The sequence below is a fragment of the Chamaea fasciata genome, unplaced genomic scaffold (genome assembly GCF_029207755.1).
Source record: "Chamaea fasciata isolate MVZ Bird 193981 ecotype frontalis unplaced genomic scaffold, bChaFas1.0.hap1 SCAF_1, whole genome shotgun sequence".
Lineage (NCBI taxonomy): Eukaryota > Metazoa > Chordata > Aves > Passeriformes > Sylviidae > Chamaea > Chamaea fasciata.
In genome coordinates, this window is record NW_027094086.1 from 105,207,621 (window position 1) to 105,337,181 (window position 129,561).

The following is a 129,561-nucleotide window of genomic DNA, read 5'->3' on the forward strand; positions in this document are numbered from 1 at the left end:
TCTGGCCAGAATGTTTCCAGGCAAGCTGAAATTAATAAGACATATTCGACCCATTTAGTTCCAGCCTTACACTAGGCACAAATGTTTCTCCTGAGCTGTTCAATAAGTTTTTATGCTGTAGCAGTACAATCTCATTGAAACTCTCAACATTGCAAGCTGGGTAGTTGCAAATGCTTAGGATCACACAATTGCAGTCTTTTTGAAAATACAGCAATAATGGTTTTTTGACAACTCACCATAGGGGTTAACAATCATACACTTCCATTTTCTAGGAAAATAATCTTCATTGCTGAAATCCTTTATGTTAAAGATTACCTAAAATGCTTTATGCTGCAATTCTTCATGGGAAATGCCTTCTTACACCACAGTGGTTGTCACTGAAATTTAGAAAGCTTTATAAAGACAGCAATGACAAGGCAGGATTAACCTTTTATGATTCAATGCATTTTTCCAGTGGTTATAAGAAGCACCCCTTTTTCAGACCTACACTCCTTATCCAATCTAGCAATCTCACACAGCTCCTGTTGCAGCTCCTGCTCAGCCCTACCAAGGTACTTCATGTTCTCACTGCACCAAATATTCTTATTGCTTTAATTGCTGAAACACTCTGGGAATAATTCCTGTATTTCTCTGGGCTTTTAAATGCTTTCAGCTCTTCATATCAGTTTCTGAATTCAGAAAACAAAATGTATTTCCAATGACAGTTTAAGGTTATTAGCTTTACTTTTTCTGATCTTCCAATTGCTACTTTGTCAAAACAGTTCTAATTTTAAAAGAAAAAATTCTGCAATAATACAATGTCTGATTGTTATGATAATCAAACAAATTCACTGCACTGCTGGACTCTGCCTTCAACTAGTTCTGACACAGGAAACACATCTGAATCCCACTCCTAACAGCAAAGCATTAAATCAGATTTAATTAGCTGCCTCTACAAATTGTTAAAATGAAGTGCAATAAATTTGTGTGATTATCATAAAAGTCAGTCATTCCAAAGAGTTTACACTTATTCTTAGAGTAATGAGGAGGCTGTGATGTCTTTAAGGACCAATATGCGATAAGCTTTTCTCACTGGCAGCCACTTTATCACACATGCAGAGAAGGTAGCTTCTTCAAAAACACCATCAATATCCTAGACACAATGTTATTTCCACTGCTTCAGACAATACTGCAGGCCTGCGGGAAAATACCATTTTTAATAACAGAACTGAAATATACACAGGCTGCTAAGAAACAGCCTCTTTTGAAAAAGCCACTTTTTGCAAGCAACTCAATTTCAAATAGAATGCCTGTTTCCACAAAGAAAGCAAACCTTTTTCTAAACAAACTTGAATTTGACAGAAAACGATTTAATGGTGGGAGAAATCAGTCATGTGTGCATTAAGCATAAGTGAAGCTAAGTCTGCTTGTCACGATTGCTGTAACATCACAGATATATGACTAAAACAATACGGGGCAAAAAAATGGTGGTAGAATAAATCTCAGCTGCAGTTCTGCAAAGATTTGTGTTGGTTTTAATGGAATTACATGCAGCAGCAAAAAAAACCCCACATCTGTAAGTATTCAAAGGACTCCAGCATTAGAATGGGTTCTGCTACTTGTAAATGAAGGAACACAAAATACTTACTGAAATTGGAAACCTTTGAAAACAAGCATTTCCCAAATAGATACATTTCCAGGAAAAAAAAAATAACAACAACAAAAAACCAACTCAAAACACTTGGCCACACATTTGTTTCCCAATTTATTGGAAAGAACTGAAACACAACATTTTCTGTATAATTTATCTTTATTGGAGGTACAGGGCGAAGAATAACAACTTTTCTGCTGAAGTCTACAATGTATTTTAATGTAGAAAATTACATCTTCAGCCTAGTTACAAATAAACCATATTGTAGAACAAACAGTGCCATTATACACTGTCAGCCCAATTAAAGTGCCCATAATTCCTTCCAGGAGCAAGAATGTCAACAGTAAAGTATTACTCGGGGACTTAAAAAAGACAGAAAAACGCATGCCCAGAAACATAAAAAGAATTTTCCTTACATTGCTTAAATTAAAAGAAATCCAGGTGACAGAAGAAATTATAGGAAAAATATTTAAGAGTGATACTTATGTGTCTTTGGGAAGATCACTTTATAAGCACAGAAAATTTACTATATTTTCAAGCAGACTGAATACTTGCCAAAAAGCAAGCAGTCGACTTCTAAAAGTTCACTTTAACAAGAGGACCAAAACCCAAGAGGCCTAAGCTCAGGGGAAAACATCCCACTATCCCTCCATCACCCTACAGCCAAAAATTGCAGTAACAGAGATAGGAAATCCACCTATAATTCCAGTCAGAAGTGAGGTGGCAGATTTGATGGTGTTTGAGTCTAGCTATTCCACACAGCTGCTAAACAATCTTAGAAGGTCCCTGAATAAAAGTTAAAGTGTCTGTGTCTCAGAGGAAAAAGTCTCTGCTGTACTGCCAAGCTTCAATCACGAGTCTCCTGGGCACACATTTTTAAATATTAGGAGACTAAATGTATGAGCAATGACCAAATTCCTATTGTTCATTTTCAGGCAGGTATGCACCATGCAGTGTGAAGCGCCAGTCTTTTGCACAGTTTCACATGCCTAAACACTTCCAAAATTTTTTGCTCATTCCCATTTCTAAGGCTAGAATTTCCTGAAGAAAAACATATTAGTATGTGAAGATTGCACCATGTTTCAATAATGGGAGTGATCCAAGGGGATAAGAGGCCAATGACAGTAGGCAGATGACAGGTGACAGAAAACATGTCGGTGAGGTCTAGGACCAATGAAATGTAATAGCATATGAAAAAGTGAAGAAGTTGACCTTGGTGGCAAATGGAGGGGATATCCAGGGACCACTTTATCTTCAGGCAGTTGAAAAGCTCAAAAAGCAACTCTGTCTATTATGCATGTGTTTCAGTACAAAATGAAATATTGATGACTCAATTCTATATGCTTGGATCTTTGTGCTTGCTTCAAATCTGAGAATTACAGCTAGGGCATGAAAATATGCAAGCATGCTTAAAAGCTGCAACCAACTAAAGAAGAGCCAAGTCAATGGTTAAAGATGATGGATACTCTCCGGTTTCTAAAAGGAGAATATTTTTGAATGGTCAATACCAGCTAGTAAAGAGATAATAACTCGAATAACTAGAACTTAATCAGGATCTCCATAATGAGTTAGGAACCAAACAGTACCTTTTACGAGGCATGAACGGATTCCTACTCAGATGATTTGCTAAAGCCTGAGGCAAACAAACAGGTTCTTGCCTTCTATTGCCTGAGACTCAGCAAATCCTCTGGAGGTGGAACTTTCCTGTTGAGGTCTGCAATATTAATTAGTACTTTGCACTCAGCTCTTTGGGGGAGGGTTGTTTTTCCTGGTGATTTTTCCTGGTGTTTTTCCTGACTCTCTTCATTGTTAGTATTTACAGAGATGGGGACACCATAACTTATTTTCAATGGAATATAAAGCCATATGAGAGTCTAATCCACAAAGACTTAAGGAAGGGCAAGAAGGAATATTTCTTCTTCTTAACAAACCAGCAAGAATTTGCTCTGCATCTATAATCTCCCCCAGCTTTGAGCCTCCCCAGACTTACTGTAGAGAAAGAAACCAATCAAAAAACAAAAACATTAAGGGGAAGATGACTCCAGAACCCAAGGAGAGAGTATACACTAGAAAAACCTCAGGAAAGGAAGAACAATAATAATCCTCAATCACGGAGTGTGAACATGGTTCATATATTAGAAACCCTCTCACAGAGCAAAAGGATCAGGTCTGCATTGGAATGTCACACGAGGGAAAAGGCAGTAGGAGATGAGAGGGGATTTTCACCAGTTTTTGTCTTAGTCCTGCCTAATATTACATTCAACATCAGCAAGCAAAGCTTGAGGCTGAGCTCTCCAAAATCATATGGGTTTTCATTGCCACAAGTAATTTAAACCATAATGTTTGGGGACCTGGACTCCCTCAGACAGCACAGAAGCAGAGCAAGAACACCGGAAGCAACAAGAGAAAAGAAGGAATAACAGAGTAGGAGAGAGAGAAAGAAAGAGGTAAAAACCCTGAGAAGCACCTGGAAGCTTTTTCAGCCTCCAACCTGAAGGAGGAGGGCCTAATGCCACACATCTATTAGCAACAGTGACAAACCCGTGCCTCAGCACTGCCACAGCAGCATCAGTACTTAGGGGTGCCATGCAGTGACCACCTGGCACAGTCCATGTTTAGCCTGTCTGGAACACAGAGAACTTGAAAGAAAAACAAAATCATTGAAAAAATAAATACTTTTATAATCGTTGCAAGCAAATTCTCCATCTTCTGCACTATGAATAAGGCTGCAGACAGGTTCTTAAGGGTGAAAAAGGCAACTTGTAACACAATCTCCAGACTTTCAGATTCATTGTTGATTAAATATTTTTGTCACTTCAGACTTTATTCCTAAACAACTATATTAAAAAATAAGATAATTACAAAATATATAGTATTGCACATCAGAAGCTATTTTTCCACAGTTTCCTATCCAAAATAGACTTAAATTAACAGAGGATACATTATTACTAGTACTCAAATACAATGTAATGCTTTTATAATATTAGGTTACATTAGGTTCCCTTAACTCAGGGAAGCACTTGAATCCATTCTTGTTTTCAGGAAAAGGAAAAGTCTTCCTGACTCAGAGACTCCAAAGCAGAAGTATGACAGATCATATAGCTACTACTTGGGCATACAGTAAAGATTTGATTGGTTTGTTTCACCAATTCTTGAACTCCACAGCAAGTCTCATTCCAGTAAGTATTAGAAATAAGCTAATTCAATTTAAAGTGCAATTCTCCTTTAAGAGTCAAGTGATCTCTACTTTTATACATAATTCTTGCACAGTCACAAGATGAAACAGAAACATGATGACAGCACCCTACATTTTTGGTTATTCAGCAAGTTCACACAAAATATTAGCACTCACCAAAAAATAATATCATGGTTCATAAAGTCGTGAAAATGTTCCACTGATTCTGAAATGCTTCTGACATTTCTCATTATGAAATACATAAGCAGAGCAGCAGCTCTCCAAGTGTAAAACACTGCCCTTCATTTCTACAGGCTGTATATTCAGTGCCAACACCACTTAATATTCTAACATCAATATTATTTGCTAGCACATGGAACTTGAGGACAAAGAATTATAAAATGGCAAACTCAAATGTTTTTTGAATTTAATTAGTTAATCAAAAGTTCTGAGATTCAAAAGCTGGTCTAGGTCATGGCCCCTCTGTGGGCTGAATTTTCCCCCACAGGATTTCTTTAAAACTGCATCCAATAAAAATATTAAAAAAAACACATGCAATAAGAGCATCTGATGCTTCCCCTGGGAGACCCTTCCACAGCCAACAAGTTGTTTTTCCCCAGGCTGGATTTTAGTCTAATTTCATCCCATTGCCTATTCTCATGGAAGCAAGGAGAAAAAGGTCACAGTGAGGGCAAGAGACAGAAAAAACCCAACCAAATAAACAATTGCTAAACTACACTGAAAAGGTATAAAGAAGCAGTTCAGCTATGAAGTGTGTTGATGAAAGGGAAACTGTCAAGGCAAGGGTTAACTTAAGTCACAATTTCCCAGTTTTTTCTTCTCCATCAGCATGGAAAAGTCACAGATGCACATGGATGTCTCCAAGAGGGAAAAAAACTCAATATAGAAAAATAACTTGTGTTACCATTCCATAATTATGATTTTGGGAAAAGAAGCTAAGTGCCCATAGAACTGCTTTACTTCCTACTTCCCAGAGTAGGAAGAAAAACCTCTTTGAAAGTTATTATTTGAATCTTGAAAAGGTATCAGCCATATCTTCCTCCTTCTAAAAACAAATGAAAACTCCATAGTACACAGCATCATGTTCTTGTAACAGGAACACTGTACCATCTATTACCCTGAACACCCAATGAAAGATGTTGCCAAGGGAGACATCATAAAACATCATATTTAGTCAATAAGGGTTTGTATTCCCTCACAACTTAATAAACACAGTATCTGGCTGCTTATTTAATATATCCTACAGATAAAGAATATATTTACTTTTTATTCTTCCTTCTCTGTGGCTAGAAGGAATTAGAGAAAAGACAGTTTAAAGAATTAGTGCAAGATGTGTATGCAGACAGCTATTTTGAAAACATTACAAACACAAAACTCCTGGAGGATATCTTACAAAATGATGAGAGAAGATTCACCACTAGTGTCAGTCACAGAAGCAAACATTTATAAAAGATGTAAAAGCCCAAATCAGTACTTAAAGAAAAATAATAGACACCCTCCAGAATTTAGCTAGTCCCCACTGCTTTCAACAGAGAGACTGCCAAGTAACACCAGAGGAGGTGGATGTGAATTTGATCTCTGTCCTTCAGAATCTCAGAATCAAAAAAAAAAGGCATGGCAATAGCCACCAACAGCTACACATTAAATTCCCAATTCATTTAGAAAAGAAAACATAAATTATTTGTTAATCAATAAAAAGACAACAAAATGAGCTTGAAAGATTTCATGTGTCCTCATCAACAACTTCCTTTCGGCGCTGAGCCCGGAAATGGCGCTCAATGTTTATTGTCACTTCCCTCTGCAAATTCCTGCTGTTAGTTTTCCCAGCTGTTCTGATCCAGGGGTGCTGAAGTACTTGACGTGCTGTGTAGCGCTTCTGGGGATCCACTATCAACAGCCTGGTGATGAGGTCTTTTGCTGCTATTGTGGAAGAAAGCAAAGGAGAGAGGGGTGAGGCACAGTGGTGTGCAACGTGCTCTAGGATGTGCAATCCTGTGCAATGTGCCCTAGGATGACCCTGCTCGAGCAAGGTGTTTGAAACACATCAACAACCATAGTCACTTCCAACCTTTCCCATTCTGGGATGGTGACAGTTATACCCACACAAAATGTCCTTCTTAATTTTTTCATTAGTTTTACCATAGTTTTTGTAACTATCCCCAGAAGCTATTCTAACAACTGCAGTTAGAGTTAGTGACAGAAAATACTAAATATCCATGGCTGATGTCATTCTCCCCTTCAGAAACAGAGGAGAAAGTGAAGGGAATTTAATCTCAAAAGTGTGCTGAAGGCATCAGGCTAAGTGTTCACATTCACAGGAAGGAGCATGGGGTACGTCATCCTTTCAGAGGCATAAATGGAAAATGCTGTGGAACATGTTCTTTAAAAGACTGTACAGGGAGTGAAGGAGATTTAGGGTTTCTGATTTTGAAGAGTGCACAAAAGACACTGAACTAACCGGTGAGAAAGAAAAAACTACTACGTGCAGACCCCATTGTCAATAGCAAATCAACAGTGTGTTCTGCAGGGCAATATTTCATTCTCAGCTTTTGAGATTTTTGATAACATCTTTATGATCTAACATAACCCTTGAGATTATTTTGACACCTTTTTCTGCAGAGACACATAAACAAGATGAGGAAAATCCTTGCCTTTGCTTAGAGGGAGGAATTGAGGACTCCATTAGAGCATTCAGAATTAATATCCAGAAACACAGGCATAGATAGTACCAGAGGACTAAATTCACATTTAAAGCACAGATTCACACAAGAGAGACCTATAAAACACCCCAGGTTGATCAAGCTCACTGCCCTGAAAAAAGAGTTTTTCCCACTTCAGGGAAGAAGACTGCCACTTGTCAGATCTGCTGTAAGTGCACAAGCTTACCTTTAGAAATATTGTCCCAGTAAGGGGACAGGAACTCATAGTGACCCAGCTGTATGATCTGAAACAGCTCCTCTTGATCACGGTCCTGACTGCGGAAAGGGGGAAAACCGCAGAGCAGGATGTAAAGGATCACACCAGCTGCCCACATGTCTACCTCGAGGCCATAGCCTAAGGAAGAAGGGACAAACCGTAAGTCTTGTTTTAGAAAAAAACCTCACAACTGTTTCTTGGGAATAGAATGAAAAAGAAACACAGAATCTCTGCTCAGTTCCTCAAAAAGATGAGGTGAGCAAACAAATGAGTGACTGGTACACCATGCTTACAAGTTGCCCTTTATTAGCTACAGCTCTCACAGGGTCTCTCTTGTCCACAACATGTTTCACAAACACTGTCTCACAAGGCCAGTGTCAACTGGAGACTAATTGAGAAAACAGAGCACATATTTCTAAAATAGTTGTCCTCAGATTCCCTTCAAAAAAGAACTAAGACTGCCAAGTTTCCATTGAAATTGGATAGAACTGGAGATGTGCAACCCAGCTCCACAGAACAAAAACCAGAAATAGATTTGCTTGAGTCACCAACAAAACTGACTTCTTTCCAGGTCTGAATCTTTTTGGAGATGGAATCTTAAAAATTCCTTGTAAAGCAAAACATGTTTTGAATTGTTACATAAATTTAACATACATGTTCACAATGACTTTGCATCACTGGGGGCTTTGGAAAGCTATTTGGATTTCAGTAATGAAATAGGCCTGGCTGCTCTTAAGTTGCAACATGAACTTCTGGTCATTATCCCCCTTCAGCTATTATTATCTATGATATTTTATGGCTTCTCTGCTTGGAAGTCAGTGATATATTAGCACAGACACTAATAATGCAAATATAACTGATGCTTGTGTTTGCTAAAAGCTAAGAGGTTTCCTTTCCCAAATTACATTGCTAGCCAACCTCCTACCCTGAAAAACAATTTCAGTAGGTTGAAACATTCTGGACTATTTCCATTATTAGAAAGTTCAGCATAATTGAAAGATTTATGACAAATTAAAAATATATACACTCACCCTTCTCAGCAAGTATTTCAGGAGCAACATACGTTGGTGTTCCACAGACAGTAAATATGGGTTTTGTAACCTGCTTAGCAAGGCCAAAATCTGCCAGTTTCAGTGTAGTAGATTTATCTGCATTGTGCTGAACCTACACCCAAACAAAAAATATAAATATTTAGTCCAGATGCATTTTAAAACAGCAAAATATAAAGGAAACAGAAAACTAAACAGGAGGGAGTTCTAATAATAGTACTAAGAATGGAAACAGTCTTCAGAACTTGGTTCTTTTTCCCCATACACTAAGGGGGTGCATTTATTTAAGAGGACAAGCAATTACAGAAAAAAAAAAAGAAAAGTTTGCTCTACAAACTCTGGCACACTGCAATTTCCAAGAAATTAATAAAAGGGACACAAAAAATGACCAAGAGGCAATTAAATATTATTTTCTCTTGAGAAAATAAACTGTTCCTTTTCCCTAGGAAAGCAAAGAAGAATGCTGTGGACATCTTTATGCTTAAATGCAATGAGCCCAGGTAAACTACTGACTTTATCTTGGTGTTTAGCCCCAGACAGCAACTACCTACCACACAACTGCTCAGTCACTCATCCCTCATCTGCCCCCACAGTGGGATGGGAAGGAGAATCCAAAAAACAGTGGGTTGAGATAAGAACACTTTAATAATTGAAATAAAAATATAATAATAATAATGATAACAGTAGGAATGGTAACAACTATAATGAGAAGGGGGACAGGGAGAGAGAGCAAGAGAAAGGAATAAAACCCAAGAAAAAGAAGCGCTGCACAATACAATTGCTCACTGCCCACTGACCCACAGCCCAGCCTGTCCCCCAGCATGGACCAGCAACTCCTGGCCAACTGTCCTCATCTTACTCACTGAGCATAAGGTTCCATGGCATGGAATATCCTTTTGGGTCAGCAGCCCTGGCCATACTCCCTCCCAGCTTTTGGTACACCTGCTACCTGGCAGAGCATGGGACACTGAGAATTCCTTGGCTTAGGATAAGCAGCGCTTATGAACAACCAAAACATCAACATGTTATCAAAGTTATTCTCATGCTAAATCCAAAGTACAGCACTGTACCAGCTAAAACCAAGACACATGGAAAGTGTATCTCCACCATACTGGTCTAACAACAAAACACAAACCAACAAAAGCGTTGTGTTAGTTCCAAATTACTCTTCTACTCTACCTGCTGCTCTGAAACTAGATTATCAATGGTCGCCACACAGCTAGAGTTGTAGAAATAGGTCCATGCAGAATGACCTCCTAACTGGGCCTTTTCAGCAGTTCTCATCTCCTACATTCACATGGCAAGTAATCAAAATACTTTCTTCAATTCCAATTTTGTATGCATAGGTCTATAATGTAGTTAACGAAGGGTTATTTTAAGAAATTAAATATGTTAATGACATAGGCAGTGGGATGGAGCACACCCTCAGCAAGCTGGCAGGCAACTCCAGGCTGAGTGATGAGTTTTGACATGCCTGAAGGATGGCATGTCATCCAGAGGCACCTGAACAAGCTCAAGAAGGCTGAGTCTCATGAGGTTCAACAAAGACAAGTGCAGGGTCCTACACCTGAGCTGGGGCAATCCCTGGCATCAATATAGACTGGATTATGGATTGAGAGCAGCCCTGTGAAGAGCAGTTTGGGGTAGCTGGTGGATGAAAACTGGAATGAGCTGGCAACATGCAGCTGCAGTCCAGAAAGCCAGCCATATCCTGGGCTGCATCCAAAGCAGCATGGCCAGCAGGGCAAGGGAGATGATTGTGCCCCTGTGCTCTGCTCTGGTGATACCCCACCCAGAATGCTGTGTCCAGCTCTGGGGTCCCAGCACAGGAAGGACATGGACCCATTGGAGCTGGAAGGGCTGGGAAAGAGAGATGGAGAATTTCTCCTGTGAGGAAAGGCTGTGAGAGTTGTGCTTATTCAGCCTGAAGAAAAGAAGGTTCCAGACAGACCTTATTGCAGCCTTTCAATAATTAAAGGGGACTTAAAAGTAAGATGGGGATAGGCTTCTTAGCAGGGCCTGCAGCACTAGGACAAGGGAAAATAACTTTAAATGGAAGGAGAGTAGATTTGGACTAGATACTAAAAAGAAATGCTTTATGATGAGGGTAGCAAAACACCGGAACAGGTTCCCCACAGAGGTGGTGGATACTCGATCCCTGGGAACATTCAAAGTCAGGTTGGACAGGGCTCTGGTCTAGACAAGATGTCCCTGCACATTACAAGGGTTTGGGCCAGATGACCTTCAAAGGTCCCTTCCAACCCAAACCATTCTAGAATTCCATATTCAAAGGCCAAGTCATAAACAATGCAGCAGTATAATTAAATAAATCAGTAAGCTTAATACTAGTGACTAACACTCAAATATTCTTTGAGAAGTAAAAAAAGTCATTGATTTCCTTCAAATGAAAATTGTTTGTCCCTGGAACTATGGGGAACAGATCAGCAGATTAAATGTTTACAAAAAAGCCTAATAAACCAGGACTTGGTTTTGAATGGACAAACTGGAATATAATTTGACAGGTATACTCCATGCTTTAACACCTCATACTTTGCCATCAGACAGCGTTTAAGAAAGCCAAAAATTCAGGATGGTCTCTATTACCAGACAACTAAAGGCACAGATGTGACAAAATTTGCTCTTGTATATTACAGTTGACTAATTCCCATTAATCATCTTTACAGAAACTGTAAGCACGCATCCAATTTTGATTAAGCAAAACGGGTTTGGACTTTCTGGTGAGTTTTTTTTTTCTTTTTTTCTTTTTAAGAAACAAAAAGTATTGCATTACAAAATAATACAGTAAATCCTACTAATCCCTTTTTACCTTCTTTGTAAAAAAATGCACAAAACTGGGAGGAGTGACTGACGTCCCAGAATGCTGTGTGGCCATTTACAAGGATCTCAACAGACCTGAGAGACAGGCAGGGCAGAACCTTTTGAAATTTAACAAAGACAACTGCAGGGTCCAAAACCTGGGCAGGAATAACCCATGCATCAGTACAGGCTGGGGGCTGACCAGCTGGAAAGCAGCTCTGCAGAGAAGGAGCCGGGGGTCCCGGGGAACAACAAGTTGTCCATGAACCAGCAGTGCCCTTGTGCACTTTTCCAGCTTTGATTAAGCAAAATATTTTGGGCTTCTTTTTGTTGCTCTTCCATGAAAAAATATTTTTCAGTATGAAACTGAAAACAGAGTTTACCACAACCATGCAGTCAAAACTTCTGCAAGAAGCAGCTAAAATGCCACAGCCATTTTCTCTATTGTATTTGGCAACTGTGTGACAATCTTTTGCCATTATGCGCCGTGGACACAAACTGACAAAAATGACAAAAAAAAATTATAACAGTAACGCTTCATAGAACAACATCTATCTATAGAATTTATGTTCTAATAATAGGGGTAATAGTGGTAAGACGTTATAAAAATTCACAACGGAAATGCTCAACTTTATATGTAATACGAAAATATGGGCATGAATGTATTTTCCTATTCTATATATATATTTTGTTGTTGTTGTTGTTGTTGTTGTTGTTGTTATATAAGAAAAGCATGTCACATGGAATTTCAACTACCCTGCAAGCTAAGACATACATACTAAGACAAACAATACTGAAACGTTTATACACATTTTTAGAAAACAGCAGGGTGGTGGGAAGGGTGGAGAACACAGTGCTCTTAATCCCAGTCCCAAAATCTTCAGATTGATTGCATTTTACTTGCTTAGTAAAATGCACTGTTGTACTTTTTCTTTTCTCAGGATGCCAGACTCCTAATCTCCCATTGCAGCACAAGGTGGCAACACAGCACCATCTGTTCTTTCAGGACAAAACCACTGAGCTTCCAATTTACTTAACAACGGAGCAAGCAGGAACAGCAGGCACGGTGGGTATATTTTCACAGCTTTGTGACAATCACTTCAGAGACAGCATGTAACCTGTCAGCAAGCCTGAAAAACCTCAGCCCAGAACTTCTCAGCAGCTACACTAATGCCGCACTCAGAACAATTCAGTCAGCTCAGAGAATTCCCTTTGTCCCCAACTTCCTGCTGTCCCATCTACGTTTCCATCACCTGGCAGCACCTGAAGCATGCAAATATGCTTCCCTGTAGAAACAAAAGCTTCTCAGGCTTCTCTTTTTAATCACTCCTGAGGCCAGACTACTTCCTCATAGCAGTATTACAGAAATGCACCACCTGGCTCAAGAGAAATCTAACCTCTGACATCCACAGTACGTTTTCCATGCAACAAAAGCAGAAGTAGTGCTGCCTGCCCATAGACTTGAGGTAAGAAAGACCCGGACACTTTGATAGACAGCCAGTTCCGGCCATACAAATACTTATGTCCTTCAACTGCCAGCATCTGGTGGTCTTGGACTAAAGGCAGTCAATTGCACACTCCTTACTCAAATACAGATGACACATCAGAATATTAGAATATTGTCTGAGGATTTCCAGCTATCCCAGCCATACAACCGGAAGATTATTATATAAGGCCAAATTCACTGCAAAAGGGAAAAAAATAATCTTTCTCCTTCTCCCCTGTCTGTGGATGACTCCCAGTACTTAATGCTCTTGTTTGGTTTCATATCTACCTTGTGAAATCCATCAGTGTGTTTAAGATGATGATTTATGACATTAATATTTCTCTGTATGCACATGGATATGGTAGCACAGAGGCTTCTTATGGACATCATGAAAGCCAGTTAGCCCATGTGACATTTTGTACATGGGAAATAGATAGAGCTGAAGAAAAATTACTGCTTATAGATTTGAGTTTCAGACATCCCCTGCTGCTAACTAGAAGAATCTCTATGAACGATCTTACAGAAAATTCTGAGTTATGACAGGTAAGTGATTAAACAGGAGTTTAACTCACATGCACTCAGAAACCTGACAGTGCTTTGTATATATGTAAATAGTGTCAGAAAATGGAGAGTCCTTTGTATTTATGTAAATAGTGTCAAAAAGTTCAAGGGCAGAAAGGCTATACTTGAAGTTCTCACACATACGTGAAAACTTGAGAGACAGAAAAAGGGGCAGGGGGTAATCTCAATGCATAAAAAGCTACAACATTTATGAAGTTGAGTGTTGAAGAATTACCACATTAGCATGTGAGGGAAATGTACAAGGAGATGAGTATACAATCACAAATACAGCCCTCTCCCTTCCCCTAAAAGGGGGTGACTATGTTTTTTACAGCTACAACCTGGAAAATCAACACCACATTTTGGGCATTAATTTCTCACTCACAAGTGAAGAAATGCCAGTGGCTGTAGAATTAAACAGCCCCTTACCTAAAAACCTTGCCAGCAAATCTTGCTCCATGAGGTAGCAGGAAGAAGTGACTGGCTTCATTTGTGAGACCAAACACACCACATTGCCCATCCTTGGCAGCAAAGGTTTTCTTGCTGAACACCTAGTCCTAAATGAGGTGATTCTGTTAGCAGATGGGAGGGAGTCGTAGCAGCTGTCTTCACACCAGCTGTCAAACAGATTTTGTTTTCGTAGCGCAAGTCACCACCCTTCTGCCTCACAGCTATGCTGCAAGGAGCCTGATCAACGTGGGCAGACACAGTAGTCAAAGAGGAAGGGGGAAAAACAGAAAGGATGATGGTGGCCTGGTACAGAAATTTATAACCAGAGGACAGTTCCATAAGAGAAACTGAAGTGCAGTGAACTAATAGCTAAACCAGGTTTCCAACTTTCTCCTGTGTCAATAATTTTACAATTTACTACACATCAAAGTATATTTCTACCTTTTCTTCTGTGGAGACAGAAACTGTTTTCCTTCTTTCCCCAGCCACTTATTTTCATAAAACTTAGGGAATTTTTTTTTCCCAGATTGCTGCTTCATTGTCATCTTATAGGACAATTAGCCAATATGTTTAAAAGTCATTAGGAACAGGGTCAGATTCTCAACAAAGCAGGTTCAGAGCAGACATACATATTTCCTTAACAAAATAGACCAAGGATCCTTTCTCTTCCATTTCCCATTTTCTTGAAGGGGAAAAACAGTAGAAAAAGATTACAAGGTTCACCTGACCAAAAGAAGACCCAAAGTAGGACAAACAAGTCAACAGCCTTAAAGTACATACCTATATTTTGACCTCTGCGTACAAAATCTAGGTAGACTAATTCAGATTTAAACATCCTCAGTGTAACAAGAGGTATCCCACAAATGGACATCTCTGCAGGATGCTGGAACTTGAAGCACTTTGCTTCATCTCCTGATGCTCCTGCTACACCAACAGCCAATGAACCCATGAAATTTGTTTCAATGCCATTTGTTACTGTTCAGCACTGGCTGATGGTAAGATTAGTGGCAGCTCTCCTTCCTACTTTGCTGCCTCAGCCACTCTAAAGAGACAGAGGCAGCACACTAAAAAGACAGAAACCCCAGAACCTCAAAATGGCCTTTATTTATAGGAACACTTTTATTAGATAGCAGGTGACCTATTCAAAATTATCAGGACCTTATAAACTCATTTGCATGGTTGAATAGACTTGCCTTTCAAAAGGATACTTTATGTACGTGGTATCTAATACTGGCATGCACACAAAATTAACAGCAAGTTGAAACAGGTAAAATGTTGTTTCCTGCAGTGTTTAGGTAAAACTGTTCTTGTATGAAAAAATACCTACAGTCTGGGTGCTTCTGTGTCCTTGAAAAACGTATTCTGACTTTCAGAATGGGCAACATGATTATTTCAGAGCTACACAATGCTCCCACTGCCCAGCATTCTCTGTTTTGCAGTTCTGTGAACTAAATGTGAAAGCAACCAGAACAGACCTTTATCTTGCCCTTCTTTGCTTATCTACACCACTGTGATGATTATGTATTATAGAGGGAAATGAAGCATCAGATCTCAGGTGTTTCACATGCACTAGCTTATTTTCAGCAAATAGGAAGGAGCAGGACCTGGTTCATAAAGGAAAATCAGCTTCTGGAAAAAGCCATGCAGTTCTAAGTGAAGTTTTGTTCAAGCTTTGTGCAAACAAAGCACAAAGGCAGGTTCTACAAGCCCACTTCTTCCTGCAAACCATCCAGTTGCATTCACTTCATCCACAGTTGCATCCATTCTTTTATTTACACAGAGATCACATACCAAAGATTTTCATGAAACTAAGCAGGATTCATTGCAGGACCTAATAAAGATGCTATTGCTTAGTTTAAAGGTATGGGAGCAAACTGCTCCAGCCCAGCCTTGCACAACCTCTGCATTATCCTTGAGGCTACACTGCTGCTTTTCGCCAGAAATTCATACTGATCTCTGTGCAAAATTAATTCTCTTAAAAGCACAGAATGGTCCACAAGACTAAATAATCTATTTCTTTTTTGTCTGGCTAACCATGAACTTCCACAAAAGCTGAGAAAATCCAATTTTTTAGAGATGGGCAAATACTTGCTATTTATCTGTTTATTAGGAAATTTGGAAGCCTAATACAAGAGTGTAACACACACTTAGCAAGGGAGAGTTGTTTACTGTTACAGTTCCACAATGGGTATCTTGTGAAGTGTCAATACTACAAACATTTCTATGCATATTCACACATGTCAGTAACTCCATTGACTTCAGTGCCGGATGCAAAGAATGCAGCCTCAGAAATGTGATGGAAACAAGAATTTTTCTCTTTGGCATGAAGTTACTATTTGAGCTGACTTTAATGCTGTATTCACCAAAACATTTTAATGTCAGATTATTTCAGTCAACTGCATAATACTTCTGCTTCTAAGCAAAGAAATTGTCACAAGATAGAAATCACTACAGTAGAGGACAAGCACAGTAGTCTTCAAGATATACATAAATGCAGTGGACAAAAAGTCCAACAAATAAAAAAGATAAATGATCCATTTTAATAAACTTCAGTCTGCAAGGAAGACACTTTATGATTCATCTTTGGACACCTACAAGTCAGATGCTAAGTAAAAAGTCTGATTTATGAAAAATACAAATGCTCACTACCCCTTAAAGTCTGATAATTTTTACTTGAATTCCTTTCTGGAGCCACTGCTATCTGCAATGCACAGCAGATCTATGTAAAACAAACTGCAATTGTAATTTCACTTCAAAATTGTACCCATTTTTTCAAACAGTCCTGCCACAGCACATTATTTCTAGATGGGGTTTGCTTAAAACAATTCAAAGAACCATAATTGAAAGGAAAATAAATTTATTCCTGGACAAATGCAAATGTTTGACAATACTTACCAAAAGATTCTCCGGTTTGAGGTCCCTGTGGACAATGTTCTTGCTGTGAATATAAACCAGGGCTTCACACAGGTCAGTGATCATGACAGCAGCATCATGCTCTGTGAACTTCACACTTTCTATGATTGCATCAAATAAGTCTCCTCCTGGGACATACTCTAAGATTAAGTAGATCTCAGCTTCTGTCTCATACACCTCAATCAAGCTTACTATATTGGGATGAGAAAGACTCCGAATAATCAGGATTTCACTTTCCATCATGTCCTCCTTCCCCTTCAGCTTGGATTTATCAACAATTTTCATTGCATAGATCTGATTGGAATCACAATGGCGACATTCCTTCACCACTGCGAAATTACCATCCCCAATAGTTCTGCCAATCTCATAGTGTTTTTCCACATCAGTTCTGCTTTTAATGGCATACCTCCGGCTCGTGCTCTCCAATCCCTGAGCTTTGTTGTCTTCTTTATTCACCCTGCGCTCCCCTGCTTTCTCTCGTCGACTCATGTCACTCTCTCTACATGTGGCATTCCCCTCTCTTCTGGCAGATTCCTCTTTAGCCCTTTGTCCCTCTCTGCCCTCCCTATGTGTTTTAGACAACTTCTCAGCATCCCTCAGAGTGTCTTTCTTTAGCCAGCCACTTTGGTTCATTACACAGCTATTTCCATTATCTTCCTTCACTTCATGAGATAGCTGGAGCCCTTCTACAGCATTTTTCCTGATTTTTACTACTTCCTTCCCATGGTTTTCATGCTTCTCCATGTCCCTTTCTTTCTCAGTGCTCTTTTTCTGCTTCTCCAGCCCTTCATTAACAATCCTATGTAGCGGCTTCCACATCCTCCTACTGCCATTATCTTTCCAGCCAACTTCCTCAACCTCCAGACAAGTTTCAGGAGATTTTCGGCAGTTCCTGACTTTTGTATTTCTTTCTACATGGTACCTCTGACATGCACCTGTGTTCAAGTCCCTATTCTCAAATGAGGCCTCAGCCTGCCTTTCCCTTCTTAACTTTTCTCTGGCCTGCCTTTCCTGTTCACATTTCTCACACCTCAGCACCTCCTCCGAACTGTCTTCTAAGCCTTCCTCAGAACTCCTCTCATGGTTAAGGTACCTCTCACTTTCTCGTGTTTTCCTAGAAGGCTTCACTCCATGCTCACCACCCCAGCTCTCCCTAGTCCACTTTTTTTTGCTTCTCATTTTTTCCTCTTGCTTTGTCTTGGCTTGACTTTTTCCTTCATGTCCAGCTACCAGCTGGGAAGACAAGCCATCACTGCAGTTCTTGGTCATTTCTGTCTCATCAAAGCCACTGTCTACTTTTGAGGCCTTGTCATACAGGCTACTCTTCAGTTTTTGGGACTGCTCCTCATTCTGCGGAATGGCAGCACTGGCAGCATAAGGATTTTCAGGATAAAGTTCTTGTAATACCACCTCCAGGTCCTTCAAAGTGAGGGGCTCCCTCCCCATAGCTATGAACGCATCACCTTCCCTGAAGAACTCAGAAACACTTCGGATTTCTCTGCCTCTCAGATTGTACAGCTTTCTCACACGGTCATTCTTCCAACGAGGAAAACCCAGAGCTTCTGAAATGTCAGCCAACAGCTGCTCAAAGGTCTGGACTGATCTCCTGTTGAGAAGTAAGGTTATCCTCCTGAGCGTGCGACCCCCGGGTTTCACCACTGTAATTATCCTTGGCTTCACAGGACTGTGCTCTGAATGTATTGTGTGAAAACCATTGTGGGGACTGAAAAAGGAGGACCTGTGGCTGCTTTCACTCAAACATGGTTTTCCACAGTTTCCACGACCAACAGGAGGACAAGTCCCATGTAGTTTCCTCTCTTTTACTTTTGAGCCTGCATTGTGTGGCGAATGGTCCAACAAGCCCTGGCGTCCTAAGGCAAACAAAGAGCAGGAATATTAATCATTTTGCATCATCAGACCTCTTGCAGCAATAGTTTTCTACATGTCAGTGCAAGTGACCTCAGAGAGTAAGGGTAGGTGACTTCAAGGCTTATAAAGAACTTTTAACTACCACTAAGGAGTATCTCCACATAGTTGCAACTAAAAACATTGTCAAGTTTGTGAGAAAATCTAAATTCATTTTGTGACAGGGGAATGTCACTAAAAAATAATAATATTGAACACAAACAGATCTTTCTTCTAAATCCTCACATCTTTCTTCTAAATCCTCAAAGAATAGCAGGATTGCATCCAGATTGTTTAGTATTCTCTTATTAATATATCTCCCATAAACTCACTCAATTCCTTTCTGAACCCAATTGCAATTTTGGCCTCTGTAAACCCTGTGGCAACAAGTTCCACAATTACACTGCATGAAGTAAAAGAAACTAATTACTTGTGTTTTAAAATTACCAGATGGCACTCTGTGTGCAACCTTAAATTTTTATAAATAATTATCTCCTTTTCCTTTTCCCTGGACCTTCTGTAACAAATTAAATAAATTCTTTTTTAAAAATCATTACTTTTGCTATAATTTTTACAGTAATTTTATAGGTCATCTAATAGTAATGTAATTTAATCTTTTGCCTTAAAGAAAGGCCATCTTCGTTTCATTTGGTAATTGGAAATATGGTTTTCAATACTTTGGGTTGACATTTTTATTCTAAAAATTATGTAAAATCTCACAAAGTTCTGAGTATTCTCTGGGGGCACTGACATTTCATCTTAGAACATCATCAAAGAAAATGGCACCATTTGTTACACGCAATTGTGGAAAGGAAGGACTGAAAACATAACATATGGTTATGGACAAACCAAGCTATAACATAATTCCCTGTCTATCAGCAATAAGCCAAGAATAAAAATGTCCCCCAAAAGTATTCTGAGCTGTTGTACTTGCTAAGATTAAAACCTGCTTACAATGCATTTATTTTCAGGCTCAAGAAATAAATTTTCAGAATGAGATCACAGAGTGTTTCCAACTCCATTTAATAGCCTTGCTCTTCAGTTGGGAACAAACATTCCATATACATGGACTAACAGAACCAGGACAAAAGGGAACAGCCAGAACAGCCAGGTTAACAAACCATCACAAGGAAACTTTGTACACCAATGACTTATCTCCCAGAGACTCAGGTCAATTTTCATACATAACTATGATACCATAGTCATGGTGCAGTGGCCAAATTCCCAAAGGAAAATCTGCAGGTATCAGAATTTCTCTTGGTGTTAGGCTCATGCCTGCTATGTTTTGGGTTGCAAGTGCAAGAGAAGCTGTTTTCAGTATTTCATTCTACATATTATTTGTCCTTTCCATCCAGGCGTAATAGACTGAAGAAGAAATACACCTCCTCACCTAGAACAACAAAGAAAAGGGAAAACTGCAAAAGTGCTGCAGCAGAGCATTCACTTGCTCTGCCCCAAAAAATACCCAATAGGGGCCAGGGCTTGAGTGCAGAAAGCACACAAGGAGACAGTGCTACAGAATCCACTCTGCTGTTGGCCCTGCTTGATGCAGGATGATGGACACGTCTTAGCTGTAATACTCTCACCAGCTAAGCACTGTGTGCCCCCTGGCATGTCCCTTAACTCTTGGCTTCATTTTCTTCCCCTGCCAAATGAGGTAGATGCTTCTTCTCCAAACAAATATTACAAAGAAGCCCAGCTGCCAGCATGCTGATTGAAGACGTAAGCGTTATATAAGAGCTACGTGTGACTAATGCTTGGTGGTTGTACAAGTTATTTCTGTCTTCATTCTGCTTTTCAAGGATGATCTCTTGTTATCAAAGATGACTACATACGTGCTAGTGATTTTTCAACACTAACGTATTTACATTCCACCCAGAATAAAGCTAACTGTGAATGGAGGGGAAAAAAAATCAGCTGTAATAACAGTTCTCTGAAATCTAAATCAACCCCACAACATGTTAGTTACCAGGAACTGAGGAAACTCTGAATTTAATCAACATTTCCAGGTTCTTGCGTACCCGCTGTCATCAAAGCTTTATCATGCTTATGGGGACTGTGAGTGACATTTTTACTGCTTATAATCTTGGTACAACACAAAAACAATGGTGCACTAATAATGACTTTTCCCACAAATTATGTTCCTCCTGGCTACGCTGCTATTATCATATCTTTCTATAAACCATTGATTTTAAGTGCTTGGTTGTACTGTTGATTGTTTCAATTACCCAGGCATCAATTATGTTTCCTTTCTCCACTAAATTGGCTAAGCCTTAAGGAGAAGACAAGCTTATTTTTTATTTCTGTAACTAATGGAATAAGAGCAGTTTTATGTCATTATTAAGAACAATACAGGAATGCTTTGTTCTTTTTTAAACTGACTTGATTCCTAGCCAAAAACACTTTGACAAAAGCCTCAGGTTGATACGTAACAATGTTCTCTATAAGAGTAGAACTGCATATTCTTCTGTGATGAGAAAGGAAATAACTGCTTAAATCACTGCATGAAAGAATCTTCTAATATTTTCCAAGAAAAGGGGAAGTGTCAAGTTTTGTCGAAGTGGTGGTCACAATGACTATATTTTACAAACAATTAAAAATTCTCTTCAGTTTCCTGTTACAACTATTTCAGTCATAATTTCTGTTATTTTCCAGTTATGCTATATTTAACTGATACACAAGAAGCAAGCCTCAATCTGTCATGAAAGTGCATGTGCTTAAAGTGGTAACAAGCATTTCTAGAAAGCCTTCAAAGGTCACACACATACCCAAATCCTATAGCTACAATTCATTTTGCTTCAAAATCTTGTTTCCATATTTATATACAAGTGGGAGAAGGAGGAAGAGGGAGGTGGTAAGAGAAACACACTTCAATGAGTTCAAGCACTGGCAAATTATACATCTGAGAATAAAATGTGCTTTTTCTTTTGCTGTCCTCCTGAGAGCTAATACAAATATTCCTCAGAAATGTTAAGATGGATTGATGAGTGTGTCTGATTTTATCTGTATATACACCTTTCTATATATTCTCGTGTACTATGGATTATCAATGGTGCAGCATGGCCAAGGAGGATGTTGAGACTGCTGCTCTGAACAGACAGGGGTGAGGCAGCACAGCTAGTCAAGGGCACCCTGCACACCACCTAAACTGTGCACATGGGCACAGGGAAATGAAAACTAGAATCCACAGAGCAATATAGAGCTTCACGTGATGAAGACATGATGGTCTCATAGGGCAAACACCAACACCAACTCTAAAGAGCATGGAAGACAGAACAAACTGGGATTTGGGGGCTCAAACAGGTATCAGAAACAAGAAATTTAGCACCTATGACCAAAGCACAGGTACTCCCTAGGGAGAAAATGTGCTCCCCTGCAGGGAGCACAGCCTCTGTGATTAATTTTTAATGTTTAAAAGTTATTTGTGACCATCACAGTCCATCCCACTGAGGGGGTGGTGGGGAGGGCGGGAAAGCATGGGGAGAAATCACAAAAATTCCTCTAGAAGATATTTCCTTGGAGTGTTTTGGATCATGTTGTGGACATGGAGTAAAACTAAATGAAAACTGAGGACTTAGGCTCTGAAGAAGTTGTATAAACAGATCATTAACATCTGTATCTTAAGGAATTGCATGGCTACACCAGCTAAAACAGCAGAGTAACAGGGTTTGCCAGAGGTCACGCATTGCAACTAAAAATCTACTGCTGCCATTTGTCTTTCAAAAGTTATCCTTTTCCTTGGCCAGTCCATAAGCTTTTGTTCATTAATTAAAATATTGCCACTCAGCTTGCATTCTTCTTGGCTCTCCTGCTGGAGATCACAGTTTCAGTAATTAACTGAATGGTTCACCATTCTGCTATCAAGTCACAAGTTGAAGGGGAATTAAATTTTTACAAGGGGTTTTACAACACAATTTAAAACAGAAGGCAGCAGTGAAATAGGATCTAAGTATGGCACTGCTGTGAATAAGATGGTGTTATTTAAGCCCTCCAATTTCTTCAGAAGGCTTCCACTTACAAAAACAACCATGAAAATGCCCCAAAACATTAGCAGCAACTAAACTTGCACATGACAGAAACCATGTATCTGGGAGTTGTTTTAATATACCCAATACGGGATAAATAAAGGTCCCAATATAGGATAAACAAAACACTGTTTAAGTGGGCAGAGAAAAAACAGCAACACAAATGTCTGCTTTTTCCTTCAGAAAATTCCTGCTGAGGGCATGTAAAACAAAGACCATAGGGGGGAAAAAAGAATAATCTTACTTGGAACAGAAAACATGTGATTGATTTCACAGTATTAACAAGTATCTTCAAGTACTTGACTATGAAGAATGCCTCTGGCACTGAACTCGGAGCAGCCAATACGTAGCTCACACAGGTTATCTGTGTGCATCAGCAGTCAGCTCCAGGATGCAGTCTGAGTCCTCTAGAAATATGCCATCTTGATCTCCTCTCCCTGCTATAAATTATTTAATGTTGCAACTTCCAAGGCTAGTGCACAGTGTTAGTCCCCAAGACTGAAGCAGTAACATGGCAAGTCCCAGTTCACTAGATTAGATGCACAGAAACAAAACATGATCACAGGCATCTTTTTACAGCAAGTAAATTTTGCATTATCTACAGCCCACTGCTGGAAACACTACTGGTGAATTTTTCTCTGAGGAGTCATACCCTCTCTTTCCTCACCTGCTGTTCATCCTTGCCTCCCCTACCATGTTTTACATCACTTTAGGGCAGAGATTTTGTTTTTCAGGACTGGTGGTTATTTCAGCCTCAACAAGAGGCAGACACACTGCATCAGTTTTGACCAGATAAAATCTTAAGTAGAAAAAGAAAGTCAAATTTCACAACGACTGGATCAAGCCAGTGTCAAATGTAGCAGGACAGTTGCTGCTAGTTCCAGCCTGAGCAAGCTCCAAATGCTCACCCAGCTCAGAGGTACAGAATTGAAAATGGAACAGGAAACCTAGTGAAGAACTGGACTGTGAGGGTAAGAGAAAAGAGGAATTGCAACAGACCGCAGAGAAGGAAGCAAATAGTGCCATAGTCAGACACTGTCTGACACACAGCAGTTCCTAAGAACTTTCATACCACCTGAGAGCCATTTCCCTGAACTTTACTGCCACAGTGGAAACAGATGGAGACTGTAATAGGGAAGCAGTAAAACATGAAAATAAGAGTGGATCAAGAAGTCAGGTAGAATGCCAAACTCAGACAAACGGATGGGACTGCAAGTCGGCAACAGAACTATCCTCACGTGGTCTTTGGTGTTCTCCATTAAGAACATCTACCTGCTTTTGTTGTCACTTGACATATTAGCTTACGTTGATTTCCATTTTTTTTAAATAACAGGGAAAACTACATGCACACACAGAGGAGAATACATTAAGAGAACATTAGCAAGGTCCTCAGTGAGACAGGAGAGTTATAAAATTAGAGTTATCACCCAAATCCTGCATTGCATCAAAAGCAGCACAGTCAGCAAGTGAAGGGAGGTAGTTCTCCCTCACTTTTCCATTCTGGAGTGCTGCACCCAGCTCTGGGGTCCTTGACATATGAAGGATGTGGACCTGTTGGAGCAACTCCACTGGAGGGCATGAAGGTGATCAAAGGGCTGGAGCACCCTTCCTATGAAGACAGAGTTGGGGATGTTCAGCCTGGAGAAGGCAGCAGCTCTGGGGATACCTTAGAATGGCCTTTCAGTACCTAAAGGGACCTAAGAGAGAGCTGTAGAGGGATTTTCAGAAGGGCATGGAGTGATAGGTCAAGGGAGAATGGTTTTAAACTGAGGAGAGACTTAGATTAGATATGACAAAGAAATGTTTACTGTGACGGTGGTGATATGGGTTGTCAGAGAAGCCTTGGAACTAGATGATCTTTGAGGTCACTTCCAACCCAAACAATTTCTTTTGTGAATTCACTTCCTCCACGCATATAAGACAGTTTAGATATATATAGATATAGATATACAATTTTTCTTATGTCTACTCCAGGGTACACTGGACCCTCTTTTTCAGGTAAACTGGATTAAGGACTACATTGTAGAGAAATATATGTAACTAGAAGAGTTGAAAAGTATGTGAAAAAAATATAGGAAGATCAGTTTCTCTGCTTAAGGCACTGCAGCCCTGAAGAACTGAATTTTGTCTCAACCAATTCCACTGAGTTTCAAAGCAATCGACTTAATCTATACTTTTCAGAGAGGATCAGAGTCTGGTAGCCAAAACAACATTCTGAGACCTGATCCACAAACCTGCTCAGTGCTCACAGCTGCAAGGGCATCTACTGGAAGAGGTACTTCAGACCACAAGGTAATATAACACAACACATAGATAATGTTAAGTCATCCCAAAATTCAGCACCTGGGCATCTCAAGTTGCTCTCTTGCCCAGATTAAAGTACTTCTGACTTCATTTTCTGCACCTTGGCTGCCACAAGCCCTCCCTTTGCAGGTACCACAGATAGGCTAATCCATACTTGTTACTGTAGAAATAGCCATGACAGAAAAGCCCAGGAGTTAATAAGCCTGTTTTAACAGCAGGGTTGAAAAAAAAACCCAGCAGGAGGCACGAAGAGCCAGGGTAAACAGCAGAGTAGAGAGGCTTATTAGGAAAGCTTTGTCCATCACATACACTGATGGAGACAGAGCCCCTCAGGACAAAAAAAAGCAGCATCTGATAATGTAATTAATGTGTATATCTTAATGCACAGGAACACGGGTTGAGGGAATAGCAGTGCTAATCAATAGTCATAAAAGCTTGACTTTGTAACCTGAATAATACTAGATTTTAACTACCTGGCCTCACAGAAATCCATTTTTCATACATTGAAGAAATACACTGAACAAGCCTTATGTGCTCAGAATACATTTGATGGTAAGGCAGTTATAAACTATACTATGCAATAAAATATCACTGTAAAGCATATGGTATTATAGCCACAGTTTACAAAACCAAATAAAAGAAGCACAGTCTTTTTAGATGGCCGAAGTGTACTTTATTTAATCAGATTAACTGAACTAGAAAAAAAAATAAAAGCCAAACCTATCATGGTATTTACATGAATTCTTATCTGCATTAGCTACTGGAGCAGAAGGAAAACAAAACCATGTTCAATATCACTTCTCAGCTAGATTCTTTCAAAAACAGTTTTAATACTGTCACAATGAAAAAAAAAAAAAAAAAAAAGAAAAAGAAAAAGGGGATGGGGATGGGGATCAGTTATTAGTATAATTTCTATAACACACTTTCTGCTACCCTAATGGGCATTTCCAGTCATACTCATGCCAGCACTTCCATGACTGATATGCACCAGTGTAGGGGAGATCAATTGCTGACCCAGTCTAACCCAATTTGTAGAAAATGAAAACCACTCAGCAGTTCAGACAGTGTTCTAAGTTCACTGAAGAAAAACTAATTTGAGCTCACATACAAAAAGAAAAAAAAAATCAGAATATCTCTATCTCATAAATATACAGTCTTAGCCCTAAAAGATCACATAAAATTAGTATGATGGGATTCCAAGTTCTTTATGTTTCACGATTTCACATCAAGCATGCTTAAATTCGCATGCAATATTATTTTTCCTTTAACAGTCAGTCCTGCAAACTCAGCTATGTGTCAAGTTGGGTTCCTTCTGTCCCACACATCACCAACACAACTAAAGTTTCTCCCGGCCAAATGTGTCTGGTGCCATTAGGTGAGTTTCCAAAGTGTCAGCTGCAAGGAAAGAAAATGTCCTTAGTGGCTATACCTGGACTGCAGGACTATGGGAGACCTGTGCCTCTGGATCCACCCTCTGGCCTCATGAAGGCAAGCAAAAAGACTTCAAAACTTTGCACGGCACACCTTATATTCAGCACATTTGCTTTTTATTTTAAAAACAACATACATTGTGTCATGCAAATTGCAAACCAGAGCTCCCCAAATCTTTCAGTCCCATTAAGTGTCCATTCTCATTCTCAAGTGACTCTACTTTCTTCCCCCTGGCCATTTATCTCACTCCCTTTTCACCTCCCGTTTTGGGACACAGACCTCAGAGTTAACAGGAGATCCTAGAGGACAAAGAGCACCAGAGCAGCTAAAATCAGGCAGATGCTGCAGCAAAGGAGTTCCTAAGATGAGACTGTCTAGAATGACAGTCTGATGGAAAAACTTTGCAGCTGGCTGCACTTCAGCAGAGGGAGGGAGCCTGAGGGATGCCCACATTGGAAAACCCTCCCTTGTAGCTAAGGGAACTCTGGACTTTTCCATTCTGAGGATGGATGGTGCCTCTGTGACACCCTCAGCCCCAGTGTGAGTGTCATCCCACAGAAAACACTTGTAGGAGGCTCAGCATGCCACAAAATGTGACCATCTTTACTGTATGAGAATCACGATGGGTAAGTGACATTTAGCAGCCACCTTTCCTTCTTGCTCCTCAAAGATAAACTTAGAGTTTTCTTTGCCTTATTCCCGTCACCCCATTCTCCTTCACTAAATGTTCAGAGCCCCTCTGCAGTCTGTGTTGGTGTTCTCCCATCCAGCTCCTCCAAGAAGGGAGCAGCAGGGTCTGGATCGCTGCAGGAGAGCCTGGGATGCTATCTGTGTTACACTCCCCTTTCCAACAGTGCTTGGGCAAAAATTACCTTCCCAGGTGCTTATCTTCTTCCCCTGCAGGCCCACAACCACCCCACTGTACCGCTGCAGCCTTTCTAAATCAAGCCATTTGTAATTAAAAAATAAAATATTTACAGCAAACACAGATGGTTACTGCCATGTGTTAGTGTTAAACTGAGCTGAATCACACCCAGAGCAGCAGATGAAGGTAAAGATTTCATGGAGACTGGTAATGACTCACAAGTGTCATAATTTTTTACTTTTTTTTTGGAGCAGAACCCCACTTTCATTATCTTCTTTCTGACATTTTAAGGGTAGCAAATTAAAAAGCGAGCATAAAGAAAAGTCTTATAGAGAAGTACACAGATGCATAATCTGTAAAGAACTATGTGAAATGTAAGACTGCACGTGAAATGAATCAGTGCCTTTGGAGGTGTGAGGCTTGGTTTAAGCTGCACAAAACCAAAAAAAGAATATTATGAAACTGCTCATTTATTTAATTTCTTTCAAAGATGACAGGCTGTGTATTTTATTGGGAACAGCCATGGCTGCTGTCTGCAGTTTGCCTGCTTAAGGGTCTGCCCCAGTAACCAGGGAAGTCAGCTCTGCAGTCCAGGACCTTCCATCAAGGATCTTTCAGGAGAGGGACAGAACTGACAGAGGGAAACAAAAACATCTTACACAACTGTAGCATTTGCCAGAATCCATCTGGCAAAGCCCTCCATGTGCTTCTCAAGGCTCACTGTACAGGGAGTTTCACTTTCATGCTGATGCTCTTGACTCCTGAACTACCATATACTTCAAATTAATTATTCATGTTTCATTACAAAGTAGGCTTTCAACAGCTTTTTAGCCCTGTTAGCCAACAATGCCTCACTCAAAGGAGCAGGATTCTGTTTCTTCTTGTGGGAGACTTTATTTGCATTGCTTCCTAAATCTCAACTTGATGACTAATCGTTGCAACTAAGCAAACCCAGTGAAAATAAAAGAGCCTGCAGAGGTGTCACTGAGAGTTTAATTAAGCTTCCAGATCCTTTATTACCAATAACCTCGTTGCATAACTAAAGGAAAGACCCGCCAGAGTCTGATTCTCCATCTGGTTTGCAAAAGGGGAAATCACACAGAAGTTTTCTTTGTAAATATAGCACATTTAAGAGATGTTAACTCACATACAAAAGTAGAATTCCCAACCCCATTATTACAGAACCACTTTTTCAGAAGAGACTCGTACATTAAAGTCAACATTGCAAAAACAAATTGTTTCAAAGGACTCATAAAGGAAGATGAGTTTCACAGGGAAAACTGAAAGCCAGTGCTAATTAGACCCAAAAGCATGATGACAAGCAGAAAGATTATGATTTTCACATCACCAGACATGTCCCAGCATTTCCATTAACTACATTATTTGGGGTGATGAGAAAACTAGAACCTGGAGAATACGTGCAGGCTAGCACTACTGATAGAGTGGGAGATGGTGTTTTCAGAATGTCTACTGAGAGTTTCCTCCACGAATATGTGGCATAATTGTTTTGCATTCTTATAATAATTAGACTGCGTAAACAATGCTAGCAACAGAGAAAAGATGGTAAACATGCCTGACTTTCATTTGCAGTGAAAGCCAGCTACTGCGAGGTAAGATGGACAGTGTCCAAGCATTACCAAAACTCCAAATTTTCATTATAATCAATCAAGGCAGTAGCTCCCACTCTTTTGTCATTGTTTCCAGAACCTAAGTGAACACTCTAAAAGGACAGAGCCCATATCCTGAAACTGAGAAGAACATGGAAAACAGTATACTGTTATGAAGAGAAATGTCACATTCACCTCTTCAACCACCACATTTTCAGCTCTGATCCAAGTTGCACTGAAGCTAATTAAAAGATTCACATTAGCTTCAGTGAGATCTGGATCAGATCTGAGGCAGCTAAAATCACCATACTGTTCCAATTCTAATTATATTTACAAGAAAGATTCTAATTTTATTTACAAGAAAATCTATGTAGCACTAATTTCAAATGTTGTTAAATGTCAAGGAATCATTAAGTTAAAGGAAATGAGAAAATCAGTGGCAGAAACCAACTCAATTCACCCTAGAGCTTTTGGAAGAGAAGGAAGGACCACGAACTTCCCTTATTTCTACAAAACTATAATGTTTCTGCAGAAAACAAACCAAGCTAGGTAATCTTAGAAATGGGGAAGTGAATCCCACACAACTTCCCTTAGTCACCACACGCTGTAAGTCCAGCCGGTGCCAAAATCGTGACGCTTTGCGGAACATGACCAGAAAAAGCAGCAGTGAAAACAGATACAAAGCTTGTAGTGACACTACCAGATAAAGATACATTCAAAAGTCAGGCTAGCATGCCCAAGGTAATTAACTTGAGCATAAAAAAAGACAATATAAACAAGGTAACTTAAGGCACCGCTCCAATTCAGAGGTTTGAACAGCTGCCACTAACTTGAACTAAACTAAGTTATCTTATCTTTGCTGACAGTTTAAGTCCAATTAGCCAATTCAGGTCAATAAGCCACAGATGGAGATTTTTCAGAAGCTAACTCTCAGCTGTTGTGCCCGAACATCCTACAAAAATTTTCATGGAAAAGGTCATGCCATTTCAGAAGATCCACACTTATTATACTACAAGAAAGGGACTAACTCAGCAGGATCAGTTTTATCTGGAGAGCTGAAGGGCGGCTTCCTGAGATATAAAATTCAGTCACCTCTTGAGAAGAGCATGAGTTGCGATAATAACTGGCCTTCTACTACACAAAGCAGCTATAATATGTTTTGTAAGCTTCATTTCACTTGCTCAGTGCTTTGGGAGTCTGCTGAGTTCTCAACATTTCAAAGTGTCAAAACTACATTCAGATCATATTTTAAAAAACCACAGGAAGCATGAAGAGAAAAAAAGGGGGGCAAAAGGAAAAGGAAATGAGGAGGTGGGAGACGAACTTGCATATATGCACGTTTGCATGTATCTATAAAGTTAGTACCAAAAGCATGCATAACAAATTATCAGGTTCTAGGACAAACTCTTAGTTTATACCCTCATACAGGATGGGTTTCCATCTAAATGCTCAGAGGAAGGAGCCAGAAAGTTTTTATGCTATTGGAAGGCATTGGGGTTTTTTGTTGGTTTTGCTTTGTTCTTTTGTGAAAAATTAAACCTTTTAGTACTTGGTGTAGCAAAAGTTTCAGTTTATGGGGTTGTTCCCAAATACTGTGCCTCACAACCTGAAAACTGCTCCATTAGCTCAAACCAGTGGCCCGTCCAGTCCTGCTGACATTGCATACTGAATGTACCCTGAGGAAGGCAGAAAATAATGCTGCTGCACAGGGAAAAATTACGGAGTAGTTGTCCAATAAATATCTGTTCAGTTATTAAACAGGAGCAAACACAAGTGATATAACTACAGAAGCCAGGGGATGCAAGGGCATAGCCAGCATTCTTCCCGAGAGAGGTCTGGCTACCACATGTCACAGCATCTCAATCTGACACAAGAGCCCTCCCCACCCTTTGAGCCCCTGCCTGTAACTCGCGTACCTCTACCCGTTGTGATTTAACAACTGAGCGAAGACTCATCAGCCTCAAGTGTGTTTTAACTCACAGTTGTGCAATGGTTTAAAACCCTTTCACTGCATTCTATTTACTTTTTTTTTGCAGAGCATCAGTGTGCTCTGAGCAGCCCTCAAGCATTCGCTCCGAGTGAAGTACTCTCATGCCGACTATTAAGAGTGCAAGTTACTTCAAATCTCCAGTTTTTACGGCAGCACGGATGACACCGTGCGTGCCTTTCCGAGCGGCAAACGCTGACTTCACACGGAGACTCCAGCGCTCGCCCCGCCACTCGCGCGGCCGCCGCGGCGCTCGCCCAGCCTCGGGAAAGGGGCACGGGCGGCGGGACCCGCGCCCAGCAGCAGGCACCGGCTCTCCGCGCTGCAGCAGCCCCTTGCTCCGCTCCCTAAAGAAACCCACTTCCCAGCGAATCCACTTCACCAGTCTCCCCTAAAACACAAAACTGTGGGGGCGAAGGGGCGCCTCTTTAATCCAAAATACAGGTAATTGAAAGGAGCACGGTGAAATAACCGCCCCCAACTCCGGACCTTCGGGGTCCTCTCTCCCCTGCCAATGCCCTCGCCACAATCGCACGGCCGAGAGGCATTGCACCTTCCTCCGTCAGTCTCCAGCCCTCATTTTCCAGTCCAAACGCCCCCGAAAGCTTCCCCCGCTGCCCGCGGACACGCAAGGACCTGGGCAGGAACTTTCCCCGCCGCCGCCGCCCCACGTCCCCCTCAGCCGGGGCGCCGCGCCGCCAGCCCGCCCCCTCCTCCCGAAACGAGCCCCGCAGCTGGCGACCTGCCGGAGCAGGGTGCAGCTGCTGCGGCCCGGGGGCTGCCCGCGGGAAAGGGGCCGGGGGAAGGGGCACTCACCCTGGCAGTGGCAGCAGGCGCCCGCCGCGGGGTGGAGCGGGGGCGGCGCGGCGGCCGGCATGGTGCGGGGGCTCGGCTCGGCTCCGGCCAGGGGCAGCCCGCACAGCACCGCGCGGTCCCTGCGCGCCGCCTCCCGCCGGCGAGGGCAGTCAGGGAGCGGGAGGGAGGGAAGGAGGGGACCCGGCGGGGAGGCGGCGCCGCGCACCGGCCACACCGGCGGTCACACCCCCGCACCCCTCCCCGGGGCTGCCCCGCCGCCGGCACCGCCCCGCCGCTGCCTCAGCGCCAGCCTGCCCACCCCCGGACCGCTGCCCGCCCGCCTCCCGCCTTCCCCAGCGACCGGCTCGGCCCCAGCCGCCGGGCTGTCCTCGTTTGCCCCCCAGCCGGGCTCCCGCCCGCCGGGCGCCGGTGTTTGTTACGTGCCCGGGAGAGCTCCACGCCTTCCCGCGGGTGTGCCCAGGTGGCGGGACGTGGGGCTCTGCTGCCAGCACGCTTCATGAGTGAAAACGCTTTTATTGTCGCCCTGTAGATGCCAAGTAGACTTGATAAATCATTCACAGAATCACAGAATATGCTGAGTTGGAAAGTACCCTCAAGGATCGTGGAGTCCAGTTCCTGGCCCTGCACAGCACCATCCCCAAGAGTCACACCGTGTGCCTGAGAGCATTGTCCAAATCCTTCTTGAGCCCTGTCAGGCTGGTGCTGTGACCACTTCCCTGGGGTGCCTGTTCCAGTGCCCAGCCATCCTCTGTGGGAAGAACCTTTTCCTGATACCCAACCCAAACCTCCCCTGACACAACTTCAATTGGATTTAAAAAGACAAGCACTAAGCAATGTAAATAAAATGCACGCTGGATGCATGAACAACAGGTTGCCCAACATCTAGGTAAAATATGAGAAGGGAGTTTGTTTCATCCAGACTGTCATGGGATGCTGGATACATGACCGGCACACCTGAAAAATAAGCGAGTGAAGTGATGAGCCACAAAGCTGATTTAAGCTGATTTTTTTGAATAAATAGAGATTGGTCCCCATACCATGCTACAAAAGGAGATGCAACTCCTTGATAACAGCGCATACATACCTTTATAGAGGAAAATACCACAAACTAAAAAGCCCTTTAGCTTTGTAGTTGAAATGGATAAGAAAGTCAATGTCTGGAAGCTGAAAGCGGGTAAATTCAAGTAAGAAGTGTTATCGATGAGAGTGAATAATCACTGGCACAAATTGTGGAGGGAAGCTGTATTCTATTCTTTGGAAATCTCCAAATAACATAAGACGTCTCTGTGGAAAGTAGTATGTGAATACTGTATGAATAACTGATAAATACCGTATCCCAACAAAGAAGTTGGACTTAAATGCAAAAATTAGTGGCCAGAGATATCCAGTAGATCAGACTAGAAGGTGTAGTGTTACATCATTCTGGCCTCAAACTGTATGAACAGGACAAAGCAGAACATGCTGAACATTTATCTGATTTTAACATTTACTCTGATTTTTGTCATTTGCTGAAAGTATTGTCAAGCTGCCCTGTCTAACAGCTTGTCTTCTAAATTTTACTTCCAGGGTATTTAATCATTTTGGGGGCAACACAGTCTAACACAAACACCTTTGCAAAAGTAGATCTTGAACAATATTTTCCCTGAAATGTATTTTACTGTGCTTATAAAGAAATGGGGATAAAGCTCAAATATCTTTACTCACTCTTTGACACAGAGAATTAGTATTTGGCTAGACTATGTGGTGAGTGAAACTACATAAAATAAAAGCATAGACAAAAGCTGTCTTATAAATTAGTCAAGACTCAGGTTGACAAAACCCTGCAACACATTATAATACCTAAAAGATAGCATAATTTCACCATCTTTTGAAATCTTCATGTTGTTTAAGATCTCAGAAACTTTCAAATTCCATATTTATTTTCTTCTTTTTTTGCCTTACTCCTTTATCTAGAGCTTGTTGCTTTCTCCAATCCTGCGGTCATCATTGTCTGTCTGCCCTGTGTATCAAAGTCAGTTTTAAACAACAGATCTTCGAGATTAGAACTGCCTGAAGGAGTGTAACTAAGGCGTTGCTTTTCAGACATTTTCACATGTGCGGTTTGTGTTTTGTAACAGGTCACCTCTTCTGACGCACCCGTTGCTCATGTGAAATCTTGGCTTTAGTAAAGGCAATGGCAGGTGTCTTCTGCTATTCCCCATCTTACACCCAGTCCTTTAAACAATTTCTGCAATTGTTGGCATCTCAATTATTAACCCTGTCTTAAGAAATAAGGGAACTGTGTTCAGTTCCTGTCTCTGGGACTCGTCCAACAGGTCATTCCACTTTTCTATGTGTGACCTTCTCAATGTGAAATGTTAATAACAACATCAGTTAAAGGGATTTGCTGTTGATAGATGCAAAATCCTTTAGAACAGCCTAAGTATCACTCTTAATTATCTGCAGTTGGCTTCCAAAATAAGAATGCAACGTGACCCAAAAATAAACACTAGATCAGTGGGATTCTCATTTCTTGTCTTAAAATGAAAAACAGATGAGGAGTGAATACAGACTTCTGAAGACACCTCAATTTCTACTTGCCTCTGGAAAATAGCCACTTCTGCTTTCATCAGTCAGTGAAGTGTTTTTTTCCTTTAATCCACTTTTTAACCAGTCAGTGACCTCAACCACTCCGTTCCTCTACTAAAACATCTGCTACTTCCTTGCCATTTCTTCATAAGTATAAAAAAGAACCACGAGATTTGCTTCTCAAAGACACCTATTTAACCTGTAAAAAAGCTGAATTTCACAGATGAATCAGCAGGAAGTTGTCAAACACACACGTCTCTGTGTTTTGCACACCAGCTCACACATAGTATCTATAGACGTCTATGACTGACAACAGATATGTTGGTACACCTTTGGAAATGGGATGTTCAGTCTCTTTCAGTGAGAAATCCTACTTTCTTTTGGCCTTGTCCTAAAATCAGCAATTTTCTTCTGCCTTAGAAACCACCTCTTTGTCTCCCTTTTCTTCTCCCTTGAGACCCAGGATTCTGCTGGCACCTGTTCTGTTTCAAGGGCTGTATTTAAATTAAAGGAGATATGTAAAACAAAATTTCCACCTGATCTTCTTGAGGAATTATTCTCTCTAGATAATCATGCTTGAAAATTGCATTTTCTTTGGTTGTTGTTGTATTCTTAAAAATATATCACTAAAAATAAATCCACATTTTTTCATGGTGGACTTATTAACTTACACCCCAGATAAGATCATACCTTCTATCACAAAATATTGCTTTGAAAATGATAAATCACCTATACACACCATACTAAGTGAGGAAGAAGTAGCAAGAGCTACTATATATATTCATTTGCCTCTGTTTTGCATAATTTAAAAGAAATTAAAATTGCTTTGTGACAAGAAGAAAATCAGCTACTTTTAACTTAATCAGTTTATTCACAAAGTCTGATGAGAGTTGTCTTCCTAATGTCCAGAAATCTAATCTAGGATATTGAAAAAATCAGCACAGAAATAGCCGTTTCATAATGTTGTTTCAATAACAAAATTGTTACTCTGTCATTTTTATGTGAAAGTCATTCAAACAGTGATTTTCCAACTTGCTAATAGTCCCTGAGGTGGCAAATTAGGCTTGAAGTCTTGGGGCCCAGTGCTATAATGTAATTTTTCTGTAGTCTACAAAGAAAAGTGTGTATATCATTTTCAGGCAAATATGAATATCCCATGTCTCTGGGATATTCCAAACATCCAGGAGCCAACAGTTGCTTGGGGCACATTAAACTTTGTCACATCATGTGGTGTAAAGAAACTTCCAGTGACACAGAGGCTGAAATACAAACGTGTGACAGGCACCCTGACACTGGTGCTTCTGGCAGAACTATCAGGGATTATTTAATATTTGCAAAAATACCTGTATTGTAAATAAGACAGCATTAAATATGGCTCCCTTTAAAGAAAAAAAAAAAAAAAAAAAAAAAAAAAAAAAAAAAAAAAAAACCCAGTGCATTTAATATAAGAACGAAAGACAAAAAAACTCCTGACCTTTACAGAGGACTAAAAATAAGACTGAGTTCTCTCTAAACCACATTTCTATCTCATCTTCTATGGCTTGAGTATATGAAATACAAGGGGCAAAAGACAAAGGAATTAATCTGAATGAAGGTGATGGTAGCTAACAGTCTGCTGCTCTTAGAGCTCCATAAGATAATATTTCAGACCTCTTCAGTAAGAAATCAAAAGCCACCAGTAAAATACCAAAAATGACAGGCATTATTCAAATGACAAAAAACAAATGCCAAGCTCTATGTGAACAACACAGGATTTAGCCTCCACCCTCAAAAATAAAATAAAAAAGAAAAATCAAAGCATTTGCATCCATGCTACTCCTTAAATGTCATGAAGGAAAGAGTTCCCAATAGAAACCAAATTCTAATACTAGAGTGGAATCAAGACAATGCATAATTTTGCCAGAACAGTGATATTATGGACATTTACATAACAACAACACTGAACAAATTCACAAGATCAAATAAAAAGTCAGAATCCAAAACTTCCTCAGCTACAGTCAGCAGGCCAGCAGATATCCAAAGTGAAAACCAGACTTTGGCAGCTTCTTACCTAACCAGGAAAGAAGATAATGAACATAATTGACTACTTCTTTCCAGAATTAACTTTTTGTTTAAAGGGCATATTTAGAAAAGAGCATTGTATTCTCACCAAAGTAAGGTCTGTTATCTTCCTTTAACATACTGCCTTATTTCAGCTTCTAAGTCATGAAAATACTTAATCAGTGTCAAATTCAGATAATTAGAAACTGCAATGGAAAAGGGCATTGATAATAGGTGTATTATAAATGGCAAGGTTTTGATGATGTTGGATAATTCTCCATGACTTGTTTTAGAAAGTGTTCATGTATTAACGAGACACTCATTGGCATCGAATGGGTAGAAATTGTGACCTCCTGACATCCCCTGACACTCCAGATTTCAGCCTTACCTGTGCTAAACCATACATACACAATGACAACTTCTAGTAAGACTCACAAAATGGTATGCATATCATTAAGACACTTCTCTAAGGAGACATTTTTCATTTAATTTATATTTATTATATTTATATTTTGCATTTAATAATGCCTTTCATTCAAGTATCGCAAAGGTCATCAACATTCAGTGAAGCCTTGCACAATGATATAAGGCATGTAGAAACTTCATTAATAGATGACCCGATCAAAACCTAGAGCTGGAGAAAAACACTGATGGTACATAAACTGTATTTTTGTACTTTAAATGAATATTAAAAGTAAGAAGTTTCAAACATGGAGACACTCAATGAGGGGTCACATCGCAAGGCACAGAAACAGAATCCAAATCCCAACAGCCTGACTTTGTGTACTTCACTGTTTGCCATTATTATTACAATATTTGATGCTGGGTGTGTGGGTTTTTTTAAAGTACTCTAGGAATTTACACACGTATGTAAGCTCTTTGTGGACTTTTTAGAAGCTATATCCCCTGGCAGACAGTATAGCTTTAAAAATATATTCCTCTCCTTACTCAGAATTTACTCTCCCTTCCTTGCTTTGCAGTTTTGAACAGGGTTCCTGCTGTGACTACTTCTATTTGCTACATATCAGCTTATTTTGTGACTCACGTAAAGTGAAGAGGAACCTTAGCTTCTTAGAGACACTGGTTTTCACTGCCACTGATGGCTCAGGCAACAGAAAATTTAGCTGCAAACAGTGTGAGACAGTGTTTGTACAGATACATTTTTAAATGACACAATTTGTAGTGTTTGGAAGCAGGCAGTTCATACTTACTAATCACATCTATATTGTTACTGTAGAAATGGAACACTACCAGAAAAATAGAGATGGATGGGGAAAGCAGACCAGTAAACCAGAAATAGCAGTACCAGTCTGACTTCATCTTTTACCCCAAGGTCATTTAATCTAACTGATGTCAGTACTGATGAACAGGCTGGACTTGTGAGTGACACCAGAGCAAAGGGGCTGTACTGGGAAGGCAAGAGAGGCATCACTGATTTTCAGGGCACCTCTTCAGGTAAACTGAGCAGCAATATATATTTCTCTCCCCATGTTCAGCAGCTGGACTTAATGAAAAAATACAGTTCCTCACTTCTGCACTGAATGAAAAGGCCAGAATAAGGAAGATGTTTCTCTTTTCAGAAGTGGGTGAACTGCTGAGGACTCAAGAGGCCCAGCCTCTGCTGCATCTTTGGGAAAAGTGGCCACAACCTGTCATGTTCATACATGCAAAAGGGAGGGGCCAAGATACTGCAGTCAATCTTTTGTGTAATACAGCTGTAGATCTTTCTTAAGTTCTGTCACTTCTCTTTTGAAATAAGAACTTGTCATGTAAACAATGGCTGTGGTTGGTGGGAAAAGAAAGAATTTGAAAACTGCAGATTTTGTCTGAGAAACTTCCAAAAAAATACAAAATGTGGATTTTAGCATCGTTATAAAAACATCATCTTCTGTGCTTTCATTAAGAATATTTGAAAACTGTCTTTTGTACAAGCTCTAGTCTCATTAATAATGCTTATGATTCTTAGGAAAAATGGATAAAGAATCCGTATTTTCCTTATCACTCTTGAATACATTTCACTGTAATTAAACTTCAGACAGCAAACAGGGCATTACCACCTCTACTTTCTGCTTGCTTGCAGCATACCTTTTGTGTTTCTTACCCAGGACAGAACTTGTTTCCTGCCCATGCTTTTGCAGAGTCAGCCACAGCAGCGCTCCTGATGGCCTTCTCCATCTCACCATAAAAAGCACACGACATGGAAGAAACTCAGGCACACAGGGATTTGGCATTTTGAAACTTCTCCCCAAGGAGAATTTATGGGGAAAGCCTACACAGGTGATGATCTCATGGACAGAGACCTCAGTGGAACCCCTAAGCAATCACATCAGGCTGGTCAAACCATCTGGAAAGATAGGACCAGCCTGCTCTTACTGAGAGCTGAAGAGAGCCAGATCTCTCTATATGGAAATATAAAGTCCCTGCAAAAGGGCTTTGTACTCAATAGGTAGGAGAATTTAGAGCATGTAACTTTACCTTCACTTTTATTACATTAACCCCCAAAAGACTGCCTTGCAATCCCAGTTATTCAATCCATTATTGTCATAGTACAGTAATATTAAGAGGTGACAATGTAAAGTGGCACCTGGAATTATATGAATGCACTGCAAACACACAGTTCTGACAGTCTGATGAGCTGGGTCCAAATTTAAACTTCAATTAATTGATGATTGTCACTTACAATAGGAAGAAAGTACAAAGTTAAGCCATATGGAATAAGAATGCTTTTGATGGATTACAGCATGCACAAGTGAACATATTTTTGTTTGTATGATTCATAACCCCTTTCACATTCACAGAAACCTGCCTTTAGCTATTTAGTTCAGAAGAATAGGGAAATGAAGACCATTTGTGATTCAAGTCAGTAACAAAGAAAGAAGCACTCTACAAAATAGAAGAGTATATTAAAGAACAGGATATGTTGGGGAAAAAACTGTGTCACTTTGACAAGGCCAAGACACAAGACAAGCCAGTGCATGGTGAATGCATGGAGAGTTCACACATTTATGCTAATGACAATGTAAACACAAATGTATTTATTAGGAATGTAATTCTCATGAGGAGTCACAGCCGAATGACAAATCATGAGTGTCAGAAAAGCACGCAATGAAGCAGAATCCTTGAAAACTAATTACTTCCCCCCACCCCTGTCTCAATAAAGATATTAACAACCTTGCATTAAAGTGAATGAATACTGCTCAGCTGTACCCAGAGTATTTCAAGGGTTTTGAAGAGCCCTCTATATTTACAAAGTTTTTGTGTTTCCTTATAACTTTTGAGTTTTATAACATTGTATTAGAAATGCAACATTTTAGTTGGGACCTTGAGATGCAGCCGGGGAATACAGGGAAGAGATTCCCACTGGGCAGCAGGAGACTGAGCTCTGATCTCAGCACACACAACACTGATCTGCTCTGGAGCCTGGCACAAGGCACCTCATTTTGTGGCGCCTGCCTTCCCTCTTCCTAATTAGCTGTGATATTTTGGAGGAAAGGGATAGAGGGAAACTGAGGACAGGACTGTCTCCTACAGCACTGTAGGTCCAAAAAGCTGTACCTTCAGGCTCCACTTTCAGCTAGGACATCTTGGTATTACTGAGGTATAAATAATAATATCACATTGCAAATTGCCTCCAATATTTAGAGGAAGATTGTGCGTAAAAACAGTCACCAGCTGTTCCTTCTCTGCATGCTTAGGACAACTGGTACCACTGGTGCCATAGCTTTTGGGAGCCCCAGTTAGAATTAGCTATTTATTCTCGACTTTGATGAACAAGATATCAAATCAGCAAGAGAACCAAAACAGGGGAAGTCGTTCTGGCTATTTTTATATTTCATTAATCTCACAATCTAACAACTATTTTTTTTAAGCCTCAGCTACAGATCTATGGAAATAAGCATTACCATAAAAAAAAAATGCTTGGCCCTCCTGATTGAGAAGGAGTATTTTGAAAATACCAGCATTACTGGTTCAAGAAGCAGCAGACAAATATGCAATACTGGCATTAACTGTTTCAATTAACCTGAATTCCCAAGAAAGAAAGAATTTTGCGGCTGTGCTTTCCAATTTTTCATTTGTCTCTTTCCCTCTCTTTGCCCACTAATTTTGACAGCACTGACTAATTTCCACCAAAACTGACAAGAGAGTAGACATTTGAAATATAACTGCCTTGTATACATTTTGTAAAAACTTCAAGCTGGCTAGCAAACAGCGAGCCAAATTGTTTTCCCTCACGAGAGCAAAGCAACCAGGATGTGGCTGCTCTTCACATATGCAACTGCTGACAGCCAACTGGCAGAAGAACATGTGTAATCATCCATGGGCAGCCTCACATTAGCCCTGGCCCTGTTTTTCTGGGATGCCATCGACAGCTGCTGCATCAACAGCACATAGTGGAGGGCTGACATTATTCAAATTGGAGGAAACATAAAGGAAGAGATAACAGACTGGAGGCAAAGGAAAATTTATAGGAAACCAGGATTGATTAGTCCCCCTGCTCACAGAAAAACTCACTTAAATCTCACTGGCTTTTGCACAGGGACCACAGCTCAGACACACTTTCAATCTTAGGACAGTAAACACAGTAAAATGAACACATGGCATTAATTTTGACTCCTCAGAAATGCATCTTAAAAGCCTTGTCACCTTTTTTTGATAGCACTTTCTTTGCTTCCTAGGCCAATATGATGTAATACATTATTTATAAGCTTTTGACCTCTTTATGCAATAATTTCTTTGCTTTCCTGACTTAGCCTTCAAAGCAAGAGTGCAACTGGAAAAGGTGAAAATTCATGAGAAAGTGTGTGGTTTTCCACTAGCCTTAATGAAACCCAGAGAAAGCAGAAGTACTCAAGGTGCTTCTATGTAGCTGCCAGTATACTCACATCCAAGTAAAGGAGAAAAATGTAAAAGGCAAGAACAGTCGATTAAGTGCTTTATTAAGATTTTTGATGGATATGGTGCTTTAGCACACAGCAACATTGCAGAAAGATAAATTTTTTTTCTGGTTTTGTCCCTCTCCTCATGGTATGGTAAAAGAAAGTGGAGAAAAATTTGAGGGGCATCGCTTACTCAGACTAGAGGACTCTGCCTAGTATAGCCTTTCCTCTGCTATGTGTCTTTCAGACACATAATGAGCTCACAGATTAAATGGTGTGGGCACAATTCACCATTCCACCTCCCAGATCAGACCCTATGTCAGAGACATTTTGTTGGAACAGAACTTGGCATAAGATGTTCTGTCAAAGTTTTCTGTCCCTCCTTACCTGACACTGATTTGTGGTTCCTGCCTGTTCCCTACTGCTCTACCCAATGCTATTTTTGATGTCCTTCTTTGAAGGGAGATTCAAACCAAAACAGTTAATGTAGGTGCTCCATTGCAGAAATGACCTGTTACAGTGTTAAATTAGCCATTTTGCAAGAGATAAAAACCATCTTTCTACCAGATCTCCGCTCAAATTTCATTCCTAAACAGGGATGCCAAGATTTTAAACTTCTTTGATCTCAAAGACCTTAGACTAGACAATTTTCCTCCTGCTGAAAGGGATGAAATTCTTCTGTACGTGCGGAATAATGAGGAATAGTGCATTAACATGAATGCTTTTTCCGTCTTCTCAGGTGGCAGACATGGATGAAGTGTTAACTGTACAGACAATTATATTTATTGTTATGGTTACAGATGGCTACAACCTTTAATTCTTCCTTTTCTCATTTTCCAGTGTTCCTGACACTCTCTGTCTAAACCAATTAGACTTGACAGTTTAATAGTGAAAAGGTGAGAAAAGAAAAACAGGTTGCAATTTCCATCTAAGAAAATTCAGTTTCTCTAAAGCCATCTTAGATCCACTGCAGATAACTTCACAAAAGCCCATGTGGCACCTGGCTTCAAGCAAAGGCACAACAATGCAGTGACCACCTGTTGTCTGCATCACTTCATCTAGTTAAGCAGTAGTTTGTCTAAAAAAACAAGCAAAGTCCCCCAAAATTGAAGTTCACTTCTAAATTGTTCCCTGCAAATATGTTTTCCCTCCCTTAAATGATCCATAAATTTCTCTCAAGCAAGGAAGCAGAAGTGAAGCAGTTCAAAGCAAGCAATCACTTTCTAATCCCTTTATGTTTATTAGAAACAGGCCTGCAGTGTTGTGCTTGCTCTCAGCCTGGGAGCCTGAGGACAATATTCTGCTACCCAGGCAACTTCTTCACATCACCAGTAAAGCCCTGTGGACAGTATGTGCCAGCTAATCTGAATGAGAAATCCTACATGTCACCAGCTATGTCTTTTATTTACTTAACAAGATACAAATACAGCATCTGTCTTACGGGTTTTGTGGAGAAAGGAGTGAAGTTTACAATGAAAACTTGATCAGAGTTGTTAGCCAGGCTTTATCTTCCCATGCCTGTGCTGAAGATCACAATAAGACTGTGAAAAACACTCCAAGGATGCATTTCCCTTACAAGAAGTTGGAATGTGGCATACATGAGACACTTGTGTGAAACTGCAGATGTAGATCAATAGTCCATCTTTGATCTGAGCAATTAGAATTATCTACTTAGTTTCCCATCAAATATGAACAAAAGAAAGAGTCAGCCTTAACTAAAGATGTAAAAACTCCTAGTCTGCTTAAACGGAGCAGATGAGAATCTTTTATGGATCATTTTCCTCATTTTAGAGAGAAATGTAGAGACTACTCTTCAAAGAGAAAATGGGTATTCCATGTATAAATTTCACCTACTTCAAGTAACTGGTTGAGAATATCTAGAGTTTCAGGTGTTTTTAAATACAGATCTACATACATAGATCATACATGTGCCAATGCACACTTTGGTCATACATAAATACTGCCCAGTGTGTGACAAACTCCCAAGAACTGGAGAAGAGGAACTGAATTCAGTCTGTTCAGAACCATTTTCAATATTATGTTTTGAAAAGAATGCAGACTGGCTGTTCCCCTGCCCCTTCCACTGGAAGATTTAAGGAAGCTACACACCCATTCTTTCTTTCTACTCAGTGCTTCATGTCCTGTGGTGTGAACTGAGCTTGAAAATCAAGATTGTAACAAAAAATTACCTCCCCAGTGAGCTGATAAGGGAAAGAGCAGCACCATGTCAACAAATAATTGCTTTATATTTTAAATTTGGGGGAGGTTAAAGCAGTTATGTGAATTAATTTATTTTAGACACATAAAAAAAATAAGGTTTCAATCACATTTCTGTGTTACAGTAATACAAGCAACTATATTGCAAGGGCATAGAAAATATCTGGAGGCAATATTATCAACTTATTGGTTTTGAATGTTCAGCAAGCACTCCAAAGGAGGACAATTTAGAGAGAATCATGCTGTGGTAAACACTGAAAGATTTCAATAAGAATTCTTTCAGAATAGAGTCTATCTGAGCCTGGGAAGTTTTATGGCCACTTTTCCAAGACAGAATTTAAAGGAAAGCTGAATCTCTGTAAAAAGTCCATGAGTGGGTGCTGTTAATAACTCCAGTAGGTTGGGGATGATTGCACATGACTTACAGCTTTGTTTATTCACTGAATATTAGATGACATGGCATAAATCCAAAGGGAAACAATTAGTATTCATGTGCTGAGAAACAAAGCAGAGTTGGTTCTTTTACATCTAAATTCTCAGAGGAGTGACCAAGGACTAGATTTAAGAAAGAGCTAAAAGTCACAGAAATGAGACTTAGGTTCACCAAACCAAAATCACACTCTCAAGCACCACTCCTCCTCCTCAGCCATGTCTAAGTTCTGTCAGCACCTTCATTTTATCCAGAAGCTGTTTAGTGCAGAATTCATAAACACAGAGATGTGATCAGGCTTTACCACCCCAGCAGTGGGCAACAAGATCTTGGTTGCTGGACCCCCTGACTTCCTCACCCAGGAAGTCTCTAAATGACTGTGTTTACATGAAAGGACCAGGCTCAAGAGGGAACCTTGCCTCCAGTTTGACTTTGTTTTATGGTCTCAGAGTGGGAGATATTGATGGTCTGAATACTCTGGGTGAGAAAAGGCTCTCTGTGCTACCATTTTGGGTACAAATGCTCCCACCATTTCGCCGTTGTCTTCAAGATGGAGCTCTAGGAAGTGTCTCAGGGAGATGGACCCCACATAGACACCAGAGCACCTCAGGCAGAGATTCATTCTTCTCTCCATTATTTCCACATGCCTAGCAGGAGGCAGCTGTACATTTTAGCTGATCTCATAAAATAAGTGTAATGGCTCACTGGATTGCATCTTGAAGATTTTTATTCTCTCCATGAATTGTATACATTTCTGAACAGAAGATTTTGGATTTCATTGTGGAGCCAAGCACCAGGCAATTTGAGTGCCTAACACATTCACTGAACACATTTGCCTTAATGTGCTTTCACTAAACAGAGAAGAAAGATGTACATTTGAGATCTGCACATCATTTGAGGTCATCTATTAATTGTTCATTACTCAACTGATAGCAAAAAGAAAACCTAAAAAAACCCTCCAAAAAACCTCACAAATGCAGCCATCATCAAATGCACAGAAATTCTACAAGAGCTCAAAGAGAAAGGTAACATATGGGTAAGGCTGGAAAAGCTAATTTTAACATGATTTAGTTCAGCAAAGAACACATCCTGATTTAAAATGTGGTTTTATTCTTATCTCACATTGGTTATACTTAGTTATTTTTCTGAAGATTGATTCTCACTTTTAGCCATTATTAAGGCATGCTGTTTTGCAAGTAAGTGAGGTGTTTTTACTAAATTTGGTACCTTTTCTTTGGTAACTAGAATAATGTATATAAGTGTTCTGGTTCAGGGCAAATTTAGGGAGGAAATTTCTGAAGGGGTCCCTTTAGAAAGCAAATTCAAGCATCCCCCTCCCCCACCCAGTTCAGGAGACAAAAATCACCTTGGAGAAAAGTGGAAAAAAAACCTCTTTATTTAACAAGCAAAGTATTCACAAGCAATAAAAAAAAAAAAAATTAAAAAAAATTTAAAAATTACGCAATAAAACCTCTTGCTTTTCTGAAGAGATGGCAAATTCAGAAAGTCCTGGTTGTGGGAGGTAGCTTGGCTCTCTCAGTCTCTTATCTGGAGCTGGAATGTAGCATCCCATGCCTCGTTGGGCCACAGGTGTAAGCTCCCAATTTTTTTTCTGGGTTTTCAGTCCAGAGCAGGTTTAAACAGTTCCAAGAAGTGGAAAAACCACAGTCCATGGAACTTCTCTGCCTCAGCTAGCTAAAAAAACCTAACTAAAGAGCAAAGGGGAGCTCTCTCCAGCTGTCTGTCCTTGCTTCAGACAACTCAGTCCAGGAGAAGGATGTGGGGGAGCAACTGCAGTTTCTGAAAACAACATGCATGCTTCTTCTCTCCCGCTTTGCTCTCGGAACCAGTCTTCAAGGTGCAGAACTTAATGTCCAGCATGAACAGAACAGACTGGGGATACAAGCATCATACAGTCACCCTAGGACAATTAGGTAATTTAATTGTTAGACTGTATTCTATTAGAAAATGGCAGATAATGCTTTTTATTTCTAAGGGGATTCCTTTCTATTCATGATTTGGGTTAAGCTAATTTGGATGGAAGTATCAATTATATATAATAGGCAAAAACTTGATTACTTCAAGCAAATAAATATCATTACATGGAATACTACAAATAATAGCAACACATTTGTTGAATTATATTTTGAAGTTAAAACTATTCTAGTAAAGACTTCTTTGTGGTCATGTCCTTCAACACATCTAGACTCAGAGGAGGTTAACTCCTCCCCTTCAAGGTTTGTCATTAGGTTGTAAATTCTCTTCAACCCAGGTTTCAATACCCAATCAACTTGTCAAGTTCTAACGGTCCTTATATTGTATTTAGCTTTTCATGCAGAAAAAAGCATATAATTTATTCCTTCAGCAAATCCTATGCACCAAATCACGGGAGGTGATTTCACCTATTACACTGACTGGACTTCAGTGACTGACAGCAAATACAGACATTGTCCTCGGCACAATTTACAAGGATTTTGTAAATAGCTCTAATCTGCAATATACATTTTTCATGGCAATATTCAGGGCGTAGGCAGTAAACACATTTTAGTAGAAAATATTCATGACAGTGGGCCCAGTTGCATGCCTTTTTTGAAGCCACTGTTGTGGCCACTATTCTGTCTTTTCATACCAAGGCAGAAAAATAAACCAGCAAACATACATTTTAGTTTCTTTGTTAACTTACTCATAACTTAGTCTGGAAATGGGTCAGTTAATGCTCTTTCATTCTGCTTAAGATATTTTTCTGATACATGAAGCAAAATAATTTCTATCAATGTTTATAAGGCTGGTTTTGCTCAAGGCTCTTTATCCTGTCATATCAATCAGCCAAGGCTAATATGTGCGATAGAAAGTAGGACAGAGATCCCCAAAGAGGGACGAAAAAATGAAATGACAAGTAAGCTGGAAGAGATGCAGGGTCATTTCCCTTTCAACCTCAGTGAAATACCTTGCTTTATGAGTCAGCATTGAAGATATAAATAGTTTGCAAGGATATAAATAGTTTGCAATTATAAATATAATCAGATGATGAATCTCAGACATTGGCAGAATATATTTTGTTACCTCAGTTAAAGAAGGCAGGAACAAACAGGACTAATCTGAGATACCACAGTTCAAAAGCATAAACCCAGGGGATGAATCCATGTTTTGGTGGCCTAATCAATCAGCCAGAACACCAGGCCCTTGTGCAATGCAAGCAGAATCACCTCACAAAGGCTGAAAAACAGCAATCAGTGTTTACATTTGAGAACATCAGCTTAGGAAATGCTCCTGTGTACAGAGACACACACTTCCAGCCACAGCAATAAACACTTTCTAGAACTTGAGAATTCAAATGAGAGGTTAATTGTCCTGCCGCCTTCTATTCAATAGTATTGATGTCCAGTCCAATTGGCAGGAGAACATCCCTGTTTTGATTTCTGACTAGATGAACAGGTCAGAAAGTCAGAGTAATTCAGAAAGTACACCTCAGCTTGTACATTGAGACCTGACCACCCTTGCACTAAGACCTGAAGAATCTGACTCTGCTTTTCTTTGTTTTCCCTTCATGGCAATGAAAGTAATCTGATTTTTCCCAGGTTGACTCCACTTTTCCATAAGCATAAATAAGATTAAGATGTGTTTGGAAGCATTTATGCTAGGTGCAAATAAAGTTCCTTCCAGTGCAGGGGCAGCAGAACTTACAGCTCTCTCTGAGCTCATGTTTAAACATTTCATCCAAATACAAATATCTTCATGTAATCGTGCTTTTCACCTTGTTTTAAAATGGCAGACCTTTTTCGAGGAAACATGGAAAGCTAATTAATTTCTATTGCAACAAATTATCAGAGATGATTTTTCACTACCCCTCCCCCCTATTTAAAACAAATGTTGAGGGAGGAATAAGTAAAATTTTTGCAGCTGGAAACAGTACAGATACTCTTGCTTCGTGATTCTCTCCCTGCCATTTTCAGATGAGAACACTTGCTTTCCAGGAGAGTTTTAAAGTCATCAGCTCTAATGAAAATGACAGGTAGATTAAGCCTGATCATGGAAAGTAAATGGCAGTGTATTCCAGGGGGAGGCTGGGTCAGGCAGAATTGTCCATGCTAATCCAGGCAGCTAGTCAAACTCTGAACAACATAGAGGGAGTGAGGTCCTGCACTGGAAGCAGAAGATGACAGTAGCATGAAGTCCAGCCCCACAAATCAACATTCTTTTGCACCTAAACCTTGTCAGCACTCTCTATTCCTGAATTTCTTCATCTCTAAATAGGAATGATCAATACCTGTCCACTGGGATATAACAAAGCTCAGCTGTCCAATGTTTGTAAAGCATTTTGACAGTCCCAGATGGAAGCTGCTCCATGGACAGTTGCCTCTACCTCGTTGATGCTGCTACACTTTATAATCCACCCTTTTATCAACTGGTATTTCATGCACTCTCCCTTGCAGACGAAGCAGTGAGCGAACAGAAATGACAAAGTGCGCTTCCAAACTTCCCTCCCACTCACCTCTCCTCCATCTGTTGTAGAGAGAGATTTTATTTGCTGCAGAACTGCTGTCTGGCTAAAAATGTGAGCACTTTTTACAGCATGATCCCACTCTCTCCTCCACACACACCCACTGCCCAAGTGCTTCATTTTGAAATATGACATTGCTTCTTAGCTAATCCCCTGTGTAAGAAGAGGCTTCTACAGCCCATTTTATTAGGTGGTGACTAAAAAGCTGCTGTAGAATCCCACATAGTGTTCACTGCTGATCAACTCCACCCTACCTATTAGGAACAGAGAGAAACAGAGGATATCCAACAATAAAGACTATTTTTCTTCCTCTTTTCCCTGTCACAAACAGTCCAATTCAGTCATACGCCTCATTATTTCCGAATTTTGAGGTTTAATCCTGAGTCTTATGGCAAATTGGTATTTCTCTTTAATATGTAGCTCCTGGAAGTGCTCACTTCCGAATTTCTGTTTCTTTTAAAGAAAGCAGTAAGTCAAGTATTACAGGTTAGGGAGGAAAACTAGGTTTGGCTGAAGACAGTCAGAAAGTCTCAGGAAATAAAGGTATATAAGAAAACATCAAATTTCAATAAACACACAACGCAATCCTATGGCTTTAAGACCACAACTGTGCAACAATTCTAAATTCTGCATCTGGTGGTATGAGGAGTGGGGAGATGTTTGAGGTCATGGAATACAAAATTGTCCACTATGTGTAACTAAGCTGAATATCAAAACCTGTGTTTAGACAGTATTTTAGTCCAGATCTCAAGGTCTGGACTTGAGATGCTGCTGAAAGAGAAAGCACAAGATAAATTAGACAAAAAAGAGAGACGTTGTCTCATTTATCACTGAGGTGAAACCTCTTAACTTCAAAAACTTCCCAACTTCATTCTCACTCTGGATATTGTGGCTTTCATAAAGGAAAAGGTTTGTATAGTGTGGGAATTTTTTCAGTTTTCATGGTCAAAAGAACTATTTTTCCCCCAAGTACCTATAATGGCCTATGTATCAATCTAACTAGGTAGACAGATAATCTTATTCCACAATTTTCAGGTAATTTTTTTATTAATCTTTGCAGAACGAGTTACAAAATGGTGATGGCTGTGATGTTCAGGCATTCGAAAGGTAAGTTACTCTTTGGTGGAATTGCCTTGTTAAGATTTACAGCTTGAACATTTCAATGATCTCAGGGGAGAAGGATGTACTACTACAGTAGACACAAGGAATACAGAATTTACAGGCCACAAGGACATTTGGAAAAACTCCCAAGGTAAGGAAGAAACTAACAAGCCAACTCACGCAACTGTGCTGAAATCAGTTCTGAGTGGGAAAAGGTAATTCTGGAAGAGGGAGTTCATGACCACTGACTCAATAAACCCAGTGACTGAAGAGAAAAATTGAGCATGTGGACTAATCAGCGTAAGAAGTAAGGGACTCAACCAATAGAGGCAGAATACTAATTAATAAGAGACCTGTGTAACTTGAAGCAAGTTAACATTAATGCCTTTGTATGCTAAAATGTATAAACAGTGAAAATTTTGATAGCCATCGTGATGGCTTTGTGGATTTGCCACCCAGCACCCATTTTTGTGCAGAACTGTAAATAAATACCTCATCTCTGTGTGTGGAATGACCTCATGCATGCTGGGTTAAAGAACCATATTTTGGGGCAACATTCAGAAGATAAGCATCAGACAAGACATGCCATTTTCTCTTCTCTTCTCTTCTCTCTCACCCCAATTTAGTTAGAAAGAAAATGGGGATGGAGGTCCCTACCACAACTTTTAACCTGGAAAGATTGTATCCCATAAGGACACAATTTCTTCAGATTGAGCTCCAGCAAGTTCAATTAAAAGGCTTCAGTCAGACAAGCAGATGCATCACTGTTTCCAATTAGAGGCCCAGGCTAAATTACTAGGTGATTACAGTTCCTATTAAAAACTCATTACACCTAGAAGAAAATGTTTTTCATTTGGGGAATGGTGACTGGTCCCAAGTGATGACCCCAGTCTTGGACAAGATTCAGTCAATCCTGACAGCTGCTCAAGAGAGTTATAGCTCCTGCCAGACAAAGGGGATTGTCTAATTTAGGTCCTTAAAAGGGGGAAGAAGTTCAGCATGTTTTTCTTGACTATTCACAAGCCACAAGAACTTCAGAAAGATCCCCCAGCAAAAAACAGGAGGAGTTAGCAATGTATGAACTAGACAACACAAAGTGGGCAAGGTGAGACCATAAAGAAGGACTTAAGTCTTTAAGCATGTGGTGGAAATAGGAAAAAAATCCTTTCTCCATATCGATATTCACTGATCAGTAAAAAACAGTAACCTAATTCTAATTCACAATGGAAAACATACTCCTGACAACAATCAAAGCCTTTTCTTCACCCCTGCAATCAGACTGCTGCACAGAGCTATAAATACCCCAGCTCACAGGTACAGTTCATTGTACTACAAGTTTATTCCTTTTTTAAACATCATACTCCTCCAGCAAAAGTAAAGAATGGTGACAAACTCTGAATGTTACATCAGGAAATTCCTTCCTATTAGGTGTTTAATCTTGTCTGAGTAAGATTGGCTTGAACCATAGAGACATTCAAAGTGATAGGGTCAAGAAAAAGTGAGAGTTATCCAGGCATGTTATTTATAGAGACAAGCAGAGCAACTTAGAAACTGGTTTTTGGCACTTGCTTATTTATTTCAGCTTGATCTTTCCACTCTTTATGCAGGTCTCTAGCCAAGAGTTCCTTGTTAACTGCTCAAAGTGCATCTTTTAGGGAAACTTGACCATGTTTTACCTAGCAACTACGGAAAACATGGTCCTGCATTTCTAAAACCAAGTATTTAAGTGCTTTGTATCTGCCCAATAATCATGGTTCAAATACACTCAATAGCACTGCTAACTTGCTCCAGTGAAAGATTATTATACAAGATTGCAAAGCACAAGTTGCCCTAAGATCTCCCAATTCCAAAACTGATGGAGTTATGTGAGCAATGTTAGTATCTGCATTTAAGGGACACAAGGGCAGGAGCAACCTCATCAGTATGGGGATGGCCATCAGTATGGGAATGAGGCAGTATTCCTTACCTTGAAGGTAATGTCACTTTGAACTTGTGCCCCACACAGCAGCAGACTGACTGGGGGAAGGAAAGGGCTTCAGGAGAAAATGTGTGGGATTAGCAATTAACTGGCCAGTATCAAACACAAGATACTGGTCTGCACCACGCTCGGGACAACATTGTTAATTAATGTAAATTAATTTTCTACCCTTAAAATGTCAGAAAGACAATAATGAAAGTGGGGTTCTGCTCAAAACAAAACAAAAACAAACAAACAAACAAAAAAGAGGTGAAAATTATGGCACTTGTGAGTCATTACCAGCCTCCATGAAATCCTGTACCCCTATGATATGCCCAGAACTCCCATATTTTGACAAACATGGCAGCTCAGCATGTCACCTACCCCCCAAGTCCAGCCAGGATCCAGAAAATAGGTAGCTCTTTCTCATCATCTACTTTAGTTCAGTAAAGCGCTCCATAATGTTTTTGCATATTATGGGCATCTTCACAAAACAGTTACTGCTGACTAGCTCCTGAATCAAGTGTTCTCCCAGGGAACAGGAGATCCAGGATTAACTCCACATCCACCAATCACTTAACAGTAATGAGCCTGGTTGGGGGGCTGCTGGTAATCCCACCTCTCCTACTGAAACTGTGACACTGCACAATGAATTCAGCAGTCCTTTATGAAAGAAAGCATACTCAACCCTGTCCTGGAAACCAGGCATCACCAGCACTAGAGGTGCAGGTCCCCTTCCAAGATCTGGTGGATCCTTTTCATGTGTACAACTACTGTGTTGACACCTGCAACTTGAATGTATCTATTCACTTCCTGAATGGGTCCCACTTCCACCCTCTCTCTGGCTTCAAATTATCCTGAATTAGGCACCTTCAGCAGCAGCTGAAGTGGATGTTTTCTAGGCAAATTGGCATCCAATGGCTCAGAGCATCTTCCTGGGAGGGACGAATTTGAAACCTGGCCATCTCAGCAGCCTAGAGAAGTATTCCAACCACTTAGCTGTTACATAAGTATTCATCATCATGTACTCCTCCAAGCAAACTTTTTCTGTCTGTCTCCTGGTGAAAGTGAAGAACTCTATTCTTTTGACAGGGAGATGCTTGAAGGTTTCCATGCTCCAAACTTCAGACATTCCTTCACCCAGCCTTCCCCAGCCAAAACTCCAGTGATACTGAGGGTCTGTAAACTCACCTGTATTCAGCAGTTTCCTTTCCGCACATCTTCTGACACCTGAAACACCATTTCAGATCACCAGCACCTTTCAGCTCAGTGCTCTTCCGCTCCATAAACCATAATGAGGTACCCATTCAACTTTCTCCATAGAAATTAGGCACATGAATTATTCTGGCTTCAGCATCCTGTCAAGCTACTCTCTGTTCAAGGGCTCTTCTAGTTTTGCAGATCCTGTCCATAACAACTATTAATGTAGTACAAGACCAGCTAATTCTACAATGAATAGTACAAAGAGATAGACAGCACTAAATTCATGTAATGTAGCTTCAGTAAAGGTCTACTCACCCTTTCACCAAAGAGAATTGCAAGGTCTTGAATTCTACAAGACCGAATGAAAACTACTTTCTGGTATCACTATTATTTATTTGCCGGCAGAATGTTGAAGAAGCAACCTAATTCTGTCAGTTGTGTGCCGAAGTTTCAGACCTGGTTTACATAGGACAGTTTAGAAACCAGTTGATCAGAAGACCATTGAAAGTAACTTCTAAATGTCAAGATATGAACATTATTTAAATCAATAGCAACTACACCTTTAAACCATGAAACTTTGTGTGTGGCCTAAGCAGACGATGGGCAGTAGGGAGGTGAGAATCTCCTACCAATTTCTTTCCAAAGAAATTGGAACTATTTCTACAGATCAAGCAGGACAGAATGACTATAAGAGGCTTCCAAGACACTGCAACCCATCCTCTTGCAGGATTAACACAGCAAAGACTATGAATACACACTACCTGTGCACATGGATATACCATGCTCAGATGGCAGGCTGAAAACTGTTATAGAAATCCATGTCAGAAAACGGAAATAAACACTCTAACTCTCAGAACACTTATTTGTAATGGTTATTAATCTGACAATTCAACTGCTTTGGTGCTTAGGTATCTGACTATTCAGGTATTTCACATTGATGTTGAGTACGTGTACAGTCAGAAATCTTGGTGTTTGAATGTAGTTATGAAAATTACAAAACAAAGTATGCAAATCCACTCCCCACCACACCAGCTCTTAGAGAGAGCATTAGGGGAGATATTCAAAATTTCTGCATCTACCACAGAGTATCAAGAGTAGGGGTGTTGCCTGGTACTTTGCTAATACATTTCTGAGTTACAGAGCTAACAGACAGACATGCCATAAATCTAATACCAGTGTGTCCCAGGGTCTTGCTGTGTAAGTGTAGGTGTGAAAGTTTTAATGAAAACTGAATAACAGAACAGTCTGCACTAGGAGGAACCTCAGAGATCATGCAGTTCCAAACCCCCCTGCCATGGACAGGGACACCTTACACTAGACCAGCTTGCTCACTGCCCCATCCAACCTGGCCTTGAACACTGCCAGGGATGAGACATCTTCTCTGGGCAACCTGCTCCAGTGCCTTATCACCCTCACAGCAAAGAATTTCTTCCTAACCTCTAATCTAAACCTATCCTACGTCAGTTAAAAGAATTTCTCTCTTATCACATGTTGTTGTAAAAAAGTCCCTCTCCAGCTCACTTGCAAGACCTCTTTAGGTAGTAGAAGATACTCTAAGGTGTCCCCAGAGCCTGCTCTACTCCACACTGAACAACTTCAACTCTCCCATTTGTTTTCACATGGGAGATGCTCCAGCCCTCCCATCATCTTCATGTCACTCCCCTGGACTCATTCTAGCAGGTCTACACCCTTCCTGTGTTGATCAACAATAACCATTTCAGTGAATACAGATACAGTAGAGTGTCCCTGTCTATCATTATTTTAGTTGCCACTTTATTATTGTTGGTTATATATATATATATATATTAGCTCCTCCTTTCTGTATTTAACTTTCTAAAAGCTCCCAACAAAAAGGCTGAAGCTCAGTAACAACAACTGTGGACCCCTGTTCATGTAAGGAAGGCTGCTTCCTAATCTGTTTTTAGCAAATCCTGTCACAGGGGTTTCTGGCAGGAAAACCTTTTAATTTACAGAAATAAGACAATTTCTTTCCTCCTATGTTTTCAGTAAGTACAGAGGTAAAAGGCTTCCCTTTAGGAATGACAGCAAATGCTTAAAAATGGCAAGTGCTTAAATGATTTGCTGAGTCAGAGTTTGTAACAGCTGACTGTTAGGGAAGTGTTTTGGAATGAAACTGTGGGCAGTATAATGAAAAAATGCTTTTAAGAAAAATAAAGGAAAAAGGTGGAAAGTACACATCATTTACCACACAGTCCTTTGTATTAATGTGAGGTTCAAGCAAGCAAGAGGTTATTTTTCTTGGGGAGTCTGAAATTTGGAGACTTATCATCTTTAGGACCTTTAGGACCACCTTCCAACTGCAGCAAACAGTTTGTTCTTCTTTTTCATTTAGGTGTCATTTCTGTATCACCAGGGAGAGACATTTTAAGTCACCAGTTTCTGAGCTTTTGAAACCTTTTCAAAATTCTTTTCAACATGGCTTAGACAGGCAGAAGTGGGTGGATTAGCTCAACAGCCTGCATCCACTGCTTAGTTCCAAGGTTTCAGTGCAATATGCATCTCACACATACCAAGGCACCTGTCGTGGGTCTTAATCCCTTTGAGTCATAGGTGTTAGCTGGTGCCAGAACACTGGGACTTCCACCAGAGGTGAGAAAGATTTTTTTAAAAATAAGGAAAACAAACAAACAAACATACAAAAAAGAACAAAAAAACCACCCCACAACCCAAGGGTGTATCTGGACAAACTCATTTTGCTAATGTAATATGTAAATAGGATTAATGCACTGAGAGCGCTATTATCTGAAGAGACTGCCAGGAAAAAGGAAGATTCATGTTTATTTATGCAGACCAGCATAGGGGGGAAAAAACCCTTAAAGCGGTGATATTTGTCTGGAGATCCAACTAGATTTGCCATCTCTGCTTGAACATTTCTGAAATCTTGACCTAAAGTATCTCTGAAGCTGTAAGCTCTGAAATTTGAATTGCCATTATTTTTGTCTAGCAGTCAGTATTTCATATGTTATTGAAATAAGATCCATCTGGGAGTGCTGATTCAAAGTCAGAGAAAAACCAGTAGGTTGCATGGAACTATATCAAGAATCACAGGTCTCTGCTGCAAGGAAAGGTACCTGAGATTAAGCTCTTGGTAACTTCTGTTGTTATTTCTTTTTCTTTGTTTCCCCTTTGCTTGGTATTTTGCAACAATGTATATGGATTTGGTTTTTTTCCATAAAGAGAAAGAAAAAGTAAAGTAATTCAATCTTTAAAATGTGGCCAGCAAGGATTTTGAAACTGTAATGGTCCTTAAAATGTATCTATAGTGTTTACTGCCACAAATGTAAATAGTGAAGCTGGGAAACTAATCAGGAAAGTTGCTGCAAAATACCCATCATTACATAAAACAAAGCCAAATAATTTACATTAATGATCCAGCTTTTTTAATTCTTGACTTCTATACAGTGGAAGTGACTTGCATTACATTTCATCAATGTATGTTTCCAAACTATCTTCTAAATGCTTGCTTAAGGAATAAGACTTCTTTTAGAAGAAACACCTGGAAAGAGACTTTTACAATGCAATAGAAAATTATTACTGCTACCCACATAGCTCCATTCTGTGAGCAGCATTTCACTTTTACCCATGTGAAATGTCCCATTTCCACAACACTGAGCATAATAAGAAGTGATTAAGTATTTGACAAAAGATAATTATTGAAGCAAATTTTTATGTATACAAAGAGGAACCCTTTTAAAGGCAAAATATTTCAACAACTGGATAATACTCTAATTATGTTTAACACACAAATTAAAAAGGTTACTAAAGGAGACTACATGTTGTGGTTTAACCCCAGCAAGCAACTAATTACCACACAGCTGCTCACTCACCCTCCAACCTTCCCTGTGGGATAGGGAGGAGAATCAGAAGAAAGGGTAAAACCTGTGAGTTAAGAACAGTACAATAACTGAAATTAAGTTATAATGCAGTAATAATGACAATAATAATAATAATTTTAATGAAAAAGGAGATGAAACAGGAGAGGGTGGAATAAAACCCAAGAAAAACAGTGATGCACAACACAACTGCTCAATCCTGACTGATCCTCAGCCCCTCCCCAGCAGTGATTGCCCCCTCCTGCCCCTCCTCTCCCTCCCAGTTAATGTGCTGAGAAGATGTTTTATGCTACTGAATGTCCCTTTGGCCAGCTGGGGTCAGCTGTCCTGGCCATGCTCCCTCTCAGCTTCTTGTGCACCTGCCCTCTAGCAGAGCACAGGAAAACAAAAAGTCCTTGACCTACCATAAGCACTGCTCAGCAACAACCAAAACATCAGTGTCAACATTATTCCCATCCTGAATTCAAATACACAGCACTATACCACCCACTAAGAAGAAAATTAACTCTATGCTGACCAAAACCAGGACACTAAAGTATGCTGGACACATTGAGATCCCATCAGAACAAGCAGATACTCTGGACCCAATTTACAAATCTCACTCATGCAGTCACATAGGGCTTTCAGAAAGCATTCAAAAAATAAGACAAGACCAAGTGATTTTTAAAAAATCTACAGGTTTTATAAAAACATTACACATTACAAAAATGTATCAATTAAACCTTACAGAGCACTTAAAATGTGTAACATTCTTTAAAATTAAGATTATCCATTTTTTCAGTAGGTACAGGTAGAAGTTTATATCAAAACTTTATCAAATAAAATACAATCCCTAACTTTCATACCTATCTAATCAGAAGAATATACACTGTAAGAAATATGAATGTGTTTAGAGATTTTTTTGTCTATAAAAATAGAAAAGGGATACTGTAAATATCTCACCTGAAGACTCAAAAAGTTCTAAACATACCAAGACTCTTAAAATCAGAGAAATTATCAATCTGTTTTTCTGAGGGTTCCAGCTCAGAAGAATAATGATGCAAGTTTAAAAGGAAGAAGAAAAAAAAAAGACTGAGTGGAAAAATACCCCTGAGATAAGTCAGAACATTAATATTTTTTCTACTTGCTTGTTTCTTTGGCTTTTGTTACTTTTAAGCTATATAGGTTTGAAAGGGAATTGGTCCAGTCATCGGTTTTAACAACTACATTATCATAACATAGGCAATTATTCTGGCACTATATAAGCAATTAAAAAAATAAAACACAGCATAAGTTGCTCTTTTTCTTCAGACTCTTCTGATTTCTGACCCCATCCCTCTATTTGAAAAAAAAATTCCTTCTAAACTTAGATTGTTAAGAGGATAAAATAGCCATCTGGAATATTTTTTTCAAATTATAGTTTCCCATGTCTTCCTTTTTTTCTTGAGAGCTTTTTATGGACAAGTTCTTCAAAAGCCATAATTTCATCTTCTACTTCATTTTCCAAGTCTTTATCGTGCACCAAGCCTATATTAAAAACAATGAATTAATGCAGAATGGAAAACCCCAACACCTTTTCCTCTTAACAGCATGACAAGCTATGTCATTGCTATTTTACATGTCAGCAATGTACCTTCATAGGTGCATAATCATGTTTAAGAAGTATTTAGCTTAATATGATAATGTGCATAAGAGCTCTGCAACAAAGCAGCAACTGCTAAGCCATTTGCTGCACTAGTAATTAATTTTCACACTGAAAATCTGTTTCTGTTGCTCTTTCCTTTGACTTTTCTAAGAAGCCTGTCTCATTTTTCTCCCAAGATTCAGTTTCAGCAGACGCTACATTTCCTTGCTGATTTCCAAGACAGACTATAAGGTCGCTTTTGAGACTACAAGAGCACCCCCACTGCTATTAGCTGTATCTGCTGGCACAGGAAGAGGCAACGCAAGGCTTTAGCACAACCCATTTTTCTAAAATGGAGCTACTTTAATGCTTTACATATAGTCCATTTTGTAAGTCTAATCACTTCACTGCTGTCTATTTCTGCAACTGTTGCACTCCCACCACCTAAATATATGTTTAAACATGAACATTCAGGGAGGCACAATAAAGCCTTAAACTTGCCTTCAGAGATCCGTGATGCAATAGACTGCATCAAGGCATGCTACTTTTTATATGAAACCAAGGGAAATGGAAGTGAAAATAAACAAACACAAACATCCTTTATCAGGCTGGGATCCACAGGGGGCCAGAGGGAAGGCTTGCTCCACTCTGGCCACCCCGCAACTAGCTGCTCTGTTTTGAAGAGCCACTGAGGAAAGCCTGGTTATCTCATGTTTTCCAGAGCGCCCCTGTGTGGGAGTGCCTCTCAAAGGTCAGTGAATATCCACAATGCTGCTGAGTGGGAGACTGAAGAGATGCTTAGAGACCACTACTGAACAACAGTGGGCACAGAAAGATGTGCAATTTTAAAACATACCTTCTTCTGTTTTCCTGTGAGAGTCCATTTGCTTCAGCCACTTGTGAGCATCATCAATGGTGTCAACCAATTTGTTGGCATGTGTGATTATTATTTCTTCAGCTGAAATGGAGCACAGTTAACATTCTGTGAGAACACTTAGCTGAGAAATGGACAGCAGCTCAAAGCCAAGCACAAAATGAAGTTACACAGAGCCATGTAGGATGACGATGCTGCAAACCCAGAAGTCATAGTCACCAGTGATCTCATAATGTATGCATTACTCCCCATTCTAATCAACATTACTAGCATTATCAGAGCAGAAGTTCTACATCCTTGTGCTGCCCTTTTTGAGTTACATCTGAATCCTGAAAACATTCTACTTCATTTTTGGGTTATAAAGTTCCTGACTCTCATTGTCTCTCTGAAATTATAGAAATCAAAGTAAAACATAGACCTAAAATGCTGCAGACTTTGCTGAACTGCACCATCAAGAACCTGAAAAATACCTGTTATAAAGAGAAGGATAAGTAATCTCAGAGACAAAGAATTTCTCTCTATATATTTTCACAGAGTAGAAGAGCAAGGTAAGATTCATGAAGCAATTGTCATAATGAAATCTACTATTACTAATTAAGCCTACTATATCCATCTTATTCATCACTATCATGGTTCACTGAGCAGGAAGCCAAGTAAACAGTACGCTAAACTTATTGGACCTCATCCATATGTAAACCTTTCCACTAGGAGTAAAGATAAAGCTCACATGTGAAGAGCACAACCTGACATTCAGTTACAAATTTAACATATTTCACTGATCAGAGCTGATGAACGTATCAAATACTACAGCTTTTCACTACTGTCAGACATCAAAGGCAAAATGACAACCTGACAGGATTTGTGGATTTCTACGACTGAAGCCAGTAACATTAAGATTTAAGTTGTCACTTTCCCAAAGCAAGTATACCAAACAATTTTACTTCCAGGCCACTCATTCACTAATTAAATTTTGCTTGCAAAAATCAGCATAGAATAATACTAGAAGCATATAAGGCAGAAAAAAAACTAATATCAAAATATGTATCTCAAGCACCATAATTTACTAAACTTTACCAGTGTTGCCTTTGAGTACCTGACACACCACAGATTTGTGGTTAAGTATCCACTTTTGTTCAGCCCTAGCAAAATTACAAGTTCAAGGTCAGAATAATCAGAGATATCCTTAGTCAAAGACCCCAAATACTCCTACCAGGCTACCCCTGCATATCCAAATTACTATGGCTAGCAGAAGTAACTAGGAAACAGTAGAAACAATAGAAAAAATAGTAAAGATGACCTATCAGTAAAACTGCAAAGTTGCTGTTAAACTGTGAAAGTTCAAATAACACAGTACATCTGACCATGCAGTTAAAATTCACTTTACTATCTATAAAAATTCACTACTGTTCACCTTACTTCTACTATGTAATTCATTAAGATGGAAGAGTTCAGAATATATTTTCAGTATTTCCAGCTCTATCAGTTCTTCCTTTCCTCAGCTACCTGAAATACCTTTCTCTTGGTATCACATTAAGATTTACAAATAGAGTTTTGCTAGGTCTAGTGGTTTGGCCAAAAAATGACATATTAATTTTTTAAAGAAAACCAAAAAGGCCCTACCTTTAGCCCAGGCTTTTTTCTCATAGATTTCCTCTACCACATCTGAAATTTTTTTAATATTCTCTCTGATTTTCCTCTGGCGTAAGTTGGAACCTTCTTTATATGCTAAATGGTCTCGGGTGTAATCCCTTCCTGTAATGGCCTCCACTACTTCCAGTCCATCATGTATTATTGGATCTATCTTTCTTCTGAAAAACTCAGCATAGTGTCTGTAGGCAGCATGGTTATGTGTGTGTTCTTCTGTGTTTCTGTGCTCCATATAGGCCTCGCTGGCCACAGAAATTGCATTTCCTTCTGCATGCAGCTTTTCTTCCTCACTGTTCTCTGTTGGTGTCAGAGGTTCAGAAGTGTCTGCCTCCATGCTTTCTGACCGGCTGAAGTAGTTCTCAGAGCTTTGGATGAATCTGACTCCACAGAGGTCACACTGGGTCTGGTCAATATCTGCTCTTTTGAATACCTCTGACAAAAATTCCTCTTCTTTCATTGCAACAGGATGAGCTCTGGAGTGGGCCTTCCTTTTCCACTTCACATACAGGGAAATGAAATGGAACACACGACACAGCTGGCGTTGAGCAGATGCTTTCTGCTCTTGCTTCTGTTGCTTGCTGAGTGCAATGACTTCCAGGGGATCCTTCTGGTCCTCTAAGCAATGAACCTCTTCAAATTCCTCTTTCAGCTCATAGTCATATTCCATTTCATCCAAAGAGGTTATAAATCTGTCAAGGTTTACACGTTCATACTGGATGCCCCGTATGGGTGGATGCCCCTGAGTGTAGGCAGTGTCCCACTTCCAGTGGCAGTCAACCAAGTGCTCTTCATCTCGCTCTGTCAGCAGCTCCTGCAGGCCTGCAGCAACTTCTCTTACATGTGTAGCATTACCCACTCGTTCCACGACCCTCAGCAATCTTCCAGGTACTTTAGAGGGAGTGTCTCTTCTCATTGATTCCAGCATCTCCTTGATTTCAGGGAAGAGGCGGCGTAAGAGGGATTTGTCTTTAGAACTCTGCACCTGGTCAGCGTTCAGCAACATCACTAAGCACAGCACTGCTGTCCGCTCAGCCTCCCCTGAAGTTATGCAATCAGGATCCTCGAATGCATCCAGGAGGACATTGAACCTTCCATAAGCACCACACAAGACTTCTGCTAGGTAACAGAGATGAGATCTGAAATAGTATATAGCTACATTTGTGTCCTTTGGTCTATACTCCTGTATAATAGAAAATGTGTCTTTAAGTTCTTTGTAATGGTCCTTGCGTCTGAACAAAAACTCCCAGTAATGAAGGAGAGCAATGTAGCTCTTTGGAAGGCAGAGAGTAATGTTCTTGGAGAGACGCATCAGGACAGCACAACACAGAATATACTGAAATTCCAGCAGCATCACCGTATTTCCTATGCTTGGAATCAGGTATCTTGTGCATTTCTTGATCAGGACATTCATGAAACGGAAAAAAAATCTTTTACAGTTTTCCGGGTTCTTATGAACATAGAACTGCTCAAGTGAATTTTCAAGAAGTCGAATGAAGCACAAGTGTGTTCTTCCTGCATTTTCAGCATTTTTGTCAGGTAGCAACATACCATGTCTGCCCTCTATTCCTTTGGTCTTTTCTCCCTGGCCTGCATTCTTTGGCAAACTTTTTGCCTTTGCCAAAGCAAACATTAGCTCTTTGTTATAATTATCCTCTTCTTTAAAAAGAAGTTTCTCAAATTCTTCAGGATATCCTGAAGATAAGATAAGGATCTTCATGGCACATAGCCACAAGTCAGTTGATTCTCTTCTGGCTGCAATGTCTTCATTATTAAACTTAAATGTGATGTACTTCTTCAACATCTCTCTACAAGGTTTGGAAATAACACTACTGAATTGCAGTATTTCTTTGCATGCCTTTGGGTTCTCTGACAGTATTCTCAAATGAAAATGATTCGGAAAAAACATTCCTAGGAGGGCTTTACATGACGCATATTTGTCAGAAGTCAAAATGTCCTCAAAGCTTTTGCACTGATTCAGTAGCTCTTTAGGGAAAGTGCACGTGGCTTCCAACAACAGTCCATTTATTGCTACCAGATGCATTTTACACTGAAATACTGTCTTTGCTTCATGACGCAACAAGGGCCTGTGGTAACCCTCACAGGTTTTATCTTCACAGCTCAATCCAGCAATGAACTTCATACAAATATCGGGGTACTTCTTGCTCAGTAACTCACGGGTGATAAAGCACAACCTGCTTAACAAGTGCTGCTTCAGAGCTGATTTTACTTTCTCTGTGCTTACTGAGAAATCACCTTTTGCCTTCCTCTCTTTTAGACTTGGCTTGTCTAACAAAAACTTGATAATGGGTTCAGCTTCATTTTGAGACACCTGGCAACTGTCACCTGTTGGGACAATCCCAAAATAAGCAAAGCATAACTTCACCATATCTTTCTCTGCATTGGTGGCTGCTTTCTTCAGACCACTAACAAGACTCAGGAGAGCCATCAAGCCACGTGTTGCCATGAGGAGGATGTTCTGGCTAGGAGTGTTGCAGTGACATAACGCAAAGAGAGCTTCAACTGCACCAGCAGAGTGATTCAGAGATAGGAACTGACAGTACGCATTGCTCAGCTTCACGAAGTCTCCTTTCAGAGCTCCCTGCAAAAACACAGCCTCAGCAACGCCAGACTTCTGCCCAGTTTGTTCACAAATCTCAAGGGCTTCTCTTAGGATGATCTCCACGCTCCCCAGATGTAATTCTGAACCGCGACTCAGCCTGGCACGTGCTTCAGCAAGCAAACACGATGCGCGAAACTCTTTTACAGCTGTGAGGTTGGCTGCTTCCAGGGCAAACCCGTGTTGTTTCATTAACTTTGCAGCCTCCTCCCGGCGATCCTTCCTTTTCAGTAACTCTGCTGTTTGGTGCAAACATCCACGAGACTTCAGAAACTCAAGCTGATCCTCTATATCAAGTTTTGACAGGACTTGCATCATTTCTTCAGTCCTGTTCATACTCAGGTACTTTGCAGCTGCTTCCAAATACAACTGATTTGCTGTACAGGAGAGTTTGCATGCAATTTGTCCTTTAGCATTCAACATATCTTCATATCTGAAATAATAGATACATCAATTTACTGCCACAGACAAGAAATCTAGACAAAAAAAGCACTGCAATTAAAAAAACCCCCCAAACATTAAACAAACAGTTTCCCCTAGAAGCCCTTCCTTCAAAAAGGCCAACTGTTTCATGTGACATGCCTGTCAGGTGAAAAGAGGATCACATCACCTTAAAAGATCTACAGAAAGAAACTAATTACAACATGAGGCTGTCAAAATCAAGATTATTAAAACTTTTGGTACAAACAAGATCACAAGGTTTACAGCATTAATGAAGCATTCTCCACACTGTCAAATCAATGTACAAATAACTTTAACACATTTTATCAGTGTTAATAGTCTATTTACAAAAAAATGTGAATGTCAGTGAATTCTCCATGGGTCAATATATTCAGTATTCTGTAAAATTTACACAAACTTGTCAGTGTAGAGAGAATTCTTTCAAGCCTGCTGTAAGTATCTGCATATGCTTTGTAGCTTACTAAGTGTCTGAGCAAAATGCCTGGTTGCATCTTTCATAACATGCACTTTAGAGTATTCAGTAATTAATTATTAATGGATGATGTAAAATTATTGAGGTATCCCCTAAGCCAGTTTTGTGAAATATTCTCTCCTGCATGTTGAGAATGAGTAAGTTTTTCCTGTGGGATGAGTAAATTATCATTAGCTTTTCCTTATCATCTTTCTCATGATAAACATGGCAGTGCAGATTTTTTGTGTCTATGCGGATAAATTTCCATGAATGTTTTGGAGGAGATGATTTAAATACTTCTTTGTTGATAAAGTGACTTTAATGCTTGAACTTTTTGATCGAACAATCTCTTCATATTAAAGAAGCTTTAATCATTCAAAAAGGCAGTTACCATTATTAAAGGCACATCACAAAGGATTTATGTAAAACAAAGTCTGTAGACAAAACCCTTCTGAAAATTTTTCAGTGAACCAGCTGCATTATATGGAATTTGGAAATGCAAAAGAGAATGATATTCCAATACCATCTTGCGAGACATACCTTTCAACTGCCTTTGCTGCTTCTTCATAGAGTTCTTCCTGACAATACATTTTAATGGCCAGATCAAACTCCTCAATTAGTTCATAACATTCAGATGCTTCTTTGTAGCACTGACTTTTCTGATAGTAAACTGCAGCATCTCTCATCTGCAATGCAGAAGTCAATAATGAAACTGAAGTGCTGTAAACAGTCAAAACTACATGAATGGAATAAATCATGTAATTCTATCATGTGTCTCAAAAAGAAGTACACTTTAATAAAATGTAATTAAAGTATCTGAATAAAATTAAATAGATATTAAAGCAACCATCACTAAAACTGAAGAGATTGTTTAAACCAACTTCAAAATATTTGTGTCTGAAAAACTAGAGTATAAAATGAAAGATATTATATAGGATTTTCAAAACAATTTTATCCGTCCAGCTCTGCCTGTTTTTAGAAAACACTGCACATGCTTCTGCTGATTTACAGATTTCTCAGAATGAATACTACTAAATTAAAACAGTTATGGGTGCAGAATGAAAACCTTAATGTTGTAGCCTAAACTTCAAATATTTGGGAACAATCACTTTACATTCTTTTAGTGGAAATACACTGAAAATAAAAATATTACATATTGTTAGCACACTATTTTAACCCTTCCAAGTTTTAAGGTTCCATTTAGATGGCTGTTACCAATTAGATTTCAGTATCATCAGAGTACTAAATGAAGCAACAGCTTAAGTTTCATGACATCAGTCATTCACTAATTTTTGACTGTAAATTATTGATAATGACATTTGAGGAAAGCCAAAGAAATAAAGCCAGCCTGCATAATTGCATCATTCTCCACTTCATTCCTCTTCTGCCTTTTCTCAGATAAAATATTCCTTTTGAACAGCCCAGCTTAAAGAGCTTGCTTAGCTCTTTAAGCTGGGCTGTTCAAAAGTTTAGCTATTAACATGACACAAAAAGATACTACTACTTTTTGAATAATATGAGAGGAAAAAAAAGCTGTAGGAAAAGGAAAGTGCTAAGGTGAGTATTTAATACCTTTCCTAATTTTTTACACAATTCTGCACAAAGATGGAACTCCTTGGATTGAATCAGACATTTTAGTGATAGTTTTGGTTCTCCACATTCCAAGTAAGTTTTAGCCAATGTCATATATTCCATCTGTTTTTCCCTGTGGAAAGTAAAGAGAAAATTACCACTAACATCCAAATTAAGTTTAGGATCATGTGAGCTGTCACTGAGTCCAACCAACACTGACATCACACATTATTCTTTATACATTACCCGATAAGTTATGATCTTACAATTAATTATATTTTGGGCTGACACTGCTCTGGCCAAAAGTCTGTTCCAAAATATGATAGCTCTGGCAGTCGAAAGATTCTTTAAAAGTTTTTTTTTTTTTTTTAACTACTGTATAGTACTGTGATTTTGTACTGCTTCTCTTTTCTTAGCCTGTTCTCTCTTTTCTGCTGTTTAGCGCCAATGTCATTATTGACACAAGCAAATGTGTTCTCAGCCTTTGTTTTGTATGGCTGAACAATCCCAGCCTTCATGGTATCACTGCAGCATAATCTAGATTGAATTCACAATTCTCAAGCCTTGAGAATCAGAACTGTACAGAACATTTCATATAGAACACACAAATCTTATTTAAGCTTTTTACACCAGCATTAATACTTCTATTAAAAAAAATTTCAGCTTTGGCAGCTTCATTATTACATACGTTCTGTCAACTTAAAATATCCTAATACACCAAATTCCTGGTCCTCAAATTTTATGCAGTCAACAAACAGTGAACTAAGACAAAGTTTTATCAGTCCCATCAACAATCTCTCTATAATCATGAAACTTTATCCTTATACTTCTAACCAGAGCTACTAATGTAAAGCAGGTAATTAAAAAAGATAAAATCTCAACTAAATTCAGTAATAGCATTTCTTCAGGTCTTCCCTCTTCTCCCTTGTATGCCAGCTTCCTCTGGCCTAGTCATTCCTTTCCCATTCTGCTATCATTGCTAACTTCTGGCCTCCCCAGCATGAACAGGAACTGATTCACTTAGCTCTAGATCTTTCTGCATTGAGTTTTTTCTTGTCTTAATTGAGATGAGTCCCAAAGAGCTTCCAAGCCTCTTCAGGAAACTGCAAACTCTCTCCCCTGTCAAACTCTTGAGCTTTTTTACTCAGCTGAAGTCATGAACTAAATGATTCATCTCAAAATCTGTTCCTTTAAAACTGTCCTTTGGTTCAGATCTGGTTCTGCTTGTTTGGTTTAAATTGACTGTAACACTAATTTTACTCCAAAGCTCACTTTTGGCAAACAGCTTTTCTTCCCCAACGCACACCACCATTCCTTCTCCTTTGTTGAGTGAATATGCAGCAGGATTAACCGAAGTTGAGCACTGCTGATGACATATGTTCTCCAATCTGTATCTAAGGATTTAAAGCCTCTTGACGTAATGCAAACCCTGTTGTTTTTCTCTCACACAACCAGTAATCCATTACATGGGCCAATTTCATCTGGACAGCCCTTCCACTACTCCCCAGGGGGAGCAGTGCCCAGGATCCTATAGTGCTAGACCTTCCAATTCCTTACATCTCTTTTGACAACCACAAACACATAAAGACACCCGTCCTGCACTGTTCTCCGGTGTCTCTGGTCCAGCCCCACAGCTGTGGTGTGAATCTCACCCTCCACACCCATAAGGGGTCTGGCACTGCAGAGTGACACTTGCTCAGCTGCACTAACATCTACCTTGGGCTGCTTTTCTTCGTGTGCACTTTGAGAACAGCGTCGTGTGTCAGGGCCAGCTTTGACTTCTCAGCTGCTCCTCCCTTTTGGTAACATTTGGCAGCCACCTGGGGTGAAATCACACACAGCATTCACAGATGTGCATCCAGCCCATGGCTTATCACATAAAAGCAATACTTAATTTTACAGGCACTGGAATGCAAAGCAGAAAGACTGGCAGGGTGCCTTGAAAAAGGAAAAGGTAAAACATTGTGGTATATTTTTAGGACAAAAAGAAAAGCTTTAAAGTCAGTCCATGTGTGACTACCAAAATCAGAATATTAATTACAATATTGTACATAGTAGTAGTAGAAGTAGAATTCCTGGTAAGCTGATAGAACAAATGGCATATGCAATTTGAATGATAGCCTAAACCATTAACTGGTAAGTGACCAGGCATCCACAACGTATTACTAAAAGTGAGAAAGACCAAGGTGTACAAAGTGAAATAGAAAAACCAGGAACATTTACTCAATGCTTTTATCATACTGGGCTCTTTCTGTGAAAACTAAACAGAAACATCAGGAGTTACCATGCTCCTAGCAAGGTTTGCTTCATTATGACCCCGCTTATTCTGCAACACCATGATTTCCTTATTCTATCCATTAACATAGTGTTGCTTCTGTTTGGAAATTGCACACTGCAAGCCACTCTTAGAACTGCCAAAATTGCCAGATAATGTAATCTTAAGGTAGCATTGATTAGCAAAGACCAGGGTTACAAAGAAAACAGATTTGCAGATAATATACATAATACATTTCAGATTTCAAGATGATTTTTTTAGCTGCGTGGGTTTTTTATCTAAACTCTTTTCTGTCCATTTAGAAAACTGCCTTTTATTTTCAAGGGGAGACAAAGACTATCTATAGAGTGGCAGCTGATTATTTTGGGGTTTGGCCTTGTTATAAACATTTATTTTCCTTTCAAAGAATTTTATGTTGTTACCTGCAGAACACAGAAGCTTTCCCTCTACCATGATCAAAAAAGATCAGTATCTAAAGTTTTATTTCATAGAATCACAGAACATGTCAAATTGAAAGGGACTTATTAGGATAAGAGAGGACAACTTACTGCTCCCTGCAGGACTACCTAAAACAAACCCACACAACTAAGAATGTTATCCAGATGCTTCCTGAACTCTGAACTCATGGCTTAATGCCATGACCACTTTCCAGGGGTGCCTGTGGCAGGCCACCTTCTCTGTGAACAGCCCTTTTCTACATCCAATCTGATCTTCTTCTGATCCAACTTCATTCAATTTCCCCATATCCTATCACTGCTAACCAGAGAGAGGAGATCAAGACCTCCCCTTGAGGAAATTGTAGACTGTGATGAGGTTACCCCGCAGTCATCTCTTTTCTGAGCTGAACAAAACGAGACTTCAGCAGCTCTTCTTAAGATGTGTCCTTCAGAGCTGCCTGTGGCAATGGCAAGGGGGTTGGGACTGGATGATTCTTGGGGGTCACTTCAAAACCAAACCATTCTATAATTCTTTGACTTTTCACCATCATGGTCACCTTCCTCTGGACACACTATCTAACAGCCTGATGGCCTTCTTATATTGTGGTGCCCAAAACTGCACAAAGTACTCCAAGTAAGTCTGCACCAGCACAGAGCAGAGCAGGACAATCACCTCCTTTGACTGGCTCACAATGCTGTATTTGATGCACCCAGGACACCGTTTGCCTTTTTGACTGTTGGGACACACTGCTGGCTCATATTCAACCTGCCACCAACCCAAATTCCCAGATCCCTTTTCTTGGGGCTGCTCTCCAGCCTCATTCCCTAATTTGAATGTATAACCAGGAGTACTCCATCCTAAGTGCAGAATCTGGCACTTGCCCTTGTTAAGTTTCTTAGGGTTGGTGATAGCCCACTAGGTTGTCGAGGTCTCTCTGCAGGGCCCCTCTACCCTTGAGGGAGTCAACAGCTCCTCCCACTTTGGTGTCCTCCTAGTTTAGTATTGTTGGCCAACATATTTAATGTACACTCCATTCCTATGTCCAAATTATTTATAAAAACATTAAAGAGCACTAGTCCTTAAATTGAGCACTGGGGAATCCAACCAGTGATGGGCCACCAGCTTGATACAACTCTTTGAGCCTGGCTTATACACCAGTTTCTCTCCTGATGTATTATGGACTTGTCTAGCTGTGTGTTGAACATTCCATCCAGAATAAAGAAAGACTGTGAGAGAAACTATTAAAATATTTGCTAAAACCAAAATATACCACATCTATTGGCTTCTCTTGGTCAACCAGACGACTGACCTTGTCATAAAAGGAAATTAACTTGGTTAAGTAGGAGTTTCCCGTAGTGAACCCGTGCTGCCTGTGACTAATGACTGCAGAGTCGCTCAAGTGTTATTTTCAGTAACTCCCAGAATAACCTTCTCCATAATTTTACTGGGAACCAAAGTGAGACTGAAAGGCCTGTAATTACCAGGGTCTTCCTTTTTATCCTTCTTGAAAACTAGGACATTTGCCAGCTTCCAATTGACTGGGACCTCTCCAGACTCCCAAGACCTTTGAAAAATAATGGAAAGGGACCCTACAATAAAATGCGCCAGCTCATTCAGTACCTGAAATGAATCCCATCAAGCCAATAAATTTATGTGCATCCAGCTGCAGCAGCAAGTCTCAAACCAGTGCAGAGTCAGCTGGGAGTTTATCATCCCCCAAGTCACAGTCTTCTAGCAAATCATCATTTTAAATCATGTTAAAGACAGAGGTAAAGAAGGTATTAAATGTCTCTGCTTTGTCTATGTCCCTATTTGTAAGGTAAATGACCTCATCAAGTAATGCACCAATGTTATATCCAAACCTTCTTTTGCTGTTAATGTGTTTTAAAATGACCTTTTTGTTGTCCTTCACAGTGCTGTATTGCTTGAACTCTACTTGAGCTTTGGCCACATGAATTTTCTCCCTACAGTGACAAACAGCATCTCTGTTGTCCTCCTCCTGTGTCACCTCCCCTTGTTCCAATGTCCACACACTTTCCCTTTTCCCCTAAGTTCAAGAAGAAGATGCCTGTTCAGCCAAGCCAGACTCTGCCCCACTTACTCGACTTCCAACCCTTTGGAATTTCCTGCTTCTGCACTCTTCAGACTATCATTCAAGAATTCCCAAGGGACCTTACTAATTAGCTCCTTCCACAGCACAAGTCTGCTCTCCCCTTATGCAGGGTCAAAGTTTTGCAGGACATTTTCTGCTACAGCCAACCACTTGAAACTTAGTTACTTTGTGGTCACTGACATGACAAGACAAGAATCCCCACTTTACTCACAAAGGCCTGTCTGTTTACAAACAACAAATTTAGGAGGTCACCTTTCCTTAGTCAGCTCCCCTAGTACTTGCACCCAGAAGTTATCTTCAACTTGCTCCAAAAATTTCCTGAACCGGTTTTTGTCCACTGTATGACTTTCTCAGTTGATGTCTGGGAAGTTAAAACCACTCATAAGGACAAGAACATTTGATCTAGAGATATCCCTTATCTCCCTGTAGATTAATTAATTGACATTGTCATCCTGGCTGAGTTTTGCTTCGATCCCATTAACTGTTGTTCCATACCCAGACTGCATTAACTAGGAAGCTAGGAAACAAAAAACTGTAAAATATCTATGCTCTTTAAACAGAAAGGGAACGAAACCATTATTTTCCTACCCAAATTAATACACTTCCAAGAAGTGCTTTCATTTCTCTACAATACGTGCAATGATACTGTCAAGAACGTGGTTTAGATTCACGCATATCAATCAATTCTGATTGATGCTAATAATTGTTTTTCCAACTGTCTTTCATTTGTGTGCATTAAAATGTAATTTCCCTCATGGGACTGCAAATTTCTGGGCAGTGAATTTAAGACTACAAACAAAAGGCTGGCTCTCCTTGCTCACTTCTTGTAAGTCATTTACAAGTAGACACACAGCTACAAACCACAAACTAAGGCAGACTGCTACAGAGCAACTGAAGGTTTACAGATGGTTTCATAGATACAGAAAAAAGAAAAGGTTTCAGAATAAGCAAGAATCCTTATTTCAAATAAACATATGTTCCTACCTCCCAGAATTGGTGTTTGGCATAGTAGTCTCCCTGTGCAATCCATTCTTCTGGAGTTGAAGTTTTAGCAAACATGCTGTCATCTAAGTCTACAAGGGCAGAGGTGACCATTTAATGTTAGAATAGATAAACCTCAGAAACCACTTACAATGTACCAAAACTAAGAATTATCTCACAATGTTCCAAGCTCTATGTTTGTGCTGACTCCAGTCATGGTAACTATGAGTCAAGTGGGGCAATACTGTTGTATGAGGCTACCAGTGAGAATACAAAACCCCACAGTTTCGCTGGGGACTGGGCTGGCAAGTGGCTGAAACTTCATTAACACAGCAGAAAATCTGACTACAAACTGACCACTTTAAGCCATAAATATCTGCAGCCATCAGGGTCCACTGAGCTCTCTCCACAGTAGTTGGCTGAGTGGCAGTGACCTGATCTCCCTTTATGTAGGAACACCTCTTAAGGTCACCCCTCAATGCTGAGGGATCCCTTACTCAAAAGCAGATATCAATGGGCTGGTAAATGACATTTTTGCATGTGTGTAATACTTAAGATAGGTATAGCAAGCTTATGTAAAAAGTAGAGTATTGACCACCAACCCATCCATACTTAATAAATATTTTACATATCTTAATTTACTGGTTAGAACTCAATAAACTAATTACAAGATCAGATCTGTCTGAGGGATCACTGACTCTTCTCCTGTGACAGCAAGAAAACTTAAACTAGTGAATTAGCAATAAACTTTAACATATACAACTGATCTGAAGAGACAAAAGAATTAAGACCCACTGAAATAAGTGAAAATTTGCAAGGGCAATTATCAATGCATACCATTAGAAGGACCAAGGCATTTAACCTTCTTTATTACACAGACTAAAAGCAAGAAACCATGAGCTTTTGACTGTTTGACAGTCTTTTAAGAAAGTTTTAGGACAACTTTACCTTTCTTTTCATCTGTTTTGACAACCTTAACAAATTTTCTTTTGATGAAATACTTAAAAGCTGGAGCCCGTTTATCACGGTCTTCATCAAAGATCCAAAGATTGACTCTGGCTCTTGTAACTGCAGTATACAATTGCTTGAGTTCTCCATTCAGCATCTGAAGCAGAACAAAAAAATTGAATTAAATAAATGAAATGCCAGATGAGCTGAATTGTTAAAAAGAAACATACTTTGTAGTTGTAAGAAAACAGAGAATTTATACAGAATGTGTAGCAAGTAAGAAAGTGGTTTTAAGCCAGTCTAAACATTAGATATGGGATTTCAATTACATAAGCCATTGTCCAGCTAACTTACAAGCAACTACTACTACAAATCAGCTGCAGGTATGACAGGTTATTTTCCTTCTAATCACTTGCACACATAATTAGTAATTTACTATAAAATCCTGAAAATATCTGACTCACCAGATTCTAAGCAACTTCCTTAATTTCAAGGTAGTGACACCAACCAGAAACCAGACTACAGGATTAATGAATATTGGCAAGCTGAATTGCTATTTGCTTTAACCACAGTTGTTCTGTAAATATACCCAAAAGTCTATGAAACAGGTTTTGTTCTCTAATCAAATTACATTTGCAAACAATATCTTATATTTTAAAATCAGTATTACATTACATCATATTATATTATATTATATTATATTATATTATATTATATTATATTATATTATATTATATTATATTATATTATACAAATGTGAACAACTATAAAAGGTAAAGCAACCTTGATAAGCATGGAACTAACAGAATGAAAGGATTTAAGAAATCTCCCTGCTTTTAAGATTTAAGAATTTAATTTGCCAATTTGCCCTTCCTATTCCCAATGTTACAAAAACCTCACCTTGTACATTTCTACATTAAATAGAGTCCTTTCCTGCATGCCAGTGGCATCCTCTAATGGCACTTCAATTAGCAAGTTGCTTCCCACTTGCACATCTGGATCAGGACTGTAAGAAGAAATTATCTTCCATTCTTTGCTAGCCTGAAATATCAAGAGAATAAGGTTTATTTGTATGTACTAACCCCTACTGCCTACATATGCACAAGATAAGGTTGTATGGTGTGACCCATTCATCCCTACAAGGGAAGAAGGCTCAGAGGAGAAGAGTGGGGGAGAAAATTGTCTCAGGGAAGAATGTAAAGAATAATCAGCAATTTACGTTGAGAAAGCTGAACTTCATGTCAACACAGCCTCTGCTTGAGATACCTGTCTGTACCAGGTGGTCATCAAGGCATATAAACAACTTTCCCTAAAACAGTTAGTACAGAGTTACACCTTCCTGAGCTGCCCAGGCAAAAGAAAAGATGTGCCTCAGCCCAACAGACTGCAGAAAATCTGAGGAGCAAACAAAATATATCTTTAAGAGTGTAAACAACTTGAGCTGGCTACAAGCAGCATATTACTCTTCAGGGACTGGGGATGGCCAGCATCACGATGGAGAAGCTAATGGGAATACATACACACATTTTATATATATATGCAGGGAGCACTAATGGGAACCACATCTGTATTGTGATTCCAGTGTATATTGCCATTGTTATATAATGCTTGCCTTGGGATTTCAGGATCCTGCTGTATCACTCCTCTAAATCCAAATCATATGCAATGCTCAATATATCAAATAAGTCTTTTGATATTAAACATGAAAACCTCCTTGGGTGGACTATACATTTTCAGCTAAACACCCTTACGGTGATCCCTCTGTGGAGGACATCAGGTTACCTTCACCATGGAAGAGGGCCAAGGTTTAGTTCTAGGGACAAGGATTCTCCTTCAAACCCCCAATACCACAACAGGCAAACTCACTGAGGGGGGTGTGCTGATTGCTGGGCCAGGCAGCTCCCTGCCAGCTTGGGATAGAATGAAAGGTAAATGGTGGTGGGATAACACTCAGGAACTGCAATATGTCGTACTAAAATCTACTAAGACACTTCGGAGAGATCTTGGCCTGCAGGTTAGGATGCGCAGTCACTAAGTCTCCTTGAGTTTACAAGAATGACAAGCTCAGTGAGCTGGACCCACACATATCCCATGCTGGCATATATTCTCATCCTCAGGGTTCCCAGAAAAGATCTGGCTGGTCATTCATGTGATGAATGCATTAAACTTCGTTTTGAACACCAGTAACTGCTAGTGCTGGTCTCAGCCGGGGGTGGAATGGCACCTGCCAACACCTCCTCTTGTAAGAACACTCAGAGGTGAGCAAAAAAACCCACTCATGGGGAAAGTCTAAAAAAGCGTGGTCAGAAAATATTGGACTCCAACACAGAGACATGTGAAAGATGTCTATAAATATGCACAGATACTCCTAACTATAAGTTATGTGTGGCAGCAGATCACTGTTGTGCAGTCTCATGCCATGTAGGAAATGCCAGCTCCTGATCACACCACTCTGCAGGTTCCTGATCCCCTGCAAAACTAATAACCTTAAAATCGTGAATATATGCTAAGTTACATCCATTTTTCCCTCTTGGTATTTAATTGAAACGCAATTAAATACTGCCAAGTTTCCAGCACAAAACAAAAACCACTCACAATAGGGCTGAAACAACACTTTTACAATCTATGTATTTCTGAGCTTCAAGCAACACAAAACAAGTTAACTGTCTTCCTACAGGGAAAAAAGCAGGAAACCTTTCCTGCAAAATGTATTTTGAAGTTAAGATTTCAAATGAAGACATTCCTAAGCCTGTCATACATTGTAACATGACAACTAGCTAAAGGTTGGTCAAGAGCTTGCTGTGTTTTGGGGGCTTGGCTTTTTTGCCTTCTAGATTTTTCATTCACATCTGCTTCCTGAAACAAGACTCTTCTTAAATCTCATTTTCAAGACAAATAAAAAGAAAATCCAACACTTTACAAAGTGCACACAGCCACACTGCTGTGTTTACAACAGTTCATAGATTCAGCTTTTCTAAATTAGAAAACCTCAGGGTGAACTGCTTTCTTGCCTGCTTGTTTAGCTGCTCAAATCAACTCAATTACTCATGACTCACAGGAACACGGAAGAATTGTATGAAAACAGTTCTCCAAGCCTGACATACATTAGTCTAAGCTAAAATGCGCTACACAACTCAACTCTGCTAAACTGATTCTCCTAAATTCTTTTAAATGGCTTGTTTTTCTGATTGCAACCTGCATCACCAGAAACAAATCAACTTTGAGAAATCTACCATGACAGCCAGTATTTACCTCAAGCTCCCTCCTTCTGCCCTCATCATGTAACATTCACTAACCTCTGCAAAGAGCCACCAGAAGGCTGCCCTCAGCTTTCTTGTAGTTTTCATCTTTTAAAAACCACATGAGACATTGTTTTGAGGGGTAGAGGCAGAGGACATCTGCAACAGAGCTGTGCACACTGAATGTTTAATCACAGAGTAACTCAGTCATGGGTACATGAAGCATCTGCAGACATGTTCAGTAAGGAATACTTGGAATACTCGGCTGGCTGGGGTCAGAGGAGTAGTCTTGGTGTGCAGCAGAAGTGGGTTCGTGTGTGTGTGTACTCTAAGGCTGTCCCTTAAATTTTAACAGTAAACCTGAAGGAAAATACAGCACTGAAGGAAACAAGTTCTCAATTCATAAACCTATAACCTCTCTGTTTTCCGCTGTGATGAAACCACTCATCTTCAGAGAAAGGAGAGAATCCTTTCCCAGCTGAAACACCTATTAGACCACAAGTAAGCCTGACTTAAGAAAAAAACGCCAAAAATTGATAAGAGCTACCAATATCAATACCTCTGAATCTGTAAAAAAGTTGTAAAGGAGGACATCATCAAATTCCAAGCCCTTTGCTTCATAAATTGTCAGTACAAGTGCCAAACTAAGTTCCTCAGGTATCTTCTCCTTTGCAGTTTCATTTGCCACTAATACAACCTGCCATAAAATACATTAAAAAAAAAAAAATTAGAAAGCAAAGAAGTAAAAAAAAAGATAACAGTTGTAGAGAAAAAGACAAACATGATGATAATACAAGAGCCTTCCAAAAAATAGACAACATTTCACAGAGACATTTCAGCACACTCCACAAAAAAGGTCACAAAGCTGCCACTAGAAGACTGACAAATGCGTAGTATGTGCAGACAGTTTTAGATCTAGTGTAAGAAAATTCGGAGTTAGAAAGGAACAGGTCAGATAATACCTCACACAATACCTCACACTGAAAAAAGAACAGAAAGAACCAGACTTATCAAAAAGAAACAGAAACCAACACAATAAAGGTTTCTAAGTTTGAAATGCCTAATTTATCAGTGAGACAAGGGCTTAAAAAAGAAAGTTGTGGGCAGTTCATACAAGACTGTTATTTAGCCACAGAGCTGGCAGAATCTGCAAAAAGTCTAAGAAAAGCAAACCTGATGAGCTCCAAATTCTATAGGTTGTGTTTTCCTTTTGTTGCCCCTCAGCAGAATTGCTAGGTCACTAACACTGCAGGACTCCAAGACTGTAGGTTTAGGCCCATCAAAGAGACCACGGTCCTGAGGAAGGCGATCAAAAGATTCTGGAAAATAATGCTGGAGCAAATCAACCACTCCAGATGCTAAACGGAGAATACCTGCAAAAAGCAGAATTCAGGTTTTAAACTTCTGCCCGAAGTCCTTGCAAACACACTTTAAAAGATTCTGTTAGAAGTTTGGAATCAAGGAATATAATGACAAAAATACTAATCAGGGAATGCTGAAGCTGTAAGCTTCAATTTATGTTTTTGCCAATTTGAGTGGATGCCATTCTTCAGCCTCTAAAGATCAGAAAAGATGCATGCTACAATGGCTTGGCAGCATTCTTACAAAATAAAGAATGAATTTCTCACAAATGAGAAACAAGAAAAGCAGAAGCAGCACACTAATGCTGCAAAATCTAGTGCTTTAGGGAAGAGGACAACAGAAATGGGAATGATCATTTCTTCAATTATCTCTCACACAAATACAGCCAAAGTATGCAGTAAGAATGAGAGTTCATAAAATGACAATTCAAAAAATACTCATTTTTGTTTTTCCAGCTGAGATGTCAAAAACCAGAACTGACATATCAGAAAAAGCTGTCCATCTGATCTCTTTGAAAAACAGGCCACATAGAGACTGAGTTTCTGGCCAGCAGACAACTTCAATTATTAGTGACATCTGAAGAGCACAGGCTCAGATCACAAATAAATTTGTTACGCTACCTGAATGGGACCTGTAGTTCTGGTACAACTGATATATCCTTTTCGGTTTCCTAACACGCTGCTTCTTGTTCACAGAGCTCTTGCTTGCATAATGAAACAGCGACCTCAGGTCACTGAAACGAAAAGCAACTCCTTTCATTATGCTCTGGGCAGTGTCACCGGTAAGAAACATGGCGTTAGGGTCATTGATACATTTCATTAACAGAGCTAGCTCAGCTTGCGTGAAATCCTGGATCTCGTCGCCATAAAACTCATGGATGGACCACGGCAGCTCCCTGAGCTTTGCAAGTCTTTGAGATAAATTATACAGCAAATCTTCTTCATCAAAGTACCCCCTCTGTGATCTTATCTGCTGATAAAGACAGAAGAGGTGATAGATCTCACTCCTGTCTTCCGTGAAGTTTGGTGATCTCTTTCGGCCTAGCCTTTTGTACTGCTCTTCAGTAAGCTTACCCCCAAGGCAACTCAGTGCCTCAAAAGAGCCCTTCAGAAAGGATTTTATTTCTTTCCAAACCAGTGCTGGATTGTACAAGCTTTTACCTTTTATCATTTTTGGCCATATTTCATTTGCAAATACATTGTAAGTCACAAAAGTCCAAGGATCACTTTCCTTAGAACACGCATCTGCAGCTCCTCCATCATGACAATGTTCTGCTTCAAGATTACCCTCTTCATCCTCATCCTGCCAATTTGGTACAACCAAGTCTTCCTGGGGACTCCAACCAACAATTACTCTTTTCAGACTTCCATCTTCATTTCTTGGAAAAAATGGGTCAGGCATGGATGCATCTAGTAACAGCAACAACTGCTTGGAGGTGACAAACAGTGGAAAATTTTCATCTTTAATGTCTTGCAGCCTGTGAATATTTGGGTCCAGAGGCTTGAAGTGACTGGTGACCTTGGAGGACTTGCTAAGTTCAATGAAATTCTTCTGAACTTCTCGGCACAAGACGGGATTTTTTGTTACAAAGATCTGGTGCAGGTGCTCCAGCCTGTTTGATGCCTCTGCACTACACATTTGGTCTTCTTCATGGTCACCACATGAATTCACTTCTGCACCAGCTGTGCCCATGGGAACGTTTTCATTCTCGCTGTCCTGGTTTTGCTCATCACTCACCTGCTCCTCACTTGAATCATCACTCTCGTGTCTTAGTTCACTCTCTTCCTTCCCTGAACCAGCTTCTTCAACCTCACTGCACTGTCTCTGCTGCCATGTCTGCCTCTCCAACAGAGGTCCATCTGCCAAGGTCGATTTTTCCCAGTACGAATAGAATTTCTTCCAAAGCCTATACAAGCAGCAAGTTGTCTTCCCTGTCCCACTTCGTCCAATTAAAATGATTGGTTCCATAGGCTTTGGATTGAGATCAATCACTGCGTACTCCAACTCTCCAACTCGGAAAGGATAATCAACAGAAGACTGCACATCATTTATAATATTAAGTGCCATGTTAGTACTGAAGCTGTGAAATTTCATTATATTGTATTCCAGTTCTGCTGCACTAGCTGGAGGGAAGTACTCAGCCATGGTATGTTCTTTTGATTTTTCTGCCTCCATGTCTTCAATGTAACAACGTGGAACACGCTTCTGTGTTGTCACACTGTGGTTCTGATGTCCTTTGATTATACCCTTGAGCTTTTTCCTCAAAATGCAGGATAAGCCACGGTTGTAGGAAATGCATATATTTTCTAAGGCACGGTTCAGCTTGCAGTGGTCAAGAACAATGGCCCAAATTCTAATTATTTCTGTGTAAACTCTACCTGATTTTTCTAGATGACTTTTTGTCTGTTCTGTCTCCATGATCTTTTCTGGACTCTCACTGCAACGAGGAGAAAAGTCAATGGCAAGTTCCCATAGCATTCTTGCACCTTTGCCCAGTTTGGCTTCATACAGCTGGATATCAGCTTTCAAGTGTTTCAGTGGCTTCTGCAGGCCCCTAGACCATTCCCCGTTGCCAAGCCTCTTAATTGTCATTATGGTTTTAGCTTTCAGATAATGAGGCACAGCTTTACTGCTCAAAGTCTTTAGCATTTCAGGAGTGCACTCTATTTCCCAAGTCATGTTATCAAACTCCTGCACATGTGCTTCAATATCCAGACTCTTCCCCATTTCTTCCTCTAGTTCTTCCTTCTCTCCGTAAGGCAGGGCCATACTAAATTCCCCTGCTCCCTTCTTTTTCTCCAAGTCATCCCCTTTTCTTTCAGGACAAGCTATGCTTCCACAAGGTTGCAAAGAAGTCCTATCCTCTTCTGAATTAGTCTGGGCTGAAGAAGGCTTTTGCATCAGAGGATGATCTTTTTTCAGGGTGTCACTCACTCTCAGTTGCTGAATTAAAGCTGTGATTGCCTGCACTAGACTTTCCTGCAGCGTTAAGGGGCTGTTTATTCCTTCTGTTTCCTGCTTTGCCAACTGACCCTTTTTTGTTTTTATGGAACATGGATTTTTTAAGTCATTATGCACTGTGTTGCTACATGGTGCCTTTAGTGAGAACCCAGATGAAGAACAACCCGTGCTCTTTGACTGTGAAATCTCAGAGGCTGGAATGGGTTTAGATATTTTAACCAACTGCCCTGCTCTGTCTTGGCGATGTCTCTTCTTCTCCTGTGCAGCATTATTCCAGGCTTCTAGCAGTGGATCTCTCTTTTTAATTCTATGCATCACATCTTTTCCTGATTTGTTTTTTATGTTAAAGTTAATGTCAAATTTAGCCAGTAACTCTATTATTCTCTTAGTCTGCTTTGAAAATCCTCTCTGGAAAACAATATGCATCACTGTATTTCCATCGTCATCTTGTATGTTTGGATTAAGATATGGAAAGTCAGATGGTCTTGAAGCAAAGAGGTCAAGCAAATAGTTCAGAATGTTTAAACCCGTGCCATCTGAAAGCAGAAGAACAAACAGAAAACAAACTAACTTGCTTTACGAGTCCGCACTGTATGCCAACAATTTCAATACTTTTCTTGCTCTGCTGCTAGTAAATTAAAAGCAGTTGTTTTTAAAAAGAGGAACAAAATCTACATTTCATGTTTATAAAACATGCTTTTGTGAAACAGCTCAAAACTGAGCTTACCCAAGTTTCAGGGAAAACAATACAAGGCAGCAAAGCTTTAGAAATTCCTAGTGCTGCAATTATTCCCAGAGCATCAGTCAATTTCATTCCTTTTTTTTAACCTCCTGGTACAGACAGATTTGTTCATTTTCCAACATCAGCCCTGACTGCTACCCAGGGGACACTGGTGACCTGTCATCCAGACAAGAAGCAGCTCAAGATAGTGCTCTGCAGTCATTTGGTTCACTTTAGTAAGGCACCCAGAAGTAATCTGCTGCAGATAACTTTGCTTTACTAAAATAACCTGCAGGAAATCCCAATTATTTCCTGATATTTGAGGTCCCTGGAGCAACTTTCTACAGAATCAGATTAGTTACCTCCCTGGGGGGAAAAAAAGTACACATATACTCTACAGCTTTCAGGATTTCATTCAGAAAATAGATGTGATTTAAATGAGACAATATACATGAAACATTTCTTTTCCAGCTGTAAAATACTGACACACCAAAATCACTGTAAAGAAATTGCATTTAAAAACTTTACACAGTGAAGAATACTCAGAGAACATACTGTCGCAGAACTTCTTAATCTTTCGATTTAAAAATGACAAATGGCATTACCTGTGCTTTTAATCTCTCCAAAGCCATTCAGTGAAAAGTTGTGCCTTAAAAATTATTAAATGCAATATTTTAAAAAATTTTAATCCTTCAACTCAAAAAATGCATTTTTTTCTTAACTTAAAATCAAATCTGATGTGGGGGCTTAATTTCACAGTTTATCCTAACTTTTTATATTTTTATGCAAGCCCTACATTTCTTTCACTCAATTCTCTCCTGAACAAAACTTTACTGATTTACGTCTGAACAAAAACTGATAAACAGAGTGAGACACAGTCAAATATCCTGATCCACTGTTCCTGCAGCAGCAGAATGCACAGGTAAGGAGTGGGGATGTTTACAACAGCAAAAGCCTTACCTTTATTATTTAAGTAGATGAAAACTGCAGCATGCAAAGCAGTATCTCCTTGTGTAATAGAGAGGTTCCGAGGGTCTGCGCCTTTGGTCAGCAGCAAATATGCCAGTTCAAAATAATTCTTTCTGAGGCATATTTTCAGTGGTATTTCAGAGCTCGTTCCAATACCATCAGGCAGAGCTGGTGTGAAGGACAGGAAAACATTAGGGTTTAAATCTAATATACCAATCTGCTGACTACAGAAAACTCTGACCAGATGCAGTCAGATGCTGATTTCCAGGCAGGTGACAAAGGCGGTTTTTGCCAGCTTTTTACATGTGTCTGTTAAAACACTTTTTGACTAAGAACATCTTCATCATTTCCCCTTGTCTCCCATTAAGGTGGGCAACCAGTCCTTCTGTTGTGATAGGAAGACATAAAGGCCAGAACATATCTTCTCCAAGCCAGTCAGTCACTGACTGAAACAAGATGTCTCCTTGCTCCTCTGGCATTCAAAAGGCTTCACCAGGACCATGTGTCTGTAACACACAGCTAACACCAAGCTGTAAGATTAAATGAAATATGCCAGAGGGATCCTACAAATAAGCTCATGCAAAACAAGAAGTATGATGATGTCTACACTAGTTAAAAAAAGAAAGACATCTGGTCATGCCTTTGAAATCAATGAAGTAGTCAGTTACTTGTAGCATAACAGCAGACTGAACTCAAAGACTGTGGCTTACACTTTCTACCAGGACAATATTGTGGCTGAACACAGAGAAATTAAGGCCCAAAAGAAACCATAGGTGCAGGAGCAACACCAGTCCTTGGCCTTTTACTAACTTTAGCAGACAAATTTCATGTGATAAACATCTTCCACCCATGTAACTTTACTAGCTTCACCATGTCCCACACAGCAGATGCAGCCAATGCACTGCACTCCAACAAGCTGCTGCACTTATACAGAGCCACAAAAACCCCCATGTGTTGGTATTTCTGAGATTATCTTGCCCTCAATGTGTCAAATAACACAATGCATCTCTTATAGCACATTAATATCACAGTTTTTCACCTCCTCGTTCAAGCAAGCATCTTATCAGGGGCACTTGCGTATCCAGTCTTTCACACTGTTGGATAATGTTGCCAATGTCAACATCTGAAGGACTGCAGGTTTTGAAGAGTCCTCTGCCTGAGGGATTTTCCCCATTCACTTTCCCTGTTAGGAGCAGCAAAACTTTATGCCACATTTGCTTCCCCAGTAACTGTTTTATGAAGCTGTTAGCACAGGCACTGGAGATGTTGCATGAGACTTCTTCAGGGATTTCTGCAAGACAGTCAAGAAGGCATAACTCACTCAAAGCTATATAATGAAATCCACCTCATTGTAAACTAATTTCAGCATAATTAACTCGTTAAATTGAAAGTAAGGAACAGCAAAGTATGTCTTTCCATCCTTATGCTGTTAGCCAAGTAAGTTTGAACATTTTGATGCATCATCAATTTCTGTGCATATTCCATTGGTTCTAAGTGCAAAGCACAACATTAAATATAATTAAAAGCACATTATTCCAGTCATAAAAGTTACAGAAACAGGTAAGAGAAGGAAGGGTAAAAGGGCACTAAGTTTATGCTAGCACCAAACACACTTTTCACAGCAATTAAGTTTTGTGAAAGGGAGAAATGGGAACTCACTGCACCTTTCACAGAAGACAGCCATTTCAGAAATCGCTTAACTGCATCTTCCTTCAATACATTTTTATTATGTGCTCCATTTTCACACCTGTAGAACTGGACAAACTGTTCCAGAACATCCTGGAGAGAATCTGTATCAGCTGTGGCACTTTCATTCTCTGCTGCAAAACATTAGAGAAATTGAAAATCCACTTCCTTGCCAGCATGTTTTCAGGGCACGACTGTAATGCATTACAACCCAGGGCTCTAAGAAATGTGTAGTGGCAGATTAAAAACAGATGGCTGAAACTCTTACTGCCAATGCCAGTCCTGTGATGGATTTCTGACCCCAAAGGAAATTTGACACTTTCATCAAATACACTCTTCTCCTGGTTTTGCCTGGGATAAGAGTTATTTTTCTTCTTAGTAAATGGCACAGTGCCATGCTTTGGATGTAGGATGAGGATACTGTTGAAAGCACAGTGACGTTTTGGTTGTTGCTGAGCAGTGCTTACCCTGAGACAAGCACCTCTCCATGTCCCATGCTCTGCAGCGAGCAGGTGCACAAGAAGCTGGGGAGGAGCATGGCCAGGACAGCTGGCCTGAACTGGCCAAAGGGATATTCCATACCACAGAATGTTCATTATATAAACTATGAGGAATTGGCCATGAAGGGACCTGCATGGGGATGGGTTGGGCATCAGTTAGTGGAGAGCGAGCAATTGTACTATTCATCACTTCTGTTTCTTGGGGTTTATTCCTCTCTCTTTCTCCTTTACACAACAACAACAACCACAGGAGTGGTAGTAATTTACTTTATTTCAATTTTTAAACTGTTCTTATCTCAACCCACCATGGGACAGAGGGAGGGGGAAGTGAATGAGCTGCTGCTCGATACTTAGCTGGCAGCTGAGGTAAAACCGTGACTCTATTTATCATAATTCATTAGGCTGAAAACCATAATAGCTTCTGTACGCAGGCAGGAAAATACTGCAATTATATCATTGTTCAGAATTTTTAGAGTAGATGACTAAAAATGTTTGCAGCATACACTTTTAATGAGCTTGTCTGATTCCCCAGTGCTATTTAAAAAATACAGCCATAAAAGAGTTTGTTCTCTTAAAATTAAAAAATAAAGCCAAAAATATGCACCACACCAAAATGTTATCTACTAGTTTAAGAGATATTTATGTAATGGGAAATAGCAGATTTTAAACAATGTCCCAATAAATGCCCTTAAGCACACACCGAAAAACTTGGCCTGGATTTCCTAAATGCTTAAGGAACTCAGGTACATGAAAGACCGACCAAAACAGTAGCTTTACCTCATAGGACAAAGAGAGAGCCAAGGTTGGTCATCTTTTTAGAAAGAACGACTAACCTCAGATTGTTACCTGTAAAGCTGAGGCTTATTCTCCAGCCTAACATTTGCATTAAGCTTAGAAAACTGCTGTGGGCTGTGCCTTGCCAAGAAAACCCCAAAAACCAAAAAAACCGTGGCCACAAAAGACAGTGCAACCTGAAATGCCAACCAAAGCCATTATTACCACAGAGGTATTGGTGTTAACCTCCCATGGAGAACCACTGTGCTAAAACCTTCCCCTGAGCAGAGATGTCCACGGTAAAGAAAAAAAAAACAAAAAAACCCAAAAAAAAAACCTGTGGGAATTTCTTTGCCAGGAGCTGTAAGATGCAAGCACAAGGAAACCCAGTGTTTTCCAATAAACTTATAAGCAATACACACATGAAAACAGAGATGTAGCCTAAAAACTTTGCTTTATGCCAAGCTTGATCTGAACACCACTTGGACAGCAGTTCCTTTCAAGCAAGGACAAAATGTTCACTATTGACTAGCAGGAGATCACAGTGACAACTCACAGGGAAAGTTACATAAAAAACACACCCACAATTGCTTATTTGAAATAAAACTATTTTGTACCTAAAGGTTATAATTTTAAAACAGGAATAGCACACACTGCATGTAGTACCTGACTGTTTCCCAGAGGAAGTGCGTTTCTCAATGTGCTTGCTGACTTCTTTTACAGCATCAAAGTTTTTCTTCTTTTTCAAGATATCTATGACATATCTTGACCGTGCATCTGGAACAGTGGGATTAACCCCAAAATTCAGGAGCATGATCACATCTTCTGTTTGTCCTAAAGCAATAAAATAAAAAAAAATTAGAGGAAGAATAATTCACATTGTTCAGGAGTGTTTTTCTGTTTTCTTTTTGATTTTTCATTACTTGGCACAAGTTATAGCATAATTTTAACTTTAAAAAATCTAAATTCTTCCAGTGTCGTAAGTTGACAAGGTGGAAATCAGTTAAAGGTTGAACTTGAAAATCTCAGAGGCCTTTTCCAAACTTAAATGTTTCTGTGATTTTATGATATATAATATTTATAATATATAGCTATAAACAAATAAACTTTAATAGATACAGATAAAGATCCACATTTTCTAATGTTATATATATAAAATATAAATACATACATGTTAATAGATAAATACATATCAAAAATATGTGCCCTCTCCGTAATAAATACCATATGAATATTACCAAATAAACTTTAAGCATCCAAATGTCTGGTGTTACCTCGGCATTGATGTTTGCTTCCTGTTGCCCCCCCGTGGGCAGAGTAAGAAATACAAGGAAAAAAGCCAGGGTAACAAAACGAAATACCACAGAAACCATCAAGAAAAGCATTTTGTTTTTCTTCCCTGACAAGGCACACTGCTATCTAGGCCTTAAATTTTCACCTTTTTAAAAGAACAGGAGAGGTCTGACAGCGAGTTATATCTTAGTTAGCCAGGAATTCTGTAGTCCTTTAAAAATTTTATAATTAACTATGTTTACCTAGCTAATGAATGTTTGACTGTTATTTTGGCTGGTTTTATTTTACATCTGTGTTGACTGAGTGTCAGTAGAAAACCCTGAGAAATTATCTCATAGACCTGCGGAAAGGAACTCAATGGACCCATACCCCTTAGAGAACTTAATAAGTGAAGAATTCAATAGAGGATTGTTTAATGTTGTCATATAACTAGAGATGAATTAAATGTCATAGAACAAGAAAGATATCTTGAGAGAGTGAAGGAGTCAAAGGCCTACACACCCCAGAAAACTTGATTAATACATCGCAGGTGCAGTAAGGGAGCCACTTCATAGGCTTATACACCTCAGAAAACTTAATCAATTGTAATCGTCTAACCAGGACAGCTAATATAATAAAGCACTGTTTAGCTGGACAAACCTAGGGTTATTCATTAAAAAAAAAGATAGATGAGATGTTCTGGTAGTAATTAAGAGGAACAACACACCTATACCATAATGAAATAAATTTTGGGAGCACCTATACAAAAAATGTTGGATGCTATAGCGTATATAAATGACTCAAATTTCTTGTTTCTTTGAACATGTCTATGGCAAATGAATTCCCAATATGTTCCAAATTTTGACTCAAAATTATTATTAGGAATGTTCATCTCACAGCCCTTTACTGTTAGATTTAAAACTGTGTTTCAGACCTCCAGGTGGTCCAATGTGATTTCAAGGGCACATCAAAATTTAAAAGGTAACTTCTATGATTGAAAAAAACTGCAGCATACTTGTGAGAAAATCCTAACCAGACAAACCAAAGAGCAAAGAAAATGGTCATAATTTAAAAAGGAATTACTGGATCTTTAAAAATCAGTTGCCTCTACAAGTCCACATCCAGACACTTTCTCATTTTCTTTCTTAGCATGAAATCATTAACACCAGGGTCTGAAACTCTCGTCCATTATAGATTTTTCCATACGAAAACAAAACAATACACACATTAAAAAAAAATATATATATTTACTGCGTTTCTGTGAATATTCACAGGAAGAGGCCACAATATGCAGCAGGGTCTGTCCATCTCTGTCTTTCTGGTTGATCCTATCCTTCAGATCTGGCCTCCAAGTCAGTAACCACCTGAAGAGATTGTTCTTTGCTGAAATGACAAAAAAGCACACTTAAAGAAACAGATCCTTGGGTTTTTTCCCCTTTGGAGTGGCAAGATGCAAATCTAAGGTTGACTCATGACTCTATTACACACAAAAAAACTGTTGCTCCACACTGAGATGGCAGAAATAAACACTGTACCTTTTTTTAAGCTGATTTATTTGGGTTACAAAAGACCCATATCAATCACACTTCGCTTCAAAACACAGAAAAGAGCAATTATATTAGGTTTCCACCACTATCAGGCATGGGTGATCAAAGAGAGCATTTACAACATTTCTAAAAGAGTGCTTTATTGGCATGTGCAAGATTATATCTAGATAATCTGACCTGAGCTGTCAAGACTTTTTTTTTTTAATTTAAAAAAGGTCTAGCTGTCAGTTATCTGATGAAAGCCAGCACTGTTTTATTCTAGCTGCAGATGTCACTCACTTGCTTTGATGCACAGTCTGATGACAGCATGCAGCGGATACAGTCCGATGGATTCGGCCTTCGCCCCAATGGAAATCAGCCACTTGACTAACTCTGCTACTTCCTGCAGCTTCTCACCACGACCATAAAGCTCAGAAGTCTGGTAGCAAAGAGAACAAATAAAACACATAATTTTTACATCCACAAAAAGCATTTCTTTTTCAATATTTCCTGTATTTTCATGACAAGAATCAGTAGAACAACAACAACCAAGCAAGAGTGACTGTAAAATGGGACTATTTATTTCACAGACTTTCACAGAATGGCTTGGGTTGGAAGGGACCTTAAACATCATCTAGTTTCAACCCTCTGCCACAGGCAGGGATGCCTTTCACTACCTCAGGCTGCTCAGAACTCCATTCAACCTCAAACACTTCCAGGGACGGGGCATCCACAACTTTTCTGGGCAGCCTGTCCCAGTGCTTCGGCACCCTCTGAGTAAAGAATTCCTTCCTGATAGATAATCTAAACCAGATTGTCTTTCAGTCTGAATCCATTCCTCCTTCTCCTGCCACCAGGTGCTCTTGTAAAAAGTCTCTTACCATCTTTCTTGTGGGCTCCCTTCAGGTACTGGAAGGCCGCAATTTGGTCAACACAAAGCTTTCTCTTTTCCAGGCTGAACAACTGCAATTCTCTAAGCTTTTCGTCATAGGAGAGGTGCTCCATTCCTCTGTTCATCTTGGTGGGCTCCTCTGGTGAACTCACTCCCAACAAGCTGATGTCAGGCATAGTGTGGCCTGCAGGGCCAGGGTGGCAATGGTTCCCCTGGCACTGGTGAGGCCACACCACAAGTCCTGTGCCCTGTTCTGGGCCACTCACTACCGGAAAAACCTTGTGGTGCTGGAGTGCATCCAGAAAAAGGCAATGGAGCCGGTGAAAGGTTCTGGAGCACAGGTCTGATGAGGAGAGGCTGAAGGAACTAGGATTGTTTAGCCTGGAGAAAAGGAGGCTGAGGAGGCACCTCACTGCTCTTTACAGTTTCCTGAAAGGAGGCTGTAGCCAGCCGAGGGGTGGTCTCTTTCATCACCTCCATGGTGAAACGGGAAGAAATGGCTTTAAGTTGTGTTAGCACAGGTTCAGATCAGATATTAGGAAAAAAATCTGACTGAAAGAGTGGTTAGGCACTGGAAGAAGTTGCCCAGGGAGGTGGTGGAATCACCATCTCTGAAAGTGTTCAATTTTCAAGAGGTATCTGGATGTGGCCCTTGGGGTTTATGAGTGATTATGGTGGTACTGGGTTGATCATGAAGATCTCTTCCAACCTTGATGATTCCCGGATTCTGAGAAAGCACACAGCCTGAGCAGAAGCCAGCGGAACTTAAAAAGTATGTTCTAGCAAGGACTTAATGAACATGAAGGACAGTGTACAAGGGGTATAGCAATATAGGATACTCTGGAGGTGTGCAGCAGAAGCTCAGATGGAAATTGAGACAATATGCCAGAAGGATCAGGACATGAGGAGGTGGTCGGAAACAGTGTTCAGACAAAACTTCTCCATTTGTGTCAGTCATTTTTTTTTAAATAGCAGTCTTCACACATGCTTCCAACATTTACAAATAAATCTTTTATTCTAATACCTCGTGCCAAATTTTGACTGGCAAGAATTACTCTTTGAGAACAGTTATCAAATCAGACTACAACAGATTACAGGGAGAATGTAGTAGCAGCAGGGGAAATTCAAGCTGTCAGAAAGCCACATTTTCTAATTCTTGCAAAGGAGAATTGGTACGTAGGGATTTTTCGTCTTGATTCTTTCAGCCTTCCATGTGTACAACAAACCCACTAGAACAGGTAAGACTGGTTGGGCCAATTCAACAAAAAAGGGGCCACACTATTTTGTAAAGCCTGCCCATTTTTCCTGTCTCAATGAGGCATTTTGCTTTGCTAAGACAGTCTTCTGCTGTGTTGCCATGCTTCATTGCCAGTGTGGAGTTCCTGTGCTATCAGTGGTACAGCACACCTGCCTAAAGACACCCAACCAAGACACGCTTTCATATATCCATTCACTATTTCTTCTGCTATTTCTAAAAACAAGCCTGTGAGGAGATGTGAAATTATTTCCCTTGCATTACCCTCAGAATTACTCCTGCTCACTCTGTCAGGCACCTAACTGAAATACAATTATGGAAAAAGCACCAATTTGAAATTATTATGACCAAAGTACCACAAGAACTGTAACAGCCAAATGGCAATTTCTAGTATATTCCACCAATATGACTTAAACCTTTGTGAGAAACAGCAAAGCCTAACACTGAAGGAAATTCCTGGGAAGCACAAGAGAAATTACACACTATCTGAGAACAGGAAAGGCATCCTGTTTCTTCGAAGCCTGCAAACCTTGAGGAAACTAACAAACTGTGAGGCCCACAGATTTATTACAGGCCTGCAACCAGGTTGTGTGTGAAGGACTGAACAAAGATTCTCACACTAAGTGTGTAAGTACTGTCTTAACTCTGCAATAAACAGATTCATTTTGCTCTCAGCTTGCAAGTCTCACATTCATACGCCAGTAAATCTTAACTTGCCAGCCAGTTAATGCAAAGCAGAGGTACTGTGTAGCCTACAGCTAACATCTTCTAAAGTCCCTGTCAGGAAAGAAACTGTAAGAAATATAGAAAATCTTTACTGTGAGGGTGGTAAGGCACTGGAACAGGCTGTAAGGGTGGTAAGGCCCAGAGAAGCTGTGTGTGCCCCATTCCTGGCAGTGTTCAAAGCCAGGTTGGATGGGGCTTTGAGCAACCTGCTCTAGTGGATGGTGGCCCTCCCCATGGCAGGGGATTGGAACTAGGTGATCTTTAACACCCCTTCCAACCCAAAGCACTCTAGGACTCTGAGGTAAAGCCCAGTGGAATTTCTCAATTTCTCACAAACATTATGAGATGCCCTCAGAAAGGCACTGGTATGTCACTGCTATGGAAACTGGCTACACTTGAGCTGCAGAGCTGGTGAACTCCCAGCAGCTCCTGGCTCACAAACAGCCTCCAACTACACCTTCATAATTCTAAAACATCTTGGAAATACTAAATTTAATTCTGAAATACTACATTACATTTAGTTAAATTTTCAAACAAGTAGATGATAAAGTATGATCACATAACACCCTGTATTATTTTTCATTTTATTTTTCTTGGTTCGAGATGGAAAATCACTCACTAAAGTTATCAGGAAGAAATAGATACAAGGAGAAAATAAAAAACATGAACTTACCTCAAAGAGATTCTTCAGAGATACCTGGTTAACTCTGAGATCATGGGGCAACTCTTGCTTCTCAGACAACAACAACAGACAAGACTGAAAAAAAAAACCCCAGACATTAATGCTCTCATAAACACACTTAAAACTTTGTTTTTCACTGCTTCATCAGATCTTGTCAGAAAGTCAATACAGGCTAACAATATTTCAGATCTTTTTGTAGTATCACAACTGAATCTCTGTTTCTAATTTTCAACTGAATTAATGCAACATACAGTAGAGTGTAGCAAGTTACAAGTGATGTAAGTTTCCTCAGAAATAAAAACCATGTTAAAAAGGTTAGGCCCTAAAAGATTCTCCAGTACTTGGAATACTTCCAGTGCTTAGAAGTAACCCTTTGCTTTAGGAATGGACCTTTACACTGAGGACAAGACTGCCCAGCTAACACCAACATCCTAAGCAGAAAGCAGGAAGTGAATACTGTATCTTCTTCTGCTTTCTTCCATTTTCTCAGTTTCTCTAAAATACTTTGCCTTTCTCCTTGAAAACCCACCCAGCTTCACCAGAAGACAAGGGAAGGACTATGGATGCCATACACCTGGATAAGGCCTTTGATACAGTGCTCCACAACAGTCTTAGCTCTAAACTGAAGAGATAGCAGTTTAATGAATGGACTGTTGGATGAATAAGGAATTGGCAGAATGGCTGCATCCAAACAGCTCTAGTCAATGGCTTAGTGTCCAAGGAGAAACCAGTAGTGAGTGGCATCCCTCAAGTGCCTGCACTGGGACCAGTACATTCACTGTCTTCATCAATGACATTGCCAGAGAGATTGTGGGGTGCCCTCAATCGCTCAGGAAGTTGGCAGATGGCACCAAGCTGAGTGATGCGGTTAATAATGCTCAAGGGAAGAGACAACATCCAGAGGGACTGTGACCTGCTTGAGGAGCAGGCCCAAGGGAACCCCACGAAGTTCAACAAGGCCAAATGCAAGGTCCTTTGCCTTGGTCAGGACAATCTCTAGTATCAATGCAGAATGAGGAAGAAGGGCCTGTGGGATAATGGTGCATGAAAAACAGGATAAAAGCCAGCAATGTGCACTTGCAGCCCAGAAAACAAACAGTATCCTGAGCTGCATGAAAAGTATCGTGGTCAGCAGGTCAAGGGAGGTGACTCTACCTCTCTGCTCTGTTGAGACCAGCCTGGAATGTTACATCCAGCTCTGAGGTCCCCGGTAGAGAAAAAACATGGACCTGTTGGAATGAGTCCAGAGGAGGGCCACAAAAAACATTAGCAGGATGGAGACACTCTCCTGTGATGAAAGGCTGAGAAAGTTGGGGTTACTCAGCCTGGAGGAGGTTTCAGGGAAAACTTATTGCAATACAGTCAATATAAAAAGGGGGCTTAGAGAAAAGACTTTTTAACAAGGCCTTTGTGACAGGACAAGAGACAACAGTTTTAACCTGAAAGAGAATATGTTCTCATTGGACACAAGGAAAAAATTTTTATGATACAGGTGGTGAGGCACTGGAACAGGCTGCCCAGCAAAGCTTGGAATGCCCCATCATTAAGAGTGTTGAAGGTCAGGTTCAGGCAGCCTTTAAGCAATAGTGAAAGATGTCCCTGCCCAGAGTAGGGGCTTGGATGGGGAATGTGGGGCTCCAGTGAATCCACAGCTGCTGTATGGGTCCTCCACAGGTTGTGGTTACTGTCAGAAGTCTGTTCTTTCATGGTCTCTCCACAAGCTACTCTGCCTAAGCAGAGTGTAGCAGGATACTCTACCTTAAGTGGTGGTAAAACAACTTGAACTTCACCTTGCTTGTAAAAGTTATCAGTGATGGACAGAGAAGGGAGGGTCACACTGCCTATGGTCTTGAAGTATACTGAGACCAGCCTGACTCATCAATCCCAAAGTTACATGTTCTGAGGATGTGAAAAACAATGTTTCCTGACAGAAACTGGTACCAGTGACAATGCAGCAAAGTTCCTGATAAAGGAACCAAGGGGTGATAGTACTGATAACTTATCTAAAGCAGCTAAGATGACACAGCCAACCTAGAAACACGACTGACAGTCACTTTATACTATAAAAGCACAGTCACACCTTTTAAAAGCAGGGTCTTCTAACATACCTCTTCCTGTAAGTGTGCAGAGATTCCTCCCTTGAGTGGAGATTCCCCTCAAGGTTACTCCTGGAGGCTGAGCAAAAGAGGTTTGCTCATTGCCACTGGCATGGGTAACATCAATCTCTACTTAATAACTATTTTGCTATCTTTAATACCAATGCTTCAATATTGCTTCAATAAATAGTACACTATTATATAGTGTATATATTATTATATAGTATTTACTAACTGTTGTAACTATCTGTACTGAGTAGTAAATAATTCTGATTAAAGTATTTTAGTCTGATCATTATCATAAATTTAAATAAGTTATTTATTTTATTCATATAGATATTTGGTTTGCCATCCTTAATCCTGTGGGACAAGGTGATATAAAGGCTCGATTACACATAAATTATCCTTCAAATGTAAACTATTCACCAAGTCCAGGTTGCATCCAACCACACCTACGCACCTCTCTAAGGAGTTTAGAAAGCAAGTGGGTCCTTTCTGAACCATATGCCTCAACAGGAGGGTTTCCCTGATAAACCACAACTGAAGCTTCCATTTTGCCTGTGACAGGCTGCAAAGGAACCCCTTGCTCAAAGGAGCACCTCCTCCTTCTCCACCCCTGGGGCTCGCAGGGCTGTTTCTCTTGCTCTTTCCCCCTCACTCTCCCAGGCAGGGTTTGGCCCTTTTTAAAACACTGTTTCCCTGAGGCATCCCCGCCTCGGTTGAGCCATGCCCTAGCATAGGGCCATTGGAGCCAGCTGAAAGTGACACAGCTCTGGCCACTCCTCACAGGTGCTAGCTGCCCCTACTGCCAGCACCTCACCACCAACACCCCATACAGGTGTAACTGTGACAGTGATCAATTTTTTCCACAGTTACTTGACAGAGGATTAAAATAATTTCAGATGATCCACCTTCTGATTTTTTCTAAATTATCTGTTTTTTTTCAAAACCAAGTACTTCCACTGAGAGGCTCCTTTATTGTGGGTCTTTCACAAACAGTTTCAAAAATCCAGCTTGTCATACAGAAGGAAAAGTAAAAGGGACCACAAATACATTTGTATTTTTTTCCCCTCTAATTTGAATATTATTGAACAGCAAGTCTAGTTGACACTATAAGAGAGACAACAGCAGCAAGAAGACAAGCAGGATTTCAAGTCCATCATATCCCTTTCAGAAATGAGTTTCAGAAATGATATATAAATAAAAGCATCTTTCCAAGTCTTAAAAACCAAGACATTTGAACTAGGGAGCAATATACATTCACAGTTATGGCTTTTAAAGGTAACATGAGTTTATGCTGAAGTGGTAAGACATGAGCACCCAACATGCAGTGGGAGGTGACACGGTGACATAGTGACATACTTACCCGCCACTTCCCTTTCTGGGCCAGCCTTTCTATCACTGCTTGCCAAATCACTGCATCGAAATGTGCACGGAAAATATAATTATATGCAGGGTGGAAAGATGGTGGCAAGATTCGTTCATCTGCAAGAGTGAGCAGTAGAGGAAACTATTTGGTATACATAGCACTTCAAAGGTTGGAGTGTCCAACTGAATTACTTCATTGCACAGCGATAAATGTAGCACTGGTTAATACCCAGGGGATTGTCCAGTGGGGGCTCAAGAAATGCTGGTCACACAACTGATTCAGCACCCTGTTTATCAGTGGCCAGACTTCCAAGGGGAAAAAATTAATCCCTGCTCTCAAGAAACAAGGGGGAAAAAATTAATCCCTGCTCTCAAGAAACATCTCAAAGCCCCAAGGCATTGTGAACCTTGTAGCAATTCTTCCATTTACGGGTCAACCAGCTACTAACTCTGCAACAACTAATCAAGGACATTAACATGGGGCTACAGGCTCAAGAAAAGGCAGCAGAGGCACAACTTGAAATCTCCTGACATGCCCACAGGTCCATCAGACAAAGCATGGTAAACAGACTGAAAAGCAAGCAGAGGAGGAGAGACTGAGGAGAGGGCAGGGAGACAATGAACATCACTGAAAAAAAACCCTACAATGCCACAGGAAGGCGACATTTCCTCTTTTCACTGCTGTCCATTACCAGCTGAGGGAAAGTCCTCCACACTGAAATACACTGCACTGTAATAAAGTTTAAACTGCCTATCTTCTAATTATTTTCACATCTACCTGGCTAAAAGAAAAGCAGGGTGGTCTGGATAAAACCCACTTAAAGCCTCTGGAGCTCCAAATCTCCAATCTTGTCTTCCTTACTCTAAATTTTGATCATTTCTAACTATTGTATAACTGATGTGTTCCCGTGAGACAACTCACTCCCCTGCAGTGTTTTGAGATTGTTGGCATCTGCTGTATACAAACTGGACCAAGTTCATCATGCCCTTAATATATTCACAATGCTCAAACAGGCCTGAAGCACTAAAGGATCAAAGGAATGATCTCACAAAAGAATGTGCGACTAAGTGCCGTCATAACTACTGAAAGGCTCTTAGAAAAATTAAGGTCTTAATTTGAGTTTACCATTGACACTTATGAAGATTCCTGCTACAAACTCAGCAATCTGAGTTTGATCTGCAGAAGAATTCAGGAGAACATCAAGACCTCTGTGGAATGTAGAAACTGCCTCGTAAGACTTTGATAACATGATGAATGCGTGGCCAGCTCTATAATAAGCCTGAAAAAAAAAAAAAAAGAAAAAGAGATGTTGGGAAAATATTGAGAGATATTTACTACAAAAAAAAAGTATTTTTTTAAAATTCTCTCATTATGTTATAAAAATTACATGTAGTACTATTTCTACAGCTTCTTATACACAGATCCAAAAAAAAAAAAAAAAAAAAAAAAAGTGAAATAAACTATTCTATTCTAATCCCTTGAAATTCACAACAGGTTATGGATATTATCACAGAGAGTAGAAGTGAAATCCTGAATTTCAAAGCTTGGAAAATAACTGCAGTATTATAGACATACTTTCTGCAGCTGTATGTTAACCTCCTCTGGACATGACTGGGGGTTTTGTGTCACAAGGTCTAGAATATATATTTACATTTCCACATCACTGCATTTTGCAGTATTTCCCACAATGCATATAATCTTCAGCCAACAGCACCTGAATATGTTTATATTCACCCTGAATTATATTGTACCACCTCAGAATCACAGTGGAGTTAATTACTTCAAATCAGTTAACTGGCATGTTGCAACACAGCACACACAAGTTAAATGGGCATTTGGATGCAATTTTACCATATCTAAATTAAAAAAAAAAAAAATTCTACTAAAGGCTCCCGAAGCCTTCAGTGGTTAGACAAGAAGACTGCTTATTGCACATAAAAGCCAATCCAAGAGTATGACTCCAAATCATAAATACTGATTCCTACTTATTCCTAACAGCTGGCTATTGGAGTCAAGGTGTACTTAATCACTGTGTATTTAATCACAAGCCAAGTGTAGTGTATTGTTCTGTTCACTGGAAATACCGTATGACCTGGATCACCAAGTACCACTCCCAGGAACTGAAGGCTTATAAACATGTAACCCTTGCTTGGGATATTGATAGTCACATTTCTTGAAAGCATTGGTACCTCTCTCATTGGGACCCAGAGAGAACCAGGATCTCCTGGTGCAAAAAGGAGCTGCTTCATTTCATTAAAAATACTATGACAGCCGTGAATCTGATGCTTATGTATAAAATCAAACACTGATCACTGATTCTGGAATTTTAAGTTATATTTACTCATCATGCAACAAAGCAAAAACACAATAAAAAGAAGACAATGACACCATTATTTAAAAGAAAAAAAAAAAAAAAAAAAAAAAAAAAAAAAAAAAAAAAACAAGAAAGGCACGCAAAACCTGCCAGCTTAAGCATCTGAATACCTTAACATAGTCTGGATCCCACTGTAAGCTTTGGTGGGCTAAAACCACTGAATCCTTCCATTTGCCCAGGCAGTACAAGGCAGTTGATTTGTTGCACAACAACACAGCTATGTCCCGGGAACACCTAAAGACAGGGTTTTAGCATTACTGTTTATTCACTCAAAAAGGATCATACTTGATCATTAGCAATATGAATAAATGAAAAAACTACACGTATCACCCACCTGACAAAATCAGAGGTAAAAAATGTAGTACTCTTACTAATTAATTAATAAAGATCATTTGAATATTGGCTACTAAAATGTCTTAAGAGACATCCTAATGATACCTTAGTGATACCTATAGTGATAAACTGGTCTATTCTGAAGCAGAAAGCCAAGCCACTGGAATAAGGAAGTATGAGGACTTAGCAAGAGTTCAGACCACCTCAATACACCTGCATATGGCTCAGTGAAAATCAGCAGCCGGGAATGGGGAAAAACAGACACAAGAATGGAAGCCGTGGGATGGAAAGAGTACCAAACACATTTTGGTCACCAAAAAACAACCTCAATGCATTTTAGTTGTATCATACCTTGGCGAAGTCAACAGAAAAATCCACATTTAAAATAAATGAGTGGCCAGTGTTAAATTAGGTTAAGAGCAGTGTTGTTAATATACAGTAGTAATGAATACTTAATAGTTGACATAATACTCATTTAATCATTAATAACATTACCAACTTATGTTAACTGATGAAAAGCACTTAACATCTGGAAAGAAATACCCGAAGGAATCTTCTGCTGAAAAATTATTTTTAACAAGTCTCAGAATACTGAGAAGGACCAAGTAACAAGAACAAAGTAACCTGCATGAATCATTTTACAGATAATCAGATGATTCATGTAACAACAGGCCAGGACATGGCAAAATCACAGCAGGATTAATCCACAACATGTCAGCTAAGAAATAGAAGTAATTTAACAGAAACCAGTGCAGTTTTTGGAAAATTATTTTGAGCTTTAATTGCACTAATTTTTAATTTATGTTTATGTAAAAATATTCAGATTTAAGTCACTAATTAATCACTCACATACATGTAAGGAACAGAATAACTATCAAACTGGTACAGTAAAGAGTGTGAAAAAAGATACAAGAAAATCAAGCATTAGGTCAAAAACGAGTTTTGAATTAACCGTGCATATTTACATATTTCAGGCTTGTCTTATGGTTTACATCTCATAATTCAAGAATACTTACGGGACCCACTGCATTAAATAACCAAGTGTTTGTAGAGCTTCATCATAGTTTTTTATGGCCAATGAGTAATTTCCATTTTTAAAATCCTGGTTCCCAGCTTGCCTCTTTGACTGTGCATATGACATGGGATCCATGCTAAGGAAAAGAAAAAAAAAATTAGAAAATAAAAAAAATTTAAAATATTAATCAAACAAAAGCACTGACTTATGAGACACTTCTTTCCCTCAAATTGACTTAAATTTTCCCCTTAGTTTTTGCATATTTGTAAAGGAGGACAAAAGAGCACATCTTCTTTGTTTCCTGCAGTTGGACTAGTAAAAAAGAGTTCTTGTGACAGCCTCATCTTTGCTGTTGATCCCTCCTCAACTTTTCAACTACTTTTTAATAAACTTCAGCTAATCAGATCTACCACTGGTATGCCTTTTTTTTTTTTTTTTTTTCTGTTTTTTTTCCCCGGGTCTTAAACTGTATCTTTTAAATTAAGATTCCAAATTATTTCAATGTGTGAGCACATACTCAGTGCAGGAGGAAGTATCTGAGAAAACAAACAGCATTTATATCCTCAAGAAATACATGAAGCTATACATTTCAATTCATTAAACACAAAACTCATTTACTTGCACTTTTTAAATGAGTTTTTTGTCCAGGTCCTCTCTCTAGATACTCACCAATCTAATGTATACAGAACAGCTTAGAAACTTAATTAGTGCAAGAAAATATTGTAACATAGTAAGGTAATAGTGCTTGATGACCTTGAATCAGACTTCAGTTATTAAAATGAACACAAGAAGTGGCCAAATAAAACAAAGGTTGAAACTAGCATCAACTGCCACTTACTGAAAAGCTATTACCTCATTAAAATTCTAAAATCAGGGTCATTAAACAAAACTAATCAAGTGGTCAAGCAGCTAGATGAAAGAAACAAATGCAGAAAGAAAACCAGCTAATGGATGAGAAACAGCACACAAACAGACGAGAAATATCCAATGCTAAAGTGCTGTGTAGAATCGTTCTTTACAGATTGATTCTATGATTAAAAGCTGTTTCCATTACCTGTAAAAACCTGTATGAATCTCATAAATCTCAGTGCAATTAAGCAAGATTAATTCACCAAATAGGAATGCACAGATTTGCTTATTATCCAGGTATTAACAGGCCTGTAACAAAACATAAAATCTACAACCTTTGCAACCTGCTAACATAATGTCAAGGTTCAGTCTGGCAGGCAGCTAAACACCACACAGACCTCAGCTCACTCCCCCACTCCCCAAGTGAATGGGGGAGCGAATTAGGGAAAAAAATAAAATGTATGTGTTGACATAAAGACAGTTTGACAGTACAGAAAAAGAAGGGAAAGCACTGATACTGATACTGCTAACAATAAACTTAGAATATACAAAACAATTAATGCACAGTGGAATTGCTCACTACCCACTGACCAATGTCCAGCCAGTTCCTGAGGAGCAGCCTCTGGCCAGTTTTCCCTCCTAATTTATATACATGACATTCTATGGTACAGAATATCCATTTGGCCAGTTCAGGTCAGCTGTCCTTGCTGTGTCCCCTCCCAATTTCCTGTGCCCCCCTGCAGGTGACAGGGCAGCATCAGAGGCTGATAAGTCCTTGACTTAGGGCAAACATGGGTCAGCAACTTATAAAACATCAGTGTGTTATCAACATTATCCTCATACTAAATCCAACACACAGCACTGTACCAGCTACTGAGTAGAAAATTATCCCAGCTGAAAGCAGGACTAAAATATCTGCAAGATCTCTTAACAACACAGCAAACTAGATATTTTTAAGTATTTGACTTTACAGGCAAAGCAAGCTACATTACTGATGTATTTTCTCTAATGTATTTTCCTCATGATGAGGCTGGAACACCAAGAATCAGGGCTGTCTTGTGAGCACAGAGGTATGATGAGGCACGCTATGGATGGCACCGTGCCTTCGCATTTATCCGAGCACAAAAAGCACTTGTCAGGCTCACAAGTGCATGAAGCAGATGGGAGAGCAGCAGCCCACAACTCTGAGAAGACAACAGGAAAATCAGCTGTAACCATAAAGCCCAGATCCACACTGCTTCAGACTGACTGGGAAATGACCTGTCAGAAGTCACGTCTACACTCCGTGATGATGCCTGTAATCCAACCATCAGCTTGCTAATTCCAGAGAAGCACCAAGAACAGATGTAAAACCTGGATAAAAACTAAACTCAAGAAAAAAAAGAGGTTCCATCTACTTGGGGGAGGTATGACCAGTCATGCTAGAGGGGTAATTTTTACATTTATCCCAGGCAAATTAAAACAACACTTCATTGAGCAATGTGAATACAGTATATACTTTAAAAATACTACTTCTCCAGGCAGCCAATCACGTGTACTCATAACATATTCAGGACTTCTTCTACACTGCATGGTATGAACATTATTAAGGTGAAAAAAAGGAAAAAAAAATAAAGCAACAGAACAAAGGGAAAAAACATAAAGCAACAGAACAAAGGGAAAAAACAAGTGGTAAAAGATGGTTCTACCTCATCTTTTGTGTAATTCTTTCAGATTTCAATTCTTTATCATCGAAAAGCTTGACAAATTATTTTCTCAAGAATAATACCAAAATAAGTCAGCTACACAGGAGTTTTTTCAAGGAGGAATACACATGAACTGGTGGTTTTCCAAATAGTAGCTGAATTTCAAGGGTTTTTTTCTTTTTTTTAAATAAAGCTATGCTTCTACTCAGTGTGATATTTTTCCCTGGAATTATATTTGAATCTTACTTTTTTTTGGAATATACTAAAAGTACAAGTACAAATAAAAGGTATTTACAAGAGGTTTAAAAAATTGTTTTTTCCACAGTCTAGCAGATGCAGCAACAAGGATTTTGAAGGACTTTCCAACGTGTCCTGCACTGAAAAATTTTGGAACTGAGCTCCCTGTTTCAGATCAGAAGGCAGCATGCCCTGCCCTTTCCAGGCAGCAGGAATTTTGACCAAAACACAAGTTCTCATCCTTTTCCAGAACAGGAATTTCCCAGCCAAAACACCAAACTGTAGATCATTTAAACAACTGGGACATCTGCTGCAGGCTTTAGCAACTATACCCAAGTTTGTATAGCCGAGAGATACCCCGGGCATGCAGATCTGACATCTAAGTTAATGATCCAAAAAACTGCCTTGCAGACCAGCACAGCAAGTCTTGCTATTGCCCAACACCTTCCTGCAGCATAAACAATTTTAACTCAAAACCAATGGACTAACTGAGGGCCTATTATGTAAAGTCTATCAAGCGTGAGGAGCATTAAACAAAACTGCTGTCTATTATTCTGCCTTAACTGGCACAGGTAAAAACCACAGCTGTATCTGGAAATAACTATAAAAAGACTTTGGTGGTGAGTGCTGTGGACTAACCCCAGTGGGCAGCTAAGTGCTTGCATACCCCCACCCCTAGTGGGATGGGGAAAAGAGAGAAGTAAAACCAAAAAAAACCTGTGGGTCAAGATAAAAATTGCTCAGTAACCAAAAGGCACCTGGAAGAAGAGAGAAAGATAACAAAAGTGATGCAAAGGCAATCATTAACCACCTCCCTGACATGGAATAATGCCCATCCAGTTCCCAAGACAGAGAAGGTTAATCCCCCTAAGTCCCCTCCTCTCCATTATCATTGCTGAGCATGACGCCACATGGCACGGATTGTCCGTTCAGTCAGTTTGGGTCATCTGCCCAGCTGTGCCCCCTCCCAACATCTTGTGCACCCCAAATCTATTCACTGGGAGGCTGAGTGAGGAACAGAGAAGGCCCCAACACTGTGCAAACAGTGTTCAGCAACAGCTAGAATGTTATTGTGCTATCAGCATTGTTTTGCTCACAAATTTAAAGCACCATACCAGCTATTATGAAGAAAATTAACTCCATCCTAGCCAGATACATGTTCCCCTCCTGAAGCAGGGATTTCTCCTAAGCTATGGAGCTATGAAACACATAAAGGTGTGGGGACACCTTAAGGTCTGTAAAAACCCTTCCCAGTGCATTGTTGAGACCTTATCATTCACAGAAACAAAACAAACAAACCAAACAGATATCATAGTCTACTGTGTTTACTTTTTTTACAACTCCTGAGACCACAAGAAAAAACACAACAGCAAAATGAAGCACATTAATTTTAACTCACAGAATTAAAACGAAAGATTATATATAGTTAAGTCAGAAACTATCTACTACCAAACCCTACTGCTGCCAGTGGTCAAAATTCCCATTTACTTTATGTGTCATCAACTCTTATGTTACTGTGCTGGTCAGTGTCCCACTGAACTGCTTCAGTCAGACCGCTGTCAGAAGCAGGGCAGCTTTAGAGGGGTTACAATGCTAAGTTTTGATTCCTCTCGCTTCAGAAGATAATTTTGAAAACACAAATGGAGACTGCCCAGAAAAGCCATTTGTCACTATTGAAAAATGCTGTGTTCCTTATGCCAGCGATGGGTCTCAAGAGGCCAGCATGTGATTTCTGAACATCTGAAGCTGGCAGTGCTAAAAACTTTAGAAATCTGAGAGTGAAACCAAGCCATTGGTTTTTCTGTCTGCATCTGCTTTACACATTTTAAAAAGAGAAACTGCGTGACACTCTTTAATTCACAGAAAAAAAAAAATAGAAAGTCTTCACAGCCATGCTTTTAATTATTTTCAATCCTGAAAGTTAAGCTTTAAGGATCCATCCCTATGGCATTACTCAGTGGAATAACGTTTTTATTCTCCAGGCACAGTAGATTTCTATAATGTGAGGAACAAATGAAGTATAGCAATCTTAGGAGCTCTGCCTCTGAATTAAAAGAATGGTGACAAATAAGAATCCTCCTATTTACAGGAAATCTGACTTCTAAAGACTGTGCTTTCCTTGGTCCTATTACGCAGACAAATCGGTCCTTCCTCCTCATTAACCCAAAAGGCAGACATTACAAACTGCCAACAGGTAGGGAGAGAAAAAGCTCAACAACACATCTACACTATGGCTGAGTTACAGCTAAATACATTTCATCAGCATTCGAATAATTCATGTTTTCTCAACAGGAAACCTCAGGACTCCATTAGCCCTCATTCAATGAAAGCATGCTGTCTCCAGGAGCATGGTGCCACCAAGAAAGAGACATCACGTCACCCCTTCTGCCACACCAGAGGGACCCCTGCAGCCGCATGCTCACTGCTGGCACAATCCCTGCAGGCAGCCCTGCAGCCACTCAGCAAAAGAACACTGCATTCAGGTCTTCTAAATAGCACTCTCCTCGTGACCTGATATAGACATATGGGAATGTCAGGCTGTCTTGGTTTGGGAAGACAGGTATCTGCCAGGTAATAAAAAAAAACAACTGCAGTTTCCTTTGGAATGGAGAGTGTAAACCCCCCACCCCCACCCCTTTTTTTTTCTTTTTCAATTATAAATTACAATCAGAGGCTCTTAGGCAAAGATTTGGGAAATAGGAATAGCAGTTCTTTACTAGTATGTATTACAAAGCAAACAAACACAAAAAAACCCACCAAACAACTACAGCATTAATAACAAACGAAAACAGTACCAAAAACCTTGAGGGCTTTGTTTCACAAAACCCAGGGCAGTTTGGTTTTGGTGTCCCTGCAGGATCCTCAGAGCACCAAGCTGAAACAGTGGAAAAAAGTCCCGGGCTGGTAGCTGGGATGGCAGGGTGTCCCGGCAGGCAGGGGCAGGATGTCCCGGCAGCGCAGGGGGTGCAGGGTCACACTGTGGCAAGAGGAGCAGCGCCAAAGAAGCCGAAGGAGAGGCAGGGCCTGGCCCAGCTCCCACGGGTGGCAGAGAAAACTCAGGATTCAGGCCGAACCGGTGATAGTAGACTTCCCAGGACTGGATCCCTTTGGCCACAGTGAAACTCCTCCAGCCAGCAACAGCAGTTCTCTTGTTCTCTCTCTCCCCGTTCTCTCTCTCCCCGAATGCCAGAAAAAGAAGAGCCCACAGCTGCCTCAAGCTCTGTCTTTTACCTGCGTTATCTCCCCCTTCCAACTTTGTCCACCTCTTTGTTTCGGTTAAGTACTCTCAAGTATCCAACACTTGGTCTCCTTGGTAACTTATAGAGAAAAAATTCTTTAGAGAAAGAAGGAACAAACCTAACCCCCAACATTATCCACCCCGAATCTTTTTCCCATACCAATATATTACATTGAGTTTAAACTGTTTATATATATATATATATGCAAATATGGATATAGCCACATTGTCATGGGTAGTTCACCCCAAAACAAGGTCCCCTTGAGGTATGCATCGGGTCCCTCCATCCTTTCGCATCACCCACCAGGTGCAACCTAGTCCCTGAGCGAAGACAACCCCACGGATGGGATTGTCTTTGCTGGAGGCAGGATTACTCCAAACAGCTTTTCCCAGAATACCTCTCATGTGTACCATTGGAACCTTATCTCCCTCTGTTGTTTGCAAGGGCTCAGATTGGGCAGGACCTGCTCGGTTGGTGGAACCTCAAGTGCTCACCAACCAGGTAGCCTTTGCTAAATTAATATCCCAATTCTTGAAGGTTCCCCCACCCAGTGCCTTCAAGGTAGTTTTAAGCAGGCCATTGCACTGTTCAACTTTCCCGGCCGCTGGTGCATGATAAGGAATATGGTACACTCACTCAATGCCATGTTCTCTAGCCCAGGTGCTTATAAGACTATTCTTGAAATCGGTCCTGTTGTCCGACTCGATTCTCTCAGGGGTGCCATGTCTCCACAGGACTTGTTTTTCTAGGCCCAGGATGGTGTTCCGGGCAGTAGCATGAGGCACAGGGTAGGTCTCCAACCAACCAGTGGTGGCTTCCACTATGGTTAGCACATAACGCTTGCCCTGGCGGGTTTGGGGAAGGGTGATGTAGTCAATCTGCCAGGCTTCCCCATATTTATACTTGGACCACCGCCCACCATACCATAAGGGCTTCACCTGCTTGGCTTCCTTGATTGCAGCACATGTCTCACAGTCATGGATAACCTGAGAAATACTGTCCACGGTTAAATCCACCCCTCGGTCTCGGGCCCACTTATAGGTGGCATCTCTGCCCTGATGACCCGAGGCATCATGGGCTCATCGAGCTAGGAACAACTCTCCCTTGTGTTGCCAATCTAAATCTATCTTTGACACTTCTATCTTGGCAGCCTGATCTACCTGCTTGTTGTTTCGGTGTTCCTCATTAGCCCGACTCTTGGGAACATGGGCATCTACATGGCGGACTTTCAAAGGCAGCTTCTCTGCACGAGTGGCAACGTCCTTCCATTAATCAGCAGCCCAGATTGGTTTTCCCCTACGTTGCCAGTTGGCCTTTTTCCACCTTTCCAGTCAGCCCCACAGAGCATTGGCTACCATCCACGAATCAGTGCAGAGGTAGAGCTTTGGCCACTTCTCTCTTTCAGCAATGTCAAGGGCTAATTGAACAGCTTTGAGTTCAGCAAGTTGACTTGATCCCCCTTCTCCTTCAGTGGCTTCTGCAACCTGTCGTGTGGGGCTCCATACAGCTGCTTTCCACTTACGGTTCATTTCCATGATGCGACAGGAACCGTCACTGAAAAGAGAATAGTGTGTTTCTTCTGCTGGCAGCTAGTTGTACGGAGGAGCTTCTTCAGCCCGTGTCACTTGTTCCTGCTCCTCTTCATCCGTGAGACCAAAGTTTTCTCCTTCCGGCCGGTTTGTAATTATCTCCAAAATTCCAGGGCGATTTGGGTTTCCAATACGGGCACGCTGTGTGATGAGGGCAGTCTATTTGCTCCATGTGGCGTTGGTGGCATGGTGGGTGGAGGGAGCCTTTCCTTTAAACATCCACCCCAGCACTGGTAGTTGGGGTGCCAAGAGGAGTTGTGCTTCTGTGCCAATCACTTCTGAGGCGGCTTGAACTCCTTCATAGGCAGCCAAGATCTCCTTCTCTGTGGGAGTGTAATTGGCTTCAGATCCTTTTTAACTTCGACTTCAGAATCCCAGTGGTCGACCTTGGGTCTCTCCAGGCACCTTCTGCCAAAGGCTCCAGGAATAACCGTTGCTCCCGGCTGCGGAGTAAAGCACATTCTTCACATCTGGTCCCGTCCTGACTGGGCCAAGGGCTACTGCATGAGCAATCTCCTGCTTGATCTGGGCAAAGGCGTGTTGCTGTTCAGGGCCCCAGTGGAAATTGTTCTTCTTGCGGGTAACCAGGTAGAGAGGGCTCACGATCTGACTCTACTCAGGAATGTGCATCCTCCAAAAACCTATGGCTCCTAGGAAAGCTTGTGTTTCCTTCTTGTTGGTCAGTGGAGACATTGCTGTGGTCTTATCAATGACCTCAGTGGGGATCTGCCGCCGTCCATCTTGCCACTTTACTCCCAGGAACTGGATCTCTCTGGCAGGTCCCTTGACTTTGCTCTTTTTGATGGTAAACCCGGCTTTCAGCAGAATCTGGATGATCCTCTCTCCTTTCTCAAACACTTCAGCTGCAGTCTTCCCCCACACAATGATGTCATCAATGTACTGTAGATGTTCCGGAGCCTCACCCTTCTCCAGTGCAGCATGGATCAGCCCATGGCAGATGGTGGGGCTGTGTTTCCACCCCTGGGGCAGTCGGTTCCAGGTGTACTGCACGCCCCTCCAGGTGAAAGCAAACTGAGGCCTGCATTCTGCAGCCAGAGGAATGAAGAAAAATGCATTGGCAATGTCAATAGTGGCATACCACTTCGCTGCCTTGGACTCCAGCTCGTACTGAAGTTCCAGCATGTCTGGTACGGCAGCGCTCAGCGGTGGAGTCACTTCATTCAATGCACGATAGTCCACAGTCAATCTCCATTCTCCGTCAGACTTGCGCACAGGCCAGATGGGGCTGTTGAAGGGTGAGTGGGTTTTGCTGACCACCCTTTGGCTCTCCAGCTCACGGATCATCTTGTGGATGGGGATCACGGCATCTCGATTTGTCCAATACTGCTGAGAGTGCACTGTCGAGGTGGCAACAGGTACTTGTTGTTCTTCTACCTTCAGGAGTCCCACTGCAGATGGGTTCTCTGATAGTCCCGGCAAGGTGTTCAACTGCTTAATGTTCTCTGTCTCCACAGCAGCTATTCCAAAAGCCCATTTGAGTCCTTTAGGGTCTTTATAATAGCCATTCCTGAGGAAGTCTATGCCCAGAATACACGGAGCCTCTGGGCCGGTCACAATCGGAAGTTTCTGTCACTCCTTCCCAGTCAGGCTCCCCTCGGCTTCAACCAGAGTCAATTCCTGTGATCCCCCCGTCACCCTGGCAATGGAAATCGGTTCTGCCCCCACATGTCCCGATGGCATTAGAGTACACTGCGACCCAGTATCTACCAAAGCTTCATATTTTTGTGGCTCTGATGTGCCAGGCCATCGAATCCACACAGTCCAAAAACCCGATTTTCCCGTGCCTCTTCCTGGCTAGAGGCAAGGCCCCTCTAGCACTGGTTATTATTCCCTTCTTGGACATACATGGTAGAGGTTCCTTCGAGGGAATCCGACACAGCATTCCCACCTCCGTAATACCTGGCAGCTTGCTCATGGGAGGCTGAGGCTACCTTCATTCTAGTGGAACTCCCTCTGTTAGCATTTCTCTCCTTGAGCTCACGTACCCGTGCTGCCAGGACAGAAGTGGGTTTCCCATGCCACACTCCCATGTCCTCCCCATGGTCCCGCAGATAAAACCACAGGTCAGCTCGAGGGGTGTACCCTCTCTCTCTCGCTGGGGGATGTTGGGCTCTGATTCTGGGGCCTGTGACTCGCACCGGTGCTACATGGGAACTGTTCCTTCTCATCTCCTCTCTCATTTCCTTCATCTCCTCTTTGAGTTCCTTCACCACCGCAGAGACATGAGCCTGCATTGGGCCACTGATCATACTTTAATAATTTCTGAGCTTGTTGGCAACAGAACCCACTGTCTCTCGGTTGTCCTCGGCATTAATTGTTGCGATGAATGTGGCGTATTGGGATGGTCCATGAGTTGCCAGATTCCACAACATGTGCCCTGTGCATTTAACCTTGTCGGGGTCATTATCATGTTGTCCGGTCCTCCCAAAAAGTACTTCCAATACTGCCACTTCTCTCAACTGTTGGATTCCTTCCTCAAGGGTCTTCCATCGCATTCTATTGTTGTGCTCTTGCATTCTGTCTCTGTGGACAAATCTCTCTCTCACACTCATTAGAAGTCGTTCCCAAAGGGAAAGGGGCCTTTGCTCTCTTACAAATACCTGATTTATACCTGAGTCCTGGGTCAAGGGTCCCAAATTCCTTGCTTCAGCACTATCCAGTTGTACGCCTGTACCCGTAAGGTCCCAGACTCGAAGTAGCCGGGCCGTATAAGCCTCATGTCCTCGTCGTGCAATATCTTTTTGCAGATTACGTAGACTTTCATATGACAGGGACTCAGTGATGATCTCAACCTGTGGCTCTTCTGTGGATTGTGAGGGTCCTCCTCTCTTACCCTTAATACCAGGATCTGACGATTTCACTTTACACTTCCTTGTTTCCACAGGGGCGACTGCTGCTGTCTGTGGCTGCCCTTGTGGTTCAGCTGGAACCTGGACAGTTGTAACGTTTGTGGGTTCTACTGCTGCACTATCAGTCTCTGCCTTCTCGGGGCAGGGGGAGGGTTTTTCATGAGCTGGGGAAATGTACTCCCTCAGCATCTGGCCCATCTCATGCATCTCTTTTACCAGAACCTCAACCCAATCCGGGTGGGTCCTTTCTGAGGCAGGCTGTGGGGCAGAGGCAGGCTCTGGGGTATTATCCCTATTCTGTGGGGTAGGTATCAGGGTGGTTATCCAGGTCAATCTTCCCTTATCTCTCAATGCTAAATAGAATACGCCTATTAGCAGCACCAGCCGTTGTATGATATCATTAGCATTCAGAGAGGATTTAAACCCTTCAAAAACTGGTGGGGCAGACCCAAAGAGGTGGGTAAAGGGTTGGGAAAAAAACTCCCCTGGTGTCATTTCCTCACAGTAGGTACCACTGTTAAAGTAACTCCAAAAACACACAGTTAGTGTACGATAGCCCTGAATCCATGTGCCTGCTTTCCAGAGGAAATTAAAAACCCATGAGTTCTTCACCTGATTAAGCCATAAAATAAATTGGATGACAGTCACAGTAGCCTTAGTTATAGGGCCCATGTTTAGATAAGGGCCTGCAAATGGAAGGAATACAGCCACAACCACATGCCATCCAAACCAGGGTAAGTTAGACCACATGATGCTGCCTAATGAGGTTTTTATATCCAACACACACAAAAGAAAGTACTAGGTTAGTTAAGAACCGCTATTTCTCTTCCCTTTTCTTTTCTCAGGGCCCTCAAGCCCCACACTTGGGCGTCAAAATCTGTCTTGGTTTGGGAAGACAGGTATCTGCCAGGTAATAAAAAAAAACAACTGCAGTTTCCTTTGGAATAGAGAGTGTAACCCCCCCCTCCACCCCTTTTTTTTTTCCTTTTCAATTATAAATTACAATCAGAGGCTCTTAGGCAAAGATTTGGGAAACAGGAATAGCAGTTCTTTACTAGTATGTATTACAAAGCAAACAAACACAAAAAAACCCACCAAGCAACTACAGCGTTAATAACAAACGAAAACAGTACCAAAAACCTTGAGGGCTTTGTTTCACAAAACCCAGGGCAGTTTGGTTTTGGTGTCCCTGCAGGATCCTCAGAGCACCAAGCTGAAACAGTGGAAAAGTCCCGGGCTGGTAGCTGGGATGGCAGGGTGTCCCGGCAGGCAGGGGCAGGATATCCCGGCAGCGCAGGGGGTGCAGGGTCACACTGTAGCATGGGGAGCAGCGCCGAAGAAGCCGAAGGCGAGGCAGGGCCTGGCCCAGCTCCCGCGGGTGGCAGAGAAAACTCAGGATTCAGGCCGAACCGGAGTAGACTTCCCAGGACTGGATCCCTTTGGCCACAGTGAAACTCCTCCAGCCAGCAACAGCAGTTCTCTTGTTCTCTCTCTCCCCGTTCTCTCTCTCTCTCGGAATGCCGGAAAAAGAAGAGCCCACAGCTGCCTCAAGCTCTGTCTTTTACCTGCGTTATCTCCCCCTTCCAACTTTGTCCACCTCTTTGTTTCGGTTAAGTACTCTCAAGTATCCAACACTTGGTCTCCTTGGTAACTTATGGGGAAAAAATTCTTTAGAGAAAGAAGGAACAAACCTAACCCCCAACACAAGCCAGACCCAATAAAAGGAAAAAATGCAGGCCAAGAAGGCTGTAAGTGGCCGTAACTAAGACAGTGCTCTGCCTGCTAGCCAGTTTTACCTGTTTTCCTGACAACATCTACCAAAGACATATTTAGAGAATACAATCTCCTTTCAATGTGTTTAAGCCTAACCTTGACACTGAAAAGCAGGGAAAAATTTACTTCTCTCAATTTTCCACTGCATGCTGAAAAGTCAAATGAAAAATCTGGAAATCACCTATACTTTTTAGAGGAGGCCCTGAAGAAACAGCAAAGACAAAAACGAACAGCTTATAACTGACCAAGATACAAGCAGACACACTCGGAAATCTCATGTAGAGGAGAGGAAGAAGCTGAGATTTAGACACGGACCTCATGGATCTGTTTAGTCTGAAAAAGATTATAATGGCATTTGTGACTGCCTGAACAATATTTGAATCAAATGTTCAGCCAGTATCTCATGAAGAGAGATATTGAAGAAGATGACGATGAACATGAAGATCTCATACTCAGCCCTTTTAAAATGTCAGCTCATGTTGGAGAAACTGGTCAACCCAAATGAAGAGCCTCTAATTTAGACAGCTTGCCATCAGACATCTCTATCATTAGGGATATATTCAGGTAGATAGAGAGAGCCTTATCTATAGATAGATTCTCACTCCTACAAAATAAGAAAAAAAAAAATTCTGTAAGAAGTCACCTTGCCAGTTTTGCACCAGACCTTGGAAGGGCCAAAGACCATTCGCTCCCAGTAAAAGCCAGCACCACTTGGAAAATAATGAATGAGATTCTAGAGCAGATTAGGATTACATAAGGGCAAGCAGAGCAGCATAGTAATAGCTTTTTATCAGAATGCTGTTTTGAACTCAGCACAAATTGGACCAAATGATGTTTCTTTACTGTGTCTGGGCTCTATGGCCAGTCAGCGTCCTATACGTCAGAGTACTCCAAAGATAAAGACAGCATGCATCTCTGGAGCTGTTTGCCTCTAACAAGACAAAGTAAACCATTTCCCAGTGAATAGAAAGTGAATAGAGAGAACATTTTATTGGGTTGTTTCAGTCTGAACTGGAGACCTGTACACAACCTCCATCACTGGACACAAGCAACCATCAACACTACTTACAGAATTTTGCTTCTCTAGACACTCTTCCTTCCAAAGTGTTCAGGCAGAAGCAGTACTAAGGGAATTCACGCTACTGTTCTGTAGATTCACCAATGCAATACCACACTGAATCTGCACACCTTGACAGCACAAAGCATCTCTCACTATTGAGAAGGAATTCTCACCTGAAATGGGTCTAGCAGGCAAGCACTATTTCCATATTTTGGAAGTCAGCTGTGAGACTTCTAAGTTCTGGCTGTGCTTTCAAAAGATGTTAAATGGTTGGGGTGAGAGAGCACAGAGTGAAACAGACTGTCCCAGGGTGCTCTTCATTTTATACCAAGCTTTTCCTTGGAAATGTGCTCTGTGGTAAACTGATGATTGTAGGACACAGACATTGTCAGAAAAAAAGGCAAACATTCTTATCAACATATGGCAAATGCAGCCCAGGATGCAATTAGCACAGATGTCTCAGATGCCTGTTAACACCTCAAACACCACAAATAAACCAGACAGGGTAGATTTGTGCAAGGTTTGAATGAAACAAGGGGTATAAGCAGAATACACACACAAGACTCTGGGCTAGGGCCCTGTTCAGGGCAGAGTTGGCCTGAATGACCTCTCAAGGTCCTCCTTTTCCAGATTACCACTATATGTTGCTTTCTGTTTGTGTAAACTGTCAGAAAGGAACTGTTATTAGTAACAAAGCCCAGACACCTGATGTCTCCAACCAAACTCACAGCTGACACAGCTTGGCAGCTCAGATCTTCCTCGGATGCATAACCACCAAACAGGACTACAGTAATGGGACCCAAACCTAGCCAGAAGTTGGGCCAGCCTTGCTGATAAGTAGAAATTCATGCAAAACCTCAAGAAGTGAACACTGAAATGTTACTAATCTTTAGATCAGGGATTTGTGGTTCACTTGCACACAGGAAAGGTACTAGGCAAGGAAGTGACATAGCAAGGAAATGGACAATCAGAAGCACAAGCACATCACCAGGAACAAGACAACACCTTTCACAAAAAGAGATGGGTGCACACACCCCAGGACACCAGCTCTGCACCTGCTTTAGACCCCTGGAAGCAAGAGTTTCACACCCATGGACAAGGCAACAAAAACCTGACAGACTGACGTGACATTCTATGGTATGGAATATCCCTTTGAACAGTTCAGGTTAGCGGTCCCAGCTGCATCCCCTCCCAGCTTTCTGTGCCCTCACCCAGACTCCCCACTGGTGGGACAAGCTGAAAAATGCTTAACTTAGGATAAGCACTGCTTAGCAACAACAAAAACATCAGTGTTATATCAACATTATTCTCATCCTAAATACAAAGCCCAGCACCCTACCAGCTACTAGGAAGAAAATTAACTCTATCCCAGCCAAAAACCGGATGACACCTCAGAACGTCCTTCCTCCTTTCCTTGCAAGCTGAACTCAGGCCAAGCATATGTGACTAGCCTTCCTTGAAGACTGTTTCACAGCTTGCAGCAGTAACAGGTCTGGCCTTGCTCCCCAGCACATCCTGTTTTGGTACGAGAAACATAACAGGCTTCTTCGCCTTCAGCTTTAAATGATTTTTCCCTCTTTGTAACCTACCAAGAACAAGTCATACCTAAGAAAATGTACAGTCGAGCCATGTCTGGAGTTGCTTTTTCAAGAAACACATCTGTTTATACATGCAAATACCTATGACTTCCAGTAAATTAAGGAAAGACTTGCATTTCCCATTTTATATACAAAAAAAATTATTCAAAAGCATGTTCAATATTCTGTTTGCACAGTATCATTACTGTGTCAGCACAAAATCCACCAGAACCTCACAACAGCAGGAAAAGTTAATCTTTCTGTTTCTCTCTGAAACAACAACAATCTTGAAATCCCTAGTATAGCTCAGCCATACAAGGCCTAACTCAGTCCAAGAGGGAGTTGTTTACACTGCTGCAGTTGTTTGCTCAGCCTGCCAATGTTCCTCTCATCATCGTCCTGCTTTTCTTTGCACTGGTGTGGCCTCACCTTGAATACAGCTGCCCAGTTTTGGGCACCACAAAATAAAAAATACATTAAGCTATTAGAGAGCATCCAAAGGAGCCCAGGAGGATGGTGATGAGTCTGAAGAGGAGCCTGTACGGGGAGCGGCTGAGGTCACTTGGTTAGGTTTGTTCAGAAGGAGGCTGAGGGGAGATCTCTCTGCACTCTGCAACTTCCTCATGAGGGGAAGAGGAGGGGCAGGCATTGATTTCTTCGCTCTCGTGACCAGCGACAGAGCTTGACAAGACTTAACTGAAGCTGAGTCAGGGAAAGTTTAGATTGGATGTTAGAAAGAGGCTCCACAGGGAAGTGGTCACAGCACCAAGCCTGTCTGAGTTAAGAAGCATTTGGACAACGCTCATGTGCACTCAAGGCACATGGTGCGATTATTAGGGTGGGTGTCCTGTGCGGGGCCGGGACTTGGACTCAATGATTCTGATAAGTCTCTTCCAACTCAGCATTTCCTATGACCGGGTAAGAGATACGGCAACAAACACCCTGCACATTTCCTTCATACAGATTCACTCCAGAGGGTATTGACTCTGGAATGAGGAAGAAACAAACGAAAAACACCACAAGACCAAGACACCAAGACTGCCCTAACATCAAGGTTTTCAAGCTTGCACAGTTCACAGCCAGTGCTTGACAAATTTAATTGCACGTTGGTAAAAAAAACACTGATAGGAAATACCCCCTTAGGCATGTTTTCATGGGAGAGCAAAGCCTCCTTCCATTCGCAATAAATCTAAAGTTAACTCTCTGTAAATCGCTAAAAAAATTGCAAACGCTGGTGGAGAGATCCTTCTGCATTTATTCTTCTGCAGTGCACTCTGTGCACAAACTCCTTTCCAGTTGAAAAAGTCTGTTTTGTTAAGTGACCACTCCGCGACCTTGTTCAAGAGTTTTGCTTTTCAGGGAAAGGATCCAAAACCACAGAAGACAATGCTTCGCTTCGGGCTATGCTAGAAGAGTTCTCCCTCTTCTTTTCAAGCACGGACACGGCATCTCATCTCCCCCGGTTCCTCCGCGCTAACCATACCAGGCCAACACAGACCCTCAGATGCCTGGCAGGAGCAAGAATGCACTCTTCTTCTTTTCCTTCAACTACCCCACACATTCCCTGGCAAGTTTCCCAACCAGCACAGCCACCCCCGCTGCCCACACGCCTAATCCCGCACCCACGCGCCTCCTCGGGGCAGCGCGTCCCCTCTCCGGAACTGCTCCAATATACAGGAAGCTTCACCGAGATGGGAAGCCACCCACCCCCCAGAGGCCGCGGCTGTCCCTGCCAAGCATCGATGGAGCAGCGCAGGGGGCGCGGGCAGCTCTCCCGCCGCATCCCCGCATCCCCGCATCCCGCCCGGAGCGGCGGGCGGCCGACAGCTGCGCTCCCCTCACCGGGGAAGCTGAGGGGGGCTACAAGGGGTGGCCAAAGGAGGACACATACCTGCCTGCCCGTCCGACCCCGCCGCCGCTGGGGCGACCTCCGCTTGTCGCCCTTAAACTCTCCGCCCCGCGTCCCGCCCCCGCCGCCCACGTCACCGTGGGAGTGGGGGAATCGAAACAAATCCGCGGCGCTCGGGGAATCGAAACGGGACCGCTCCGCCCGTGGGGGATGTGCCCCCCCCTCGCCCCGACCCGCCGCAGGGAGTGTGGCGGGGGTGGGAGGTACTGGGCGTCCACCTCCCCGCCGGAATGTTCAGGAGGAAGTGGCTCTGGGATGTCTCCGGGCTCCCTCCGCCGCGGGAAGTGCAGAAGAGTGCCATTTTTTTAAATGACGTAGCGATGCCTTCGGGATACTTGGAAAACCAGCGTTTGTGCGCGCCAGGGGCACCCCCGCGTCCTGAGGCGCCGTGCTGTCCGTCTGGCTTCTCACCACAGCCCCCGCTCAGAGTAAGCTGCGGCTCCAGTGGTCTTGCACTGTACAAGGATCACCTGGGGAAAGGAGGCTTCTCCTCCTGCGATGCAATTGTCTGCTAATTTATCGTTTCCCGTGGTCTTTTCACACCGTGAGAAGTGGATCAATAAATCAAAAATTAATACTTCACAGGAGGTCGTTCAATAATTCACCCCTCTGTGAACCACGTTTCTAATCGCGTTTTTCTCTGGTATTGAGTATTAGCCTGAACGTCTTCCTCTTTATCCGAGCTGGCTGATACGGAGTTAATTTCACTGCCAGCAGCGCCCACCGTGCTGTGCTTTCTTTAGGAGCTAAAAAGTGTTGATAACATACTAGTGCTTCGGCCACTCATCTCCAATATTCCTCCTTCAGCAGTAAGCTGGGGGTGGGCAAGATCTTGGGAGGGGACACAGCCAGGACACCTGGCCTAAACTGGCCAAAAGGATATTCCAGAACATGTGATGCCTATTTAAATATAAAAACTAATAGAAAGGAGTAGAAAGGTGGGATATTCATTATTTACATTTGCCTTCCAGAGCAACCACTACACACGCTGAAGCCCTGCTTCCCAGGACATCACCGGATGTTGCCTGCTGATGGGAAGTGGAGAACAACCTTTTGGAGTTTCTTACCTTTGCCTGAGCTTCCATTTTATTAAACTGCCTTTTGGTTGACCTGTGAGGGTTTTTTCCATCTCAGTCCCTTCCCCCTCGATCCTGCTGAGGAAGGGAGTGACAAAGCAGCTTGATGGCCTCTTGATTTCCAGACAAGGTGAACCCACCATAGTCCTTTTGATGCTCAGGATGGGGCATGAGATAACAAGAGTTTTGTATGAAGTGTGCTATAGCTATAGTGGCTATTCAGCGTCAAGCTCATATGCAAGTCACAGAGATTGTTGGCTGCACTGCTTATCTCTTTATTTAGCTGAGCTTGAGAACCCATTAATAAAAACAATGACTGTTCTTTGCCCTGGCATTTCTGGCCTTACTCTTCTGGAGGAAGTATCTTGTGGTGAGCATGAAGAAATACATACCCCCCTCCATACCCAGGAATAATGCAGATGGTTTTATTATGCAGGCCTCAGAGATTCTTGTTCATCCTTACATGAGCTTACATGAGTAGTTTAATACTACTTATTAACACTGCTAGCATATTATGGGCTTTGTGGAATCCAGTGTTATCCTGATCTAGGAGAAGACAATTTTTGGATGAGGTGATACTGAAATAGGCCCTGGGACAGCTGGTCCTGGGGTGGCAGGGTGTATGGAAGGATTTGGGCAGGTTCCTGGGGCAGTTATCACCTACCAAATCCTGGAAATTCACACCTGAAGAGGCAGGTTACCCTGGCAAACTGACATGCCACAAACTGATAGAAAGGTGCCTGGCCTATCCCAGTGAAAACCAGCAGCTTCTAGTACTGTACTGGGTCCTGGCCTGTGCCTATGGAGCCACAGTTCAGTACTCTCAGAGGAACGTGGTTGAGACAGGAACCTGAACACCAGCTACAGCAATTCTCCCAGTACTGAGAAGGAAACAGTGGATGAAGAAAATAATGGATCCATATTGTCAATTAGTAAAGGAGGAGGAAGGAGAAGAGGAAAGGTCTGACCAAAAAGCTGGTGCTTTGACAAATATTAAAAAAATGGGCGCTAATATCTTCACAAATGACTGGATCTGGAAGATGGGGTTTGGGCTCTTCACTAATGGTAGGAGACATGGCTCTTAATGTCTTCACTAATGCCTAGGTCCAAAAGAGCCAATCAGGTGTTGGAAGAACAGCTGTGGGAGTCTTTAGGAGAAGCAGGTGTTAATGTCTTTGAAATGGGTCTAATGTATCTAAGAACATCAAGCCCTGATAGTTTATTACAGAACCCAGGCAGTTTGATCCAGCTTGAACTTCTGAACTTTAAGGTTATAGGAGGAAGGGGTCTGCAAGAAGTCTATTGCAGATCCCAGACAGTCTGAGCTTCTGATGTGTCCGCAGAACCCAGACAATGTGAACTTCCAAACTTCAATGGAAAATGATGATACAAGTTCAATGGGGAATATGTAGTAGGCGGTTCAGGAAGGCTATACTTCAGCTGTAATGATCGATGAGCCCTCCATAAAGCACCAGCATAATCATCTCCTGTGATTATGTGTTTTCCTACGCTAACACAGCCAATGGGTAGAAGAAGAGGGCAGCATGTGGTTGGGAGTTTAGGATTAAAGGAGGCTTCAGTACCTCAAGAGAGAACCCAGGGAGTGGGCCTGGTGGACTCTCTCCCTTTATTCAAATAAAATTGCTGGACGACTCTTTTTCCTTTGTGGACATTGGCTTTTCACAGCATGCCTTTTCCACACACAAATTGGAGAAAGGAGTCAGAGAATTCATACAGGAAGCAGAAACTACCCAGGCCTTGACTTCTTTAGAATTTCAAGATATGTGGGAAGATCATAGCTGCCAGACAAGTGAGTGGATTTCTGCGTGGCTCTCCAGTGCTGGGATAACAGGGCAGCAGTCAGCAGCCAGAGAGTAAGGAAATCCAGCAGCTGGGATCCTTCACTAGAAAACTGGCTCAGCAATTTACAGTCTCTGAAGATGGTTCCTCTCAGTGTGAGAGCAAGGTACCCATTTCAAGGAAGATCTTGTGAACTGGCCAGGAATGTGTATCTACCACAGACAAAAGCATCCATTCTGAGAGAATTAGTGGTGATGAAAGTCAACTGCATTGACCTAAACAATTATGAGGTCTCCAAAGATCCAAAGGATGCCCTGTGCACACAGACCATGTGGAGGCAGTGCTCCAGCTTCATATTCTAACAGTTTGGCAGTAATGTACTGCCCAGATATCAACACCTCAATTTTTGGAGTCAAGTCTTCTCCAAAACTTTGAAGACCATCTTTAAACATCTTCATCCTTATGGGTCAGTGCTTTGGCAGTTAGACAAGCCCCAAGAAATTAGTTTTCTCCTGCCCCGTTGGAGGGAAAGGGAACCCCAGACACGTGCTGCATGGCATACTCTGTTTTTTTCTGTGTGCCCAGGAGTAGAAAAGGAATGGCCAGGCTTACTGGACCATGTGGATTCAATTGCCTGGTGCATCAAACTCACGCAAGTAAAAGACCTTGGTAGACACTGGTGCCGTCAGGCTGCGGGGGCACAGAACACATCTGGATCTCTTCAGTGACAGAGGGATGACAAGAATTGTCTGTGCTGGAGGCAGAGCAACCACTATGCATGGTAAAACCCTTTTTCCCAGAAAGTGTGTGGGTATTGCCTGCTGGGACATAGACAACAAATCTTTTGTTTTCCTTTGCTTCTGCACTCAGCCTTTGTTTTTGCTTTATTAAGCTGCCTTTGTCTTGATCCATGAGGGTTTTTTCCCACTTTATTCCCCCCCTCCAGTCCTGCCGAGAACTGATAGATTGGCTTTGATGGTCACCTGGTGTCAACTCATCCCGTTCTCACAAAAATGGATTTCTGCTAATCATCCATCTTCTGCACTTGGTTTTCACATAAATTACCCTGCTACCCATTTAGGGACTAGAGAAACAAAGTAATACTAACCTTAGCACAGATGATTTTATATCACTTGACTCCAAGTGGAGTGCATCAAAATAATAGGCAAACCCACTTTTAAAGAAAGCAGCCAACATACAGCCACAATTGTTTTGTAGCTGCATCCACATGAGGTGGCAAAATACAGTGTAATCTTGTTTCCTAAGTGACTTAAGGAAATCAAAGTGCATGGGTGGGATTTTGGAGTTCTTATTCAGGCAAAAGTATCTGAGTGAATCAACATGATACAAATGTTGAGAGGAATGAGTGGCTGATGGATACTAATATATCTGGAATTTCATGTGACCTCCTGTAAGGTCCCCCAAAAAATTGCTTGATGAGACTTTTAGAACGGCTTACAGTTGTTCATATACTCTTGAGTTAGGCACATGAGAGAAACAGTGGCAAGATATGCTCAATACGTCAAAACAACAAAAAATACTTTATCAGCATCTTTAGAAAATCAGAGTTTAGCAAAATGTTTAGAGCAACATTCAATCAAAGTGAAACACTTCCCAAAGCATTAACTTGGTCCATTCAACTTAGCAAGCTCTAAGCCCATTCAGTTTTAAGTTACTCAAAAATTCCAAGAGGAAATTCGAAGAAGGAGAAGAGAAAGAAAGAAAGAAAGAAAGAAAGAAAGAAAGAAAGAAAGAAAGAAAGAAAGAAAGAAAGAAAGAAAGAAAGAAAGAAAGAAAGAAAGAAAGAAAGAGAGAGAGAGAGAAAGAGAGAAAGAGAGAAAGAGAGAAAAGGACACATATAGCTGGGTTCTAGCAGTGTTCAGGTAGATGTTCCAAGAGGCGATAGGGTCAAGACATGCTTGCCTCATGTTCAGCCTTCAATATACCTTGGCCTTCCTGGGCCATTCCCCCAAGTGGGACTTTTGGTCATTTGGCCACTCAGGAGTTGGGTTAGGGGCTCCAGAGGTGGGTGTGGAGCATTGCCTCTGGTGTGCCAGGGATTGGCAGCTACTGCCAGGCTGGGATACAGGCTCTAGGGCAGGGGGAGTGTACAGGACAGTGCACTGCCTCACCAGGACAAGGCCTGACCTGCCCCTTCCCCCATACACATGCACCCCAAAATGTCTTGAGACATCGATCTTTCCAGTCTCTGACACATCCAAACTGCCCATCATTGTTATTTAGGGATGTTTCAGTGCAACACACAGAAACCAAGGACCAACCCACTTTAATACCAATGCAGAAAGTGGAACTCATTGCTTTTTGACTCAGAAGGGAGTCTGACCTAAACACTGGTACAACAGTCATTACTGCATCTGTTGGCAAGCTATGGGTGTGTTTATCAAAAGAGTCATGAGACAGAAAACTGAACTCTTTCCTTTTTTTAATAACTCAGCTGTGAAAATGAAACTTGGCAGCTTGCAAGCCTCTCTCTGGTGTGCAGCAGGGCGTTTCCTTCTCATGCAGCATGTCACATGTATTGCCCGTGAATTACTGAGTCTGCAAATTATTTCATTTCCTGATCTGTATGAGAGGAGAAGCAGCAGAAACTGGAAAGTGTGGACCCACTCGGGGAGGCAGTATGGTATGTAAGCAGTAAGGAGTTAGGCGTACTGGTTGATGTGGGGTGCTCATAAATAGTAATGAGCATTGGGAGGTGCTCATAAAGCCCAGCAAGGCAGCAGAAAATGATGGATAAAGCCGTTTGTACATAGCTCCTAAATTCCTTCTGTTGTGACTATAAAGTAGATGTGTTCGTGTGGGTACATTTCCGAGGGAAAGTGTCTTTTGCATGGGAGATTGAGTAAAGATCTCTCAAATCCCTTGTCACTCATTACATGTACCTGTATGTTAGAGCTCATGATGCAGGTATATCCACTGCATGAAAGCAATGGGTCTCGGCATAGTGCTAGCAATCTTTCTTTTCATCTCTGCTTCTTTTTCAATGATGGGAAAACCTCATTGAAGTGGAAGAACACCCTTCATAACATATGCAGGAAAGAGAATTGCAGTGTATGTCACAGGCCTTGGGTCATGATGAGCTTCAGAGAGCTACTCCACCAACCGCTCTCGCTCTCCTGTGCAGTCAGCATCTCCTGGCTCCTGAGGGTACAGTGCCAAGCCTGTGTCAGATATTGCTGCGTCTTATCACAGACCTGCACCTGGTGCAAGGCAGACTCAGCTCTGAACTGAAGGCACTGCATCTATTGCAGTGCCGACATGTGCCTGACACCAACACAACTGAAAGTGGGGAACAAACATGACTCCCTTTCCCCTGAGGACAAACTACACTGTACATCAGGGCCTGGGGACACCCACCATCCTCAAGAGCCCTGACCAACCTCACCTGGGGCACCCTTCAGCCCATGTGATACCAAAAAGTTTAATTCAATTTCTGCTGTAACTGTGAGCTTTTGGTACAAAGACACTGTGACTGTGAACTTTTAGCAGAGAAGACACTGTGCCTGCAGACCTTTAGCAGAGAAGCAAGGCATGAAGAAATTATTCCTCATGCAAGGACATTAGAAGATAAAGGGGGGACATCTGGCTGAGGAACTGTCCTGGGTTGAAGTATATTCTATCACCATCTTCATGAACTGTTGAAACCAGGTGAGGCAGTGCTCCCTGCCTCCTCCACTCTGGCTTATCTTCTGTTAATGGGCCCATCAGCACCTTTGCTACACAGCTCACAGATAACCCCCTCCTGGACTATCTCCTGTTAATGGGCCCATCAGGCCTTATCACATGACTCACCATCCCATTGTGAGATGCTCCGCCCAGAGGGAGGAACTAAGCATTCCAGCCTGGATATAAGCTGAGACTCCGAACACCAGAGGGGCGCTTACCCACTGGATTCCCAGAGGACCCGAGCTACCAGACCTTTCTACAGGATCACTGCTTCAGGAAGACCACCTCATCTGGACTGCTTCCATCACTCCGCTCAGGTTGTATTCTGACTCTGTCAGTGGTCTTTTGTATTATTGCATCTATTCTAGTTTACTTTCTTTCCTTTTTTTCCTATTAAATTGTATCTCTGACTTGGAGCCTCTCCTTTGTTTTACCTTCAAACTACTACAGGAACACAACTACAGCCAAAACAAGGACTAACTTTAGAAACTTGGGGGACATGGGGAGGATTTTAATGGTAATAGGCAAATCATAATATGCCTAATATGCATCTAGTGGCTTTATATTAGCACCTCACTTGTAACGATCAGGGGGGATGTTAGGAGGAGCGACCCCCCATGCCTTCCAGGCACTTTAATAGATGATACCCTCTTTAACACAGAAAAAAATGGTGCTAAGGAGTCTTATTCTGGTTTTCAGAGATCAGGTAACACATGGGCCTGGCAATCACAGGGCTGAATCTGACCCTAGTTCCCCTCACCAAGCCTATTTCTGGCCCATGCCAGCAAGCACACATCCCAGTCTGGCCTCAGCCCATCCCTATGGGGCTGCCCGATGCCCTGAGCTGGGGGCTGTGCCTGGCTTCCTCCCATCCTGCCAGCTCCTTCACTGAAGGCATGGAATGGACCCTGGCCTGTCCTGGCCTTCCCCCTGGCTGGGGAAGCCTCTGCTTGACCTGTCTCCAGAGGATCTCCATGTGTCCCCAACCCTTGGGAAGGAACTGGCCCCTGCTGCTCCCTGATACCGTACATGGAAAAACATGTATTTCCTGGTATAACTGCAGCACACAAGACACCTAGGCAACAAAAATATGCTGGCCATAAACAGTATCTCCAGCTATTACAGCTATGAGGGCAAAAGTTTGTTGTGTAGGTGTGGTTTTGTGGAAAGCTGCAGCTTCCATCAGCATTATTATTTCAGGATGTTTAACTGACTTTAAAAGCCTATCTCCAACTGGTGTAGGGAGTGCCGGACTTCTGGTGACGGACTTCTGTTTGCCTTGGTTTATTTCTGAGGTCAAGAAACAGATTTCAGAGAAATCACGTGCTTCAGAATAACAGCTTTAAAAGAACTTTTAATTAAGCACATAATAATTAAAGGACAATGCAACCAAATGTGGCAAATACATGCCTAATTTGTTATTTTGCTGCTTGTTGCCCTAATGCTGAAAAATCTCTTTACTTCTATCTAATACTTCTTGCATATTATCCTTTTCTGTGACTCCTTTTCCTTAAAGCCTGACTGATTAACCATGCCTTTCCCAGCATCATATAGGCCAGTACACTCATAAACCACCTGAAGGACTACTTGTCCCTCATGAAGAAGTCTGTATGATTGTACAATTGTTAGTGATGCACACACAATCTCTGGTGCTCTTTCCAAGACAAAGCTTTTTTGTTCCTCTCATGTGGGCTACCAACACAGCCATTCTCCAGTGTGATTCTTTACACACTTGAAACAGTTGTGGCACTGTATGTCCTGAGTGGGGACTGGAGTCCTGTGACAGCAAACACTGTGTATCCTGTTAGGAAAGCAATATTATCTGTTGTGCATGCCAAGACTGCTCTAGCAATGTCTCTTAGCTGGGCTTTAACCAGCTATTGATAACAGCATTAAAACTGCACAAGCATAGAAGTCACTTAGTATCACAAAAATAGTTACCTTCCTTTGCTATTTTTATTTCTGACTGCTAAACAATTTGGAAGAACCCAGCCAGTTCAAGACTGCTTATATAAAGTGTAGTCACTCCTGTGGGAGCAGTTCAAATAATCTTACAGAGTCAAGCAAGGGATGAAGAATGGGCAGGGAGAGCAGTAAGTGTTACCAAGGCAAATAAATGTGCTCCTTCTGTACCTGTCACCTCAACCTATTTGTTTTGAAGGCAAAAGAGCTGAGCAAGGAGGAGTGGGGGAAAAGAAGAAAGAAAAGTGGAGATGGGAGGGGATTATGAGATTTAAGGAATGGCACTTCTTGAGGCTTATTGGTGCAGGCTGGGACTGGCAAGTCTCCCCAGCAGTGGTGCCTGAAGGAGTCTGGAGAATGGGCAACCAGCAGCTGGCAGCAGCAGAACAAATAATAACATGAGGCTTGTGGTCAGAGATGAGTCATCCTGGAAGAAACCTGAAATAATAATAAAACAAGGATACATGGGTTTGTACTCTTTTGTTTTGAATTAAATACATAATTTTTTCCCAATTCTTGTTCAGGTAATTTTGGGTCAGTAACTTCAGACTCATGTCCTTGTTGCTTCCATCCCAGTATGTTCTAATGGGGTGCAGACACCTATGTGTGGTTGTTACAACCCGCCGCAGAAGGCAAGGGTAACCCAAGTTCTTGTTCATAGATCCCTTGGAGTGGATTGGAGTGAAAAAACACTAAATGGTTGGTGTTTGTACATATATATATGTAGGGTTCATTATAGTACAATTTGGTTGCAAAGAAAAACAGGTATGTAGTGATTTGGGTTATTATTATTATCTATAGTTATATAACAACATGGAAACATTGCAATATGAATGTGCAACAGCATCACCCAAGGACATGCACAAGTGAAGAGAAAGAAAGAGAGAGAAAAGACGAGAGGGTAAAGATCTCACCACCTGTAGGTCCAGGGACAAGACTGGGTTGCTGCACAGTGTTGGTCAAAGTGGTGGTTGCAGACCAGATCCATTGGGTGGGGGTAGAAGTCCCAAAGAAATGGTGGGGAAAAATTACCCGGAAAATCTGAGGAGGAGGAGCCCTACAACCCAGTGGTTTGTGCAAGGGAGGACAACTTAGCATGACAAGAGGCACCATGAAGTCTCCAGTGATTGTCTCCTAACTCACTCATAGCCCATCATTCCCGCTCTGTCTTATCAGACCAGAGATTAATCGTTACACACCCAAAAGCTCACCTCCTCCATTTCAGCAAAGCACCCTGGCTTCTTCAGCTTCTCCGCAAATGGGGGAATGTTTTGAGTCATAATTCCTTAACAGTTCAGTCTCTCACAATGGTATGCTATGCAAATGCCACCTCCCTGAGATCACTAAGACTGTATGAAGCCAATTGTGAAAATAACAGTAGCAGAGTTATCAGGTGCTTTGGAGCATGAAGACCAAGTTTTAACCAGCAAAGAACATGTCGACCTACAATATCAAGGACTAGATTGGATTTTAGCAAGAGAGAGTGGCATTGAGCCTTACTTCATGAAAAACAGAGGTGACAGTCTTGGTGATACAAAGGAAGATGATCGCTCCTAGGAAGAGATACCTAAAGGTCAGGAGATGCTTATGTATCAGAAAACTAGTCAAGAATCTGTGCAAGTTTACGAGGACAACAAATTCAAATACGTTCCAGTCCAGATCTCAGTGCTAGCATGCTTCTGGCAGCACACCAGGAGAGATTGGCAGGATTTTCTGTGTTTGTTTTTGTAATGAGTCTGTGCCAAGTTTTAAGCAGGAGGTATTTGTTTTTAGTGACTACAGTGGGCACCGCCATCATGGGTTCAGAAGTACAGTTTTCACAAATTTTTCTTGTCCCCTTTTGTGATTCAAACTCTCAAAATCAACCCATGACAGAGACTACTAAAAAAGGACATCTTCTGCCACCCATTCTCCAGGACCTTCCAATGGAGCCAGGGTGATCCCCTCCACCCCAGGGGTACAGCATGGCTGACGTGGCCATTCCTGCACAAGCGTGTGTGTAGGATGTTTCCTCCAGTTGTAGGACTGCTTATTTGGTCTGTATCTAGACTTTTGTCTTGTTCTAGAGACGCTGACAGGATTTACTGGTCCTGAATTATATACTTTATACCAAGCACTACCCCCAACCTTCTCACTCACATAGAAAGTGCTGAAAAACATTGCTTATGTGTCCATTCCAGTTTGTCAATAAAAGAGCCTTGTCTGAAAAAAGGCACATCTGTTTTACACAGTTACTGTCATACCACTGGAAGAAGACAATATAGCTGTGATATACTTTGCCTTCAAAAATAGCAGGCATCCCTTTAATTTAGCATCTGAATACTACTTATTCAAAGGTCTCAGATTTCCACACCTCTTTTAACTCCTACAGGCTTACAAAATTGCTTCATTATATTTTTCATTATAGCACAAGCAGGCAACCAATTCTGAATTACATGCTATGGATAATATTATCTAAAATCCACAGAAATTTCTTCAGAATATGACACAAATTTTATGTGAATCTAGAGGTCATGATGTTCTTACCATTATGGAATATAGCCCATATTGCAGTAAGGGATCTCCCTCTGTTTGGGTTTGTAGCTATTTGCTTTAGGCTTCCTTATTGTTAGAGCGTGGTGTCTCCACACAAGAGAAACGCAAAAGTGAAAATTTAGCAGAGTTGACTGAAGTCTGTGGTGCTTTTGCTACTCTTGATGTCCATTGAAAAGATACTAAATACCCTGAGAACAGTGGTGGAAAAATTTTTCCAGACCTTGCCCAGTATCTGAATCATTTATGTTCTAAAATGTGACTTGTACATTTTAGAGCATGCAGATCACTGACTGTCTGTGAAAAAAGTATGGCTTATTCCCCACTGCACTTCCTTCTGGAAATAAAGCTTTTTTTTAAATTTAATTTTTAATTTTTTTTTCATTTAATTTACCTCAGATGTTCAGTAAGAGATGTTCTCTCTTTAGAGATTTCTTAACCCAAGACTCAGATGTCCCTCAAGAGCTAGTTCATCTATTAGAGGAAAGGCCAAGGTATTGAAACTTCAGCACATGTATTTTGTCCATTCTGGTAATGTACTGAAGTTAAATAGCAAAATCAAAATGGGACTTCAATCACAACAAAAATTAGGTTAAAACACTGCCAGTATTTACCGGCAATGAAAATATTAATTTTTTTTTTTTTTTCCTGCAGTCCAGTCATGCAATAAACATGGAACCATAGAAGAGCTCAGGTTGGAAGGGGCCTCCAAAGTTCATCTGGTCCAATTTTTGGTAGGAAAGGGAGCCTTGATGACATTATCTAGCAATGTGTCCAGTTGCACCTTGGAAACCCCCAGTGATGGGGGGGGGGGGGGTCTTTTGCAACCTTGAGGAGGTTTTTCCATTGATTGATTGTTCTGACTGTAAAAAAAAAATCTTTCTTACATCTCAAGATGAAGACACCTGTATATAATTTAAATGTTTTTTTTTCTATTTTTCCAGTAATATATAATAATTGTATATAGCTAGCATAGTACTTTTAAGTTCCTCTTAAGCTTCCTCTGACATTATGCCAAAAAGCCTGATCTTTCAGAATGTACAAAATTCTGAGGAGAAAAACAGTAACAGAGTACATACAACATTATGCAGAAGTATTACATCATCCAGACCTCACAAAATACTGCATAAAAGAACTCTTACATGCTGAAGAATACACAGTCACACAGGAAGCAAGTTACAAAAGAAGGAATAAAACAGGCCTGTTGTTTCATACTTCCTGATTGATGATCCAGAAGATGTTTAGTTTCAAAGGAAAGTATAAGTAGGATATCAAAAAAAACTACCATCATCGTGAACAGTAGCTTGGAAAAATCTATATACTGTGGAACGATGCTGTTACTGTAATGGGAGGAAAAGCTGGCATAAATTTGGTCTCAAAAATTTCATCTTTGTACCATTTTAGGACCACAGAAAATGCTGCCTTCATCATGATGTGATTAATTTGCGTACACATTCTGCTTGTGACAGTTTTTAATGCCAGATGAAGAGATATCAAGTAATGTTCTGGTACAGCTGTAAAGACAAATGCAAGCTTTGCCTACAGCAATGTCCTCTTTAAGAATCAGGGCTTCATCTGCACTCAAGTAAATACCATTTTTGCTATTACAAATGAAAGCCCGAAGGAATTGCATCAGCTTGACAGGGCAGGTGTTGTAATTCTCTATTTTACAGGCAGGGTCTCAGCACTTGTCTGGATTATGTTAGCCCAAGCTGATTGTGGTTGATCTTAGCAGTGATGGCAACCACACAGTGGTCAGGTTGGGTTTAGGTTCCCTTTAGGTGAGTGACAACAGGAAGTTATTTTCTGCTGACTGTGTTATCTGTTGTCCTAGAACAAAACTGAAGGTAAAAGAACCAAAATTGGGATGGTACCAGTGGTCCCAGGCTGTGAGGACAAACTATGTCATTACAGGGAGAGAATCTTGTTAAATCAGTTCAGATATAAAAGGAAGAATAGAAATTTGAACAGTTGAGAACCAATGGGGAGCAAATTCCCATACACACTGCATTAAGGGAATTCAATGTATGTAGTGCTCACCATATTTTCCTGTAAGTCCTGAGTGTAACAGAACTTCAGCTTGTACAGCACAGCATTTCTTTTTCCCTAGGAAATGCAACTATGAGTGTTCTAGGAAATGCAACTATGAGGGTTTTAAGATCCACAGAAATAAATGCCCACATTTCAGGTAGAGAAGTGATATTATGGTTAATATACTGACAAAAAAGAATTATTCTAAATTCTATCAGGCATGTCTTATAGGATCTTGCACAAATCATGCTGTTTATCTGAGTGCTCCAGAGCCATCTCAAGTGGACTTAATAATAACTCCTTATCTGACAGGACTGTATACACAGGGTGTGATGAGGGAATGCAAATACTTCAAAGTTATTTTCTCATCATGAGCTTCCAGAACATGCTTTCCTTCAGAACTCATAAAAATGCACTACAGGGTGAAAAAAAATCTTTATTGGGGCAATATTGTGCAGCAGAAACTCCTCTTGCCTCATGCAAATGCCTGAGGCTTTGTATAATGGCATGTGACACGTAGTCTTGAGCAGCTGTTCTACTCACAGAAGCACGTTTTCACCAAACCCTGGACCATGAGTGACCAACTCAGAATAAAACTACTGTGGCTAAACAAGTGATCCTGTGTCAGGTACTGTCCTGAATTATATATGGGATAATATGATTTCAGTGGAACATGAGTCTGAGACCTTTTTTTCTGTCACGGGATGGGGAGGTTTTGTGTGGGGCAGGTTAGGTAGACACTGTATTAACTCAAAGCACTCCTTTAACTTTAACAGCTTCATTAACTACACATCAGTACTGCCAGTACTATTTCTTCTGCAGTTGATACACAGCCAACCTTTGTAGCACAAATTTTGTGTTAATGTTTTGTTCTACATCCTAAAGATGCAAGAAATTCACTGCAAGAAGCGTGGGTCTGCTTTCTGCAATGATAAAGGTTAAAAGAGCTGCCTGGACACTCTGGGTGCCTGTCAAGACAAGCTGAAAAGAAGCAGAGGTCTGTTAATCAAGGTTATTTGTTTGCATTCTTTCAGTTATCTCTTCCTTGGCAACTGGAGCCATTTTTGAGAAACTGTCATAAACTATGCTGCAGTTTAGCATTAAAAAACTGTTAGAACGGTGAAAGATGCCATTTTCCACTAACATGCACATCATGGGAAATTATTCAAGGGCAAATGAAAAGACATTTCCAGATACAGGCATGTCACCTAAAAAAAAAAAATACAGCTGTTTTTTTACCAGGAAT

The 129,561-nt window shown here is 41.0% G+C and overlaps 2 protein-coding genes across 4 annotated transcripts; both read right to left on the reverse strand.

Moving 5' to 3' along the window:
• Positions 1-6,249: 6,249 nt before the first annotated feature.
• DCLK3 (doublecortin like kinase 3) lies at positions 6,250-18,889 on the reverse strand. The gene is made up of 4 exons (XM_066192049.1): positions 17,001-18,889; positions 8,774-8,906; positions 7,713-7,880; positions 6,250-6,746 (listed from the first exon to the last, which is right to left on the reverse strand). Exons 1-4 carry the CDS (start codon positions 18,462-18,464, stop codon positions 6,550-6,552), a joined length of 1,962 nt encoding a protein of 653 aa, XP_066048146.1. The 5' UTR covers positions 18,465-18,889; the 3' UTR covers positions 6,250-6,549.
• Positions 18,890-57,366: 38,477 nt separating this feature from the next.
• Positions 57,367-115,257, reverse strand: TRANK1 (tetratricopeptide repeat and ankyrin repeat containing 1). Of its 3 annotated transcripts, none has more exons than XM_066192073.1 (24): positions 115,210-115,257; positions 98,441-98,575; positions 97,202-97,325; positions 95,843-95,996; positions 94,715-94,833; positions 91,244-91,327; positions 87,998-88,136; positions 87,423-87,554; positions 85,566-85,733; positions 83,604-83,759; positions 82,979-83,230; positions 81,931-82,107; positions 77,909-80,785; positions 77,100-77,299; positions 76,486-76,623; positions 73,588-73,728; positions 72,688-72,844; positions 71,743-71,831; positions 67,649-67,752; positions 65,933-66,065; positions 64,901-65,046; positions 60,804-63,880; positions 59,166-59,267; positions 57,367-58,212 (listed from the first exon to the last, which is right to left on the reverse strand). In XM_066192073.1, exons 2-24 carry the CDS (start codon positions 98,572-98,574, stop codon positions 58,100-58,102), a joined length of 8,916 nt encoding a protein of 2,971 aa, XP_066048170.1. In that variant the 5' UTR covers position 98,575; positions 115,210-115,257; the 3' UTR covers positions 57,367-58,099. The 3 variants fall into 3 exon arrangements, with proteins under 3 accessions (XP_066048170.1, XP_066048178.1, XP_066048161.1); XM_066192081.1 differs by lacking the exon at positions 115,210-115,257 and adding an exon at positions 104,442-104,468; XM_066192064.1 differs by lacking the exon at positions 115,210-115,257 and adding an exon at positions 104,006-104,091.
• Positions 115,258-129,561: the final 14,304 nt, after the last annotated feature.

Bases quoted from the DNA above. Each gene is read 5' to 3' on its own strand.
- DCLK3 (XM_066192049.1), bottom strand. From the start codon at position 18,464: ATGGGGAGGGAGCCCCTCACTTTGAAGGACCTGGAGGTGGTATTACAA. The intron at 8,907-17,000 runs GTAAGTATTGTC...GTTTGGGTGTAG, and splicing joins TCAAACCGGAGAATCTTTTG to GTTCAGCACAATGCAGATAA. The intron at 7,881-8,773 runs GTGAGTGTATAT...CTTCTTCCTTAG, and splicing joins TGAAATACTTGCTGAGAAGG to GCTATGGCCTCGAGGTAGAC.
- TRANK1 (XM_066192073.1), bottom strand. From the start codon at position 98,574: ATGGATCCCATGTCATATGCACAGTCAAAGAGGCAAGCTGGGAACCAG. The intron at 94,834-95,842 runs GTAAACTCAAAT...TCACTCTTGCAG, and splicing joins AATCTTCATAAGTGTCAATG to ATGAACGAATCTTGCCACCA. The intron at 67,753-71,742 runs GTAGGAACATAT...ATTTCACCCCAG, and splicing joins CCAAACACCAATTCTGGGAG to GTGGCTGCCAAATGTTACCA.